Here is a 144,179-nt window from a genome sequence, read left to right as displayed (position 1 = left end):
CCCTGATAGTAAATATAATTATTAAACTTAGAGGTTATTTAAACATGATAAATTATTGATAAAGCTAATTATCACCAATGAATTACGTGTAAACATTGTTATTTTATTCAATAGATTTTTGTGGGTATAGTTGAGATCCAAAAAACTAGTCACATTATTTGTTTTGTCCATAACAGCAAGGATGCGATATATAAATAACTTTGACCATTTCAATGATCTTGAAGTTAATAAAGCATACTATATTAAGAATAAGGGAATAATAATTTTAATTTATAAAACAAATATATTATATGCATTGTATTATTTGTTTTGGAAACAATAAAAAAGTAAGATTTTTAATTTGTGCCACAAATTTTGTTAATAAGTAAACAAGTAATTTAGAGGAATAAATTTAAACAATATATTAATATATTTGTACCAAAATATGTAGATTGGTGAATATTCATGACATTTGGTACAAGAATGGACTTTATTTTTTTCATAGTGGTATTGTTTATGTGTTATAAACTTTAGTTGACAATGATGATACCTTTATTTTTTATTGAGAACAATGGAGGTACTTGATTATCACATTAAATTAGTAAATTAGAATTAATAAATACAAATAATTCATAATTTTAATTACTATATAATTAAATTATATTAGCTTATTTTCCAAGTTTTAAAATTATATTACACTTCACATTTGTTAGTTCCATAAATATTGCATCACGTTGAATTATACACTTAGCAAAAGGACTTAAAATTAATGGATTTTTCAGCAAATATCCTTGAGTATATAATTCGCTTATTCACAATATACCCATGAAACGTTCCAAATACACAATATACCCCGAAGTTTGACAAAAATACCCCAAATACTCAAATAACTAACAAGCGTAAACTCTGTGAGTCATTAAGCTAAGGTTAATTGTGTCACGTGGCATTTGCTGATTGGTTGCTTTTAAAGCTATATAATTCATTTTTTAAAAATTGAAAAATCAATAATTAAAAAAAAAAATCAGCCCACAAACCCTAGCCACTACCACCGCTGCCTCCCTTGAACTCCACATTAACGCTGACGCAAATTCCCCTTATACCCCTACGCCGGCGCTAGACCTGGAAAACTTGACCCAGACCCGATGACCCGACCCGAATGACCCGACCCCTGACCCGAAATCAACCTGAAACCAGTGACCCGAAATTGATCCAAAACTCGAATGAACCAGACCCAACCCATACCCGACCCGAAGTGGAACTGGCCGGACCTTGACCCGAAACCCGAAATGACCCAACCCGAAACGACCCAACCCAAGATGACCCGACCTGAAGTTGACCAGAGACCCAAAGTTGACCCGACCTTTAACTTGAATGAATTGACCCAAATAGATTCGAAACCCAAAGTGATCTTAATCAAAATTATCTTATACCTGAAATGACCATAATTTATTTAAGCTAAAGACTTGACCTTAGCTAACCGAAATAGAAACAAGCCGCAATCAAATTGACTTAAATAAATATAGTGAGTTTTTCGTCAAAAAATAAATAAATATATATACAGAGTTGAATTTAACCCAATGTATCACCCGAATATGACCCGACTCGAAGTTGACCCGACCCGAAGTTGACCTGAAAATTGGAACCAAAAATTGACCCGACCCAAACTGACCCGACCCAAACTTGACCCGACCCGAACTCGACCCAAAGTGTTGACCCGATACCCGACCTGATTATTAGTCGACCCGAAATCAACCCGAAACCCGAAATGACCCGACCCGACCCGAACTTACCCCGATAACCTTTTGACCCGAATTTGACCCGACCTGAAATGACCTGACCCATACCCGACTCGAATGACCCATTTTCCAGGTCTAGCCGGCGCTAGTGCGACCTTGACCCCCTGATATCGCCCTTCCTTTTCCCCTAAACTGCCATCATCACAACCTAAAACCCGTCCCTCTCTAGAAACAACCTCCCTCCCCACCTTCTAATGCTCTAAAACCCCCCTTCCCCGTACTGGAGAACCCAATTTGACTCCCCTCCTAGCATCTCTGCCCTCCCCCCCTGACCTTTTTAGGAATTCAATTTTTCGGGTTAGTGAGACTGTGGGGCAATTGCTGGCGTGGGGGAGACTTTGCACTGCCGGGAGGGAATGTGTTCGACACTAGAGTAAGGGATTGAGTCTGGTGGGGCTAGTGTTGGTGACAAAGGGTAGCCATTTGACAAAGGTTTTAGTAGGGTTGTTAGACTAGCTTACCTATGTCGACAAAATTTATAAACCAAACCTTCACCTAGTCCAGGGAAAGTCCAAGTCGATCCACGGAGAATGGGTAGAAAATCACTATAGTTTCGCATTAAGCTACTTCGAAGCAATGGTATGAATATAGTATGAGCTAAACTAAACAAATCAAGTAATGAAGTGATGAGTGACATTTATGGCACTCATTTGATCTCTTTTTGGATGAATTTCATTTCATTTTATAACTCTTTTCTTTAGTTTTCCTTAGTTTTATTCTTAATTTCTTCATTTTATGCTTTTCATAGTTAGTTTCTCTATTTTGTGCATTTTCTAGTTTATTTGTTTTTTTTCCCTTTTATTTGCTTTTTCTCTTTTATTTGTAGGTTATGATTGATTGTCCGAGGATTCCCGAGCTTCCTTTCCATGGTTTTTATCGCTTTTGATGCCTTAAGCTAGTGCAAAGAGCTCCAAGTCAAGAGGGACCCGAAGAGCAAGCTTCAAGACCTTGGTTGGGCACTTTTCATGCCTTGTGCTTATCTAAAATTCCAACAAAAGTTGCTGCCCACTTTGTTCCCCATCACCATCATCAAGGGTGTGTGCACCAGATGAGCTAGGACGAAGAAGAGAGGAAGCTTACCCAGGCAGGTGCGGGCGCACACGGGGGGTGTGCGGCCGCACAGGTGTCGAGTGCGGCCGCACATCAGGCGCGTGCGGGCGCACCTGTGTGGGTGTTTTCCGTGCGCGCCTTTCTCTCTCCTACGAGTGGCCGCACCGGCGTGGGTCTATTTTTGGACGTCAAATCTAACTTCCCCTTTGTATATATAGTTATTTCCTTCTATTTTTAGGGGAAGGATTAGATCTTCATTAGTTAGAATTAGATTAGATTAGATCTTAGAGAGAGAAAAACACTTGTTCTTAGCTTTTTAGAGAGAGAAAATGTGGGTTTGATGATTGATGATTGAAGATTGCTACATTTGATTGATTTCTATCAAGTTTGTAAGGATTCTTTACTCTTTAATGCAATTTCATATTTGATTTCATTAGCATTGTTGTTTGATTTGGTTGATTAATAGTTTGATTGATTTGGTTTGAATTTGTTGATTTCAATTGATGAATTTGGGTATGATGATTAGTTTAGCTTTGATCTTGATGTTTTTCATAGATAGTGAGTAGTTTGATTGCTAGGGTAGTGGTGAAGCATGTATTAATGATGAATTGAGATTAATTTGGGGAAATTGATTGAGTTGATAATGTGATTAAATTGGTTGATTGATTTTGTGCATGTGTGTGCTTGATTAGGCTTGATCACTCTTGTTATTCACACTAGATTGCATTGTGAGTTCATATTGATACGGACCATTGATTTGTGGCTTACATTTACTCGATTGAGATATCTTGTGATGTTTCCTAGTTAGTGTTTGATGTAGTTGGCGCTAATTAGACCTCTAGGAGAATAGCATGATGTGCTCTTTTGGTTGCAATTTCGTTTTCCCTCACATTGCTTGACTTGATTGATTGACCTCCCAAGTTGATTGATTTTCATTATTGATGCATGTGATTTCCATTCCCCTAGTATCTTTACATTTGATTTAGTACAAGTTCATTGCATTGATTAGCTTAGTCTTAGTTCTTACCATAAACCCCGCACTTGACTTCGGAGTAGCTTAACGTTAGACAATAGGCATTCAATTTCCATTCCCTTGGGTTCGACCTCGACTTACTACTATACTCTTATAGGGGTTTGTTGAGTTATAAATATTGTTTGATTGGGTGGGGAGGTAGCCCAACGACCTACCGTTTCCGCGCCCATCATGAAATCGAGATAAAATCAAATACTCTGTGACGTTACGGATTAGGTTCCACATATAATCATGGTAGAATTGCCAAATTGGGGGTAATCGGAAGCAATTGAGCGTAGCAAAGACTAATGACAATTGCAATCAAAGAGTTCAAAAGACTATCATCTACTTGTAAAACTAGGGCTGCACTATGAATGACAAACTAGTAGAATCAAAATTCTAACCAATTGATAAATTAAACATGTAGTTTAATTAAACATGCATTCTAACATGCCATAAATAAAAGTGTATTCCATAAAATCATGCCAAAATATAATTTTCCAATCCATAATCCTTCACATTTAAATCATGCTTTGTAATTCAATCACCAATATCAAAAATCCACAATTTCAAACATAAACCTTAGCATGATACTTGTAAATAATTTAAGTCAAGTCTAGCATGATACTACATCACTAAAATATGATAAGTGCACGAACGTACCTTTAATACGATCTTAAAATCGCCAAGACTAATAAAAATTGCTCACTTCAAAGTCTCCTCCAATTTAAAATAATAGAAGAGTATTAAAATCCACTTTACACAAATTTCCAGCAATATATACTATTATAAAACCCTTCATAATTAATTAAAATAAGCTGAAATTATATTTAAAACATCATACTTTAGTCCCAGTTAATGGGTAAGAAATTTCTTAAAGAAACTTAATTTTAAATACTCTACTAAAAATTCCAGCACTTTACTTTAATTAAGACTTGCTGTAATTAAGCCTTAAAACACTTTAATCAAAGATCTAACTCATTATACATCATAATCTTTCAATAATTCATAAATCAAGAATCTAGGGTTTTAAAAATTGGGGCTTTTTTTTAAATTAAAAACATAATCTGAAAATTAGTCAACATAAACTTATAATCAAACATTAAAATCAAAACCCAAAACTCATAATTAACAATTAGATTTAAGCATAGATTAGTTTTTAACAATAAAGATTAAGTTTTTTTTTTTTAATCAAAAAGGGGAGAAGGAGGCAGGCAACGACGTCCACTTGTTGCCGGCGGTTGACGCTGCTAGCAGCGGCGACCACCTGCTGTCGGTGGTCGGCAGTGGTGGGGAAAGAGCAGCCGAAAAAAAAGAAAGGGGAAGGGGAAAAAGAAAAAGAAAAGAAAGAAAAATAAGGAGAAGAGAGAGAGAAGTTTACCTTGGGTTTTCTCCACTCTGAGCAAAGTTGATTTGCCTCATAAGTGGGATATTTATACTCCTTCTCTACCAACCTTTTTTCCTAAACTTTTCTCTTTTAATTTTCTTAATCCCTTCCTTAATAAATTTATTAAAATCATACTTTCCTAAAATAAACTCCAACTCTTATAAAATAATTAATTAAATAAACTTTCCTTTTATAAAAATAATTCCAAACTTACACAAAATAAATAATTAAAATACCATGATTAAAACATTAAAAATATTTAAATACTTTTACAAAATACATATTTTAAAAAAGTACGTATAAAAATATGGGGTATTACATTTTGGGTAAAACTCCAAGGAAGATCTTTTTTATAAACTACGAATGTCAAAATAATTTTTATGGTGCTGGAAGTGCGTGTGGTGGGTGTGGCTGGTAGGTGGGGGAAAGGGAGTAGGTGTGGTCGTCGTTGCCGCAGAAGTAGGGGGAGGGTGGCTGGGCTTTTTTAAGGGTGGCTGGTTTTTTATTTTTAATTTTTAAACACATAATTAAAAGATCCATTTTTTAATAAATTTTCAAGAAAAAAAAAGAATAATTAAAAAAATGAGTCACGGTTCCTCAACTTTTGCTGACTAGGCTAGGTCCTCAACTTTTGGCTAACAAACATCAAAGAAGGTGGTTGAGGGACTAAAATGACACAAAATAGTTTAGATGGACTAAAACGACACAAATACGACAGTTTAGGGACCGTATTTAGTCTTTACTCCTAAGATGTTCACTTTTTACTGTTTAATGGGCCCATTCAGTTTTTCTTTTCCCGCCTAACTGAACCCGTTATCTTGTTATGCATTTGTTCGTGCATAACGAAACTTCATTAATACTTCCTCAGCTCCTATGCATCATTATTACATGACAAATTTTGCCACGTGGCTTTAAACCATTTGCTCTCAAACTTCAATGGGCACCTCTATACCAATCAAAATATTCCAAGTGGCATAGTAAAAGTCTACTATGTTTCTCATCATATAAAGCAACCAACATGCAAGACAATTTGAAATACAAAATAAGAATGATGCGATTTTAGTCCCAATCATGTAGTAGTAGATCTAACCCTCAAACGTGCAATTATACTGCACAACTCTCCAACACGTTCTTCTGCACCATTTTACATATAAAAGATTTTTTTGTCAACACTTATTCTTCCTAGCAACCAAAAATGGCAACTCTCAAAACACTGCTATTGGTACTTCTCCCCCTCGTATTCCTCATCGCTACCCTCACTACCTCCGCCGATGAAACAGCAAAACGCATCGCGGAGGACGACGAGGATGAGGACTTGAGTTTCCTAGAAGTCCCTAAGGCGCCTAGAAACCACCCTTACTATGCTGACCCAAAGTATAAGCCCCAAGGGGATGATGAAATTGACCTTGACGACTTTCAAGCACCTTCTCCACCTGTTTTCGACGAAAAAGACGTGGTCGTCCTAAACAAGACCAACTTTGATGAGTTCATCAGCAAGACCAAGTACGTTATGGTTGAGTTTTATGCACCGTGGTGTGGGTACTGTAAGCAGCTTGTGCCGGAATATGCAGCGGCCGCTACCGAGCTGAAGAAGGGAGGTTCGGATGTCGTGCTTGCTAAGGTTGATGCTATTGAAGAGACTGAGTTGGCTGATAAGTATAATGTTGATGGATTTCCAGCTCTTTATTTCTTTGTTGATGGTGTATATAAGTCTTACGAGGGTGAAAGGACCAAGTGAGTTTCTTTTATTGTTTTTCGTCTTTTTTTTTTTTTTTTTTTTTTAATTATGGTTGATTGATTGGAAACTTAGGCCCTATTGAATTTACTTTATTTTTGCCGAACTATAACTATTATTTGCATTTATTTGGTGTCCATATTTTGATATGAAAAAATGAACTGATTATATTGTTTTATCATTCAAATACTTTTGGGGTTTTGTTAGATTACTTTTGGATATGAGGAATAAAAATTCCCTCTAACTGAAATTACTATAAAAAAATATTTGTTGGATTACAAATATTTAGCTATACACATTTTAAAAAGTACGACATAACTATGTTAGAACCCGTGCGATGTACGGTTTATATAAAATCTATTTTAATTTTAATTTGTACATTTTAAAAATAAATCACTATTATACATGAATATAAATAAGAATTACGTACCTTTTGCAATTTTAAAATTTTTTATTTTTATCAAAATTATGATATATAGATCGACGTTGTCTAATTCATAGTTCAATGTAGGATAAACTGATAGGTTTTAGTTGTAATGTAGAAGCTTTTAATATTTAAATTTCAAAAATGTAAAATATGATAACAAAAAAAAAAAAAAATTGACATCATCATTGCATTTAGGTGGGAAAATTTTTACTGAGAGAGCGACACGTGTGTAATGATGACGTCGTCAACTTCTGTTTTTAGTAATAGTTAATAGAGATTAACTAATTAATTAAGAAAGGAAATCATTTTTCATGTACTTGACAGGGAGGGCATAGTTTCCTGGCTAAAGAAGAAGACAGGCTATGCAGTAAACAACGTGATAACAGTTGAGGAAGCAGAGGATATCTTGCTTGCTGAATCTAAGCTCGTCGTTGCGTATGTTGATAGTCTAACAGTACGTTATATTTGTACTCCGTATTTCTGAAATCTTACACTCTTTGTTTTAGAGAAAAAGTCTGATATGTTTCGTACCAATTATTGGCAGGGCCTGGACAGCGAGGTTCTTAATGCTGCAGCCGAAGAAGAAGATGGTGTCAACTTCTACCAGACATCCAGTCCTGATGTAGCTCAAGTATTTCAAATTGACTCTAAGGCGAAACGCCCGGCCTTGGTTTTGTTGAAGAAGGAGGTTGAGAAGTTATCTCATTTTGGTATGTTTTATCATGTCACACTGATAGAGTATAAAACATATTCTTAGGCTTCAACCATAAACTTAAAGCTTTCGGTTGAGTTGGTCCTTTAACATGATATCAAAGCCAATGAACACTAAAAATGAATAATGAAAATGATCGAATTTACAATACATCATATATCAATGTAATCCGAATGTATAAAATTCCACCCTTTACATCATATATCAATATCTATTAATATTGCAGTGAATTTGAGTTCAATTTTTTAATTTAGTGTCTAAATGAGTTTGCATTGATGTTCACAGATGGTGCTTTCGCAAAATCAGCTATTCTAGACTTTGTGTCCAAAAGTAAACAGCCTCTGATAATCAATTTCAACATGGAAAGTGCTTCATACGTTTTTGAAAGCCCAATCCAGAAGCAGGTGCTATATATATAATTTCTCGTGAACATGTTCATACATTGTCTTTCTCTATACTCCACTCCGAATTTTAGGATACTGAGACCATATTGGTTGTTCTTGTCTAGTTGTTCCTTTTCGCTCCTGCCCAACATTTAGAGAATCTCACCCCTGCACTCGAGGAAGCAGCTAAAGCATTCAAGGGAAAGGTATGGATCGGATAATCTAATGAAGTCTTCAGCTTGGTAGTGTTGCAATGATCACCTCTCAAGTATTTGTATGCTAATTAAATTAAACGCAGTTATTTTGAATATTTAACAACTGATACTTTATCAACGCAAATAAAGAGTTAGTTTATCAAGTCATTTTCTACAAGTAATTCTCCTATAAAATCTGTTTTTTTTTTTTCTGCATTGCCTGTTTTTCAGATCATTTTCTCGTATGTGCAAATGGACAATAAAGAATACGGACAGGCAATGATGGATTTCTTTGGGGTCGAAGGAGATGCTCCAAGAGTAAGTCCCATCCTACACTACTTTTCTTCATTTCTGTCCTCGAGTTTTACCTGAATAATGCAACAATGTGCCTAATTTTGCAAAGTTTAGGTTCTTGCATACACTGGAAATGATGATCGTAGGAAGTTTTTCCTGGATGGGGATATTACATCTGACAGCGTTAAGGTAATAAGTTTACTGATCTCGAAAACTCGATCACTTATTTATCATCCAGTATTTGTTGGCGTAACAAATTTATGTCTTGTGCAGTTGTTTTCTGAGAACTTTTTGGCAGACAAGCTCGAGCCATTCTACAAATCCGATCCTATTCCAGAGAACGTGAGTGGCAGATCTTATTCTTCAGTGTCTTTCTGCTAAATGACATTGATTAAGTCTTTGAATTTTTGAAATTCTTATCGTGTTTTTATTTTTTTTGGCTTCAGAATGATGGTGATGTGAAAATTGTTGTGGGCAAAAACTTCGATGAGATTGTTATGGATGAATCAAAGGATGTACTTCTTGAGGTGATAAAATATTTATAAGTTGAAATCCAGTTACTAATAACGAACAACTATAACTAAATGTACTGATGCTCGCTCCATTGTCTACAATATTATTAGATATATGCTCCTTGGTGCTCTCATTGCAAAGCACTCGAGCCAACCTATACTAATCTTGCGGGACATTTGAAAGGAATTGAGTCTTTGGTTGTAGCAAAGATGGACGGCACTAAAAATGAGCATCCAAAAGCTAAGGTAAGTTTTGTTTAGTTGTAGGCGAAACTGTTCCATGTATCTTTGGTCTCGTTTAGATTGTTTTTCCTATGAGACTTATGGCTATTGAAAGAGGCAGTTGGAGTCTTAAGTATATCATATTCTTGTATATCTTCAGGCGCGGGGATTTCCCACCATTCTTTTATACCCTGCTGGAAAGAAGAGCTTTGATCCGGTCAGTAACCTTTGTTTAATTGACTTTTCTATTTCATATGATGACAGCAAATCTATCTCAATGCTGTTAGAATGTCTAAGGTAATGGTTATGGCTATTTGCAGATCATTTTTGACTCGAACCCAACTGGTGCGGAACTCTACAAGTTTATGAGAAAGCATGCTACAACTCCTTTCAAGATTCAAAAACCAATCTCTGCATCATCTGAAGGTTCTGAGCCGAACATTGTTGAGACATTCCCCACTACAGATGCCGCTGTCGGTAACCAAGATGCAAAGGATGAACTATAAACATACTAGTTAACATAATCTACAATGTATTAGGATCATATACCCTAAGTTCCAATTGATTATTTGGTCCACTTTATCTGGTTATCTTATTTATAGTTGAAAATTTTTGTTGGGAAAGAATGATTAACCTAGCTACTTGAATGAGTAATGGTTAAATTTTTGCACCAGTAGTCCAATTACTAGAAAATTGAAAAGTATAAACAAATTCACTTTCAAGTTGAATGGATAAAACTTAGTGACAAAAAGATAATTAATCTAGGTTAAAAGATCATGTTTCAATCAACCTGATTAGTAGCAAATAAGATCCAAGTTTGTGTTTTCAACTTGATAAATAGATTAAGGTACTACAAGTCTATAACCAACCGAACACAAAGCTTAATCCAGACAATCAAAGGTTAACAATGAAGTTAAGTATCATAAAATATACATTGCTTGACATTTCCTTTAGACAAAGTAGAGGTTCCAAGAAAGATTAACAAGTTTATCCAAAAGTTTCAAAAATAATAGTTAATGTTAATATTACCTCCGGTCCAAACTACTTGCAACTATTTCCTTTTTGGGCCGGTCCACATTACTCGCAACTTTCCCATTTCTTTCCTTTTATAGTAAATATTTGGGTGGCAATTGACCAATGTACCCTTACTTTTTTTTAAAAAAAACAACCTTATTAAATTACAAATATAATTTCATTATATTAAACCCCAAGCTTAATTAATAAAACCCTCATCCCCTTTAATTTTCTCTCTCCTCCAACCCCATTTTCATGTTGGCTTTGTGGTGTTAATAGCGATGGGGTTCGTCGGTAATAGTGAAGAGAATGAGGTTTCTCTCTACTCTCCTTCCTCCTGGGTTTCAAATCGGTGGGTTGGGGTTGGTGGTTTTCAAATGGTGGGTTGGGGTTTCAAATCGATGGGGTTGGGGTTGGTGGGTTTCAAATCGGTGGGTTGGGGTTCAAATCGATGGGTTTCGGGGTTGGTGGTTTCAATGTTGGTTGTTTCGGTGTGCTGGGTTGGTGGTTTGGTGGTCATGGCTGATGGGTTTATGGGGGTCGGTGGTTTGGTGGTCGTGGCTGATGGGTTTTTGGGGGTCAGTGGTTTGGTGGTCGTGGCTGGTGAAATCGAGGGTTTTCTGGGGTCGGTGGTTTGCTGGGTTTTGGGGGGTCGGTGATTTTCTGGTCGCACCGATTTCTGGGAGTCGGTGGTTTGGCAGGTTTCTGGGAATCGGTGGTTTTCTGGTTGTGGCGGGTGAAATCGGTGGTTTTCTGGGGGTCGGTGGTTTGTTAGGTTTTGAGGGCCTGTGGTTTGGTGGTCGTGGCTGGTGAAATCGGTGGGTTGGGGGTCGTTGTGTTTCTAGGGTCGGTGGTTTGGTGGTCGTGGCTGGATGGTCGTGGTGGGTTTCTTTTATAAAATTGGGTTGAATCTGTTTTTTTTTTTTTTTAATTACTTGATTAATATTTAAGTGTATACCCTTATCTTTCAATAAACATGCTTAGGAAATTTTACCTCGGCCTCCACAAACCCCCCAAAGTTGCAACTAAATTGGACCGGAGGTAGTACAAGGAATGCAATATAAAGACCAAAAACCAGAAGCTATACTAATGCTTACATAGTAGTGTAATCAATTGCAGAGCTTTTTTGACAATTCAATTGTTCCCTTGCGGAACAGAACTAATTTCGTAGCATGTCTAAACAATAAACAGTAGGGACAAACAAAATTTTACAAGAATTGCATGAGAAGGGGTTCTCTATAAGTTGAAATAATTATGTCAAAAAAAGGAAAAATGTAGAAAAGGGGAAAAAAAAAATGAAATAAGATACACATAGCATAAACCCAAGGTTCCTAATTTGCAGGCTTGCAAAACTCACAACCGCGAAACTTAAACGCTAGCCTCATCTAGCCTTGGTAACTCCATGGGTTCCTGCAGGGCAGAATTGATAGGGAATAGCTCACACTGCGCATATTGTGCCATCAACTGATCAACAAGCACTAGTGCCACCATTGCTTCCACCATTGGTACAGCTGGAACACATTTTTCAGAAAATTATGGAAGGATTAAAAAAAAAAAAATCTACTAACTTCAATTTTTTATTTATTTTTTTTTTAACAATTTTAAAAAAAATTAAATATTTGATTTTCATTCAATTAGTTTTGTTTGTAGAATTGCATTTCAAGGCGTTGCTTTGAAACCCATCATATGCAGGCGATAAGCATACTAGATTTGTGAAGCAAATAGTTAAAAATGGAAGCATACCTCGTGGGACAACACAAGGGTCATGTCGCCCTCGAGCGATAAGTTCTGTATCCTCTTTATTTCTTGTAACAGTATGTTGTTTCTTCTGCAAGACCATAAACCACCAAATTTACTTACATTCTTTTATACGCATTAGGTAAATTTAATACCTCAATAACTAGGGAAAACAATCAGTTTAAATTCAAAAACCGAGCAAAGAACATGAAAGGGAACTCACTGTAATTGTAGAGGTCGGCTTGAAACCTATTCTCATATAAATAGTTTCACCATTGGATATTCCACCCTGCTCATGGAGAAAATACAGCTCAACAATCCCAGGCAATATATGGAGTATCAATACACAGATGAAACAACGATCACATAAAACTAGTAAATGGTTTAACCTGGATACCACCAGAACGATTTGTTTTTGTCCTAATCTTCCCCTGTTCATTCATGTAAAACTCATCATTATGTTCACTCCCAGTCATAAAGGTACCTGCATAAAAACAATTCAAACTCTAATCAAAGAGTTGTAACAGAAAAAGTCAACTTCTCGGTAGGAAATTTTTACATCATCTACCTGCAAAACCACTGCCAAACTCAAAACCCTTTGTTGCAGGCAATGACAGAGCAGCTTTAGCTAGCTCAGCTTCAAGTTTGTCAAAAACTGGTGAGCCAAGTCCCTGGTAGTATATTATTTATTACCAAATTTAAAGAGACATTTAGTCAGTACTAAAATGGGCAAAGCCTTGGAATTTTATAAAAGCTTCTATGAGGATAACAATGGCTCATGGAACTAGTATCACAGGTAGAGCAAAGAGATCTTACACGTGGAGGATTTCTAACTATACAAGTGACAGCACCACCAACGGAATCTCCTTTTACTCGAACTGCATCTATAGCTGCAATCATTTTTTCTGCATATTCTGGATTAGGGCATCTGACAATATTACTTTCTATCTGAAAAGAATTGAGACAAAGAGAAACCTTGTCATGAATAATAGAAATTGACTTCATATCTAATTCCGGAAATTTAACTAACACATAATCATACTTTCTGCAAGGAAAATAAGAAACATAGAGATTGTATATTTCAAGAGTAACAGAATACACCTAAGAAATACACAAATAAAATAATTGTAGTAAATTGATGCAGCAGCTTCCAGTCACCAAACTTCAACTGTATAAAATAAAAGACCCTACATTTACACCCTTAAGCTAGAAGAAATATATAAACTCATCAGCCACTTCCATATGAAATAGCATTGATTGGTTCAAGAAGAAGATATAAGAAAGTGCAATCAGAATTACAGAAGCTTGGTGTTCATATACTTCTTTATGGTGTTTAAGTAACTTCCTGTAAACTAAATCCCCATGGGATAGGCATCAGTAGATATGGCCTTTAGAGGACTAGTGAGATCCACTGGCTGATTAAAGATGGATTCTTTCACTTGTTTCTCAAGCATACCTTCCTCTAGTAGTAACTGCATAAACCAAATATTTGAAACAATTGATTCAGTCTAGAGACCAAAAGTACCAAGATTTCGGCATTCCTCTTGCTTAATCTCTTAATTGGCCAACAGCTCAATTTACATAGAACTGAAGTATCAACTGACTTCTTACAAAGTGTTGCTTGTTTATTTGTTGCAAACGCCCAGTAATTTGGTCAAACTTCACCTATATTATCTCCAATCTGCTACATATTGGCTTATTCACTAGATCACCCAGATTTGGAAAACTGGGAATTGAAACTCAGTAATATACTAATATCAGTCAAATTTCCTCTTTGCTTGTTCCTTTAGTCTGATAAAATTGGAATATTTAAAAATAATAATTCCTGAAAAGAATATAAGAACAGAATCAGTTTTTGCCCATTCTCTATCCTGTCACTCATAAAACCTTGGAGGTTCTACATCTTTGGTCATGGAAGTCAGTAATTTGTGGAAATTACACTTAAGTCAAATATCTGCCACGTCAATAAATCCTTGTGAATGCCCATCCTTAAAATCTTTAACAGAAGTCCTTCAGCAAGAGAAACGGCCAAAAATCTCAAATTGGCTCAATACTACAATTCTAGTCCCAAAGCTAATACCCATTTCTTGCCATTTGTTGCCCAGGTTCAGGTGTATAGATTAACTTGGATTATTGGGGTTTTTGACCTTTTATAATTAAAACAATCACAGAGTTTATGAATCATAATCTCAGACTTATAAGCTAGCAGGGATTAGTCATTGCAAGCTGGCCTTTTTTTTAATTGATCGATTCAAAACAAAGTACTTTGCGACGGATTATCAAAGTGATTACTCACTTGGAGGGAATGTAGGAGCTTGAATTACAATGAGTTAGAAAATACCTATCATGCACGTAATGGTGGAAGAAAATTAAAGTTCTTTCTCTACCAACTAAAATCAATTGCTCTTGATTCTTAAACAGCAAAATGCTGAAATAAGCTTGAAGATGGGAATCCAGAAAAGAATCTAGTAGAGAAAGAGAAATCTCAAGAATTCAGTGTTACAGATTTCTTATATTATATGAAAATCCGTGAAATAATTCAAATTCATATTGAAGCAAGCAGTTTCAAAGTCTAAGCCTGTTACACAGCAGTTTTCAGAATTTCCTGTTTTTTTGCCTGGTCCACCATACATATTTATTCTACAGAATACAGAGTATGAAAAAGGACTATCCCTTGCTTTGAAAACTACACCTTAACCATAGAAAATGTCTTAAGTTTGATGAAGAAACTGAGACAGAATTATATAATGCAGGAAGGATTAATGAATTAATTTCTTTTTTCATCATATATTACCTAAGCTAGAGGAAGATGGTAGTGGATTCATATCCAACAAATAAGATATTTTCAGATTTAAATTCTTTACAACTATGTTCATGTCCTTACTACTACTTAAACAAAATAGGACTTGAGCTTTGATACTACTCAAAACCCATTCCCTCAACTCTATTTCTGAAACATGCAATACTTAACCCAACCCAGCATTTTTCAACCCCGTCTATCCAATTTAAACTAACCTTTCAATTTCCCCAACCCATGACCTTACAATTCCAAAAAAAACTCCACCAACCCCACCCAAACCATAGCTTTATCCAATAACAAGTCCTGGGATTACATTGCGATAGACTCATAACCAAGCCATTGGTGAATTTTAAATCTAAGCTGTAAAAGCTGCGATGCTAGATGAATCAGGGTCTTATTTCGAGTGCGATGAAAAGTGGGACAATGACCGTCTTTATAATCATGCTAAGTACTAGGCCTAAGTGAAATAAGAATTATGGTTTTGAAGATTTTGTTTGGACTAGTGAATGCCTTGAGGAAGAGAATTAGTTAGAAGATAGTAAATGGACCTAAATTTTTATAAATAGTTGGTAAATAGGAAGGAAAAACAGTATCTAAGGAGTTGAAATGCTGAATTAATGTGCTTGAATTTATTTGGGAAAGCTGAGCATCTCAGAAGCATGCATTCATTTAGTTTTTTTGGCATCCTCATTTATTACGTTTGAATGATTTTGAATATCAAAGACTGAGATATAATTTTCTTCTTTACTTTCCTGATTTCAGGTCATGATCCTATCCCATCTCTACTAAAGAGGCGAAGGTGTTATGCCTTGCACAAATCAAACACGATAGGGATTATGCCTTTTCGAACCTCAATGGCGCACTTATAAACCCAAAACATTATGCCTCTATGATAGTTAGACTACTATAATGGCAGAGGCCATAAATAACACAAGCTTTCAGGTAAAACTGGGGTAGATTTAACTTTTAAGATGCAGAGTGAAATCAGTAAATTTTAATATTTGCAGGGTCGAGTGACTTTCAATAGAAAATCAGGTGAAATCTGCACTGCCGTATACACCCAATAACCTATCCTTCGTAAAATTTCCACTGTTGAATTACCAAATTTTATTGAATCTATGTTATTCTAACTCTTCATTTGTATTATGCTCGTTATAAGTATCCAACAAGGATACATAAAGTTTTTCGATGTTTTCCACAACTACACACGAGGCTCCATATCAATAAAGGAGTTTTGCAAAATTACAAAGGTGAATTGGAGTCGTTAAGTAACAATTTTTTATTAAGCAAACAGGCAAACAATTTGATTTTAATGAAATTTATCCTCAACCTGAACCAATACAGATAGTATATAATTTATATTAAACACAATTTCATCAAGGTCAAGTTCTCCATTGAAAATTGGACTCGGGACAGCTGTGTTAGGTGTGTCCATCTTAGCATGCCTTATAAAAAGGTTAACCTGTGAGATTGAATGTCCTAACCATACCTGTTCAAGAGTCAATGTATCATTATCGATAATTCCCTCTGGCAGAACCACCTTGTGCACTTGGGATACGTAAGCAAGAACCTGTAAAGTATCATGTGTCAACAATTAAAGTCGTAAAATAAAGTGAAATATTTAAAACCCATAGGAAAAGAATGAGATAATAATTAATGGTGGAAGTACCAAAAAATGGTCATCTTTATTCTTGCACGTACTACATCAGACAAAAGTCATTTGTATTGACAAATTGGCAATTGTTACATAAATCTAATGCCAACTTGGCTTTTCAAATTTTGAAAGTGACTCAAAAATGTGGCAGGAAACAAGCAAATTATTTGAACAGAATAAAGCTACTTAAAGTCGCATGCCTAATGGGATGCAATAAAGTCACAACAATCCACACGAACCAATTAGATGCAAATGAAAGATTTACCTCAGTTCCAGCGAACTTCTTAAGTATCTTCTTAGCTATGGCTCCAGCTGCAACTCTTCCTATAGTTTCTCTGGCAGAAGACCTTCCACCACCCTGCAATTCCAGTGACAACAATTCAATATTTCACTATATGCAATTTTTCTGAAAAAATAAGATCAAATCAAATCAATTGGAGATTACCTGTACGGATCTAACACCATACTTGAAATCATAAGTTGCATCAGCATGAGATGGCCTATAAGCTTTTGACATTTCGCTATAGTCCTGTTAAGAGAGCAATGCCATAAGTCTTCGTAATTCAATCAAATAAAAAATAAATAAATAAATAAATAAAGAGCTTTGTCACTATAATAAAATTCTTATTATATTATTTTAATGTTTTATACACACTTCTTTTTATTTTCATATGAAACACCTGATTTTTAACTTGGTGACAGTCTGACACACTCTACTGTGATTTATACTCCTAGAAAAAACATATTCATACAGGATCTTGTTACCTAAATCTCAATGACTTTTAATGTACCAATGTTTATTACTTATCGATAATTTAACGTACCAATGGTTCAAGTTATGCACCAACAATTGTGAAAATGAAAGTATTTTGTTTAAAAAACAGAGAGAAAGTGCAATGAAAGGGGAGAATTAAAACTTTAAAAGGCACCCATCCGAACTAAAAAAAAAAAAATCTTAGACACAAATTTGTTTCCACTTAAAATCATTAACGGCCCCAACGTAAATCAAAGACCAAACAAAATATATCAATCAAATGCTATTATGATATTGATATACACATGTAGCATAAGCATATGATCATAATAGTAACAACTTTAAGCCAGTTCTTCTATCAATGTAATAATTATATCATTGTGTATAAGGAAAAGTTAACAACTTACTTTATTTTTTTTAAATGTCATCTTCAAATACTTAAGCAACTAATTCAGTGGCAGGACAATAACCAATAGTATTGCATGTCACGATGGACAATGTGTAATACAATAAAAATTCATTTTACATGTAGCCAGAAATACTTACACCCCCTCTTTGGTCAGTATTAGGTACATTTACTGCAATTGGTGATCCAGTAGTCATTCCTACAAGTTAAAATATCAACATTAAGGTGACAAGTGATAAGAACTAAAATTGCTAAATATTAAAAATCTACATAATTAATTTACCTTCAGCAACTCCAGAAATAATTTTGCAAGTATCTGTCTCTTTCCTTGGGGTAGTAATCCGGCTTTGGCCAGGCCTCCTAAATCACAAAATAAGGGGGAAAAAAAATCAAAAAGTTCCTTGAAATTAACAACCAAAATATATAACAAACAGCACAATAAGAATAATCCACAACACCAACAAAAACAAGGTGAAGCTCAGCAAGAATCCATTAATTTATACCAAAATCAAAAAATAGATACACTTCAATACCACTGAAAGTGTTTCATGAGTGTCTATTGGATGATTCAATAATGACCATTATAATGTAAAATCATACAGTTTTCTTCATTCCAATTCTCGCTTACACATTCAGTCATCCACTATTACGTAAGTATTGAGTCAAGGAAACGGTGCAGTTTAACCTCAATGTCAATTACCTTCTATCAAGATCTTCTTGTAAATCTTCCTCAGATAAGGGAAGTCGAGGTGGGACGCCATCAACCACACAACCAACGCCGCCACCATGTGATTCACCATATGTTGTAACACGGAAATAATTTCCATATGTACTTCCAGCAGCTTGAACTTCTGTGATGAACAAAGCAGAATGATAATTTCTACTAAGTTACTGCTTGTTTCTAATACACAAAAAGATATAGCTAAAATTTACAAAGTATTTACTAGGAATAGTTGATGTGTTCAGCTCAACAAAAATTTTAAAAATAAAAATATAAACAATATCATTGCCTTTACTTCAACTTCTATCATCTAGTGTTAACATTCACATGCCACAAGATGAAGTTCAATCCATCCATGAAGTTTTCATAAGGGTCTTCTCTATCCCTTCTTCTACTTTACAATTGATTCCCCTTGGAATTGTCAAGATCAAACACATGAAAGTTACATAAGTATATCCTTTTACTTCCAACTAGTTTCTTACTCATTTTTTTATTTTTTTTTCTTCCTAAACAAGCTGCAATAGAGCATCCCATATTCCGTAAGGCCGTAAATTGTTGGCTATCGTCATAAACATCACCTTGTACCTCTCAATAAAAAAAATGTCAAAGAACCCATGTTTTAATCCCGAGGAAGAATCAAATCTTCAGAGTTCTTCATTAACACTCCTACCATTAGCTATAGATTTCCTAAATTCTAGTTTTTGCAAATTTTCTTTCTAAAATAAACCTTGCCAATATTTATTCAACCGTGTACTAAAAAATATAATCACGTGATCTTGTTAGACTCATTTCAATAATGCCTTCACTAAACTTCAACTCCGTATACCATTCACATGCCACAAGACTCGTGGGGACTTCTTTCTATGTCGCACTTTCAAAAAGTTAAATGTAAATCCTGAGCAAGACGAGGCCACGGTTACCACCTTTGTTTCATTACACAACAAACTCGTACAAATCAAGGTCAAATTCTGGCCCCTATTTTTTTACAAAACATTATATATAATATCAATAAACACAACAAACAATCAGTCATAAACAAAATCAGCCATATAGATTGATATATCTATTTTCTGTGCTGTTTCAAACACTATCCTTAGAATTATCAAAAATCAAAGTTAATACCTGCCAAAACACTTTCATACATATCATCATTTATCTTGCTCAAAAGTCAAAACTATATCAAAAAGTCAAATGACTGCGCTTCTCTCCTACTCTTAACTTAATCAAACATATTGCATCAAAATTGTAATCAATGCATATTAAATTTCAATATTACTACAAATTGTGATTCTAGCAGCAAAAATTAATCAGTCAATCAGATATAAGCAATTAAAATACTGAAAAACAGCAAAATGATCCAAAAAATTACCAAATTTCCCAGATTTTCGGCGGAAAGAGATTTGAGCAGGAGGAGACGATAATTTGCGAAAGCCAGAATTAGCAGATCCGAGCGCATTCGAAGTTGCAGAACCCAAGAATTGTTTGGAAGAGAGAGAAGACGCCATTGAAGGTCGAAGCTTAGAGAAAAATAATTGAATTGTGGGTTGGAGTAGTAGAAAAGAAGAGATGTATTTGGAAATGAAAGAGGATGAATAAATTATGAAGTTAGGCTAATTTATTTAGTTGGAATTTATTTGGTTGGATTTATTTAAGTTTGTGAATGGAGGGGGTTGGTGAACATGAGAGGGTAGGTAAGTGGGTAGTTACAGGTTTGCCGTCGTGCCTTGTTCTCGTTCATTTTCTGCCACAATTTCGACCTTTTCAACTTGAGCCTAATCGACTACAATATCCAAAATTCTATGACCATGTTTGGTAACAGCTTATTGGGGGAAAATTGCCCAACTTTAGCTGATTGACTAGTCAAATAAGTTAATACTAGTGTTTGGTAGCAATTAGCATTTAGCAAGCTTATTTATCTCAATAAGTTAATAGCTTATTGGTGGCTTGTTTTATCTCAAAGGGCTGCCACGACAGTTGGCCTTCTGGCTTTGTACAAGGGTTGATGTGAGTAGAAAATGCATGTTGACTGTTGATGGACAAGTGTTACCATTGGACCCAATTCAAGTCCATTGGGTGTTGGGCCTTCCATATGGTCCTAAAGTAGTACCGAAGAAGGTGGTGAACTAGGAGTTGGAGGATAGACTCTGGAACACATATAGCACAAAAACAACACGCGGGACTAGAGGCATAACTAGGAAGACACTTGTGCAATATGTGGAGGGAAATTTTGCGAACAACTACCATTTAAATGACCACTTTTGAGAACAACTACCATTTAAAATTTTCTTTTAAAAAAACTACCACAAAAACACAAAAAGTTTGAGTAGCACTACCACATTTATTGTTTCCGACAAGCATCTCCGTTTTTGGGGCATATTTTATAAAATTTCCCTCAAAAAACCCAAATTAAATGATAATATTGCACTACATTGACCCTTAATTAGATTATACACTTCAATTGCCCCAAATCCCCCAATTTCATAAAGCCCTTAATTTAATTGTTTGACCATAAACCCTAATTTTAAGATTTAATTGAGAAATTAAATAAACTATAATGCAAAATTAAAGATAATTGATCTATAATTGTGTTTAACTATCGAAATCTCTTGTTTTCTATAACACAATTGATTGAAATTTTATAAACTAGGCTTTCTCAACCGAAAATTCTTCCCGAAAAATTAAACATGGTAGTGCTACTCAAAGTTTTTGTGACTTTGTGGTAGTTTTTTTAAAAGAAAATTTTAAATAATGGTAGTTGTTCTCAAAAGTGGTCATTTAAATGGTAGTTGTTGGCAAAATTTCCTATCTGGAGGGTCCTTGTGTGGATGAAGATGAGTTCAAGAAGGTGTTTCTAATGTATGTTTTGAGTGTACTCTGTTCATCGACATGCCATCGTATGAAGAAGCAATTTCTTCAGGGTGTATCAGTGGCAGACAATGCTCCTCTGTATAATTGGTGTGAGTTTGTGCTTGATGAGCTAATGAAAGCTCTAGGGCAGTTTAGCAAAAGGTTTTATGGTGATAATCTTAATTTTAATGCAAGTAGTGGTGGATTTACCTTGCTCTTGGCGGTAAGTTTAATTCAAATTGCAATGATAGATATGATGCTGATATCAATGAGTGTTTAATAACAGGCTATGTAAATTTGTAGGTGTTTTATTTGGACCGGCTTAATTGCTCACCCCTTAAATGGGGTGAGTTTCCTAGGATCAAAGTGTGGTCGAGGTAGGAGATGAACAAGGCTTCATCTGCTGATCAGTTTGATAGTGGTGATTATGGAGCCCTTGGTGTGAGTGTTTACAAACTTTATACATACACATATGTTGTAGTTACAAATGTGTTTGACTAACCATTTGTGTTAATTTTTTGCTAGTGTGTTAATGTGAATTATGGGCGGGATCACCCCTTAAAGGCAGGAGACATCTTACCTTGTAGGAGTAATCTTACCTTGTAGGAGTAAAAGATCAAAAGATTGTGTTGAGGTTTGTCTTTCTTCATAACTGTTTAGTGTTTGTGATTGAGGGTTGTGTGTTGATGATAGTCTGATTTTGTGATTTATTAATCTGTTTACTTAGGTTCTAAATGCTTTGAAGAGTGTGTTGAATGTTGAAGTGGATGTTGAACCGGATGAAGAGGAAGTAGATAGTAATCCCAAATCTATGAAGAGGAGAAGAATGGCAACCACCGATCAGCCGTTTGGTCGTGCTCCAAATTTAGGAGAAGGTTATTACATCTTCTCCTAAATCTATGTAGTAGTTAGATGTTTTAAAAAAGTATAAATTTTACAACTTGCAATCTGATTTTGTGATCATTTTGATCATATACGCAGCCAATCCAAAAGTTATGGATAATTTGGCTCAGGTGAAGAATGTGCAAATTATTGATGCAGACCCGGCGGGTGATTTGTAGAAGTCGACTAATGAGGTGGGGAATGTTGTGAAGGAGTTCAATTCTAACTCACTTGATAAAGATTTTTATCAAGTACAGAGTGAAGAGATTTTGTCAAACTCAAACGTAGATGTTGGACCGTTAGTGTGGACTATTACGCAATCTAGTCCATTTAATGGTGATGCATCTGCTCCTAATCATCAGTACATATTGATTGAGAATCCAATTAACCAGTACAGGGGACCTAAGTATACTTTGAGTAATGACTGCTTAAATTCTTCTGAAACCAATGTGTTTGATGGTATGTTCTCAAACATTAGGTTGGATAGCCCCCCAATTTGTGGTCAGGAGCAGGGAGTGGGTCAGCTCAAGGGAGTGGATAAGGAACAGGGAGAGGATAAGGAGAAGAAGGAAGATAGTTTATCTAAGGACAAAGGAGAGCAGAAGGAGATTTGGCAGCAGACATTGGAGAAGGATAAAAACTACACTAGAGAGGTATTGGATAAGGAGAAGGAGAGAGAGACTAAGAATGAGATAGATAATGAGATAGATAAAGAGAAGGAGAATGAGAAGGAGAAAAATGAGGAGAAGGAGAATGAGAAGGGGAATGAGAAGGAGAAGGAGAATGATAATATGAATGAGAAGGTGATTGAGAAGGAGAATGAGTATGTGAATGAGGTGAATGAGAACGAGAAAGAGAGTGAGAAAGTGAATGAGAATGTGGAGGAGAAAGAGAATGAGAAGGAGAAAGAGAATGAGGAAGAGAATGATAAGGTGGATGACAAGAAGACTGATAAGGTGAATGACAAAGAGACTGATAAGATGAATGACATGAAGAATGATAAGGTGAAGGGTCGGGAAGGACAGGAGAAGTGATTGGAGAATGGGAATGGTCCTGAATTATCTGATGATGGGGGGTTGCAGGAGATTACATTTGAATCTGAAGATAAACCGGTAACCCCATTAAAGCTCCAAACCGCTACATAAAAGGAGATGTTGAGGAGGAAAACTGAGTGTTGTAGGAGCCAAAGGAAGATGGTTGGGGTTCAAACACTGCTAATTGACTATGTTACACACTGGAGGCCAAAATATATTCGTAGGTTCTAGGAACCATTACTCCAGTATGTCATGGATAATTCATCCGGACGGCTACGGAGCCTGGAGTGAGTCCCTAGTTAACCAATTACTATCTTAGCCTCTTTCATGTCACCAATTTGATTTTATGCTAATGTACTACTTTTTAGCCAACTATGCTAAGCATTGATGGGCATATGGTGAAGTTGAATTTATGTGGAATGCTTGCTAGCTGTGTGGGAGCGGTTTGCGATCAGGTGACTATTTTAATTCTTACTTTAGAGCTCTAAACTTACTAATGTTTGTCTCATTTTGACATTTGCTATGGTTTTATGTAATCTAGTATGTTAGGGTTCCCAGCAAAATTTATGAAAAGGTCTGGGATAAGCAATTTGCTGGTAAAGTAGGCGTTTCATGCTAGATCCATCATTTAAAGTAAGTTGCATACCCAACTTCATATTTTCCTATAAGTTGGAATGTGGCTTATGTAATTTTGATTTTGTTGTATTGTCCTGCAGACTATGGTACTAAACACTAAAGGAGTGACTCAGAAAATTCAAAGGACTATCAAGGCTTATTGCAAACATATGATGGAAACCCCCACTAACAGAGTCAATGCGGTAAAATGCTTTAGATAATAAGTATGCTTTAGAAGTTATCTTTGAGCTGTGTGTTTGTAAGGTTTGGATAGATATTGAACTGCATCTCTTGGTATATAATCACCAGGTTTTTGTTCCTATATGTCGAGATGGTCATTGGTGGTGTGTTGCATTTTCGATGAACAGGGAAGAGGTTATTGTAATCGACTCCTTAGAGACAAAAAATGCATGTGACACTAGGAGTCTGGAGGTTCATCAACTGGTGAAGCATTTGAACTCTCATGGTCATTTGTTATGTAGATAAATTGCAATGTAATTACATGAAATACATCCAACTATCATAATTTTTGCAAGCTGTTGCAATGGATCTATTATTTCAGAGCATGGACCCTTGGCAAACTGGAACCGCTACAGATTGGCGAAGGTCATCTTTAGAAATGGAGCAACAAGGAGATATGTATGCTGTTGATATTACCCTCTCAAATTTATACAATGATCGATATCTATTTTGCTAATTGTTCATAGCTTGACATAATTTACTTGTCAAACAGACATAGCTGCGAGTGCACATGATAATAGCGGTCAAACGTAATGCTCACAAATTCCTTATAATTATGCCTCACGTAAGTTTTTTTAATCTAATTTTTTTTAATTTTACTAATTTTACACTCAGTACACTCTTTACTGTTGTGTGTTCACTTTTAAATTGATTGCACTATGGTTTGAAGGTTGAAGACATGTTGTTGGAGAGGTCTTGGATCCTTTGTGAAGATCTGCTATCGAAATTCAATGAATCGCGCAATGATGTCTTCGACATTATCAAGCCCCTGGTTTTGTAAAGCTCATTCCCTCATTTTTTGATGTCAATATTTTGCATCCCTGTTTATAATCACGGTTGGAAATTATATTTTTTTTGGTACAAGTTTGTGGGTTTTTTTTATGTTTTAATCAGTGTCCTATATATGCTGGAAATCAGTGTCCTTTTTTTTGGTGGAAACTGATTTTTTGAATAGTGTTTAGGGATCACAATTTTTGCTCCATTTTTAGACAGTGTTTAGGGCTCACAATTTATGCTCCTTGTTGTGGTAGTATAATAATTGTTGTTCATGTTATGTTGGTGCTTACTACTTGGACAGTTGATTTGTTGGGAAATATTCAACTATCAATACTATATTACTTGTTGATTTGATATGGTGTTCAATGTTACTTCTTGGTAGCAAGACTATATTGATATTGCTCTTTACATGTGTTTATAGTGTTTTGGGTTGTCTAAACCATGGGAGAGTCATCTTGGCTTGGTTTATTTGCTAAGGTTTCTGACTTTTAAGGAATTTTGGCCCTTTTTGTGGTATATTTATGTACACTTTGTTTAATTTTGTCAAATTTATTGAAGTCAAAGTTTTAAGTATTTGTTAGGTATTTAGGCTTAGTGTTCAATTTGGACTACGTGATCCATTTAGGTACTTGATAGGTATTTGGGCTTAGTGTTCTATTTGTGCTTATTGTTCAAATTAGGTATTTCTTAAGTATTTGGGCATAGTGTTCATTCGGCCCAATCTTAGTTTAATATTAGTGGTCCAAAATTCCCCTTAATGTGTGATTTTATCTTACCTCAAATCAGACTGATATATTTACGTACATTGCATCAATTTTATTTTCTTCAATTTTTTTTTAAAATCATTTGAAAAATTTATACATTTATATCATTTTATACTTTATCAAGATTTAATGATGTGACTTGTTTTTTATTTTAAGTCATATCATCCACTTGTGTGTATCTATTTTACTATTGGAATCATCATCTATTTTCTATCTTAATCATCTGCAATATCAAGATCCTATGTCCAATACATACTATTCAAAATTTCACCTATTTTTGTCTTAATTTATTTCTTGTATTTTTTTTTTTGTGATCAACTTTAATGACTTGAACTGTTTGCATAGGTATTAGTGGACCATTTTATGCCTAATAAATGACAAATTCATATCATCTTTTAATATTAGCATCATTATTTACAATTTTATATCATCATCTTTTTTTATTTTTTTTAAACATGTTCTTATCAAATTTGATGAACTGAACTGTTAGCATATTGTTATGACTGGGCCATTTTTGACTCATACCTTATTCTGATCAAATTTAATGAATTAAAATTATATATTTTTAATGAAATAATGAATTAATTTTGATCATCAATTTGATGAATTCTGATCAAATTTTTTACTCTAGTTTCAGCTAAGTAATGAATATCTGATCTAATTTTATGTTCTTTTCATCTTTTTAATTTCATTATCATCTATTATATCATCTTCAGATAATATCATCATCTTAATCTACCTTTTTACTAAATTACTAGTAAAATTCTTTACATTAATAAGTTCATAGACCTTCAACATAATTACATCATCCTTCATTGTAGAATAACTACTAACAATACTAACATTATAAGAACTACTTAGGTACATAATTTTAGAACTAAAATAGAACTTAGAAATTAGAAATAACATCACTTGGTTAGGACTACTATATTTTCATAGCTACACTAACTTAAGAACTTGAACACCATCACCTCCTTGAACACCATCTTGAACACCATCACCTTGAACTTCATCACCTGTAGTACTCTAGGTTAAATGCTATGTTGTCTCCTCTTTTTAATCTTTGTTGTTCAATGTGAGCCCACACCACTGCACCATCTATGAGTCCCTCTTCTGTAGTAGTTTTCTGGTCGTTTAAGTCTTCTCCATTGTACCAAAGTCGTACCCGCTGCTCACCGACATTGTGCTTGATCCCCCATTTGACGTAAATGTCTTTGATTTTTGTTTCATTTCTCATCACAAACTGATTGGATTCACGACCTCCGAAAGAAACAGTACAAATGGTGATATGCTTCTGATTGTGGGTTGGAACGTTGTTGGGGGTTCGACCGCTAGTGGATTCCCGTGCTGTACATGTCCAAGGAAAAATTAGAATATAGTTGATTTAAAGTTTAATGGTTAGACATGCAATACAAACGCTAGCACCGATTACCTTATCATATGCTAGCACAGTTTCACGCCGATACATCCCTACTTGGAACAGAGTTTCATCAGGTGAGAGCAGACGTTCCCTCCAGTACAAACGCAAGTCCTTAGGCCTTACACCAACTTGTTTCGCGTACTCGTAGTAGATGCTATGGAACGGTTGTCCACACTCATCACCATTGGTTGCCCACCATCATCGACATCACCTCCCTTGATTAACAGATCACACTTCTAAGTTGGTGACTGATCTTATATCACAACATCATCATCTTGTTCGTCTGTTAAGTCTAGTGACTCATCAAAATCACTATCCCAATCTGCTATGGAAACTTATTTGTGGAGATGAAAAGGAAGTGAAGAGAAAATGAAAAAAGGAAATGATAAGGAAATGACTTTTAAAGAACTTCACCTTTATTTATACTATTGGAGAGGAAGAGTGTCAATTTTTTTTTTTACGGTAGGGATTAGAGTTTTTTAGGGGTTGGTGGGAGGGTAATTAATTGCTACTACACATTTATTAATTGCTTTTATGAGTGTTCTAGCATAGTTAAATCCTCTTGTTATATAAGTGTCTACTCAGAATTAACGTGTGACATAACATTTAAATGCATACTACGATAATTTGAAGTCGCATATTAGGCAATTTTAAGTTGTAAAATTACCCGGTATTATGCCAATATTAATAACATCACTTCAAGGGTTACATATTCCATATTAAAGACTATTATTAAACATTGATTTCATTACATTACAGTTAAGCCATACTACTCAAATATTACAATTTTAGTTTTTACTCCGTATTACTATTTTATGAAGATTTTTAAAGACTATTATTAAACATTGGTTTCATTACAATAGTAGCCAAACTCTAATATTGTTAATTTAATACTACGATAATTTAACATTACCATAATTATAAACATCGATACCACTACAACAACTTAATTTTCATTATAACACTACATTAATCCAAGCTACCACTCATCTCCACTATCTGAGCTCTTGTACTCGTCAGATTCACGTCCGGAATCCGAGCTACCCCATTCACGCTCTAATAACTTCTTCCCCAAATTTTCAAAAGCATCCTGAATATTCTCAACATAACCTTGGGGGAAATATGTGGTCTTTATAGGTAAATTATTTACAATTCCATTTGCGATTGTAGGGTCTATATCATTCAAATTGCACATGTAGAGTATAAATTCCTTATACTCCCCCTCATTTTCGTTGAATAGCTTACAAAAGTCTTCATCCCCAAAACGAACCCAATTCACAATTCCCTTAGGTTTTTTTTCTCTTCTTCTCCATGATCAGCCTGCTCCTGTTTTCCGACACCTTGTTCATCTCCTTCCGCTTTCTCTTTTACAGCATCCAAGTGCAATGTTGAGAATTCCCTCCTAAAAGTCACTAAAGCCCATGCTCAACCACCATATCTTCTGTAACACCCCAATAATTCTCCCTTTTCCAAACCACTTACTTTATATAAAATAGGGGAGAACCATTGACATGTTACCGCCACGTGTTAAAACGTTAAGGCTTTATCAAAGTATCGCAGCGGAAAATCAAACTTAAGTCTTTAAAATAACATAGTTTAGAAAATCAATAAGTCAAAGCTTACAAATTGGAACCATATAAGACCCTTATTTAAAACCAAACTAATATTCAAAATCCCAAAACATTATTAAAATAGTAAAACATAAATAAATTAAACACAAAGAACGAATACTCTCAATCACACCAATCCCTTGACAATGCGTATGTCAAATCCCCGAACTTCACATCATCAAGCTAACCTGTGCAATACTGCTCCTCAATAATACAAGTGCAATAATTGGATCATCACAGGGTCATTGAAAGGCGAAGGCCATGACCAAAAGAAAACACACACAAAAGCACGCAATTAGCAAAGATGAGTACATACAAGCTACAACGTACAAAACCTAGCATGCTTAATTAATTATAATAAATAAACATACAACACGAATTCATTAATCAAGACTCCACACTTAGACAATTCAATTGACTCAACATACTTACTAATTAATTCCAAACACTTGACTCTATATTTAATTAGATTAATTTAGTTTGGAGTAAGCAATAGACTAGGTTGTCCAATCCACCAAATCATTTTGGTCCCAAATGACCATTTGAAATAAAAATTTAGGGCGATGCAAGAATGGGCGCGACTCCATTCTCACAAAGTTAGTCTAGGATCCCATCTAACTTTCATTATAAAATAAAATTTAAATACCAAAAGAGAAGAGGACATTTTGATCAAACAAGCCTCGAAAAGCCACGGGCTACCACCGTGTACCCCAACCCATAATTGTCATTACTCTAGAAGTGCACGCTTTCCAGAGTTTTATCGTTCATCCATGTTTCACTTTACGTGACTACAATTTTAATTAATATCCGACTCATTCAAGTAGACCATACATAACAATCATACATCAATTCACTTTTGATCTTATTTAGGACAATGGTGATCACATCACAAATTGACCTTTAATTCCATTAAACTTTCAAATTATCCAAAATTGTTGAACATAGTCAACTCACCTAGCCATTTCGGCTTAATCCACCTTTACTCAACATGCTAACAAGTTATGATTGAGTAATAAATAAATAATACTAACCTTGTGGAATAATTAATAAATTCATTCCACTTAAACCATTCAATTCCAATCCTTTAATAATCTAAATGTGGTTAGCAAACCAATCCAATAAAATATGTTTGTATCAACATTCAATACAAACAATTAATCTAATATAATTCCACATACTTGTATCCATAATTCCATACAAGCATAATTAATTCACCAAAACATGCCTCATACTTGTTGATGTGTTCATTTTATATATATATTTATCCCCGTCCCTTGGTCGTAATTAGTAGTGTTTTTGGCTCTTCCGAGCCACTTTTGTTACTAATTTGTGTTTTCCAGTGCTTTGGTAGTTTTGCTTGAGTTTTGTAGGAATTTGCGTACTTGGAGCATTTTCCCGGGCTTTTAGAGGAGCATCTACAAGTATTGGAAGACCGCGACCGCGTTCGATAGCCCAAGGCCGATTGGAGGGATCAAATCGGTGATTAAGGGCTCGGTTATGAAGATTTGAGGACTTGGGCCAAGTTCGGAGGCCCAAGAGTTGGAGATTTCGAAGCCCAAGAGCATCGCCCAAGTCCACTCTCTCCGCCCGGAGGCGCGCCCGGCCGGGCGGGCCAAATCAGTACGCGCCCGGTGCACGCGCCCGGCCGGGCGCGAGAAGCTACTTGAAGAGACAAAAGGCGGGCCCGGTCGGGCGAGCCCTTGCCCGACCGGGCGCGTGTTGTTCCTCAGCGACGATTAGCTTTCCGTTTTGTTTTGTTTTAGCGTTAACTCTTGCTTAGTATTAATGTAATTCTATTAGGCAAGATTGATCTATCTCTCTTCATTATTATTATTACTCTAGTTTTAGTTTTTCTCTTCCTTCTCTCTACTTAACTTTCTCTCTCTAGATTTTACTTTCCTTCTTGTTCCTCAACACTTTTGTAATTCCGCCGTCTTGGTACGATTTCTTCCTTAATTAATCTCAGTATTTTATTCTTTCCAATTTCCTTCATGTCTTGTTTTATTATTATGTTTTGTTTAGTTTTGATTATGTCCGAGTAGTTTAATTCTAGGGTTTATGGGGATCCATAATTAATATGAAGGGGTAATTTATTATTATTGATTATTGACTTTGCATGATAATTTCTTATTGAATTGTTTTAATTCTTTGCAATTAGATTATGAATCGAGCAGATGTAATTTGATTGTGAATGTTTAGCAATATTGAATTGATGAATCGAGCAGATGTTAATTTAATATTAAAGGCTATTTTCAATAGGAACTTAGATCTAGTAAATTGCGAGAGCCTGTTAGATCTATGTTGGTTAGTAAATTGCGAGAGCCTGTTAATCATGTTATTTGTGCAATGTTGATTGATTGATTGTTATGTTTTATCCCGGAATATTAATTATTGGTGAACCTGTGACCCTAGGCCTTCTTATATTTGATTTTCTCCCTAAACTTAATCTCCATAGGATAGTTTCACATTAAATACAACAAATTGGTTACCTTGATAATTTAGACTATATTAATTATTTAGGAGTAGAAAGACCAGTTTCCCTGTGGATTCGACCCTACTTCCCTATCTACTTTAGTTAGAGGATTTAGGTAATTCTTTTGATTAGGTGATACGACTTTAGCCTGTCAAAATTTGGCGCCGTTGCCGGGGAACGAACCCGGGTCACCCGCGTGACAGGCGGGAATACTTACCACTATACCAAAATTTGGCGCCGTTGCCGGGGAAACGGTTTTATTTTTATTTCTATTTGTTTTTATAGTTTAGATTATTTTTCTCTTTTGCCTCAAGGGACATTAGTTCTTTGAGGTAGTACTAATATCTGTTTTTTTTTAGTTCTTTGTTTATGCCCAGGTGTTCCAGATCAGGTTACATTCCGTTCGATCCTGAGATCGAACGCTCGTTTCATAGACAAAAGAATCTTTACAGGCAGATCTTAGCAGGTTCCGGGAGTAGTAATATTCCTGGAAATCCATTACCTACCTCTAGTGATTCGGAGCATTCTTCTGATTCAGAACTAGAGATGGGTACACCACCTCCACCTTGTAAGCTTAGCGATTATTCGCAACCATCGCTGACAGATTTTCCGCATCTTTCTCCTACGCCCGATCTCGAGGGAGTCCAGTTCGAGATCAAGCCCCAGTTCATAACGATGATAGAAAGAAAGCAATTCAGTGGAGCGAAGGGTGAAGATCCTAATCTTCACATTGCAGATTTCTGTCAATACTGCAATACTATTAGGCAGAATGGGGTAACGCAGGATCAAATCAGGGAGATTCTTTTTCCCTTTTCTTTATGTGGAAAAGCTAAATTATGGTTTAATGGTTTGAATAGAGCTGCACTTGGTATTACTAACTGGGAAACTCTTGCGTTGAATTTTTATAACAATAACCCTGCAGAGAAAACAGCTTTATTAAGAAGTGCCATCCAGAACTTTGCCCAGGAGACAGATGAAGCATTATATGAAGCTTGGGAAAGATTCAAAGATCTGCAGAGGGAGTGTCCCCACCACAATTTGGCGAAGTGGCAACTGATTCAAGCTTTTTACAATGGATTAGGAAATGCATCTAGGACAATTTTAGACTCCGCAGCTAGCGGTAGATTTATGAATTTAAATGTTGATGATGCAGGTCAGGTTATTGAAGATATGGCAATCCATAATTCCCAATATGGGAATGCTAGAGGTTTTGCTAACAAGGGCAAGCATCATGTTGATTCAGTCACTCTATTGCAAGCCCAGCTTACTTCTATTTGTCGGAAATTAGATAATCTTACCACTAACAATTCTAATTCTGTTGCTAATGTTTCTGCTGTTGCTAATAATGCTAATGATGCTTTTTGTGAAAATTGTGGAAGTGTAGGTCATTATGAACAAGATTGCAGGAGTTCAATGGAGCAAGTTAATGCTTTCCAAACTTACAAGCAAAATAACCCATACTCCAATTCCTACAATCCTGGCTACCGGAACCATCCCTACCTATCTTACCGTAGCACTAATGTTCAAAATCCGCCACCTCCACAACAACCACAACAAGCACCCCCTCCACAGCAGAAATATTACCATCCTCATGCCAATCAGAAACCCCCATCACAACCCCCTACTACATCTTCTGACCCTGCTTTATCAGAAATTAGGGCAATGCTGACTAATATGCAAAAACATATGGAGAGTAGAGACCAACAGATTGACTCTATTATAGCCCATAATAAAGTCATGGACACCTAAATTGCCCAATTGACCTCTACCCTTCAATCTCGTCAGCAGGGAGCTTTACCAGCGCAGGGAATGCAACCAACGGATCATGCAAATGCAATCACCCTAAGGAGTGGTTCACACTACGATGGGCCCCAAATGCCCAAAGAGGATGAACCTGAATTATCTGACATTGCTAATCCTGATTCCTTTGTACCAATTTCCCCTGCAGGGCTGCAGGGTAAAATTCCTGATGCTAATATTTTTGATGATTCATTGCAGGGTACAACCCCAGGGAAGGATGCACCCCAGGAGAAGAGTAGGGAAGCACCACCAGTTATCAAGCTACCTTTTCCCAACCGTCACTTGAAGACTAAGTTGGATAAACAGTTTTGTAAGTTTTTGGAGGTTGTTAAAAATTTGCAGGTAACAGTTCCTTTCACAGAACTTATTACTTAGGTTCCTGCATATGCTAAATTTATGAAAGACATTCGGACTAGGAAAAGGGCCTTTAATGAGGTAGAAACCGTAGCATTCACTGAGGAATGTAGTGCACTTTTACAGAATAAATCCCCTCCTAAATTAAAGGATCCCGGTAGTTTTTCTATCCCCTGTCATATTGGTAATGTCTTCATTGATAAAGCATTATGTGATCTAGGTGCTTCTGTTAGTGTAATGCCATCGTCTGTTTGTGCTAAATTAAATATGGGAGATTTAAAAGTTACTAATATAACATTGCAAATGGCAGACCGTTCTGTTAAATACCCCTTAGGTATTTTAGAGGATGTACCTGTTAGAGTCGGTAAATTTTTTATCCCCGTTGATTTTGTTGTTCTAGACATGGCTGAGGACACACAAATTCCCATTATATTAGGTAGACCTTTTCTCCATACTGCAGGAGCCATTATTGATGTCAAAAATGGTAAACTAACCCTTTCTGTAGGCGACGATAATATCACGTTTAATTTAGGGAAAGTTTTAAAAGGTCCAATGCTTGAAGAAAATTGTTATTTGATTGATGTGCTTGATATAATGGATGATATTTGTGAGGAAAGCTTACCACAGGTTCTTGCAAGGGACCCCTTGGAGGAAATTCTTTGTGGAAATTTGTCTGCAGGTGACATGAGCGTATGGAGCAAGGAGGTGGATGATATAGAAAGAGCTCTTGCCACCGAGGAATTTGATCTTAATGATTGTGTGAAGGTAGTAAATTTGGTTCAGGAATCAAAACCTGCAGAGGTGAAGAAACCTGAACTAAAACCTCTCCCTTCCCATTTAAAATATGTTTTCCTTGATGAGCAGGAATTGCACCCTGTGATCATTAGTACTGCACTGGATGACCCACAAATTTCTCAACTTCTAGAGGTTCTCCGAACCCACAAAAGGGCAATAGGGTACAGTATTGATGATCTCAAGGGTATAAGCCCCGATTTTTGTATGCACAGGATACACTTAGAGGACAATTACAAGCCCTGCGTTCAACCCCAGAGGAGGTTGAATCCTAATATGCAAGAGGTAGTCAAGAAGGAGGTTATGAAGTTACTTGATGCAGGTATCATCTATCCTATTTCTGACTCTAAATGGGTAAGTCCTGTACAGGTGGTTCCTAAGAAGGGTGGGATGACTGTCGTTAAAAATGATAAAAATGAATTAATTCCCACTAGAACTGTTACAGGGTGGCGTATGTGCATTGACTATCGTAGATTAAATATCGCCACTAAAAAGGACCACTTCCCTCTTCCCTTTATTGATCAAATGCTTGAGAGGTTAGCAAATCATAAGTTCTTTTGCTATTTGGATGGGTATTCGGGATTTTTCCAAATCCTGATCCACCCTGACGACCAGGAAAAGACTACATTTACATGCCCTTATGGCACTTTTGCATATCGTAGAATGCCCTTTGGTTTATGTAATGCACCTGCTACATTTCAACGTTGCATGATGAGTATCTTTTCTGAGTTCATAGAGTCTATCATGGAAGTTTTTATGGATGATTTTAGTGTTTATGGTTCCTCATTTGATGCATGTCTAATTAACCTAGCTAAAATCCTGAAAAGATGTGAAGAATGCAATTTGGTCTTAAATTGGGAGAAATGTCACTTTATGGTGACGGAGGGAGTAGTCTTGGGTCATATTGTATCTGATAAGGGCATACAGGTGGACAAAGCTAAGATTTCAGTGATTGAGCAATTACCTCCCCCAGTTAATGTTAAGGGAGTTAGGAGTTTCTTGGGTCATGCGGGGTTTTATCGCCGTTTTATCAAAGATTTTTCAAAAATTGCTAAACCACTAACTCAGCTTTTGCTTAAGGATGCCCCTTTTGTTTTTACTGACGAGTGTCTTGAGGCTTTTGACAGGATTAAGCAGGCTTTGATATCGGCACCCATCATATGTGCTCCCGATTGGAACCTTCCATTCGAGATTATGTGTGATGCAAGGGACTATGCTCTAGGAGCCGTGCTTGGACAAAGGAAGGATAAAGTTTTGCACGCTATTTATTATGCAAGCAAAACTTTAGATGAAGCCCAAGTCAACTATGCCACCACGGAAAAGGAGTTTCTTGCTGTTATATATGCTTTAGAAAAATTTAGATCATATCTTGTTGGTTCTAAAGTCATTGTTTTTACTGACCATGCAGCGTTGAAATATCTAATAGCTAAGGCGGAATCCAAGCCAAGGCTACTCCGGTGGGTTCTTTTGCTCCAAGATTTCAATATAGAAATAAGAGATAAAAAGGGAGCAGAGAACGTAGTGGCAGATCACTTGTCACGTATCAGGTATGATGAGGGTAAGGATTTTCTTCCTATAGATGATTCGTTCCCCGATGACAACCTGTATGCAGTAGTAGAGAATCACCCTTGGTATGCAGATTTTGCTAATTATTTGATGGGTGGTACTCTACCTCCTGACTTGTCCTACCAACAGAAAAAGAAATTCCTTTCTGATGTTAAACATTATTTTTGGGATGATCCTTTTTTGTTTCGTGAGTGTGCAGATGGATTATTTCGCAGGTGTGTTCCCGAATGGGAAGTTCACAGCGTCCTTACTAGTTGCCACACTTCACCCTATGGTGGACATCACGGCCCCTCTAGAACGGTGGCCAAGATTAACGAGTCAGGCTTCTTTTGGCCTACCATGTTTAAAGACGCTAACACTTTTGTGCAGGCTTGTGACTCTTGCCAGAGGACTGGCAACATTTCGCAGAGGCATGAGATGCCCCAAACTGGGATACTTGAAGTTGAAATATTTGACGTTTGGGGTATCGATTATATGGGACCGTTCCCATCTTCCAATGGGAATTGTTACATACTTGTAGCCGTAGATTATGTGTCCAAATGGGTCGAAGCCATAGCATCACCAACAAATGACTCCAAGGTAGTCATCAAGCTATTCAAGAAAATCATATTTCCCAGGTTTGGTGTCCCACGAGCTATTATTAGTGATGGGGGTTCCCACTTCCACGAGAGACAGTTGGACAACTTACTTAAGAAGTATGGTGTGTATCATAGAACCGGGCTTAGTTACCATCCCCAAACTAGCGGTCAAGATGAGGTCTCTAATAGAGAAATCAAGGCGATTTTAGAGAAGGTAGTAGCCAAGTCTAGGAAGGATTGGAGTATGAAGTTAGATGACACACTATGGGCATACCGAACGGCATTCAAGACACCGATTGGTACTTCACCTTATAGGCTACACTACTACAAAAAGCGTGCTTTTTAGACGCTTTTTAGCCTTTTTTTCGACACATAAAAGCGTCGCAAAAATCTTACTCGACGCTTCTTAAAAGCGTCGAAAAAACGTGAGTCGAAAATTTTGCTAGACACCAAAAAGCGTCGCAAATTTTGACGCTTTATTGTGTCTAAATTTTTATACGAAGCGTCGCAATTTGCCACGATTGGCGCACTTTCTTAACTTTGGCGACGCTTTTTCACGTCAAGAATTTTAAAATTGGTGACGCTTTTCTATGTCCAAATTTTCATACATTTGCTATTTAACATTTTGGCAACGTGTAATCCTGTCCATATTTTCAAATTTGGGGACGCTTTTTCTTGTCCATTTTTTTTTTTTTAAATGTCTAGAATACCAAAACAATTTTATTCACTAATAATTATTTCTATTATGCTAACATTACCAAAATAAATACATGTACAACAAATTTATGCCAACTTTTTTTTATTACATATAAATATATTATACCATATGTACAATATCTCATAGTAATGGGTTTTCTATTACAACAAGTACAATTCCAACTCCCCTAAAAAAAAAAGAAAAAGAGGTACAATTCCAACTTTAAATAGCTTAAATATATCTTTCTTTCATCCTTGAAGTATTGCAACATTAGTTGTCAGCCCTTTTTGCCGTTTCTTAGTACTCATGCATTTATGTCTACATAATCTTTTGACCCTGCAACACATTTCAGCATAAAGTATCAATCAATACATCAACAAGATACTAGGGAGCCATATGCCAAAAAAATAAAGAGAATACAATCTCTAAAAAAAATTTCCACCTAAAAATTTAAGCAAACCAAAATCACAACCAACTTTCATAACAAATTATGGAGTAAAAAACTTTCAAAAAGTAAGGGTTTTCCATACACTCAAAAGACAAGACATTCATTTGGATGTGTGACTGCACATAGTAGTGGACCTATTGAAAGAAATGTGATGCAAATAATAAATAATTATAGTATTATATACAAGAGTAATAAACTATAGAAGTTAAAAGCAGAGAGATCCTTTTAAGCCAAGCAATATATTTTGAACAATCACAGCATTACACCTTTTTTGGCCAAACAGACAAGATTTTTCCCTACCATTCCAAGCAGCATGCCATGGCAAGAAACAGAGAACCTACCAGGAATACCTAATCTTACAATCAATCATCAGTAATTTAGAACAGTTTAGTGAAGCTGCAATCAAGAAAACTGTCGGACTGCCCGTAAAACATCTTGTGTTTCTGATCTCATTGACTAATAAGTGACTTATAACTCAGTTCAACTATATCAATGACTCTACCCAGGCAAACAGAGTTTATCCAGAACATTAAAATAGCCAAAGTCTCAAACCATGAAGCATTAATCATCCACGAAATTAAATCAGTCTAATGAAGCTGCACAAAAGACAATAGCCCATGGGACATCTTGATCACAGTTCTATTATTTAATTAAGTGTCGAAATTCGATTCTTTTTTTAATTTTTTTTCTTTGCAATTATCCTGATGCAATAGCTGATACTGGAAGAAAAAAGATACATATAGAGCAACTCAATCCCCTAATTATCATTCAACACACTTTCTAAATGGTAAAAAGGGCCAAAAAGTGATTAACTTACGGATGCTTTGTCATATGTACTATGCCCCACACCGACAGCAATAACAGGCACACCCTGATAAACATCAAAACCACCTTTAGTTGAAATAATACAATTGCAATTCTGTATTGAGCAGTACTAAATGCACCCAGAGGATATAGATGAAGGTAGTTTACCTCTTTTGAGTAGCTTGAAAGTCATACTGTCTACCTTACCAAGATCAGCCTACAATCAGACTCAAGAATGAGCTTGTTAAAGCCCGAGTCAATAGCAATAACCAGCAAGTGTCTAGCAGCCATGGCTTCAGCAACATCAACCCGCATCTCGCCTTGGATCTTCAAGCAAGTAGCAGCAAGCACGTTGCCATTACAGTCACGCACAACTTCTCCAAGCCCTGTAATCACCACAGCAGGAGGCGTTAGAATTTAGCTTGAAAAGACCCATAGAAGGAGCAGCCCACTTGTGACGAGTAGTCAACCTATCCAAAGTCTAAGAGGGAAGCTAAGCGTTTGCTTTCTCAAACTCCCCAACACAGGAGACAGCCTTCTGAATCACAACTTCAATGGCACTAAAACCAACATTCTACCTTTGCTTTAGAGAGTGTTCGAAATCCATGGGTGCAAGAATGAGTGCAAGTATTATAATTATAAAATGCAGAAAGAATTATGCAGTATAGATCAAATAATTAAAATGCAAATGCATTCAGCCACGAAATTCAACAAAAATAAGCAGAACAGAATCAAAATTGGCAGAATAACCATATAATAATGAGAAATTGACAAAACCCAAAACATTCGTTAAATTGGTTGCCTGGGTTATAGCGAAGCATATGAAGATTAGGCAAAATTAAAAGGGGAAATTAAGCTAAACTGAACAATTAATGAAAAAACCTTTACCTTACGCTGAGAAAATTTAGAAAATCCAAACAAACAAGCCATATAAATCGCCATAAAACAAACAAACATATATGAAATAGAATGAAGATGGACCAAGCTACTTATGAATGTAACCATAATTAACATCACTATACGGTCGGGACAACATGGAGTCAGAAGTGAATATGAAATAGAATCAAGTTTTCCCCTTGCAAAGTATAGTATAGTAAAAAAAAAAAAAAAAAAGAAAAAAAAAGAAAAAAAGAAAAAAGAAAAAAAAAAGTGAACATACTATTAATTTTGAGGCTTTAGGTCGTTTACTTCATGTACCAGAAGTCAAGAACTCATATACATGGTTCTAAAGTACTTATATATAGTTTTTTAGCCACTTATATCCATTGTACTAGCCTAGAAACCTCAATTTTTATAACAGATGTGTTATGCTCATTTTATCTATAACCTCACTAACTCTAATTGTATTCTATCTTTAGATAAATAGTTCTCTAAAATTCATAAGGACAAGCCTACTTTGTGATTCACAAAGGAAATCCCTACAGCACTACGAAACAGGTGTAATTTATCACATTATGCAAATAAAGCAAATAGTTTAAAAAAGCAAAAAATGCAATCCCTTCAACACTATCCTCTACGCATGCAGCAGCAGTAGCAAACAATAGCAGCAGCAACATTAAACAAGAACAGAAACAGAACAATTAATAACAAAAGCAACAACACATACGTACCTGTAACACCCAACCTATTGCCATGAGGCTGCCATGTCACCAAGACAAAAGCAGCAGGGAGATCATCAAGTAGGCACCAAATTAGCAGAAAAGCAGCAAGTGGAGAAAAAACTTCTTCATACCCTCTTAATCACAGTCCCCAATACACCCTGAAAAAAGGAATTAGTTTGCAAAATTAATACCTTGATTAAGTCCCAATTGAGAATTCTGTTGAAATCAAATTACTAAAATAAATAAAAATTAAGCCACTAAATTACTGATTTAGCATGGAGTAATTCTCTCATTATCTCAAAGTTGATAAAATGTGGTCTTCAACTGAGTTCTTAGCTAAATAAAAAGAGTAGGCAAAGAGATGTACCCGTTGTCCAAGCAAATGGGATAACAACTTAAACATTACACCAACAACATCAAATCTTGGCTTCACCTTTTCAGAAATCCAATGCAAACTCCCAGAGCCATGTACAGATCACATGACAAGGGAAAACCAAAATTCAAAATGCCAAAAAAAGAAAAAAAAAACGACTACCTAATAGATATAGGAGATAAAATGTCAGTAGGAAGATAAACTAAATATGAAAATGTATGTAGTAGTAAATTGCTATGTAATCAGAAGTATAATTCATTATTGCACCCCATTGAAACATCATACACTAAGATGGGTGTTTAGCACTTAGAATTTCTAACTACAAGTTGATCTGTTTTTAAAATTTATAGAGGGATAAATCTAATTTCTCATTCAGTTTTTAGCTTTCAGGCATTATCATAAACTTGTAAACTCAAGCACCTAACATTCTCTAATTTCCATCACGAAATCAACTTCTGATTATATAATTTATTACTTGTAATTTCATTTTGAGTCAAAATTCTACAAAAATGTCAAGGAAAATAAACCCCTCAATTATGTGAAGAACAAAAAATAAAAATTGAGGGGAAAAAAAGAATGAAGAAAGCAAACCAAAATAATTTTAACATGTTATTTGATGCATAGATCTAAAGGAGCAATCAATTATATAAAAAAAATCATATCGTAACTAACAAAATTACAATTGATGAATTGAATTTGATTAAAACTAAGTAAAAATAACCAAATATCAATCAAACAACCAATTAAATACATATAGTCAAAAGGAACAAGAAGCTGCAAATTCCGGTTTGGTTCTATTTCAATTTCTTACTCCTCCTCAAAATCTCAACTTCTCTTTACAAATTTACTTCTAAATTTTTTATTTAATCAATAGAATATACACATTTCTTATAACCGAATACTTACCCAGATTCAAAAGTAAATTGCCGAATGAAGCATAACAATATATATAACTATAATTAAACCCTGTAATCTCTATTATTCATTAATCAAACAATATCAAATCATAATTTAGTGAAAAAAAAATTTGCTAAAAACTATTAAATAGACTTGAAATTCGAATTCTAAAACGAAATGTTTACCTTAAAATTAACGGCGGCATAGAGAGTGGCATAACTGATTGCAGTTTAAAGTGAGTAAAGAAATTTCACCAAGCATAATAAGGGGAGTTGCAGGGAGAGTTGAAATTAAGATCAGGATTTTAATCCATGAATTTAACGAAGAAGGAAGGTATAGTTAGGGTTGAGAACCGAGTAGGCTTTTTTTTTTGGGGGGGGGGGGTGATTGAAACGTGGGCTGAGTTGCGATTTGCGAGGTACTAAGTATTCACGTGCGTGACATGTGATTGTCCTCGACGCTTTATATCGACGAAAATCATCTTTCGTCACCTAAAAGCGTCGAAAAAACGCGGAGTCTAAATTTACCTGCAGACGCCCCTCACCTAGCGTCGAGGCATAAGCGTCGAAAAAACACTCGTTTTGTAGTAGTGCTAGTTTATGGTAAGGCATGTCATCTTCCCGTAGAATTGGAGTATAAAGCTTTTTGGGCAATCAAGGAGCTTAACATGGATTCTAAGGCCGCGGGCAAGAAGAGACTTCTCCAACTCAATGAGTTGGATGAGTTTAGATTGTCGGCATATGACAATGCACGCATCTACAAGGAGAAGACCAAGAAGTGGCATGACAAGAGGATCCTACCAAAAGAGTTTACACCGGGTGATAAGGTTCTTCTCTTTAACTCTAGATTGAAAATTTTTCCAGGAAAGTTGAAATCTAGGTGGTCCGGTCCCTTCACTGTCACAAAGGTGAACAAATTTGGTTCGGTCGAGTTGATGAATAACAAAGGTGAAGAGTTCAAGGTCAATGGCCAAAGATTAAAAGTGTATCATGATGGTGCTACTATTAGGGATGTGGAGGAGACTCTCCTAACTCCACTTCCTAAATGAGCTCAAAGGAGGTAAGAAGGTCGTGCGGGACCTAGATAAACCAGCGCTTTGCGGGAGGCAACCCGTATTTTACTTGCTTTTATTTTTGTTTTTCTTTTTTTTTTTCTTATGAGAGGAGAGAGGAGGGAATTTAATGAGTTTTATGAGCTTTTGGTACAGTTTACAGGAAAAGAGTTAGTCAAATTTTGAGGAAGAAAAATTTCGTCAAAACTTGCTGTCGGGCCCGACCGGGCGCGAGAGTTGACGTATACGGACTAAAAATTGGCCCGACCGGGCGCGAGAAGAAGTACGAAAATTTGAAGAAATTGGCCCGACCGGGCAGGGAGACGCCCGGCCGGGCGCGAGACAAAGGAAACTTTGGTGCGAAAGATCGCCCGATCGGGCGAAATGGCGCCCGACCGGGCGCGAGAGAGGGAGCAAATTGATGAATGCGATCGCCCGACCGGGCGAAACGGCGCCCGACCGGGCGCGAGAACCAAATGGCACATTTAACAAGATCGCCCGGCCGGGCGCACCTACATTCCCTCTCCCCCGTCCCCTTTTTCTTTCTCCTTCTTCTTTCTTTCTTCTCCCGTCTTTCATTTTTCTTGAACTTTATCTCTCTAAAAACTCTTATTTCCTCTGACTTCTCTCTAAGATTTCTTCTTATTCTCTTACCCAAATCCAAAACAAAATACATATTATTACTCCTCTCTTCATCCTCTACATTCTTACTTCAAAAATTTTCAAATTCCAAGAATATAAATTTTGACCACTTATAATGGCGGCTAAAAGAGCAAGAAGCTTACTCGGAGGCAGCTCCAGCTCCCAACAGTACGACCCGGCGCTCCAACTCCCTCAGTGGCCGACGATCAAAATCGCGACGGCGGAGCAACGGGAAAAACTAGAGGTGCTCTACGGACGCGAGGTAATCCCTTCACGGTGGTTACACCGCCCTACTTTAGAAGCTTTAGGAATTTTTGGTTTTGTTAGGAGATTTATGAATGATATTGGTATGAGAAAATTTGTAGATATGCATTATTCAACATACCGTGAATTGACTTGTGAATTCTTATCTTCTCTTGTTATTCAAAACCATAAAAGTGGTCCAAAATTAATATTAAGGCTTAATAATAAAAACATCACTCTTTCTTTTGCGGAATTTTGTAAATTGTTTGAACTGGAACCGGAATTAAACCGCCAATGGAATGCTGAATTTAAAATGGAGGATGTTTATTTAGCTTTAACTGGTATTCCACATGTGAACGCTCAACATGCTAGTGCTAGGCCTATTCATCACCCCATCCCCAAATTATGGCAAAGATTTGCCGGTGTATGTTTCCTAGGTAGAAATGAACCCCATAATTGTCAGACCAATGAACGAGCTGTAATTGGCCATTACATGTTTGGGTATGAAAAACTGAACATCGCCCGGTACATCATTCACCACCTAGGTAGGCACGCTACGGCCAGCAACCACCACACTACCCCTATCCGTCTTGGTGGCCTTATCACTAGGATAGCCATCAAGAAGGCCGGTTTTGTAGAGAGTGGACCTCACAGGATGACTAACATGGGGCCGGACACCTACATGACCTCTAGGTACCTTGAGGAGCTGGGGTGGTTGAGGGTAGACGAGAACCAGGTCACTCATTGGTGCATTAGGACAGGGACTGAACAACCCTTGCCTATTTTTGCTTTGCCCAACCCTGACCTGACCGCCTTTCCCCCAGGGCAAGAGTCTTATACTTATGCCCTGTTAGTTGCCCATGCTAGGGGTGAGGATCCACAGCAGGCCCAGCCACCTCCTGTATAGCCCATTCCACAGCCACCATCACCACCCCGACAGTCCTATTCCGTCCCTCACGGTGACTCTGACCCAGTTTGGGATTTACAGAGTATTGGCCAGGCCATAGGTCGCATAGAGCAGACCCAGACCGAGTTCAGACAGATGATTGGCTCTGTCGACCATAGGTTAGGCTACCTCGAGAGGAACCAGGGTAGGGGGCTCTACCCTATTTATGATGATTACGCTCGTCGGGGCAACATTCCCGACGATGCGGTTTACCCAGACTGGTTTCAGCCCCCACCCCAGGGATACGATAGGGATCCCACTGCCCATGGCATTTACACAGACTATTCCTCGTTCCATGGGTACGGACAGGACATTCCTTTTGGGGGACCGCCGGGGGGGACTTTTCACGCTAACTATTTTGGTAGTGGCTCTTTCGGTGCAGATGGTGCCGGTTCCAGTGGTGGAGCAGGTGGGTCCTCTCATATGGACCAGGATGAGGATGAGTAGCCAGCTGGGCTACTTTCGAGCCAATGAGGACATTGTCCGATCTTGGCTTGGGGGAGGATTTTTGGATTTGGTATATACTTTTCTCTTTCCTTTTCTTTATTTTTGTTTTTTTTTGGTGTGTTTTGTTAGTTTAGATTTATTGCTTTTTAGATTAGTTCATTGCTTTCCTTATATGAAAAATACAAAAAAAATTGAAAAATCAAAAAAATAAAAAATACGAACCAATGAACTGTAAATCATGCTTCCCTGTGCCCCATACTTGAGAAAAATTGTTTTGATTCTTGGTATTTGATTGTGAGCATTGTGGATTTGTTGATCATGATTTGAAGTTTAATTATTTGGATTCCTAAACATGCGTCAATTTTGTCCAACTACTTGTGAATATAGTGCTTGACTAGTTGATTTGGTTAGGAATGTGTGATTAGTTCCTGTATGTCAATGAATTTGAGTATTGGTTTGCAACTATGAGTAGTGTTTCATAACTCAATATTATGCACATGTGGAGGACAAAGGCATTTGTTCTTTTAGGTGGCCTTCAGATTTATTTAGATACATTTGTTCCCTTCTTGCTACCCATGTTGTTGCCTTGACTTTTTGTTGTTTATTAGCCACATTACAAGCCTATTTTGCCCCATTGGTTACTAGTCCCAAGCTTGGCTTGGGGGAGCTATTAGTGAGTGAGGTGAGGGAGTTTGTAGTGTGCACATTATTTGCACAATTTGGGTGGGTTTGAGAAGTTATTTGTTCTTGATCATATTTTTGTTAATATGAGTTTTATTGTGTATATATTTGAAAAATAAAAGTGTGATGGAAAAAGAAAAAAAAAAGAGAAGTTCAAAAAAAAGTGAGAAAATAAAAAAAAAAAAAGAAAGTGAACTTCTAGGAAAAAAAAGAAAAAAAAAAGAGCAAAAAGAAAAAAATAAGTTTGATGTTCAAATTGTCTAAGTGAAGGTTTATCGAAAAGAAAGAAAAACTTCTGAGTTTTATTGTAAATATTTGAGTTGAGTTCAAAGTTTGTTTATTCACTCTTGTTCCTTATTATTATATTTTTATGAGTGAAATTGTAAGTTTTGGGATTGATTTTTATGATTGGAGTATATTTGGTGATTTATGTTGGAGTTAGTTTTGTTGGAGATGATTATGACCATTATTTTTGGTCACGGGTTTATTAGGATATGGCTCCCTTTATGCATAGCTTTTCTCTCACATATTCCCAAATTTGTCCTACCCTTTTCCCTAGCCTTACATTACAAGCTTTAAAAGACCTTTTGACCTTGTGCATAGAGTTGTGTAAATATGAAAGTGTTGTTTATCAATGCAAGTTATGATTTGACATATTTCGAGTCGACTATTAGGTTGAGTGTATGTCTTTTTAAACACACGAGTGTTGTGAGCTTGGGAGGGCATTGTTCACATAAAGGGGTTGGATGGAGAGCGATCGAGTACATCTTTTACTCGCCACATAAATGAGAGTTGAGTGTGTGAGCACTAGTCTTGAATTCTATATGCTCTTGTGGTTTGCTCTACTTGACAATTGTTGGGGATGAAGGGTGATTAGATGGATAGGATTGGTTGATTTTGAAGCATGTTCACTTGATTTGCCTTGAATCGTTTGTGCTTGATTTTTATATTGGGGTGAGGCATGTTTTATTTGTTCATTGAGGAGCTCTTTGCTTAGGGACAAGCAAAGGTTTGGCTTGGGGGAGTTTGATGTGTTCATTTTATATATATATTTATCCCCGTCCCTTGGTCGTAATTAGTAGTGTTTTTGGCTCTTCCGAGCCACTTTTGTTACTAATTTGTGTTTTCCAGTGCTTTGGTAGTTTTGCTTCAGTTTTGTAGGAATTTGCGTACTTGGAGCATTTTCCCGGGCTTTTAGAGGAGCATCTACAAGTATTGGAAGACCGCGACCGCGTTCGATAGCCCAAGGCCGATTGGAGGGATCAAATCGGTGATTAAAGGCTCGGTTATGAAGATTTGAGGACTTGGACCAAGTTCGGAGGCCCAAGAGTTGGAGATTTCGAAGCCCAAGAGCATCGCCCAAGTCCACTCTCTCCGCCCGGAGGCGCGCCCGGCCGGGCGGGCCAAATCAATACGCGCCCGGTGCACGCGCCCGGCCGGGCGCGAGAAGCTACTTGAAGAGACAAAAGGCGGGCCCGGTCGAGCGAGCCCTTGCCCGACCGGGCGCGTGTCGTTCCTCAGCGACGATTAGCTTTCCGTTTTGTTTTGTTTTAGCGTTAACTCTTGCTTAGTATTAATGTAATTCTATTAGGCAAGATTGATCTATCTCTCTTCATTATTATTATTACCCTAGTTTTAGTTTTTCTCTTCCTTCTCTCTACTTAACTTTCTCTCTCTAGATTTTACTTTCCTTCTTGTTCCTCAACACTTTTGTAATTCCGCCGTCTTGGTACGATTTCTTCCTTAATTAATCTCAGTATTTTATTCTTTCCAATTTCCTTCATGTCTTGTTTTATTATTATGTTTTGTTTAGTTTTGATTATGTCCGAGTAGTTTAATTCTAGGGTTTATGGGGATCCATAATTAATATGAAGGGGTAATTTATTATTATTGATTATTGACTTTGCATGATAATTTCTTATTGAATTGTTTTAATTCTTTGCAATTAGATTATGAATCAAGCAGATGTAATTTGATTGTGAATGTTTAGCAATATTGAATTGATGAATCGAGCAGATGTTAATTTAATATTAAAGGCTATTTTCAATAGGAACTTAGATCTAGTAAATTGCGAGAGCCTGTTAGATCTATGTTGGTTAGTAAATTGCGAGAGCCTGTTAATCATGTTATTTGTGCAATGTTGATTGATTGATTGTTATGTTTTATCCCGGAATATTAATTATTGGTGAACCTGTGACCCTAGGCCTTCTTATATTTGATTTTCTCCCTAAACTTAATCTCCATAGCATAGTTTCACATTAAATACAACAAATTGGTTACCTTGATAATTTAGACTATATTAATTATTTAGGAGTAGAAAGACCAGTTTCCCTGTGGATTCGACCCTACTTCCCTATCTACTTTAGTTAGAGGATTTAGGTAATTCTTTTGATTAGGTGATACGACTTTAGCCTGTCACTTGTATCCATAATCTCAAGTGTATGTTTGTGACCCTTCAATCTACGAGTATATAGACTCTTTTGAGGTAATGTCCCACATATTTTTCGAGAGTCATATGAGGACTTATAGATTATTTGATGATTTCATCGAGAACGCTTCTTGGGACTTAGATGAGTTTGAGATGAATCTACCTCCATTCATGCATGATTTTGGGACCTTGGGTTTTGAGATAGTTGAAGGAAAAGTTGTCTATTGTGGTGAAAAGGAGGATAAGGTTGATTCCCTTGGAGTTTTTGAGCTTGAGGGAGGTGTAGATCGTGAGTGCCCTTTGTTTGAGGACTCTATGATTGATTTTCATGCCCTCATTGGCGATGTGAGGCCTTGTGGTGAGGGAGTAGCTACCCCTTTTCCCGTTTCTCATACCCCTTTTTCTCTAAGGTTTGACCACATCCTTCCTTACCCTTTTTCTCTCCCTTCCTATCTCAAAGAGCCTATTGGGGAGCCGCCCTCTATCGATGATTTTCATGCCCCTCCTTCCATCATTGTTGAGGATAAGAGGAATTTTGCCAACAAAAAATTTGTGATGAGGATTTGCCTTTTTCCTTTTCTTTCCATTCTTCTTTTCCTTCTTCTACTTCTTACTTTCTTGAGTTTCCTTTCGATCCTTCTTCTTCTTTCTTTTGGCATATCCCTCTTCACTTACGTGCAATGATTTTATTGCACATTCTTATTCCGTCATTTGCCTATCTACACCCCCATGAAATGTGTAGTAGTGCATTTGACAAGCTCTTGCGTGCGTTGAATTATTATTTCCTAGAGCGGTCTTGCTTGGACGTTAAGCAAGCCTTTGCGGGAAGTAACCCGTGTTTTATTGCTTTCATTTTCTTTTATTTTTAGATTAGATTTTCTCTCATGGACGTGTTTGTGTTCCTTGCTAGGTACACAACTTGATATACTCTTGTGCATTGGTGATGATCAAGAATCAAGGGAATGTGCCTCAACTTACCTATCATGTGGAATTCAAGCCTTATTTGTAGAGAGTGTGGCTCATATAAGGTTATTTCGGTTTTTTTGTGTGATTTTGCATTTATCCCATATCCGGTAATATCCTTCTTTTCCCTCTCTCTCTTACTTATTGTGACTTGAAGATCATGTGTTGGTAATGTTGGATTAATTTGTCCTTGTTTTCCCCTCCTTGGTTTCATTGTTTATGATTTGAGAGCTTGGTTTCATTCAAGCTTGGGGGAGGGTATTCTATCATGTTTGGTGGGATGTTGATTCATATATGCCATGCACGTGAGTATATGCATTTCCATGTTTTTCATGCTTTTGGAAAATCCAAAAAGATTTTTGTTTACTTCAAGGCAAGTTTAGCAAAAATGTGTTTTGTTTGTTCTTATTTTGGACATTATATCTTTTGGATTTGTTTACTCTTGAATGCCTTTCTTCCTAAGTGGTTAATGTGTGCACGGTTTGAGAGTGTCATTGGTTGACTCTAGGATATTACATGCTAAGGTAGCTGGGTTAAGAACTTTTAGGGCACCATGAAGCCTTAGTTCACGGGTATGTGGTAAGATGGTGTTGCTCTCTATAGTGGATTCGGCACCCTTAGTTGGTATTTGCTTAGTTATAATCCCGTGTGAGGTAACATTGTTCTAGCCTTCATCACTTTGTTGTGTGGCATATTTGGATCCTTAGCTATGCATGTCTTGATCCTTGTTTTGACTTATAACTCCCAAGATCGTGACCGAAGCACTCTAGGGGAGGAAAAGGGCACTTCTTTCTCATTTTTCTTTATCTTCTTTTATTTTGTTACAAATTTGATTTTCTATTTTGCATAAACCTACTTGCTAACCAATTTGAGCCTTATGTTTCCCGCTCTTGTTTAAACCACATTACAAACCTAATGGCCTATGTTTACCAACCTTTTAGTTAGTGAAGCATTGCATGTGAGGTTTGAAGTTTTGAGTTGTTGATCATAAACAAGAAGCACTTTGAGATTTGGTTAGAGTTGAGCTTGTAAAGAAATATGCAAATTTATGAAAATCAAGTGAAGTTTCAAGAAAAAGCCGTCCAAAATTAAAAAAGGCAAGGACAATGAATAAAGTTAAAAAAAAAAGAAAAAAAATTGAAAAAAAAAAAACAAAAACAACAAAAATATTTTAGTTGGTTTCATTTTCTTCCTTAGTTTAAGCATTGAGGACAATGCTTTGTTCAAGCTTGGGGGAATTTGAATATTGTGTGTTTGTGTTGAATAAGCTTGGGGGAATGGCAATAGTGGTGTTTTTGCTTGATATTTAGTGAATTCTTGAGTTATTTTTGAGTGTCGGCCGCACTTTTTGCTTCACTTAGGAATTTTCACCAAATTTTAAATTTTTACCCCGCCTTAACCCTTAGCCTTACGTTATAACCAATAAAAAGACCCTTAGACTCTAGTGGGTTAGGTCAAAAGAACGGTGGAGAGAGATAGACTTCAAACCTATGGAAAGAGTATGCATAGTTGAGACGTCGGGATTACCTTCTCAAAGTTTTTCATTTATTTATCTTTTTCCGGTTCCTTCGCGGAATCTTGAGAAGCTAGCTTAAGGGTTGATTTGAAGCTAGTGGAGAGAACGTGGCCCGATTGGTTGGGGCTAGGGTGGATTGAGTCCTAAGTAGTTCTCTATGCTTAGCATGTGTTATGTTTCAATCAACCATTGACATCTTGGAACGTGCATACATTTGTCCATTTAGTTTGGTTTGCATTCATTAGTACTTGTCCTTATCTCTTGTCCATATATGAGCTTGTGTTTGCTTTTTCTCTTCGTGTTTCTTTTCTTTCCTTTTGTTGCCTTGCCTTGGTTTTTCTCAAGAGTTGTGGGGTAAGCTCTTAGGAAACCCTCACGAGACCTCACTCGTCCTCATAGGCGACTTTGGGGTTTTAAGGGCTTGTTGTAGCTAAAAACAACCGTGATTCCTACGACAGTGAGTTAGTGTACATTCTTCTCTTTGTTTCTATTTTTGTTTCTTTTGGTTTCAATAATTCCATCTTGTTCTCTTTTGCCTTAGCTTTGCTCGAGGACGAGCAAAGGTTTAGCTTGGGGGAATTTGATAAGTGATATTTATGTCACTCCTAGGGGTAGTGTTTAGGTTATTTTCGTGTTTATTTTCCCTTATTTTACCTTTTATTCTCTTGTTTTCTCTTTAATAAAGCTTCTAGTTATTTTGGTAATTTTGGAGTGTTTTAGTTTTATTTTCTTTATTTAATTAGTTTTAGTCTATTTTCGTTTTTTTATTTTATTTTATTTGCTTGCGTAGTTTTAATTATTTTTAGTTTAGTTTTATGTCTCTTATTTTCTATTTTATTTTATTTTATTTATTTTATTTTATTTGTCTTGATTTTATTTTATTTCGTCCTTTATTTATTTTCATTTTATTTATTTCTATTTTATTTATTTTATTTTATTCTTTGTCCCGATTCTCCCTTATGTTTATTTGGTTGTGTAGGATCGTGCTCGGAGGTCGGAGGTTCGGGTTCAAGGTCCGAGTCCAAGGTTCGAGGCACAAGCTCACAAGCAAGCAGCTGCCCCTAACCAATACCCCTGCTGCCCCTTATCCATCACCACACCCTACCTTATCCTCCACCACAAGCCACACACACACACACCATTCACTGTCCCCTGCTTCTCCCCTACTCCTCAAACCACCACACAAAACAGCAGCCCACTCACTCACCTGCACAGCCACCTCGCAACAACCACACACACTCACAGCAACTGCAACAACAACACCAACAGCAGCCCTCACTCACTCAACAATAGCAACTGCAACAACGACAACCAACAGCACCAATTAAACCACCAATCAAACCTCCAGCCAGCCACCGCATCTCCAAACACACACCAGCAACCCCAATTACAGCAACCTTCCCCTGCTTCTCCACCGCAACCAAATCCCACAACGCCCAGCACCACCACCGCAATCACCCCATACAGCCATCACACCACCTCTGCACGCAGCAGCCGCAAATCAGCAGCACCAACCACCGCGTCCTCACAGCACATCATTCACCACCAATCGCAGCCCCAAATTTCCCCAAATCAGCCTAATTTAGCCCCAATTCTATTGGAACTACTCGCGGCCGCGCAGCCCTGTCAGAAGGCGCGCACATCGGAGTCCAAAACTAGAGTCGAGGCAGAAGGTTTGCGCGACTTCTGTGCGATGTCTGTGCGGGCGCGCAATTGTGGGTCAATCACGAGCTTTTCACGTGATTTTTATGAGGATTGGACAGCCACGATTGATGCTTGATTGATGACGATGAAGTATGAACGGTGATGATGGTTTCTTGCGTGGTGTTGGATGGAGGAGCAGCCAAGGAATTCGAAGTGAAGAAAGAGTTTGGAGGGGTCTGATGCTCTGATTTGTTTCGTGGGTTGGAATTGGGGATGTTTTTGTGGGTTTATTTTTCTTTTTCTTTTATTTTTATTTTTATTTGTTTTCCTTTTCCTTTTCTGATTTTCTTTTCTATTTTATTTCTTTTCTCTTTTATTCTCTTTTTATTTCCTTTTCTTTCTTTATTTATTTTCTTTATTTATTTTTCTATTTTTCCTAGTTTTATGAAGTTAGTATAAATACCCATTTTTGGGGTAATTAGAAGGAGAACATTTTTAGCTAAGATTATTCAACTCTCTAATTAGTTTTAGGAGAGTTTCTCTCTCTAGATTTAGCTTAGGATTAGAGTAATTTAGAGAGAGAAAGTGAGGGTTTCACCATTGTTGAGCTTGGATTTTGAAGAAGAAGATTGATCATCATGTTTGTAGACTTTCATCTTCAATCAATGAAAATCTCTAACTCTCTCTCCTCTATTTTTATTGTTTTATTTTGATTATTATTTTTGTTGTTGGTATTGCTTGTTGATCATGTTGATTCTTGATTATTTGTTGATTAATCTTGTTATTATCATGATTAGTGAGTAATTTCCCCATTGAGGGGATGGTTGTGTTGTAGTTGGATCTTGAGCATGTTCTAGGTTTATAGTTGATTTATTTGTGATTAAAGTCTTTATATGCTTGATATTCTTTAATCCTCTTGCAAGTGCACATTGTTGGTTGATTAAAGGTGAATCTTTGCTAACAAGGAACGGAAGTTGACTTAGTTAAGGTTCATTAGTATCGATTGTTATTTAATAGTACCTCCTAGTATATGGTTCTAATGTGGAAACATAGAGGCTATGTTAGGAGAAGCCAATTGACCCCGGAAGGCAGCTAGATTGGACTCTTTATTTCGATATTTGAGCATGTTTAGTTCATAATTAATTCAACTTCTATGCTTTTGTTTGTGTTCAAGTGAATGCTATACCTAAACCATTTCCCTTAATGTTTTATTTCTTGTTTTAGCATTTTTAGACTTTAGTTTATTTATCTCCTATTCCGAACTAGCTTAATTGTCGATAACATTTGGTGGTGTTTAACCGTTCTCTGTGGTTCGACCCCTATGCTTGCCTTATACTCGTATTAGGTTTGTTTAGGTTGTATAAATTGTATTTGATCTAGGTGTAGTCGTTTGACGACGCGATTATTCCCTTGTCAAATTCCTTCGTTGATGATGAGGTTATTCATGAGGGTAAAATATTCAAATCATTATAAGATGATAAAGACAATGACTACCTCCATGTTCGTTCTGTTAATTCTAAATTTTTAATAGAGGAAGTAAAAGGTTGTGGTGTATTTTCATCTCTTTCTTTTGATTTTTCTTTCTACCTTGAGTTCTCTTTATGTGCTCCTAACGTTTTCTTAGAAGGGATTAATGTGCTTGCAATTAAGCCCTATATAGTGCTAATGAAATGTTTGCAGGAGCGTTTGATAGGTTACTCAAGGCATTGAATTCTTCCGATTGAGAGGAGGAGTATGGTCGAGCAGGACCTTGATAAACTAGCGCTTTGCGGGAGGCATCCCGTATTTTGTTGCTTTTTTATTTTTATTTTTTTTTATTTATTTTTGTGTGTTTTCTTTTTGTTTTGTTTTAGAGAGGTAGAGGAGAGTATATCTTATATTTGTGGGAGTGTGATTTTGTGCAGAGATAACTAGAAAAGTTGAGAAAAGATCGAAGGGCTAAAGAAATCTCAGGGCAATTAGCAGCAACAAGCTGCCCCGTCAAATCAGTAGCACGGGCCCGATCGGGCAGAGCTCGCCCGATCGGGCGCTCGTACGCGTCAGCAAACTTCGTCAACTTCGATAGGCCATAACTTTTGCGTTTCTTATCCGATTTCGGTGTGTAACCTGTTGGAAAGCTCTTCAAGTCTACTTTCCAATGTAATTAGAATCACTGCATTATGATTTATAGATCAAAAGTTATGATCAGAATAGTGATTCTAACTCAAATTTAGACTTTTTGACTAACACTTTGTTTCATTCTTGCCAAATTTGTTCCAAAGAGATGCATTGCAATCCTCGAGGCTTTGGTGACATTGATGTGGTGATGATGATGAGTAGTCACCTTGACTACTAGCTTCCCTTTAATACAATGAGGACATAGTCCAATTTAGCTTGGGGGGAGGTTCTCGTGTTCACACACTGTAAGGGAATTATTTTCATTTTTTTTTGCTCCACTCATGTCAATTCAGTATAAAGTTCAAGTAATATATAGATTATATGCTAATTTGATAATTTGTTCTCTTAATGCAAGGATATGGCTAACAAAAATATGGACCTTACAACCATAATCTCAATCAATGATATTAGAAGTTACATAATAAATCAAACTTGAGGTAAACTCATCCGCTCTGTACAATACTGCAATATATGCTATGGGATTTTTTATGTTAATCAAAATATTATTGTGTTAAAAAATTCTCATTACTAACCCACTTATTATTATCATTTATTTATTTATTTATTATTTTTATTTATTTATTTATTTATTTTTTTTTGCAGAAAATTTAACATTTTGGGTCATCCGGTTACAATTTTTAACACTTTGGACTCTACAAGGGTTTTCTACCAATGTATTTTTTTTTTGAGTCAAGGACTATTGATTAATTTTATATTAAGAATTTTATCTCTTTGACAGTTGTAATCAACAAATTTAGGGAGATTTTTTATTTTTTTTATTTTTTTTATTTTTTTTATCAAGTGACCGGAATTTTGAATTCCAGTGATCGGTAATCCCCAAACTATGAAAAGTGAAAGGTGAGTCCTCAAACGAAGAAAAGTACAAAAGGTGAATCCCAAAAATGCATTTTACTCCTAAAATTTGCCCATAAGAGATTATCAAAAGGAGACGGAGGGAGTACTCATTACTACTTTCTCTCTCATCTCTATTCTACTTTTGCCTACTTTTTTTACTCCATAAGTACAATATTCCTTTTTTAACTACAATTGTACCTCTAGTGATTGAATTAAGACAAACTTTTAAATAGATCGGATGTACAATAATTATTGAACATCCGTTATAAAGTTACCCCTAAAATGAACAAAAGTTACCCTAATATGAATAAAAGTTACCCTGACATAAATAAAAGTTATGAAGTATTTATGCTTTGCTGATAAAAGTTACCCAAAAAATTGTAAAAATGACCCTAAACTTAATAAGAAGTGACCCCGATGTACAGTAAATTACTGTACACCGGATGTATACAAAAATTATTCTTGAATTTATGACAAACTTTACCTCAAATTTACAACGTAAAAAAAAATAAGGGAACGGAGGGAGTACGTCACTATTCCGTACATAGTAAAATCAACAGGGGAGTATTACTAGTATAAAAAAAAACGTTGCACCTCATCCACCACTCATTGCCACTTCCACTTCCCTTCAAAAAAAAAAAAAACACTGGCTTTAAATGGCGATGTAAAGACTATTTCACAGATCGACCCTGTTAAACAACAATGGCGGTGCTCGGATTTGCAGCACCAACATCAACAGCAACGATGTATACGAAGCCAAATTCAGCAGTAAAATGCAACACAACAACATGTCGGAGCAAATTCGTCATTTCTAAAGTCGGAAACCACAAGAAAAACCGAATTATGGGAAATTTCGATCAATTGTTTACAGTTGTAAAAAAGGATTGGGAATTCTTGAAGAATGGTGTTGATAAAAGTGTTAAATGGGCAAATGAGCATTTACATGTTCCCAAAATTGCTAAGAAAGTTGATGATGTTATTTGGCTTCGTAATTTGGAAAACCCTAACTCTCCTCCATTTCAGCCTCCTTCTTGGCCTCAACCTTGTTATCCAGGTTTGTCTATGTTTTTCTTCAATTGCTTTACAAATTTATTGCTATTATGATTTTTTTATTGGATGAATTGAAATCAAATGTCAAGTAAATTGTGCTACCTCCTTTAATTTTAAATTTAAATGTTAAAGAAATTATGTCTTGTGATGCTCTTTATGACGAACTTTTTATAGAGAAATTTTGGTTCGAGCAAGAGAGCGTGTTAAAGCGGGCTGGTCTAAGAAAAATAGACTGTTAGAGATATGGGATATCGGAAAATATACGTGTGATATAAATTCCGTAAATATCATTTTATGATTAGGGGAAAGAACATTGATTTTCTTTCCAAATTACATACGAATATGTTCCGTTTACCATTGTTTATGACCGGCTACCAAATGGGCCGTTAATGAAGAAATTTTGGGGAGTGAAAAAGTAGGGGTGTGAGAAAAAGGTAGATAAAGTAGGAGAAGATGAGGAGAGGTGTGTATAATTTATGGGGATAAGAGAGATACTGCAGTAAAGGAACTTTTACGAACAGTGTAAAAGGGAAGTGTTCAGATTATTTAAGAATGAAGGTGATCTTTATGCTTCACAGCATAATAATTTATATCGCTTCATTGCAGTTTTTTTTTTTTTTTTTTTTTTTTTTTTTAAATATATGTAATGAAGTAATTTTTGTCATGTAATTATGGATGGCTGTGCTACCTTAATTGCTTAAAGGATTTCCAATTTGGTTGGCTCATTATTTTATATAAGAAGTAGTATCATATAACTGCAAATTTTACTAATCATTTGTGATGTATAAACTACAAGTTGAAAATTATATAACATGCTAATTAGTCGAATTTGTGATTGCTTGAATAAGAGTAAACAATGAGTTTGGCAATGTATGAGATGTTAATCCGTAATCAAGTAGTAGGCAAGTAAAGGAGAGAATGGTATTATTGGTGGAGAACTAGGGTGGGAGTGTGGTCAGTTATTCCCAATTTATGGTTGTACTTGTTGCTTTGATGAGGTGGTCCAGCTGAGTTGATAATTCTTGCAATGCGCCACTGCAATATTAATTACGATTTTACGAGTCTATATGCTTAGCTTTGATTTAAGCTATGTTTATTGTTGAAGCCCATTTGTAATGTGAAGTAGTTGTGTCTTGTGGGCGGGTATGTGTATCAAAAGTCCCTTTTGCCCTATCCTCCTGCCTTGTATGAAAATAATTTTGTGTAGCTTGTAATTTTTTGATTGGAGAAGTTTAGCCAGTTTTAATTGCCATCCCCTCATCTGGGAACTTCTCATCGTTCATTATTGTGTCTTTGCCCCTCTAAGTTCAAAGTTTGATTCTTTAAAATCAATTCCTCCAACAAGGACGGTAAGTCACGTGTCAAGGAGAGTATGAAATCTTTTCTTGGTCAGCAGAGTTGCTGTCTCAAGGGCTAGAAAGGAAGAGAGGGTAAGTCACTTGTCAAGGAGAGTTGCTGTCTCGAGGACAAGGATAGTGAGCTCTTAATTGATTCACTAAAGGCTTAACCATCGTGAAACAATTAAGAGAAGCGAGCAGACTGCATTTTTTTAAAGGTGACACCATTCACAAATTAATCCACTCAATGCAAGCTTAAAGGTAATAACCACCAACTTTTACACAATTGATTGTCTTAAGAAAATATTTATAACCTTGAATAAAACTCTCAATGAACTCTGATTACAAGCGGCAGCCCCTATCGGGGCGTTTGGCAAGTGGGAATGGGAATTTGAGGATTACAGGGTTGGGAATGGGATTGGGATTTATAGTTGGGAATTCAATAAAATATTGACAATCCCTTGTTTGGGGTGTGAAGGGAATTGATTGGGAATAAGTAGCAAATTTACAATAACACCCTTACTAATATTATATCCTTATGCTTTCATTAATGGCAAAATGGTCTTTTTCTATATATTCCCAATCCCTATCTCTATTACTTGCCCACCCACCCCCCCCCCCCCCCCAAGTAATAAAATCATGGGGATACACCAATTTTATTCCCATTCCCAATCCCACCTACAATTCCCCTTCCCACAAAACAAACAAAGCAATACATACTCCCACCTCCTCAATTCCCATTCCCAAGCCCCAAACACCCCCATAGTGATATTATAGATGTCTAACAGTCTCTTAATAAGGTAAGGATAAGTCCTGAACTCTTACAAATTATGAAATCAAATAAATAACTTAGACTAGAACTAGATTTAGACTAAGTCAACATACTTATTTCACACACTTTAGGACCCTAGCTAAGAGAGGAACTCAACAGCAACCTAACTATTTTTATTACTGCTAGACTGACTAGATTAACAAGCCCAATTAAAATGGGTTATCGGTTCTCATTATAGGCTATGGTATTTTACTGCATCCTTTACTGAGTAAATCTAGGACTATGTGAGACAGAAATTTTACTGCATTCTTTACTGATTGCTACCATTTTATAAGAGACAGAAACTTAATGTGCAAAAATGCAGTTGATTTAATGTTTAATATGCTATTCTCTGTTTTCTGTCTTCCCTTATTTCTATTCAGTTTTCAGATCTAGTGGGTGGTTTACTTATTTTTAGACCATTTGGTGGATTCTATACATAACTTCAAAATGCATTTTCATCTGGCAGCACTCTCAGGGATGGATTTGTTGATGGCTGATATCGAAGCTTTGGCAGCATATGGTAGTTACTTTTACTGTATGTCAAAGGTTTGGCAAAGCCCACTGCCTGAGGTCTATGATGCTGAAGTCGTTTCTGACTATTTTAATTGTAGGCCTCATGTTGTTGCCCTTAGACTTATAGAGGTATTGATGTAATTTATTCATGCAGATGATCTTGATGGCATATTTGGATCCTGTCTGAGTAAAATATTGTTTTTCTTAAAATATTGCATAAGTTGTAGGCCTAAATCTGATTTGTGCGTTTGGGGGTGGGGGTGTGTGCTTGTGTGTGTGGCATTTTCTTTTATAGTTCTATCTGGAGTTTTGCACATCTTTGGATGTTTGTGGGTCATCATTTGTATCTTTTTTATTAATGACATATTTCTAAGGCAGAATAATATGTTGTAATAATAAAATTGACAATGCTATTTAATTTAGTTCTTTGTTAAATAATAAGTATTGGCTGTTAATTTTCATGCTTTTGAAGGTTTTTGCTGCATTCTCTTCTGCTGTAATTAAAATTCGTGCTTCAAGGATCAGAAGGCATGTCTTGAGGACTGATGATGATAGAATCAACAACTTGTCACAATATGATTTTGGAAAGGTTCTTAAAGAAACAATGCTTAGTTTGGGTCCCACGTTTATCAAAGGTTAGCAGTAGCTGAGAAACATTTTTTTTTCTTTGCCTTACTTGCTGTTACATGGCTTTTTGGAAAGAACATATGGACTACTTTAACTGAACTTGATAGGAGGTTCTGTTTTAATATTATCCTTTTGCTGGATTACACTGATGCAGTAGGACAGTCACTCTCAACAAGGCCAGATATTATTGGTTCTGATATCTCCAAGGTGAGATGCAGGGGTTTTCTCTCTCTCTCTCTCTCTCTCTCTCTCTCTCTCTCCTTTTCAAAGCTTTATTCTATTTTATGGCAACAAAATCCTTTTTCAATAAGGATTTAAAAACAGCTATCACTTACATACTGCATATATATATATTCACTATCGTACATTATTGCTCATTTTTACTTTTACATTACTGTTTCATTTTAACATTCTGAACAATGTATTCACCTAAGTGATGCTAGATAAATGTCATATGCTGGCTGACTGAAACACATTGTACCTTTTCTATATTGTGGCAAATATCATGGTCCAATGTGAAATTGATCCTGAGTGTAAAACATTTAGGTGGCGTTCTCTTCAACTAAATTTCACTTATTTAATACTGTTCAGTTCTTTATTAGTTGACACTCTTTTTATTTTTGACACACTAATTAAGGAGAAGTGGGAAAGAAAGGATGAAGACAACAATACCATTACTCATCCCTACTCACCCGCCCTTCTTCATATTCTTGTTGACCTGTTGAATTAACACCCAGCCACCTCCAAGATGCACCACCACCCCACCTTCATCTACTCAACCAGCATCACTCCTTTTACTTCACCTCAGACCTTATCTTGTCTCCCCATAAACTCCCAAAAAAATTTCATTCTCCTAATCAACTTGTACTATTGACCCATCCTAATAATTTTGTTAAAAACATAAATATTAATAAAAAAAAATCCTATGTCTACAATTTGTTGGTGCCGAAGACAAATTTACTAGTCTTTAAACAAAATCAAAAGAGGAGTAACAAACTTTTGTTGATGGTGAGAGATGATAAATTCCTGTGGATATCATTTTGGACATCAATTATCTTCGTCCAAAACCCTACGTTTTCGTTGAACTGAGATCCATTGATCCTCCACTAGAATGACGAAATTGAGTGTGATGGGTGTGCAATGTGAGCCTCTAGTAGATCAACAAAATCAAGATCTTAATAGTTAAGGGTTTTTATACATGGAGGAGAAAGAGGAGCAATAGTTAGCGGTAATATAGTGGAGTGGTGCGGTGTAGTGGAGTTAGGAGAGATAAGGAGGTAACGAGTGCCTGAGTGGAGGGAAGGAGAGATAAAATAGGGTTATTTTAGTTTTTATTGATTGGGTTGAGAGGAGAGAGAGATTGGGTTTGATATGGGGAGGACGGAGGAATGAGAATAAGAGGGAAATAAGAGTGAGTAAAATTAACCAACTATTTATTATAAAAATTTGCCTAAAATAAAAACGTGTAAAACAAAAGGAAACTTCCCAAAATGGAATACATGTCAATTAAAAAAGAATGGAAGAATTAGTATCTTAAGTCATTTGTATTATCTTATTTTACCTTATTTGAATTTATCTACCTTTGTCTTATAAAATTTTCCTTCATATTTATTTGTTGGACATATGGCCACTTGACACGTAGTTTAAGGAAGAGATTAGTGTACTCTAAATAAAAATAACTAGTACCACAACTATTTACTACAAAAAATATGCTTAAAATAGAAACGTGTTAAACAAAAAGTAACCTCTTAAAAATAATACTTGTCAACTAAAAAATGCTATTATCTTTTATTATTATTATTTTTTTAAAAATTATTTTTTTAAAAAATTTTATCCACCTCTATCTTATATAATATTTCCTTCACTTTTATTTACTTGATATTTAGCCCCTTGGCATATAATTTAAGGAAAAGATTGAAGAAGATATATATACACACTGAATAAGTACTTCCTCCGTTTATTTACTTGCAACACACTGCTTTGACAATCATTTAAATGAAGATATTAAGTTAGGTAAACATGTAAATTATTGACAACATTTTACCACTGATAAAAGAAAGGCAATTTTGCATTAAACCACCTTTTATAACCTTTTTTTTTTTTTTTTCTTTTTGCAGGGAACAACGCACCTTATAATTTTTTTTTTTTTTTTTTTTTTTTTTTTTTTGCAAAAACACACCTTAATCTAAATTTTTTTTGCAAGGCAACACCTTTGGCCGAAAAATAGACTTTGACCTTGTATTTTGGGGGTTGACCCGACCATGTGGCTCGCACGTGACGTCCTAAAACCGCTAACCCTCCCCTTTCCCCAACCACCCACTTCATGTCGCCGGCGATCGCATCCCCTCCCTTTCCCCATTCCCGTCCTTAACTCAACCCTCAAGCCCTAAACCCAATTCCCAAGCCCAATCCCGAACCTTCATGAAGTGCAACATCCATTGTGGTTGACGAACGACGGAGTTTGGGTCCGGGTCAATAAATCGAACGGTGGTGCTTTAGGTGGAAGAAGAGGAGAGAGAATTCGTGGGCGGCGCTTTAGGAAAGTGGGTGGTGGTGGATCTTGGGGTTCTAGTGGTGAGAGTGAAGGAAGTTTTGGTGGTTAGGTGGAAGAGGAGGAGAGAGAATTCGTGGTTTGGGGGAAAGGAGCAAGATCATCGGCGCTAGGGTATGGAGGTGGTCGCCGTGGGTGGGGAAATTGGTTGGTCGCCTGAAAAGGGACGGTTAGTGGTTTTAGGGTGTCACGTGCGAGGCACGTGGTCGAGTCAAATACAAGGTCAAAGTCTATTTTCCGGCAAAAGGTGTGTCCTTGCAAAAAAAATTCAAATTAAGGTGTGTTTTTGCGAAATTTTTTTTATAAACTGGTTTCTTGCAAACACATGGTTATAAAAGATGGTTTAATGCAAAATTTCCTAGTCTAATTATTTCCGGCAAAGGTGATATGTTGCTACTGTTTAATTATTATAGCTTAATTTGTTTGTTTACCTAGTCTAATCACTTCCTCAAATAACGTGCTACGAAGGTGTGTTGTAGGTATAAAAAAATGGTGGAAGTATAAGTTAATACCATAAAGCCTTAATTCAACCCTTTTATTGGCCATCATTTTTTTTGTTCTTAAAATTTTTTGTATATCTAATCTAATATGTTCCTCAAAATGTGTGTCATAAGAGTATGGGACTATAAATCAAGTATTAAAGAATAGGCGAAGTATAATATCAATAATCCCAATTTTAACCGATTTTCAGTAAATAATCTCAACTTTTGATTATAATTCTTTAATAATCCCAACTTATATAGGTATCTTCCTAAAATAATCCAAAGTGTTATTTTTGTTGCTTTTGCTGATCTCTTTTGGGACTAATATGTTTAACGAAATTAAAAGTTCGGATTACTATAAGGAGATACCTATATAAGTTGGATTATTTCAAGATAATCAAAAGTTAGGATTATTTAAAGAAAATCGGTCAAAAGTTGGAATTATTAAAATTAATTTTTCCTTTTTGATTGCAATGTTTGGGTATTCACTCCTGTCGATGCACATTTTATGCTATTTATATCTATGATTATACTTGACTGTAAATTATAGAAAGTTAATGTTTTAAAAGCATACACCGAGACAAATCTAATAGGACCCCATATGACTTTGTTTTTCTTCACGTATAAATCACTGAAGACTGTCTGATGATGAGTGTGAATAATGTAGAGTTTCTTATGTTGCGACTATAAAAGAAAGGAGGAAGTATTATATTTTCTAATTGGACTTTAATCTACCTTATTAGGCCTTATATAAGGTGTTATTAGGCCTTTATAGAATTTCTTAACCCGTATATTGTCTTACATGAACTTATCAATTCTTATCTTATTTTATTTGAACTTTTTAACCATTATATAATTTTATCTTAACTTATCTAAGTTTATTAACCCTTATCTTTTCTGAATTTCTTAGACTTGTAATAAGTGAAAATGGATTGAGGAGAACAAAACCTTAATAAAGTTTACCAAGGTAAAGGGATTTCACAAGTCCAAATGTCACAATACTCATGTTAGCTTCTTTTATAAGATATTAATGGGGTTATGCAGAGGACCCAAATTGGAATCTTTTTAGTGAGCACCAATGTGGAATACCCAATCTATATGAATCCAACAGTAAATTCATTGATTTTGGTTTATGCATATGGGAATTAACCTGATTTTTCCTTTTCAAATTGTTTTCGTTTTTGTTGTACTTCTCTTCCCAATTTTTTGTTTTGTATAAACTGTCAATGCAGGCGCTATCTGAGCTTCATGATCAAATCCCTCCTTTCCCTAGAGCTATTGCAATGAAAATTGTCGAGGATGAATTAGGAGCTCCCGTGGAAAGATTTTTTAGTCATATATCTGATGAACCTGTTGGTGCAGCTTCTTTTGGTCAGGTACATTTCCAGTTTTCAGTAGGCAAGCCTATTTTAAAAGTAAAAATCTCATTTGGAGGAGTTAAGTACTAAAATTATTCAGAAGATCACAAGTTGATGTTATACTCTAATAATTTTGGTCTTTTATCCTCAAAATTGATGCATTGGTTAGTTATATTCATACCAGTTTGATCAAGGTGATGGTTTTAATAGGATTTGTCTTTGCATAGTCTTTGAATGTTTTAAACATGGGTATAAGGATCATAATCCTCTCTGAATACACGTTTAATTGCTGAGAAAATTTACCAGAACAATGCATGGTTTCTGCTCTTTTGTGAGACTGCTTTGTGGGATTGACAATTTCTGCGTTGCTGTTATTTTATGTTGATTGAGTCTTTGTTCACATGCTTTTTGGTGCAACAGGTCTACAAAGGAACAACATATGAAGGCTATGCTGTGGCTATCAAAATTCAGCGACCAAATTTACATCATGTAGTTGCCCGAGATATATACATCCTTCGTCTTGGGGTTCGTGCTGACCTTTTTTTCTAATATGTTTGACTGATTTCTCTAAAGGAGTCTAAATTTCGATATTTTAGGTTATTTCAGCTTGGTCTTTTAAAAAAGATTGCCAAAAGGAAAAATGATATTCGCTTGTATGCTGATGAGCTTGGAAAAGGCTTAATGGGAGAGTTGGACTATAGATTGGAAGCTGCAAATGCATCCCGATTCTTGGTATTCTTCTATTCCTATTTTTTTTTTTTTTTTTTTTTATGTTTTCTACTCCCCTTGCAGTGTATTTAGATGTTAGCCATATGTTTGTCTTTTGTTCTCCATTTTTTTGCGACCTCGGTAGAAAGATAAAAAGACACCAAATCCTTCGATTTGGGATCTGATTATTAGACTCATAATGATATAGATTTTGGTAGAATTTGTATTTTTCTTGATTTAAGCTATAGAAACCTCCATACATCTGGATGGAAGCTGAAGTTTCCATCCAAGATAGGTTATTTTATTTGGTATTGAATTTAGTGATTGGTTAGTTAAAAGGAAGATAAATCCACGAGAAGATTAGCAAAATGTTATGAGTGGGGGAGGGGAGGTTATTTTAGATTATTATACTTCCATTACAAAGAATTCAAATTGTAATAGGTTTTTTTTTTTTTTTTTTTTTTTTTTTTTTTTTTTTTTTGTTTGTTTTATTTTATTTTTCCGCATCATAGAGTGATCATAACCCTAAGAGTGAGGGTTTTGGACAAGGATTCTTTCAATTCTTAGGTGAGACTTGTGTGACAAAAACTGGTTTTCCAAAGTAAGTGTTTGCTGTCTCATTAGCCTTTTTACTAGTGCCTACAAGATTGTGACAAAGGTGCTCCATTGTTTGGGATGGTTGTTATCTTTTATCTTACAGTATTTTATAGATATAATGTGAGGCAATAGCATTGGTGGTTCTTTTGAACTTATTGTAATTTTGGTCTGGATTCGGACATACATGTGTTTACCATTAAATTGGGGTTTTTTTTTTTTTTTTTCATGTTTCAACTTTCAAGCATATTAGGATTTTATAATCTTTAGATTTGTTTTTAGGATACAGTTTTACTTAATCTAGGACACTTAAGCATGTAAATCATATCATGTTCTACTAGGTATCTTAATTTCTAGGGTTGTAGTGCCTAGTGGCCACATATATATGTATTATTAATAAAATCAGATTTTGGAGTTTATGAAATTGATGAGTGTTAGCTATCGAGGTTTAACATACATACAACTGAAACTATTCTATCGTTTAATTTTTTGTTTTACTACTATAATTTTGTATCTTATAAGCGCCTATTGCTTAGACTTGGATTTGGATTTGGTGTCGTGCCTTGACATTGCGTTGGATCCTATGACACTCTAAAATATATAAAATTCTACATAAGGCCACTATATATTGTTAGGATTTGCTAGTATGTTTTAAACTCAAGTTAAACTCTAAGTTGCAAATTGGCTAGAATTTGTTATATTGTGTGGGAAAGAAGTAGAACAACAACAAAGGTTTTAACTTGGTACACTAACCACCAAGATTAATAAATCAAGGGTATTAATCTTGTCTTCACACAAAGTTTTGACTAGATAAAAAATAAATCACAAAAATTTATGATAGTCACTGAGATTATGGTCTTATTTGGCAAAACTAGCAGTAATGGGTAGCATTTAGTTGTTGAGTAATGGGTAGTAGCTGTTTGAGTAGCATGCAATTGTCAATTAGTAGTGATTACTAGTGGATAGAGGTTAGCTACCAAAGTAATGGTTGATATTATGAGTGTTTGATAAATTTAGCAGTTGAAATATTAATGTACAATAAAATTCATACATATAGTTTAAAGTAATCAAAGTTTGATAAGTGCTACTTGCTACATTTGAATCGCTAATATATTCAACGTTTGAGAAACAATACTCTTACCTCTACCACTAACTGCTACCTTGCCAACACTTTTATTTTGTCCAACCGCTAACTAGTGCCACATCTGTAATCGCTGAACGGGCCTATAGAGGAGAGCCAAAAATCTTATTCAAAGTTCCAAGTAGGCTAAAGTTTCATTTCAAGTGTTACTCTGCTCGTTATATATGGAAACAATAAGACCTACTAGGTTAAGCTTAAAATAATATAAAAATTGTCTGTAAAGTACAAAATTCAAAGGCTAATAATTAACTTTGACCACCTAAATGTTTGGGGTGAATCATGGGTAGTTGAGGGAACCTTCACGAGACTTAATTTTTGATTTTCTTTTGGTAAAAAGTTCGAGCAAACTCCAAAGTAGTTCTGGCTTAGCCTGGACAAATTAACTTCTAATGCTCAATTTCTCGCTCAAATTGGGTTTAGGTCTTATTGACGGAAAGCTCTTGGACTCTACTTTCATCTCTTAAGTTTTGGTACTAAGAAGATACAACTAAGTAATCCATTTTCGACCAAGTATTAGCCTTTCTTTTTTCACTATTGCTTCCATTATTCCGTGTTTTCAACAATGATCACTTGATCCTTAGGATTGTTAAACTCGATTATTATCGATTTAACCTCGTCTTAAAGGATCTATAATGTAATTATTATTGATTTAACATAATATGTGTGGTGAATCTTAACTCTATCATTGTATAATCAACCAGGAGGCTCATTCATCCTTCCCATTCATTCGCGTGCCTAAAGTTTATCCTCAATTCACAAGAAAAAAAGTGCTGACTATGGAATGGGTGGCTGGTGACAATCCAAATGATTTACTCTTAGCTTGTACAAGAGCTAAAGATAATAGTTCTGCATCATCAGAGAGACAGGCGGTTGAAGCGAAGCAACATCTTCTTGATTTGGTAAGATTTACTTGATTTCTAAGACTGTTAACGGGATCTATTCTTTTTGAGTGTGCTTTTCTGCATAATTATGTTTTACATCATACAGCTACATACATTATGAACTCTATGAATCCATTCATCTAAGGGTTTGGAGCTGGTGCTGTATGTTTTCTGGAGATATGCTTTACTTTAGAAGCTTTTTAGAATGGTAGTTGCTTTAACATGGAGGGTTAAAATCAATTTGCAGGACTAGGGGGAGGTTTTGTGGTTTTCAAGTTAAAATTTCAGTTATTGACTTATTGTATCGAAGATATTTAACTTTATATTTTGCTAATTTGCTGGATTTGTTGGGTTTACATTGAGGGGAAAATAAATTGGTGTCTATCTATTGGTAACTTGTAAGAAGGATATGTTTGGAAAATCATGTATGAGATGCTAGCTTGTAAATTCCCATGAAATATGTTTGTGGTTTAATAGTAATTTCTAGTGTAACAAATGTAGTTATAAGGGTGTTGAGAGGTTTATTTATTTATTTATTTATTTATATTTGGGAAATAGTACATGGTGGCCTTAAGGAAACAAGAATTCTATTTTTTTTTTTTTTTTTTTTTTTTTTTTTTTTTTTTTTGGCAAATGATATCTAGTGACCCTCTGTGTTTGCATTTATCATCAAAGTGCCCTTATTGATGTTTTATGGTCAACTTATGTTGTTTTATGGTTAATCTTTGATTAAATTTCATAACTTTACCAACTTACCCTACTAGTTAAACTGTCTCCTTCTCTCTTTAACCCAACAACAAACACCATCCATCCACCCCTTTTTGTCCGCCGACCCAACATACACATAGCAGCCACCGAAAACCACCATGCTGCCTTCTTAAACCCATACCTAGCAGCCACCTAAACCCACCATCAATTACCGCACTAGCTAGGACCCGCAACCCCTTCCCCCTCATCTGCTTTCCCTCTTGCCTTCCTCTCTCTCCTCCTACACCAGCCTTCTCAAGTGGGTTTGGTAGTTTTAGGTGTTAAGGGTTTGGTTCTGAGTGGGGTTGGGATTGGGGAGGGGTGGGGTGGGGTGGTTTGATTTCGGGTGGCCAGGTGGGGTGGTTTCGAGTGGGGGTTTGAGGTTTGGCTAGGTTGGGGTAGGTGGTAGTGGGTCTGTGCCGGTGGAGATTGTTTGGGAGGGAATAATTAATAGGGGTTAGGTCAGTCTTTTTATTAGATTCGTTTAGGTTTTAGCTCATTAAAGCTTAGGTAAGTCGGTTAATGAAATCAGAACACTCTAATGAATTTTTCCATTCTATAACGATTTTTAGTTTCCTGAAGGCTAGCAGGTAGAATTTCCCTTTATATATCATCTGATTAGATAACGTTGATGCACATCACATGGTTATTTTTCTTTTTCTGTTTGTATCATAGTCTTCTCTTGTGCACCCAGAGAAAACAATGTCCCTCGTGCTTCCAAGCAAGGAATCAGTATTAGGGGAAGGGTATGTTAGTCATAGCCTATTAGAGCAACTCCAATGGTTGCTTTTAGGGACTAGCTTGCAATTTTAATTATTTTCAAGCTAATAGCCAAACCATTGGAGGATAGTTTAACTATTAGCTTGGCCAAGCTAATGCCAAGCAAATTAGCTTAGTTAAGCTAATTAGCTTAGAAATTAATTGTCTCTAATAAAATATTAATTATTTAAAAAATAAAGCTGAAAAATCTAAATGCTAATTAGCTTAACCATTGTGGTATAAATTAGCTAGAAGGAAGAATAGCTTTGCAATACTAGGTGGCATGGCAATTAGCTTGCTTTTGGAGTTGCTCTTAGTAGTAGTTTGGGGAATAAGCTAGAGATTTGTTAAGAGGGAATTTCTATAAATAGGCCACATTAGGAGGGTAGAGGATCAGGTTGAACATTGTGTGGTTTTGTATTGGGAGACAGTGAGCCTCTCGAAAGTGGAATTATCATCCAATTTAGTGTAATTCTCATCTAATGAATATAATCAGCCTATTTCTTCTGTTTTTCTGCCATTTATACTGCTGGAAACCATGCTAATGCCTAGCATTCCACTTCTTAAATATTTGGTAAGTCTTGAAGGAGGTCACAGTCTTTCTGTACACTGGTCTGAGTTTGCAGCTTTGGGACCTAATTTTAAGTATTTTTCCCCTCATTTGGAATATGTCTTCCAAGTTATCTATATTTGAAGTAACGATCTAATTCTTGCTTTGGTGGATAATCTGTTTGTCTCTTTTCGTGTTTAGTTTAGGTGGCAGATTATTTTACCCATGCTAAGTTTCTAAAATAATCACTTTATTGGAAACTTTAAACCTTCAAGCCCTGATTATGTGTACTGTATTTGCAAGTCTAATGCCTCATATACTAAATGTCGACGGTACCAAAAATGTTTTCCCATCCCCAGGTGAAACAAGATTTAAAATGTATGGATGAGCCGATGAGTATGTCTTCAGCAGAAGACTTTTAATTAGTTAAAGGCACCTTGTTAGATGTACTTTTCTGTGTGCATTGCATATGCTAGAATGTATTGCATACCCTGTTACACTGGTTTATGGAGCTGCTTTGAATCATCTGCACAACTAAACTACTTGTGCATACCGCTGCTGTGTATAAATTCTGATGAGTTTTGACAGTGTCAATTTTGTGGTTTTAGGTTTGTTGGGATGGAGTGGGTTTGTCATACTACTCTTATGGACACCTTCAAGATTCTTATGTTAAGTTTGCTGCACATATAGGGACAAAACCTATTCGATGATAGCTTGTGAATCCTATGATTTCAGAGGAGTGATTGTAATTTCTAACATCAGTTTTCTTGCTGAGCTTTTTATAGACTATAAATATAGAATTCTTTTGATTAGCTTTTATTTTACTAACTTTTGGCGTTTTCTTGGAATGTTTGGGTTCTGTTAGTTTTTGGATCTTTTGTTGTGTATGTTAGAAAGTGCTTGTGATAATTGATACTCCAATCTGGTTTTGACTTTTGATTAAGAGTAAAATATTCTTTACCTTAAAACATGAAACATTGTGAATCAATGTGGTCACAAATGCTATAGTTACAGATTCTGGATTTGCTGGAGATTGCCACAGGAGCAATCACAGTATGATCCCATCATCTCGTGTGTGGGATACGGGATGCCAATTTGTATGCCAAATTTGCTGGAGATTGCCACAGGAGCAATCACAGAAGACCTTTCTCGTGCGTGGGATACGGGATGCCAGATATAAGCAGACATACCTGTTAAATAGCAAAGCAACTGATTCCCCTAATATTCTAAACTCAAAGTCTGTATGCCAATTCGTTATGTTTAAATATTACTGTTAGACTTTTATTCAAGTCCATCTAATCCAAATTTTATGAGTAACCTTTGGAATTAAACATCTTTGAAAGTTGTCTATGTCCGTATTGTTGTATTAAAAAGATCTATTATCAATTCATCCAGGTGAACAAAGGTGTAGAAGCATCACTTGTTCAACTTCTTGAGACAGGATTTATGCATGCTGATCCACATCCTGGGAATTTGCGTTACATAAGTACTGGGCAGATAGGGTACTCTTGTATATTCCAAGGCAAGAAATGAACTTTATGTTTTTTTACATCAATAGTAAGATATATATTTTTGCTGTCTCATTGTCAGGTTTCTTGATTTTGGACTCATGTGTCAAATGGAACGGAAACATCAGCTGGCAATGCTTGGTTCCATAATTCATATTGTGAATGGGGACTGGGCCGCTCTTGTTCAGGCTCTATCTGAAATGGATGTCATCGTCCCTGGCACCAATACTCGTCTTGTGACAATGGTATTTCAGTTGTACCTATCCCTCCATCATTTTAGCCTAACCCCCTCCCTAAAGAAAAAGGGTACACAGACATGCATTGTTATAATTCACTCTTTTTTATTTATTTACTAGGTTAGATTCCGTGCCATGCACGGTGATCTATAGTTATAGATTGTTGATTGAAATTAATATAATTATAAATGAATCGTCGAGGGATAATAAAAGTATGTGATAGGTTAATTTTTATATTTGTATTTTTTAGTTGTCGCTTACAATACACAAATAAATAAAAGTAGACAAAAAAAATCGATCAATCTTTTTTCTTGTTGCAATTTAAAGTATATAATTTTTGGTTTATAGCTGACTAACCTTTTTTTAGAAAGATTTGTGAAATATTTTTATTTTAATATACTAATAATTACCACATTAATATGGAATATGTATAAAAAAAATATATATTTTGAATGATTTGCTTACTTAATTAATAGGAAAATTTGTCAGAAACAACCTTTTAAAGTGTCTACTTTATTTAAAACAACCTTTTAAATTTTTTTTTGCAATTTCAGACCACATTATAAATTTTTTTTATCAAAGACAACCAAATGTTACTTTCCGGTTTCGACTCTATTTTTCCTTACATTGACCACGAGTGTGCGAGTCACGTGACCTCCTATATTGCTTAATACACCCCTTTTCCCTCCAATTAACTCCTATCAAAACCCCTGCTTCTCTTTCATCCCTCTTTTAGTACGAGTGAATTGGAGGGAAAATTGGTGTATTAAGCAATACATGAGGTCATGTGCGTTGCACACTAGTGGTCAACATCGGGGAAAATAGAATCAAGGCCGGAAAGTAGCACTTGGTTGTCTTTGATAAAAAATTTTTATAATGTGGTCTGAAGTTGCAAAAAAAAATTTAAAAGGTTGTTTTAAGTAAAGTGGGCACTTTAAAAGGTTGTTTATGACAAATTTTCCTAATTAATAAGTAGATTTTTTTATTAAAAAAAAGAAAAATAACTAAGGACACACCAGCAGATGACACGTGTCATTGTTGGTGTGTCATTTAGTATATAGTATTGATTTTTTTTTTTAATTATTATTATTATTATTTTTTATGAATATGATGCCTTCTTGTAGGGTATTGATGAATTATTCAATTTAAGAAATACACCAGTTGCTTTTTCTTTAGCACATGAGTTGATATTGGCCCCTTCTGTGCCCACTAACCTTCACATCAGTTCTAATATGTCTAAATTCACAGGTGGGTATTAAATTTTTTTTATTTGGGGGGGGGGGGGGGGGGGGGGATGGATTTTGGAGAAAACAAGGCTTTTTTCTTAAATTAATATATTTTTTTTTGATAACTTAATGGGTTCTTTGAACTGCATTTCAATGTTTAATAAAAGGGTTTTTTTTTTTTTTTTTTTTTTTTTTTTTTTTTTTTTTTGTGGGTTTAGGTGAAACTCATTATTTCGTATTCTTCCAAATAGGATATACAAAACCGCCCGGTCATCATGTATGATCCCAAAGAAATAGAAAAGAAACTTTGAAAAACCAGGTCAAGAAAAATTAAGATAGAAGAGAAATTCAGTGAAGCTAGGTGTTCTCCATGAGCATGAGGCGAGAGAGAGTCTAAATTCTCTCTGACACTTAACTAGACACCCATTTACAGAGTACCTATTATTTTTCTGCTGTCAAATTACCCATAAAATTGCTGAATATCTGACTGCCACAAAATTTAGGTTCTTTTTGGCTCCAAAAGCTTGTTTAATGACTTGAAATGTTCCAAAACATTTACTGGATTGGTCATTCTAATCCAAACAACACGCCTGTTGTCGTATGTGTTTAATTTTATATTGCAAGAATAGGTGATAGCTTTAAAATATTACCATGTTTCAATTTACTAACTTTGTATTTCCTCCATTTCTCATTACATGCATCATTTTGAAAGTTTTAACTTTTACCACATTTTATTACTATATGTGATACTAAATGTCATTATTTTAATTTGTAAACTAGTATGTATCCCGGGCGATGCCTTGGGTTGCTAATTAGTGCACTTCTTGCTTTAATTCAACAATTATGTTGGACTATTTGTGTTGTTAGTGTTTGTAGTGGTTCGGGCATTGCCTTGGATGTCACTTTTTTTTTTTCTTACATCATATGCATTTATATTTTAATCTTGTGAAAAATAAATGAATTATATTACCTCTAATTTACTTAATAAATGAAAGAAATATTATAATATTATGTGAAACTTGAAACATTAATAATAGTTGGTTGAGATGGTAAAAGTATTACCAATATATATTGGAGGTTATGGGTTCGAATCTTGTTGAAAGCATATTTTATTTTGTTAAATGAAGTGGCTAACTTACATTGTGCATATACGTTGGTTGATGACGTGGCATTGTGACATAGGCACACATACTTTGAAGTGTGCCACGTGGCACCGTTCCTTTAAAAGGAACGCCTTTTAATATATAGTATAGATTACTTTAAATAAATGTATAATTCCAAAATATCAACTTTAAATATCTTTGCAAATATATAATAAAAATAATGGTGTGCGATGCCAATCTTGAAATATAAAATGATGCATGCATTGAGAAGTAAAGTTGGTATAAGATATCGGAAACTAATATTTGATCAAAGAAAAAGCTACCTTAACCAAATTGGTTAAAGTTGGTGAACAGTTCTTAACATGTTAGCAGAAAAACCCGTTATTGCCCTTGAGTTGGTGAGGACCAGTGGAGCACTTAAGCTGTTGTTTCTTACATACTTTCATCAGATTATGTTTGAGGTTGTAAACTTGTAATATAATGATCTTTAGGTGCATAGGAATCAGGAAATCACTTCATACTTTAGATGATTAGGTCATTACCTTGGAGAATATATTCTAATGGCTAGAAATTAGGATATTTGTTCACTCAATGAAAGACTGAAAAACTCATTGGCTTTCATCTAATACTGTAAATGAAGAATAATTTGCTTATTTTGTTTTAAACATAACTTTATTTTGAATGTGCAGGAACTGGAAAATACTCTAGGAGAGGTAGAATTCATTGATGGTATACCTGATGTCAAGTTTAGTAAGGTAAGGTATTTTGATATAAATATATAATGTGTTATGCACTATTACTCTTTAGATTAATTAAGCTTTTGTTGTTCTTGAGTATGTTTCTATCTGTAGTCAATTTTATCAAAGACAATATTGAATGGCTTTTCGCACCATTCTTTGAATTATCTTTTTTTGTTGTGCAAATGCTACTTCTGGGCTTCAGGAAGAATGTGAACATGAAGGTGAAAATAATAAGCTGCATAAACCCACTGTTAAGGGTGGAATTGTGGTGTAAACAAGAAATGCATAACATTTTTCTTTTTCTTTTTTTTGTGAAACAGTTTCAAGGGCTTAGTTTTAAGTTATTAGTGTTTCCTGTAGGAAATCCATGTGAGTTACATATCCAAATGTATCCCAAGAATTTTTGACCCCCAAAGAAAATTAAATTCAGTTTGATCTATTTTGGCCTAAAATATTAATTACATTTTTATCCCATAATTTTTCATTCATATTTTGTTCTGCTTTTTTTTGTAAAGGTCCTTGGAAATATTTGGTCTGTGGCCTTCAAGTACAACTTTCGAATGCCAACATACTATACACTTTTGCTTCGCTCTCTGGCTTCACTGGAAGGTAATACTGTCATCATATCATTTTCACATTACTTGGTGTTTCAATCAATCAATCAATCAATCAAAGCCTTAATCTCGCAAGTGGGGTCGGCTAATATGAACCAAATTTGATTATTCCGTGTAGTCATCAACATAAATCTTTCTCCTCCATCCCTTACGATCCAAAGATTCATCCTCATGTAAATCCATGCACTTCATATCCTTACTAACTCCTTCCAACCAAGTCATTTTTGGTCTCCCTCTCCCTCATTTAATCCCTCCATGGTCCCACTCTTCCACTATTCGCACTTGTGTACCCTCGAGTCTCCGTCTCTTACATGTCCAAACTGGCGTAGGCAATTTTCCCTTAGTTTATCTGCAATGCCTGTCACACCTACTTTCTTGCGAATAACCTCATTTCTGATTCTGTCTCTTAAAATATATCCACACATCCACCTCAACATGCGCATTTTCGTAACCTCCATATTTTTAATATGTTCTTTCTTTAGAAGCTCAACATTTTGTACCATAGAGCAACACTGGTCTTATGGCGGTCCCGTAAAATTTTCCCTTCGACTGTAAGGGAATGCTTTGGTCGCATAACACTACCGTGGCCGTGGCCGTGGCTGTGGCCACGTCTTGATCAATGTCACCATTCTTCTGGATGATCGACCCAAGATACTTAAAACATTCACTCATGGTCAAATCCTTTCCATCCAAACTCATTACTTCGTTACTTGTCCCCCTCTATGTGCCAAAACGACATACCAAATATTCAGTCTTACTCCGTCTTAACTTAAACCTTCTAGATTCCAGCCTTTACCTCCATTGCTCCAACTTGGCATTAACCCCATCTTTAGAATCATCCACCAAAACAATATCATCGGCGAACAACATATACCATGGAACACCAGCCTTTGCCTCCATTGCTCCAACTTGGCATTAACCCTACCCTTGGAATCATCCACCAAAACAATATCATCCGCGAACAACATATACCATGGAACCTCATCTTGAATTGTTCTAGTTACTTCATCTAGAACCGTTGCAAAAAGAAAAGGGCTTAATGCAGATCCTTGATGCAATCTGATTGTAATAGGAAAATCTTTTGTTAACCCACCACATGTCCTCACATTTGTTGACACATCCCGATACATATCCTTAACTAGGTCCACGTACCTTCGTGGGATACCTTTCTTCAACATTGCCCACCAAAGTACCTCTCTTGGCACCTTGTCATATTTATATATAAATATTAGCTACGTTATATCACCATCATATCATGGTTATTCCTTTTACAGACACTATTGGTATTAATATTACAAATATTCTTGAAAGCAGCCATGACATACGTTAAGCTTATTTCTAAAGCTGAGTTTTTTTGTGTTTGTGTGTGTGTGTGTGTGTGTGTGTGTGTGAAATAGAGAGTTAAAAATTACTATTATCAAATAATAAATACATTAACTATAATGAAAGTATGTTATAGGAAAAATTTATTAAGGGCTTGGGTGTGGTAATTCAAAATCCTTTACAAATGTATTGTCGTGTATTTACACCTTTGGTTTGGGTGGTAGATCTGGTAGTTTTAATACATACTATTTGGTTTATGTGACTATTTGGTGACATTTTAGATAACAATTATTTTTTAAATGTATGCTCGACTTCGTCTGCTGTAAGGTAAGAGCTGTCGGTACTTCCTAGTCGAGAGTCGGTCCCATAGTTGGCTGATCATCGGTCCTCTCCTAGGAGGGGTTTCCAAGCTACCGACGAAAGTCGGGTGAAGAAGTGGCTACATATTGATTACAAAACTACCTTTATAGAATCCTCTAAAGTTTGATAGTGTTATTTCAAAATTATTATTAAATAATATATATTTGATTTGCCTCATTTCATATCTTAAGTGACGACTGTTAATTTAGAACTCTTAATTGATTTGCATGTTTTAATAATATTTAGTATAATATATCTAGCATATTTTTCTTCAAATGAATTTTTTGCTCGTGAGCTTTGGTTACACGTAGTATTAATATGTGAAATGTTTAATGTAAGTTCTTTAATGTTCTATGTGACTACGACTATTAAATATTTATATCTAAAACTAAAGTAACAACCACTTAGTTGAATAATTCCTATTAAATTCTCTCCATAATTAATACCGCTTTTTTCCTCCTTTTATTGATTTCTCTTAATTTTAAGATTTTTAAGTTCTTTTATACCTCTTGATAACATTTGCTCAAATATAACTATTTAATATGAATCCCATTCAAATTCCATAACACGTTGTATGTTTATGTGCCATCAAACTTCAAAAGCTAATAAATTTTAACAATAGTTGCAATTAAAGAACGACAATCAGATTTTAAACAAGAAGAGCAACCGCGAAGGAGTAAAAATAAACAGTCTCTTCGTACATACATTTTTTTTTTTTTTTTCTTTTTAGATAATAATACTAAAATATGAAGTACAAAGCTTTAGAATTTTAATATTAAAAAAAAAAAAATTGAATTAATTGATGATATATGTTTAATGAGAAAAAAACATTAAATATATTAATGATAGTGAACATATTAATGAGGGTAAAAAAGTAAATATACATTTTTATACATATTTTTAAACATATTTTTAAGGGTATAGTTGGTAGCACACTATTCCTAAGAGTTATTTTCTACTTTATATAAGGTAGGGATAGGGGTCCCATTGCATTCTTGCTTTCCATAAGCACAAAACTTGTAAAAAAAATTGTCAAAATAATACAACCTTTTGGCCATCTGTAAAAAATTAGTCAATTGTTGAATTATCTTAGAATAATGTAACATTTAGGGGGCATTCGTCAAAATGAAACATTACTGGTTTGTAACTTATTTAATAAATAGGTTACGTGTGACACATGTCACTAATTTACAGGTCTCAATATTTTGACCATTTTTTGGGTACTATTTAACTCTGAAAACATTGATTCATTATTCTTAAAATTTTTAAAATCTCTATTTCTCTTCTCCATCTCCCTTTGCTCTCTCCTCCCTCCAATGCCATAGCTTGCAGCCAACTAGCTACCCCTCCTCTAAACATCATCCCCAACTCTTTATCCCTTTGTTTCTCCTACTTGCGAATCCACTTTGGCATTACCCAGAATAACGTCCCAGCTATCTTTCCCGTCAAACTGACTATCCTCTTTAGTTCAAGCTTATAGTTAAGCCTCAATGCCATATATGGCGAAGAGCACTAGTTGTTTATTTATTTATATAATTTTATTATGCAAACCACAAAATCAAAACAGAATAACTACTTATGGACATAATTGCAAGAGGGTTATTGTTTAACAATCATTAATTTCTTTATTAGAAATTAAATAATCAATTCAGTAATAACAGTAGAACATGAAAAGCTGGTGAACCAGCTTAGAAAAGGAAGGAGCTTTTCAAGAGACGAGAGAGAAGATAGAAGTTGGTGAACCAGCTTGTTTACTGGTTGTGGTGGCAGAGTGAGGGTGTGCAAAGAAAGTGAGGCGGCTTGGTGGTTAAGGTGTTGGACTTGAGATCTTGATGGAGTTGTGGTGCTAGGGTCTATTTCCCAAGGTGGGAGGGTTTCCATTTCAGGATTAGAGGGTGGTTTTTTTGGTTTGTTATGGTTGTTTAGAATGACTATGTTTTAATTTAAGGTTAGTGGGGCAGTTATATGGGCAATCTTGGTGGTTGGGAGGTGGGGCTTGGTGGTGGTAAGTGGGAATGGGGTGGAGGTTTGTTTTTAAAAGAAAATTATTTATTTTACCCAATTACTTTTCATCCTGCTACAAACAGATAAGCCATTAAGATTGTATTATTATGATATGAAACAAAGCTTGACTTGTTTTCAGTGGACAGCCAAAAGATTGTATTAAATTTGATAGATTTTACAATTTGTTTTACTTTGTTTATCTTTGCCACCCGTTAGAAAACGAGTGGTGTATTAAACACACAACATATGGAATGGTGAGTTGAGCCAATCATAATGTGTGGTCCTTTTGGTTTATTTATTTATTTACATTATACCCTGATTTTGATTATTTCGAATGGAGTGTCATGGGGTCCTGTTAAATTCTTCTGGATACATTGTGATTTTTTTGTAAACGTTGTGGTAAATGGTTAGTTTTGAAAACTTTAGGGGTACATTATGAAAAAAACTTCTGGGGATGTTGTGAAATGCATTAGAAACTTTGCTATGAATCCGAAAGAATGCCTTTTGTGTCTAATATGAAATTACTGCCAAATATTGATAACTTCTGGGGACGTGATTTTTGTAAATAGAAACTTTGCTATGAATTCTAAAGATACAATAGTGCATGCAGAAATCATTTTCATATACATGCCTTTTGTATCTAATATAAAATAATGACTGCAAATTGGATCAGTCTTTCCAGTCGTAGCATAAGCAATCTGATGATTTTAACAAGATGAAATTCAGGGGATGGTACAAAAATAAAGGTAGTAAATGTATTGGGTGTTAGTTTTAGTCTTACATGCTGTTAACTGTAGTATACCTTATTTAATTTCAATATTAAGATCGTATATGTTGTATCTTAGGTTTAGCTATTGCTGCAAATGATAAATTCAAGACTTTTGAAGCAGCTTACCCGTATGTTGTACGCAAATTGCTAACTGATAATTCTGAGGCTTCGAGGAGAATTCTGCATTCAGTAAGTGTATATTTATCTAAAATGCTATTGATTGGATTCATACTACAGTAACTACATCTTGAACTTTCACTTTACGAGGTGATAGTGGAACTTTGATAAGACATATCTTATCTGGATTTAGCTTGAATATAATCTTTATCACAAACACTCCCTTAATTCATACTTACATAGTAGCTAGCTTAGTTTGCATTTAAAGTTTGATGAAAACTGAGAACTTGTTACTTGAAACTTGTGTGCTTTTACACCTAATTTGGGGTTTGTTTTCCTTGGAAACTTTTGTCCTTCCTCAGTCAAAAATTTGGTTTTATTTTGTTTGTTTTCTGGAATGAAAGGGCTTTGTGATCAATATGCCCTACTTATGTCAAAGTGTACTTTCCAACTGCGCCTTATCTTGAATCACATTATAGACTTTAGAGCCTAATCTTGATCAAATAATCTTCTGTATACCATCGCTACAAAGCCAGTGAGGGAGAGACAATGTGACTGAATCAGTTTTCAGGTAGTAAATGGGTATCCATGAGATGTTGACCCTTTAAGTACATGTTACAAGTGACTTTGAATTTAGGATTGCTGCATAGTGTAATTATACGGTTAAAGCCAAATGTGCAAAAGGAATCAGTAAGAGAAAAACTTAAATTGGTCTTGGCATAGGTCATTTTCTTTTGGCAAAAGCTATAAATAGAGCTGTACAATGTATAAATGTCCATATTATAATTAATGCATGTCGTTTACATGTTTGTTCCCCATCCATTTTGCAATATGAACCATCTGATCATGTCATTAATATGACATATGCAGCTTCAAAAGTTGACCTATGAGTTACCATGATTAGCTTATATGTACTGCTTCACTACGGCATATCGCCCCCATCTAGTTTATAGCCCTCGTCTAGCTTATGTTTTCAGATAAAATATAAGTTTCTTAATATTAACCTTGTGCTGGCCTACTCTTGCATTAAGTTGATGCAATAATTTCCAATGTATTCATTTTCTGCAGGTAATCTTAAATAAAAGGCGTGAATTCCAATGGAAGAGACTTGTTCTTTTCTTGAGAGTAGGTGCAACCAGGTACAACATTTTGCCTTACAAGTTACAATGACATTAACTTTCTGTGTTTTTTATGTTTGCGATGATGAGATGAAAGTAATGCAAATTATTATTTGTAACCTCAAATGTTATCAGTATTAGAAAAAGGATACTTGAAAATTCAAGATTTTGATTAGTGAAGTTATTTATAACTGCGATATGCTAAATATCTACACATCAACATCTCCTTTGGAAGTGTTATTCAATCTTGTGGTTTCTTAAGTTAGTTAAAAGCATTGCTTAAATTCAGTGGACACTTTCATATGATATTAACATACCTAGTAACTTCTTACACGTTTTCTATAAGGAATCATGCATCTACTTCAGCTTTGAAATATGAATTACCAGAAAACTTTTTATCAAGGTTTCTGCGTTTTGTATTGTGTGAAAGCACTTTCTGGTGTGGCCATATTGTATATGAATATTATTAAGCAATCTAGGGTTTGCCTATCAGTTGATCATTTAGCATGCAACAAGTTAAATTAGTGCAAACAAACCACTGTAAGAGGTATTCTTTTACGAAAGAAAAAGGATCATCTCTTTTGATTTCCCAATTAAAGGCAACAATACTTGAGTGAATATTCTCTCAAGTTACTTCTCCTTTTTATATACTTTTTGTCTCAAGTTGCTTCTCATGTTTATGCACTTGATAAATTTACTTTATCATTTGTTTGGTGCACATGTTCTTGTTTTATTTCAGTTGATGTTGCTCATTTCCTCATATCCATGTTTTAAGTTTAGGCATCTGGCTCACACTTCCAAAGTAAAATTATTACATAACATATTGTTACTTGTATATTATTTCATTTTTTTTTTATTACTATTGATATTTTTCTACTTTAATAATTGGGGTCTCTTTAATTACTGATAACTCTTGTGGAATTCATTTAAAATTTCTGAGATATACATGTGGCCTTGTTGGAGGTACTTAATGTTCTGTGGGGGCATCAACTGTGGCAGGAAACTCTTGCCCGTTTTGGAGTCTGCTAATGATGGCTTATCAGGATCCTCATGTAGCAATGATAATATCTTTAACGTTGCAACTTTTGTCTTAAAGCTACTACCGTCAAAAGAGGGTACTGTGCTTAGAAGGCTGTTGATGACTGCAGTAAGTTACCCCAAGCTTGATTGCATACAATTACTTTTATAGGTTTACATTTTTACTTTCATTTTAATGCACAATTGCATATAATTACTTTTATAGGTTTACTTTTTACTTTCATTTTAATGCAAGTAAGAAAAGTTAACCGTCAATATAAGCTATGATTGAGTAGTGTAAGTTTTTTTTTTTTTTTTTTTTTTTTTTTTTTTTTTTTTTTTTTGGAAAGGAAAAACAGCTTTAAAATAACCTTTTAATTGGTTATATCGAATTATACACAGGCGATACTTTATGCATTTTGAAAAATGATAAGTTACCCCCACACCCCACCCCCACCCCCCCACAAAAAAAAAAAAAAAAAAAAAAAAAAAAAAAAAAAAAAAAGATGGGGCAGGAATATATAACCTGGAAGAACAGTTTATACCAGAGTCGTCATCTAGGTCCAATTTTGGGGTGCCATAGTGGAAATTTGTTGAGGAATAATCCTTTGCAGGTCATCTGACTGCAATATTGTCATTCAAGGAGTATATTCGAAAAAGCGGGTGGTTTATCAATAGCAATGAAAAGCTATGTGAGTTGTGCGATTGATTTGGTATAGTTTAAAATAGATGAGGAAGGCCCATTTTCAGGCTTTGAAGTTGCCTTCTCACAAAAAGTTTGTGGAAAATTTGTCAAAACCAACTTTTTGTTGTTGTTGTTGTTGTTGTTGTTGTTGTTGTTGTTGTTGCTGTTGTTGTTGTTGTTGTTGTTGTTGTTGTTGTAAATAAGCCATCTTAATCATAATTTTTTTTTGTTTTTGTCAAAGACCACCTTTAGCTGGATTTCCACCTTTGACTCACTTTTTTCGACATTAACTCCCATTGAAATTTTCATTTTTTTTTTTTTTTTAATCCTTGGCTGTACCACCACCTCCTTTTCCCTCTTCACCACCACTTTTAACCTTTCCCCCACCAACATAGCAACCTTCCTTCTCCCCACCCCCTTCTCTTGCTTTCTTTTATTGTTTATCTCTCTCTTAATTATAGTTTGGTGGGTTTTGAGGTTTATTTAAGAGGAAGTCTATTTCAAAGTAAATAAGGTGGTTTTTATGAAGGTTAGGTTAAATTTTTTTATTGGGGTTGAATCGGTTGATTGTTGGGGGTAGATGGTTATGAAGGTAGTTAGTGGTTTAAAGGGTTTAAGGGTGGATTTTCGGTGGTGGGTGATTGGTTTCGGAGGTCTTTGGTTGGATTTAGGAGAGTTTGATGGGCGGCTTTGGTGGGTCGATTGGTGGTCTAGTGGAAATGGGTGTTCTTAGTGGTCACGTTACTCACGTGCATATCATGTGGGTGGTCAACACTGGAAAAAGAAATTCAACACCCTGGCATTAGGTGCTACTTCAAGATGTATGACCATTTCTTGAAATGTAATAATCTTGCCTCCTCTTCCACTTGCTTTCTCCCCCCCTCCCCCCCACTTGTTTAATACGTAGTATATACGGAGTATGTATAGTAGAGTAGAATATACATATACGGCGTGATTTTGTTTTAATTCATTTTCTGTTTATATATTCTTCTAAACAGGACGGTACATCATTGCTTAAGGCATTTCTTTCACCAGAAGCTGCTGCTGTCCGTCAACAATTCTGTAGGGCAATTGCAGATGTGCTGTACCAGTGGATGGCGGGAAATATTGTAAAGGATCCTTGTCTAACCACATCTTCTAACTCATTTTCAGCCAACTGCAAGTTACTCATAGCAGACCGTCGTCTCAAAGTGGTGTTTAACAAAGTACTTAATGATGCAAAGCGAGATTGGTTGTTGATGCTTCGCTTTTATGGGACATCCTTCGTCATATTTGTTATTGCTTCAGCTATGGCTTGCCATCGGTTACTAATTTCTCTCTCAAAAAGCAACGCAAGTCGATTATCATTTTCTCCCATCCAAGCCGTTGTCGCCACTTAAAAACATTTGCATATTGTGAGAACTATCGACTGTTACGAACTGGTTATTGAGGCCAAGATGAATGTGTCAATGAAGTCGACAAGTTTGGCCTTCCAAAAAAGGGACTGTAGTGATTAATTTTACCTTAAGATCTTAGAATACTGTAATCAAAGCCAGTTTACAAGCATGCAGCTATCGAGCTTCATTTCATGTACTCCGTACTAATTTACCTTTCATTGATGAATGCTCTAGGGACTTGCATAACACCTCATTAGCAAGAAAGATATAAATCTGTATCTCTATAAGGCTATTTGATTAAAATTTCTTACTTTCTAGTTTGGGAAATCAAAATTTTTATAAATATATAATATAACTGTTTTTTCTAGGTATCTGAATTTCGGTGATCTGATTGATCTTACTTCCTTTCGGACTGATCTGGATATTGACCCTATCAAAACTTTCAATTTGTGTGACGCTATGTTTGGATAGAGGGAAATGGAGGAAAAGGAAGAGAAGAGAAATGGAGGGATGCATCCTCCCTTGTTTGGATATCTAATACAGGGAGGGAATTGGAAGGATCCATTTTCCTTCCACTTTTAATGAATCAAACCGGCATTGTTGGAGAGATTTGGAAGGAAAATGGAAGGTCTCCTTCTCCCTCCCCTCACCTAGTCACCTCCCTTTACCTTCCCTCTTTTTCCTTCCCCTTCCTTTCCCTTCACTGTTGTTATCCAAACATAGTACGAGTCATGTTAGTCTTTAACTAGTGCATTGAGTAAATTAGCTTAGTGGAGCTACACTCACAATCCGTGGTCTCGACTCGGATCGAGCAGATCCCCTAGTACTCCCACCCACAGTTTCCTTCTGTGATAGGATAGGCTGTGTGGGACCCGCATACCTCTTCAAAAAATGTTAGTCTTAAACTACAGAAATTTAACTTAATACATTAGTGCACTTTAATTATCTAAGGCTTCTATTTAAAGAGTTTTGAAAAATAGCAGCTTTAAGAGTCCTAATAATATTCAACTAATGTAACAAGATAACATACCTTGGAGGCTTGGATAACTGGTGCAATTTCCTCATAGAACTTCAATTTCATGTATATACACAAAACTCTAAGGAAACAAGAACCACAGAACATGAATAATCTGTAAAACAATTATTTATAATCAAGGACCACTTTGATCCTCACTCTTTGAAGAAAGAGTGGATGTGATTAGGTAAGGTTGTTATGATATCATAGGTATTTGTCCAAGTTCATAACTCGACTACTTTATAAAAATTTCCAAACTTTGTTTGAGCCTAACAAAGTTGAATTCCTATGTGACTCCACTTATGTCAGAGTGTCAAAGATCCAACATCAATACTTGAGGTGACATGAATGTCTAGTAACACAAGGTCAAACCCAATGTACCTTATTTTCATGCCAACTACCATAGTAAGCTGGCCAAATTAGTGTCATATACTTCTGTTCTTGCTTTCTTCAATTCAAATCAACATGCCAACTAATTGGATCATAATTTCCCAAGCCATTTCTGCAAGTGCGATTTAAGTGTGGCTTAAACAGATATCTATGGGTTGCTTGAGGATTTTCGCCTTTTCTCACCGGCTTATTTGAATAAGTTTCTGTAAAAATAAGTTCAGTTCTGTATCAATAAGTTCAGTTCTGTAAAAATAAGGCTAGTTCATTAGTAATAAGTTTTGTTTAGTAGAAGTAAGTTCAATTCAATAAAAGTAAGTTTAGTTCATTAAAATTCAATTGACGTGAACATGGCGTTTGTATAAGATCATGCAACCTTTCTAACCATAAACCTTGATCAGGATATGTGAAGAGCTATGTTATGTATAGATGAGTCGGTCTGGGCGCATAGCAGCTATGGGTGAAGGAAGCATATAGGAGGGCAAAAGAGGAATGAACTCATGTTTGGTGGAATAAAAGATCACATGCCTTGCACGTGCCTCCGTTATATTTTGAATTGTAACGGGGCCTCGTTTTTGGCAATCGTACAAAGCAAGTCACATTTAATTTTCTCAGTTTTCAACTCATCGTGTTCCCTCTCTCTCTTCTCTCTCCTCTCTCTGTATCTCTTCATTTCATCTTCACTCCTCTCTGTGTCTTCTCATCTTCTCCAGTCCGACGAAGGGCGATCGCAGGGTTTTGGTGCTCAATTTACCGGCGCAGCGAAGGGTGGTTGTTTCCGGACAAAGAAGTTCCCAATTCAGAAGTAAATTGTGTTGCTTGTAAAAGGTATGACAAAAATCTCTCTACTCGAATGACGAAGGGTTATATGTGTTTGTAGATGTATTTTGAGTGGGTAATTAGTTAGAATTTCAATCAAATTGCGAATTTTTACTTAAATTAGGGTTAAGGTGAAGTATAACTTAGGGTTTATGTTAAAATAATTGAAAAATCGTTTTATTGCGGTGTGTTAATGTTGAAATTTTGGTTATGTATTGAAAGTAGAGTAAGGAATTATGCGAGTTCGATTAAGTGAACTATATTAGTAGGGTTTTTTGCGAGTTTAATGTACTGAGTTCATGCAACTGTGGGCTGTTTGATTTAGCTTTGTTTGGGGTGGGTTGATGTAGGTTAATATAGCAAATTCTTTGTTTGATTCTCAATTATTTGGAGGCGGCATGTTGAACATACGGATCTTTGGTTAGTCTCGACTCTCGAGGATTTGATATTGTGTAATTATATGGATGGTCCCTGTAATTGTAACAATTTTATTGTGTGCTTGCATGATTTAATTAATAATTGAAAAGGAATGATTGAAGTAAGTAAATTAATTTGTATATTTTTACATGTAATCAGAGTTAAATGTGTTATTGTTTAGGTTGTTTGATTTTGGTATGTCATTATTGGTGGTTATGTGTTTGGGTGTTTGAATGTAGTGGTTGATTATGATATAATGAAGTTTGACAAAACAAGTATGAGAGTTTGATAAAAATATCTTTAAGAGTTTGTCAAGTAGATGTGTTTGAAAAGTTTGATTGATAATGGGTGAATGCAAAGTTCCTTTGTGTTGATTAGGCCATTCAGTGATGGATTTTACAAGGCTTGCTGTTTATTTTAGTTGATTGCGGTTCCAATTGGTCGCCTTATGTGTTACAATAGAGATTGCTAACAAATAATTTAAGTTGACTTATGTGTTTTTTTATTACTTTGTTTGATACAATCATCCGTGTTTAAATTTAAAGTGATGTTAGTAATTTGGTTGAAGTGATGTGATTCAATTTATTTGTTTGATATGGAATCTGAATTTAGTTGTTTGTTTTAAGGGCAGTGTTAAATGGCGAAAAAGAGGAAGCATGTAGGTGGTGAAGGATCTGCAGGTGGTATTGTGAGGAAGAATATGGTGAGTTTTGTGTGAGAAATGCAATTGGTACATGTATTTATTTGTGGTTGTGCAACACTAAGTATCTGAAAACCTTGATGTAGGTTTCATCGAAAGGATCATCGAGTCGAGTAGATGAACAATGAACTAAAAGTAAAGCTGCTATTAAAGGGAAGAAAAAAAATCAGGAACCTGTGTTTGAAGTGGAGGAGTTGGAGGATACAACCTCAAATGAGGATGAAGCTGAGGAAGTCTCTGTTGATGATGATGGGGACGATGACTTTGATGGAGAGGAAGAAGAAGGTGGTTCCAGTGATGGTGAGGAAGATGAAACTAGGGAATCTGATAGTGAGGAAGAACCACCAGTTTCTCAGAAACCTTCATTGGAGGAGGTTTGCTTGATGTTGTTGCAAGACCGTGTGAAGAATGGAAAGCGAAAGCGGGGAGGAGATGGAAAAAAGAAAGGGAAGATGGCAAAGGTAAATGTAAGTTATGTTGTAAAAATTGTGCATGTATGGTATTTGAAGTGAAATTGTTTATAAGTTGGTAGAAATTGTCTCAGGTTCCTGTCCGGAGGAAGACGTTGGGTGAAAGGGTGAAAGAGGAAGGTGTTGTGGTAAAAACCCAGTCAAGAACTACACAAAAGGTATGGAGCTTTTATTTTTGATGCTAATTTTTTTTTAAAATGTTGGTGGTTTGCATTTGTGGTTGGTGAATTGGATGGTTACAATGATTTGTGAATTTGAGGTATTGCATTCAATGTGTGTATATATATAGCTCAATACTAAGGTTTTGTGATCATTTGGAAATTAGCACCATTTGTGGTGCAGTAGTACATTTCTTTGCATGTTCATGTAACACTGTTGGAAAAGCAATTGTTAATGATGTGTTTTTGATACTCCTTTTCTGAACTAAACATATGTTGTATATCAGTTTTCGAGTAAGCAGTTAGTATTTGAATTTTTCAGCAGCTGTACAGGAGTAGTACATTTGTCTACAAGTTGTTGTACTTATGTTCTAAAATAGCACTTTTCATCATTTCCCTGCAGCAGCATTTCCCTCATTAGTACATTCCCTGAATTTTGATTTACCATTGATCATGTATAATGAGATTATGAATCAGGTCACTATACTTTATTCAGTGTTTTAACTAAACTTTATTAGCAATGAGATAGTTGATGACATGGTTTTAGGGGATATGCTGTTTAAGAATTTGCTATATGTATTTTTAGTGGTCTTGAATTGCAGTTTGTATTTGTTGTTTGTTTTTATTTATTATATGGTACTTAATTATTTGTTGTTTTTATTTATTTGTTGTTTTTATTTATTATATGGTACTTGGTGAATGTAGGCACCAAATTTGAATGGTGTGAAGGCTTTTGGAAGTATTATTCAGAGGTTTGATGAGTCTAGGCAGAAGGTGGTAAAAGAAATGGGGTTTGGCGGGCTGTTAAGTATACCTGTCAGTTACTTACCCCGCAAATTTTCATATTGGCTGTTGTCAAGGGTGGAAGGAGATGGTTCTATTCAATTTGGAGATGGATATGTGTTTCCGCTTGGCCCCGTGCAGTTTGAATGTGTACTAGGAATCCCAAAGGGTAAGAATCCAGTACCGTCCTCGATTACGGAGGGCAATCAGGAATATGAAGCGTTGTTGCAGCGGGTTATTGCGCTGTATGGTAAGAATGGTGGTAACATATCCTTGGCTCGTGCTGCCGCTTCATTGGTTAAAACTGACAGTGAAGACAAAGTGTTGCCTTTGGCTGAAGAGGAGATAAGTGAGTTTAAGTTAGGTTTTTTGATTGTTGCTTTGGGGTACATATTGTGTGCCACGACGAATTCAAGTTTTCTGGCTGTGGCCCTGAGACCTGCACTGATGGTGTATGACGACACAGCAAGCTATGATTGGTGTAGTTGGACGTTTAGATGGATGTGCGATGCTGTGAGGAAGTTTCAGAAAAAATTCAAAGAAAGGGGTTATGTTGCAGGTTGCGGGGGATGTATATTGTTTGTGCTGGTAATGAATTGTTGACATATATATTATAAGGTACTTGTTTTTTTGAATAGGCAAACTGAGTGTATTTGTTTGGTTTGGGTGTAGATTTTCTACCTTGATCATTTGGCTCGCATTCCAAGGGCCTGGGGTATGATGCCGAGGTTGAGGGCTTGGACGCAGGAAGAGATAAATAGGGCGGCTGCTGATGACAAGTTTCCCAATGGGGACTATGGTAAGATGAAGGTGAGTTTTTGATCCGGAAGTCGATAAATTCTATCTCAGTCAATTCTTTTAACATGTATTTATTTTGTATATTTTTTTTTGTTTTGTTTTTTTGTTTTTGATGTTGTGAAGTCATTGAATATTGCTTATGGCGAGGAGCATCCTTTGGTGCTTCGAGATTTTTCACAAGGGGAGGGGTCAAAATCTAGGGCTAGTGCTCCAACAGCTGAAGCTCCCAAAGCTAAAGTATCTGAAGCTCCTGCAGTTGTGCAGCAGGTGGGAGCTGGTCCTGCAGCTGTGCAGCAGGTGGGAGCTAGTCCTGCAGGTGTGCATGAGGTGGGAGCAGGTCCTGCAGCTGTGCAGCAGGTGGGAGCTGGTGTTGGTGTGCAGCAGGTGGGAGCTGGTGTTGATGTGCATCAGATTACAGTTGAGGTATGGACCTTCCTTATTTTGTATTATTGATTTAATGGAGTATGTGTTGGATTTTGAATGAGTATAGAGTATAATTAAATACATGGTTGGCTTGGTTGTTGTAGGTGGCTAATAGGCTGGGTCCACAGTTGATGGCAGTTATAGATACCAAAGTTCAACATGTGTTTGATCGTATGTATGACCTAGTTGCACAGGCTGTTAGTGCTGCAAATGCTGCTGGCGTTTATAGGCAGGGTGGTTCCACATCACACCAAGTAGTTGCAGGTGTAAGTATTGGTAACCATCAGGGGAAGGGGGTAGGTGATTGTTTAGAAGAGAAGACGGAGGGGACTAGAAGTGAGGCTGTTTCAGTTACGGAGCAGGGGACTAGAACTGAGGGTGTTTCAGTTACGGAGCAGCAAGGGACTACAACTGAGAGTGGTTTAGAGAAGGAGATGGGTACTAGAATTCAGGGTCTGACAGAGGTCGTGAATATTGGAGATAAGGGTATTTCTGATAAGGTGGATACTAACAATCAGGTTGTTTCAGAAAGAGAACTTGATGTGGAGTTAGATTATGTAGTTTGCAAGATATCTGAGGATGTGTTTGTGGATGTAGGATCTGAGTTTTTGGTGGGGGATAACGAGGGCAACAATTTGCGGGAAGGGGGGGAGCGTAGTGGTGGTTCTGATTTGAAGGAAGACGATGACCAAATTGTGGCTGGACCAAAGGTGGTTATGGCTTCACTTGGTACAAGGGGGACTACTGCGTATGTTGCAAGTGGGAGTTGTGAGACTGCGGGTGATTCCTCTGAGGGAGAAGGGGATTCAAAGGGGGTGGCTGATGGAACGGCAGATAAGCGGGTAATGAAACCCACTGAAGCTGGTCTATCTGGGTTGTATAACAAGGGGGCAACCAGGAAGCATACAACCATTGAAACTCGTGCACTGCAGTATGTTCGGCGTTGGAAGGAGATGAACGACGAGCTTTGGTAAAATCCTTATTAGTTTTACATATTAGTTTGTGTACATGTATGCATATTTTGCAGAGGTACAGGCTCCCAGTTACACACATTTAGTTTTTTTATTTATTTATTATGCTTTTGCAGGTCTGGTGATGTGTTAATAAGGTGTGATAAGGTGGAGGCCAACCAGAAGGACTGCTTTGGTGTAGTTCACCCAAGAGCAAGAGTTGGGGATGGGTATGTGAGAATGGCAAGTGCTCTTTACAGCAGGCTTTGGTTAAACACTGAATTTGTGAATAGGAGCAAGCGTGTGTTGCTTGATCCCACATTCTCTGTAAGCAAGTCATCTGTATAGTAATATTTTTTTTGAGTGAAGTATGTTTAGAGGATATGAATGTGGAAATTGACATCTCGTTTTGTTTGCGGAATCGGGTGTTGTTGAATGAGGGGAAGGAAGCGTATGCGGCTAGTAAGTACTGCAAACTTTGTCTGAGCTATCCTCTCAATCAGATTAAAACGGTTAGTAGATTCTTTTAGTGGTTGTGTTTTCCCTGTTTGATAATTTAGTTGTGATTTATATCAAGTAATTTAGTGTGTTGAACTGTTTTTGATCTCTGCAGGTTTTTATTCCGGTGTTAGAAGTACCGAAGGACAATCCAGAAGCTGCACATTGGTGGTGCTTTGCTCTGGAGGTGAAGGCGAAAAAGACGTGGGTTATTGACTCAGTGTACAAGGATCCTTTCACCGAACATGCTGATAAGATTAAACTTCTGGTTTGTGGCAAGAAGATTGACTCAGTGTACAAGGATCCTTTCACCTTGTTTGGCTTGTTACAGCTTATGTTTTTGCATGCAGATTGGAGGGGCTGATGCTCTCTTCCAGCTAATGGATCCAAAGTGGAAGACTGGTCAGATTGATGATTGGAGCAAAAACATTGTTCAGATCATGGAACCTTCTGATGCGTGAGTATCTACAGATTATTAGATTAATTTTGATTAAAGTGCTGAGAGAGTGCAGGCAGTTGATGTATTGAATTTCCTTTTGATTCGTGCAGGGCGTATTGTGGTGTATTGATGCTTGGTTGCATCAAGTTTTGTGCAAGCAGGTTCACCACAAAGTTTGGGTTGGTAAGTACCTTAATTTTTTTCGAACTTACTCATAGCTATTTGTGGTTGTTTTTTTTTCCTAAGTGGTCCTATTTTGTAGGGCAAGATAAATGCTGCAAGAGCGAACCTTTTTCTGGATGATCTGCAATGTGATGCTAATGAGCTGAAGGACAAAATTGAAGAAATAGTCCCCACGTTGCGGAAGACAGAGAGAAAGCATTAAGTTTTTTTCTTTTTCTTTTTTGGTTTATGAAATGAACTGAGTTGTCTGTGGAGACTGCGGTTTTTGGTTACAAATCAGTCTGGAAGTGTTGGGGAACTTGGATGGTAATTTGGTTTAGTCTGTGTTTTTGGGACTTGTTTTGGTTGTAATGTACAAGCAATTATGTTAGTTAGGTACATTTCAGACACCACATTTTGAACCATTTGTGGTGCAGCAGTGCATATCTTTGCATGCAGCAGTACATAAAAATCCATGTTCATCATGTGACTTGTTCATATTAGATCCCCGTAGTAGTACATATCTTAGCATTATAGATGTACAACTGAACATTATTCCTCCTAGTAGTACATTTCTTAGCACTATAGATGTACAACTGAACATTATTCCTCCTAGTCGTACATTTCTTAGCACTATAGATGTACAACTGAACATTATTCCTCCTAGTAGTACATTTCTTAGTATTATAGATGTACCACTGAACATTATTACCCCTAGTAGTACTTTGTTATGCATTTTGATGTACCACTGAACATTATTCCCCCCTAGTAGTACTTTGTTATGCATTTTGATGCCCTCATTGGTACATTTTTATGCTTTTTTAATGTACCACTCATGAATAATTCTGTGGTACTTAGAAATTTTAAGTGAATAATTGAAGTGAACCTTGACACAATAGCATTGCAATGCAGTAAACACTAGCATCATTAAAATCCATATTGAACTGGAAATTAAGTGTACAACCATTCAACTACAACTGAAAATAAGTTTAACATCCATCCTGCACACCATCATTAACATCAAAGATCCTTCCCGAAGCCAATGTGGTGGACTGATCCATCGAATCCCAATCCCGCGTTGAAGTAGAAGGTGCCTGCCTCGTCTGAGCTGTCTGGATCATTGTTCAACTGGGGCTGATAGGGGATGTAGTTTGCATTGAAATTTGGAGGGACCCTTGCCTTCAATTGGAAATACAAAAACGGACTATTAACAACAACATAGCAAATGTGATTGAAAAAATAAGATTGTTTTTTACCATGTTGTTACCTGGAAAACGGCATCCAAGATCATTCCATTGGGGCTGTTTGACTTGTACGAGAAATTGCCAAAAATATCATTTGGCTTCCAAAACAACAACACCCCTCCTGGGTTTCCGTCTGGACCAGACGTCTCGATTTCATATTCACTTGACAGATCTCGGAGAAGCCAATTCTTTGCAAAGTGGCTTCCTACACGGGCTTCCAAAACGATTATAATGATGGGCGTAAAAATGTGATGCAGAGCAGTGAAATTACCAACAAACGATCGCCTTGTGCAACCTCTGGCATTCCAACAAATAACCATCGACCCTCATTGGACAACACCATGGGCAAGTGTTGTTACCAAATAATCTCCTCTATAGCTGACACGGTGGTAGCGTTTACGTATAGGAAGAATCTGGTGAACTTTCGGTGTTATTGTGCATCCAGCCACTTGCAGCCTGATGTGGGTATTGGCATTTTCAATCCTCATTAGGTGGAGCGTATCTGTGTACGACCCAACGAAGATATGGCGCCAATTCAAAGGGAAGGCATAGATTGGGGCCAAGTCGAAGTTCAGAATGGGCTGCAAGTCAATTGCTTGAGCCAGTTTGGTTGGGATCGTTTCCGCAGAAGGAGATGTATAGAAAGCTTGTATCATCCAGAAAATCACCACAACAGCCCCCTCATTGTAACATCCAACCAAATCCTCTAGGAGAGGAAGATGATCAAGTACAGTGCCCCCACCTTCGGTTACCATGAAATCAGTTGGGGAGCACATTGATTGAAGCAGTAGGGCTCTCAAGTTCCTGGCAGGGTGGTTCGTTTCGGAGTTATTGACGTAGTTTACTAAATTAATGTTAATTTCATTGGTTTTCCTTTGTAGTTTTTGAAAGTACATGATCGGTTGATCCGGGTGGGGTACGATCTGATGGTTGGTCACTCTGGCCATTGTAGTAATCAGACTCATTTGGAGGAGAGTTTGGGAGGGAAGGGGTCTACAAATGAGGGTTTGAAGTTTCAAATGAGGGAGGGAGTATTGGAGGGAGTTTTTTACTTTTTACCGTGCAGGCTACAGCGTATGAGCGCAGACATGTCTTGTCAAAACAAACACACTTTTATACCAATGGCACAATATATGTACCACCTGTAATTTTGAATAATGGTAAGGTCTGATGGCAATGAATGGTTTAATGATACGTGTAATGGTACTCAATATTTGTACACTTTTGTACAATGATACAAATATTACATTAAAAGGTACCACTACGGCACTCTTCCTCTAATTGTGATTAGGTTCATTAGGTTAGTGTGAAGAACAAGTAGTCGTGGAAGTTCCAATTTCATAAGGTGTTCAAAACATAAAAATATGAACCAACCAACCAACCAACCAATAACTAATTGTCTCAAACACCGACAACAGATAGACATATTTCTTATGTTACAAGTAAAATGGATGGGGAGGACACATATCACTTATGCATATTGTACTCAAACCACCTAACTCAAAACAATAACCTATATACATAAGATATAATGTTGCATACCGTGACCCCATTACTAATTGCTAAGGTATAAATGTTGAGAATGGAGGTGAGGTGATACAACATGTCATTGATACATACATGTAGTTCACATTAACTAAATGTATCTAATATCAAAAGTTGTCATTAATTGTTGTGCTTTGTTGAAGGTTTCTCAATGACATATTAGGCAAGGTAATATGTACCACTTAATGCAAGATCATGCCGCTGTACTGTCAACTACACAGTTAATAAGGAAAATGTGTACCACTTTGACGTTAATGGTACCCTAATAGTGTTAGTGGTACCCTCGACATCATCACAACCTTTACTTTTAACTTTGGAATCTTAGACAATATGAAATTGTACCAATTGGTACAATATGAACAAATAGGTTGGTTCTAAATGTACCAATAGATTGGGGAAACACATAACGAATACTAAATGGAGGTTAATTAATTGTGTGTTTGCATTAATTACGTATCTACATGCAATATCGAAGACACATAGCACGTAGCATGAATGATTAGTAGGTGTACTTGACTTCACGAATATAACGCGCACACTTGGCCGCAAGAACTGTTATAAATGTTGCCTACACATACTTATGCATATTGTACTGAAATTACCTAACTCAAAACAATAACCTATATACATAAGATATAATGTTGCATACCGTGACCCCATTACTAATTGCTAAGGTATAAATGTTGAGAATGGAGGTGAGGTGATACACCATGTCATTGATACATACATGTAGTTCACATTAACTAAATGTATCTAATATTAAAAGTTGTCATTAATTGTTGTGCTTTGTTGAAGGTTGGTTTCTCAATGACATATTAGGCAAGGTAATATGTACCACTTAATGCAAGATCATGCCGCTGTACTGTCAGCTACACAGTTAATAAGGAAAATTTGTACCACTTTGCCGTTAATGGTACCCTAATAGTGTTAGTGGTACCCTCGACATCATTACAACCTTTACTCTTAACTTTGGAATCCTAGACAAGATGAAATTGTACCAATTGGTACAATATGAACAAATAGGTTGGTTCTAAATGTACTATTACAGTTTTAATATACAGTTTTAATATGTATCATATCAGAGTTGATATCATATCAAATAACTAAAAGGGGCAGTTACTCGTTCAAGGGTCGTGTATGATCTCATGCAATGGTCAAATAACTTCCTCCTCCCACTATATTTATTTGTCTTCCATTACCAAATCGTTGTCCAAGTACTTTCTCTGTCTTCTTATTCTCCCTTTTCATAAGTTTTCCTTTCTTTAATTCCAAAAAATGGTGAAAGAAAACAAGGGAAAACAGCCAATGCTACAGTCAGACTCAGACACACCGAAATACTCAGAGTTAGAATTCCTTCAGTTGAAGGAGAAGTTGTTCACAGAGCAGTTAAACGACTATAAGGTGATATGCAATAGCCTGCAGGTTCAGTTGAATGATGTTTATATGGCCATTGACAACATTCAGAAACAAAAGGAAGAGAGCAACAAGAGCAACATCGCTCAAAGGGAAACCGTGAACAAAACTCCTCTGAGGAGGTCGGGGGCTAGGAAGAGAGTCACCAAGGTGGCAAATTCTGAGAGGGGTGCAGAATTTGGTGATGCTTCTGAACAAGGGCCAACAGTTGCTGTACAGGGACACACACATGCTGGTATTGTTAAATAATCTAAGACAACTAGATCTTATTTTATGTTTAACTATGGCATTGTTGGTGTTGAAGTTCATGTGTTTCTGTTTATGTTTTGCTTTTGTCTAAACATTGTTGTGTTTAATCATATTACTCAACTCATTCATATTATCTTTCTTAGTGGTTTTTTGTATAAATTGCTACCATTCATATAGAATAGTAGTGAAAAGTGTACCGCTGTGCTCAAGTACACTGGATGAAATTGTACCACTGTCACAGAAAACCGCAAAGAATAGATTAATTTAATACACCTTATAAATAATTTGAAAAGAATAGATTAATTGTGATACGATCCAGAAGTACCAGGAGTGAGACCAAGGAGAGAAGCAAAAACTCCACCAGAGTGTCCTCCCCTAACCGTAGTAAAGTATCCTAACGAACCATCCAAATCCCTCATTTGTATTCCTCCAACGGATCGAATATACTCACTTGTTCCTAATGATATGCTAGTTGGGGTCTGAGCAGCTTGCTTCCTGGCATCATTTTTCGCCTTATTAGCAGCCCTTTCTTTTCCTTTCTTCTCAGTGCACGATGGATATCTAACATTCGTAGTACGATGTGCCTTCTTCTTAGGCAAGGGTGGATCCTTAATCCTCCCTGCGCAGATACTTCGTAGCTTCCTTGGAATCCACTAACTGGAGTGGTGTTGTTACGTATTCCCGATGCCACTTTGAATGGTGTGTCTGTCCCATCAACCACTTTTTTCTGTGCCACAGAAGAAGGCGTGTGGACAACTCCATGTACACGTTCATCCTCACCAGGACCATTCTCATTCCCTGGTGTAACCTCCCTTTTTGCAACCATTGCTAGAACTTCCTCCACTCTGAGATCCATGAGCTGCAACATCTCTGTCACAGCCTGCATTGCCTCCTTACAAGTGGAAGCCTTAGAGCAAATCGGTTCATACATCCCCATAAGATTGTGATAAATTCTAACTTCATCAGTTTTCAATGGATCATGGTAAGCAACTTTCACTCGCGTGTGTTTCCGTTGTACATCCTTCCTCCAACGACGAAGTATATACCTCTCAGGAAAAACACTTACTCCACTAAGGTCATACACAAGAATCATATGTCGACAAATGATTCCGTGACACTCAAAGTGTTTACAGTCACATGCAACTTCATACGTACTACTATTATAAACAACACGGTAGCATCTACGAATCTTTGTCACGGACTCCTTTGCATTTTTAGGCTTGATCCAAACACGGTCTTCAATAACAAACTCAATTTCATTAGAACCAATTTCAAATTGATCTAGGCAACGAACATACAACATCTTCTTACACTGTCCCTGAACTTCTTTGAATTTTGCATCCGTGTAGCACTTTTGAAACAACACCTCGGCTGGGAAATCAGTCACTAAACGCCTGACATACCGCTGTGTGTTCGAGTCTGCCATTCTTTCGGCCTCGGCCCTTACTTGCATAGCATCGCAGTACCGAATCACAAACTCAGACAACGTTGTATTACTGTCAACATACCCTTTGAAGAAATGATTGAAACTCTCAGAACGTTGTGTCGTTTTCATCCCGGCCCAAAATAAGTGTTTCAAATACGCAAGAATCCACATAACTCTTTCCTCATAAAGCCCTATTCAAAATAACAACAACTATTAGTTATTTCCACCATAAACAACTTCAAGACAAACACCTTAGTACCTTACACACATACAGACACTGCCACTAATTACAGTGCTACACAAATTTTAACAGTGGTACAAATAAAATACCATTGGAACAACTACCTGCAACAAATACCCAGTGGTACATACATTTACAACAACCTGCAAAATGCTTATATTACAACTGCTCATACATTTACAACATCCAAACCATAAATCACAGTACCACAACAACAAAAACAGGCACCTATGACTAAAATAACCAGATCATCAAATACAAACACCCCACAATTTCATATAAAAATAAAAACTTCACTCAAAAAAATAAATTATAAACCATCAAGTGGAATAAACTAACCCTCTAGCCAAGTGTTGTCCTGTAGTTCGTAATGCTCAATTGCATCACACCATTGAGCTTCAAATTCTTCAGCATCTAAACTACCGTATATGAGGCTATCAAAGTCATCCGTTACAACTTCATAATCATCATGCTTCACATACTTGCCAAATTTCTGAAGGATGTGCCATATGCACCACCTATGGCACGTTTCAGTCATAGTACAATGCACAGCTTTCCTAATTGCCGGATCTTGATCCGTTAGAATCGATGAAGGGGCTTTACCACCCATACAATGCAGCCATGTCCTCATCACCCACTCATACGTTTCCGCAGTCTCTCGAGAGATCAATGCACATCCAAACAATATACTCTGTCTGTGGTGGTTCACACCAAGAAATACAGCAAAGGGCAAATGGAATTTGTTAGTCAAGTACGTACTATCAAAACAAACAACATCGCCAAACTCCTCATACGCAGCTCTACTCCTCGCATCAACCCATACTACATCTTGTAACGAACCATCCTTCCCAAACCTACAAAGATGGAAAAAATTTTGATTATCTGCACTCATTTTGTTGAAGTACTCAATCATCCCATTTGCATCACCCTCAGTAAGGTCAAGCCTCTTCTTCTGCTCCTCAGCCACCGCATTCGTCAAGCCTTTTTGAGTAAATGTCATCTCATCCACCCCATTCAGCTCCCTAGCAAAACAACCGTACATCTGGGAAACCTTCACCCTCGACTGCTTCGCCGAAACCACCTGTCTCACCAAGTGATTATGTTTGGTAACCAAATCGTGCTTCGGATACATAGAAACATCCTTGGACTTTCCCGATGTAACTATGTGGCCAGTGTGCTCCAAGTTTAGCCTACGAACAACCCAATTCCCTTCTGCATTAACACTAGCATACAACTCCACAGGACACCCACACTTTTTGGTTTTCCTATGTGTAACTGTCTCCTCATCTTGAATCAAGCCTTCTTTTAGTGGATCAACTTTACGCTTCCTAGAAGGTCTTCCATAGCAATCACAGGTCCACTTAGCATTCCTCCGCTCCTTACAACACTTTCCACTACCCAATTCCTTCTTCACCTTCACCCATCCAGAAGCAGCCCTAACTATGCCAAACCCCTTTTGCCTACCATAGCTCCAGAGACAAGTATCTAACTCATCCCAACTACCAACTACCATGCCCAAAGTTGGGGGTGGTATTTCCTCTTCCACACCAAACACAGTTTGCACCATTTCCCTGCCCTTCTTTGGTGTTATGAATGAAGAACCTCCTGCCTCTGCCCCTTCACCATCAACATCGTTTTCACCTTGTACTTCCTCATAATCTGACCCCTTATTTTCTCCATCATCTCCTTCTCCCATTTCATCCTCCTCCTCATCTCCTTCTGTAAATCCATCCCCACTCTCAACCCCCTCATCATAAACATATACATCATCCTCATCCTCACTATCTTCTCCAAATGGACCAACCTACAACACATATCACCAAAACAACACAATATAACCTACATCCACATCTCATTCAAGTGAACCATACATCAAAATAACAACACAATATAACCAAAACTTATCACACAGCCCATAAAGCCATCAATACTTACATAAAAAATAACCCAACATTATCATATCAACTTAACAACATGTTCTATTCCATCAATTCAACTACATTACCCTACCATCAATTATAAACAACAAATCTACAACTACAACAACGATAAAAATAGACTTCGCCAGTTACCCGAACTCCAAATTTAGTACCCACTCAACAATCATAATTTGGACAATAATTACAATTATTTACCCACCCCTAACAATTTGCCCAACATAATTACTCAATTACACACCCCTACCAATTTACCCAACATAATTACTCAATTACAAATACTCAACATAAACCCTAACCTCCTCTTACAGTCTTACCCAACCTTTAATTTTTACACTTCACAATTGCTTTATTTCATTCCCCCATTACCGCAAAGAAACAAACCACAAGCCAATAAAATACATTACTTACCATCTCAGAGTCGAATCTGAGCTCCCTTGCGCAACCATGTCCTTCTTCTCCATCTTCCCGAATTGCTTCCGCCAGATCGATACCCAACATATCTACTAGCCGATTACTCATTATGCTAATCCCCTGCTGCACTTCCGAGTTTACAACAATTCACACACGAATTTGATTTTCTCACCTACAGCTACAGTATGTCTCGCCATTGAAGAAAGAACTCTTCCATTTCTTTTTTTTTTTTACTGACGACATGCAAAGTGGGGACTTTACTTTTGACTTAGAATTACTTTTCCCGCTTCTATTTTCACTTCCCGTTTCACTTCAATGACCCCGTTATACAAATGGCCCACTTGCATGTTACAAACTTCCAACTAATTGCAAAAGTGCCATCCTATATGCCTCATAAATCCATAGTTGCTATGCGCCTATACTTAACCTGTATAGATCATGAGAAACCATCACTGCTTTAACACTAGCATATGCCCTTTATTTTAGAGCACCCATTGATCATGCGGTGGAAAAGGATGGTGAATTAAAAATGTTTTTGCTTGATTATGATGAGTGGCACAAAGTGAAAGTGATTAATGACTTCTTGAAGGTGTTTTATACTGTCATAACTGAATTCTCCTCTTCCTTAACTCCAACTTCAAATGTGTATTTCAAGGGGCATTGGGATATTCAATGCTTGTTACTTGAAACTATAAGTGGTCCACACTCATTCTTAGTTGACATATACAAAGAAATGAAAAAGAATGACAAGTATTAGTTAGATTATAATATATTGTTGTCTTGGGTTTAATTTGTGTTTTGGATCCTTGGTTTAAACTTGGATTGGTTAAGTATAGTATTGTTACACTATTCTTTAAGGAGATACACATGCTAAAGAGAAAGTGTCACAGATAAAATTTATTTTGTGCGATTTGCTTAAGGATTATAGAGATATTGATAAAATCAATTTTTATTTTTTTTTTCTCAAAATTCTCCTAATTTTCAACTTCCCTTCATATGATAATTTAATTGTCTGTCTTTTCAATCACTTACGTATAGGTATTTGTTTATTTATTTATTTATTATTTATTTTTTTTCCCAATTTTAGATTGATCATAGCAATGGATATGAACAATCAAACTTTGATTCTTCAAAATTAAATGTTATGTTAACAATTCAAATTTCACCTATATTATCCCAGCTCTAATTTCTGTTTGTGAAAAAAAAAAAATCAAATTACATTAATTGGGATAAACTACAATATTATCTAAATTTCAAGTTTTACTATTCATGATGTTTGGGTCCAATTTACTCCAATTGGGCCGATACACAAATGATTCAATTACAAAGCCCAAGGTCAAAGGTTCAACTCTCTCAAGCCATGCCATAATTGTATACTCCTAGACTCTAGTGTAGCTATTAGGGGTGAACATGGTCTGGTTTGGTGCGGTTTGCGTCTAAACCAAACCAAACCGCAAAATACGGTTTGGTCAATTTTCCAAACCAAACCAAACCATATTAGTATTGAAACCAAACCAAACCAAACCATAATAATGCGGTTTGGTGCGGTTTGGTTTGCGGTTTATGATGAGACGACATTTTTTCCTACAAAATTGTCAAATATTAATAAATTTATAATAAAGTTTAAATAATTAGCCAAAAGGGATTAAATTTTACTACAAAGTTTTAATAAAAATAACAACCAACTAATCAAGTGCTAAGTGCTAGCACAATAAGAGCAATATAAGTTCTATGACCTATTGAATTAAGTATTGATATTTGAGAATGAGTATAGAGTATAGTAGTATACTGACTATATAGTCTTCTAATGATTTTATTTATTTATTTTTTATAATATATAATAACCATTTTCATTTAATTAAAAATTATATAATTATTAAAATGCGGTTTTACTAGTTTACGGTTTGGTTTGGTTTATAATTTCGAAAAACCAAACCAAACCGCAAACCATATTTCCCCAAAAATCGAAACCAAACCATATTTTTCCAAACCGTAAACCAAACTGCTAGAATGCGGTTTGGTTCGGTTTGGTTACGGTCCAGACCAAACAGTGTACAGCCCTAGCAGTTATCTATCCCTACACCCTCACCCCTAAACAATGCATAAACAAACCCAACAAACCCATTTTCTGTAATTGTGTAGTAACCACACTTTTTACCCACCTATAGATAATAATAATAAAAAATTTCAAATCATCATTTCATTTCATTTCATTTTCTCTCTCCTTACCCATTTTCTCTCTCCACACCCATTTTCTCTCTCTAAACCCATTAATCTACTTTTTCAAACCCAAAATTTCTACGAATTTGAGACAAATTATCAATAAAAATTGTTCAATCACTACATAATTCAACAAAACAAGATTGAAATTCGAAAGAATAAGTGGTTTTGTTCATATTTGGTTCAAAAAAGAGTATGAAACCTAGGTTTTACTAGATTTTATTTGTTGTGATTGTATTTGAAGACAATTATTGAAACATCAACTGCGGAAAATGCATCATGTAAGTATTTACTATAGTGTTAGTAATTTTTGTTCAAAAACTAGTAAATCAAATCATTACATTCTTCATTTTTTTTTGGTACAATGAAGAAAACAGTTCCAGAGAAGGAAAACAATGATTCTGGAAAAATATAAGTATTAATAAATTAATTCGTAGTGAAAATTTTCTTTTGATAAATGTTCATTTCTATTTTGACAAATGCTCATTTATACATTAGTATACTACCATTCACATGTTTTTTTTTCTTCGAAAAAACTCTCATAGTGTCATTTATTTAATACTACCTCCGTTTTTTATTATGTGCAACTTTTACTATTTTTGTCTGTTTGCTATTATGTGCAACTTTCTATTTTATTTCTATTTTAAGTACTTAAAAAGCAATGATTTTACGATTTTAACCTTACTTATGAAATCTTAATTTTTTAAATTTTGCCCTTATTAACATAACATCTAAAATTAACCTAAACTAAACTAATTATACTAACCTAATTACTCCCTCCATTTATTATCCCATTTCCCCCCAATTAAATCCCCTTACCTAAAAACCCAACCACCCAACATTAATTGAGATGGCTGGGCTTCTGTATTTCTTCTGGAGAATTCTCCAGAAGAACCCTAGTTCTTCGTGTTTTTCATTCTCTCTCCTCTTCAAACCCAGATTTCTTCATCTTCTCTCTCCGCACTTCTTCATCTTCTCTCTTCCCTTCTCAGATCTAGTCCCTAATGTTCGATATGGTTTGCTTAAAACCTCTTGAAGATGCTTTTATGTTGGCTGAGGAAGCTGGAGAGCAGAACTTGATCCTCTCTCTCATTCAATCAATTGAGACGAAGTCCCCTTTTGCGCGTGATTTTCATGCTTCTGATGAGACCACTAACTACTGCACCTCCACCACCAAAAAGGCGTTGGCACTTGTGCTTGATAATCTGGATGAGGAGGAGAGATCTGCGAAGGGTGAGGGGTTTGGGGAGTCAGGGACTAAAAAAACCCTTGATTTTCATGATTTGACTGTTGAAGGAGTCCCTTCTGCTGGTGAGGGAAGCTCTGTGCAACCTAAGCAGCCCAGATCTAAGAGGGAGAGACCTCCAGTGAAGATCCGTGCCACGAGGAAGGCTGCTAGGGTCGCGCTGCGACGAATTAGGGGTCTGCCTGACCACGAAGTCATTGTTCTGTCCTCCGACGACGAGGTTGAGAGGGGGGTTTCACCACCTCCTCCTCCTGCTGCGGTGGCTCCATCCTCTCCTGTGACTCACTACGTGAGGCGGAGGAACCCTGGAGTTCCACCCTCTGAGTGACTGCTTGCGTAACGCTTTCTAACCCTAATCTTTTTGATCTTGTTAATAGTCCCTTGATTTTTGTTGCTGTTAGGATAATTGATGATTTTGGTACAATTTATGGTGGTTATGTTGTTACTGTTGCCTTTGATGCTGGATTTGTTGTTTATGTTGTTGAATTTGGCTATGATGTTGGTTGATTTGTTGTTTAATCTGTTGTTGTTGGTTATGTTGTTGGATATTGTTGATGGAATGTTGCTGTGTTGTTGGTTATGTTGTTGGATTTTGTTGCTGGGATGTTGCTGTGTTGTTGGTTATGTTGTTGTTGGGTTGTTGGTTATGTTGTTGATTGTAGTTGCTGGGATGTTGGTTGTTGTTGTTGATTAATGATGTTGGTTAGTGTTGTTGGTTATTCTTGATGAATAATGTTGCTGGGTTGTTGATCATTGATGTTGGTTATTGTTGCTGGGTTATTGTTGATGAGTAATGTTGCCTTCTGTTGAGTTGGTTGTTGATATTGCCTTCTGTTGAGTCCCCCATTGTTGATGGCTGTACCTAGGGATTTGATTGATGAATGATGAGACCTAGGCTATGATTTCCATATACCACATTATTTGTTGTTCTTAATGATCAATTAAGTAGAGAACATTGTCATTTCCTACACATCTAAGTTAATGAGTCCCCTGGATGATTGCCTGTTTTCATACCTGTAAATGAGTCCCCCAACATGATTTTTTTTAGCCAATCCATATGATGAAGGGACTCCTTTGAATTACACTACACACTTGAGTTTTGCTCCAACTAATCCTACATAGAAGTAGTTGTTGAGGTAACCTAGTGTTGAGGTGTTGTATTCAACACACTTGTTCTGTTCTGATGGATTTACATAGCATATTAGTCATTAACTTTGTTTTCAATTCATTCCAAAAGTTTCAAAATGAACAACAAGTGTCCCAAAATACATTTGACTGCCATAATTGCTAGACCTTTGACATTAATCAAAATACACCTAACCAAAATCAACTTACACAAAATGACAAACTGGTTATGTGTGGCAGTCAATGTTGTTGTTCATTTGACCCATGCTTCTCTTCTAGTCTGCATCTACTTCCATGGCTTCCTCTGCTGCTTCTTGATACCCCTGAGTTGCTGGCCTGAACATACTGTCCAGGTAGTCCACAGCCCCAAAAACAACTCCTCTGTGCACCTTCACTTGGTCTGGCAGAATGCCTAAGTTTTCCAACTTTTTCTTGTTCATATGTGGTATTTTGTACTTATTCCCTCCCTGATCCCTCAAAATCTTAATCATACATCTTTGCAAAGTAACCCAAATGTACTTGTTGACCTCTGGTTTGAATGTGTCATATGACTCAATGACTTTTGCAACTAGCTCATCTAAATTTTTTGGAAATGACTGGTATTGTAATGATTGAATTGATCTAAACAACCCTAAATCCAAAACATTGAGATCTGGTGATTGTGGTGGTTGGAATACAAATTGTATGTTGAACCCATTACCTGTTGTAGCAGCTATAAACTCAGGATCTGTAGGAATTTGATGAGGCCTTGCATTGTCCCACTGAATTGTCACACTCTTTGGCAGACTTTCTGGCCATTTTGCTATGATTGCTGGTATGACCTTGTGAATGAGCATGTCCCTGATCACTTCTCTGTTCACATTCTGATGTGCTTTTGTTTCCCATGTCCCTGCTGCTCTGTTCTTGCTGCTCTTCTTAGCTCTTTCCTTGTATGTGAAAGGAAAAGCCCCATACTTTCCATCATGTATGAGTCCCCCATTGCTGTCATACAATGGCTTCCCAATTACTGCCATGAACATAGCTTTTAGCTTGAACCTCCTAGATTGCTGGGCCATGTATGGGTCTTCTTCACTAGGAAGGAGGTAAAACCTTCTCTTATCAGGGTTCAAATAGAACCACTTCTCATCTATGTGTATGTGTTGGTGCATGTCAGTAAAAGTGGGGTCTTCATTTCCTGCTACTGGGTTGATATAGGATAAAACCCATTTCATCCTTGCCACTTTGTGTTCTGAGCTGAGTGCTGGCTTGTTGCTTGCTGTATGTGTCCTTAGTCTGCCCTTTTTCTTTAAATTATGCAGTGCAGCATGTGATATGTTTAGAGCAGCAGCATAGCTTCTCTCTGTTTGCCTTAGATGTAAGGGGATTGACCGTAGGAATTTATCTGTGAATACCCTTGGCTTTAGACCAACTCTGCCAATCTTCTTGGTCCTGACATCAATCAAATGGCCAGTTGCCATCTGTTTTTTAATGTCATTAAACACTCTTGTAATTGTAGACTTGTGCACATGAAACTGTTGTGATAATTGGATTCTAAAACCCTTTGGTAAATTACCATTTTGCATTTTTAGGAGCATAGCATCAACAATTTCCCTTTTTGTTGAAGTGAGAGTTGTTTTCTGTTGATGATTGCATTGCCTTGATGTGGAATGTGTTGCTCTTCATTTTCTGCTTGTGTGTATGTCTCTTCTTCATCCACTTCTTGCCTGTTTTCATTTTCTGATTCATACTCCTCTTCATCTTCATCTTGCCTTGCTTCTTCCTCTTCATAATAAATTTCAGCTAATTCTTCTTTTGTCAGCAATGCCTCTATTCCATAAAACTGATGTGGATCAAATTCTGCCATGGTTTGGGTGTTTTTTTTTTTTTTTTTTTTTTTTTTTTTTTTTCCAGATTGGTGTTGGCAGATTATAGGGTAGGCTGATGACGGTTTTTGAGAAGATGAAGCTGCCCTATGCTGTTTTTTTGTAAATAAAAGCCAAGCAAACAAGAAGAACGATGATGAAGATGGTAGATAATTAGCACTAACTTTAGTTAGGGGTATTTTTTTGGACAAATTGTACTTAGTGCTAACTTTTGGGATTAACAAAAACAATTGTTAAGTGTTTAAGGTTTCATGTTTAAGTTGTAAACTTTTGAAAACTTTTGGAACATTGATTGTAAGGGAGTAAATGAGGGCTGGTATTTATAGCCCTCATAAATGATGAATGTAGGAAGTAAATGCTTGGATTTGAAAGCTTTTGTGTGTTTTTAAAAAATTTCAATTGGAGGGAAATTCAAAATCCCCCAAAATTTTCATTCAAAAATTTTGGGATGAAAAAGTAGGAGGGAAAACAAATTCCCTCTTACTTTTTCTGATTTCCCACCCAAAATGCAAGTGGGGGGGACCTACTTTCTCTCTCCTCCCACTTTAATTACTCACCAACTTACCCACTTAATCTTTACCCTTTAAATTTTACATAGGTTTCCGTTATGTGCATGAAAGTTGCACTTAATAAAAAACGGAGGTAGTACAAATATTCATTCAATTCATATGTATTTAATAATTTATAGTCATTCGTGTAATAATGTTCAATTTTCATAGTTTGAAGTGGAGAATTATTTTGATGAATGTTGGTTTTTATTTTGGTAAATGTTCAATTACATAATAATACATGGTCATTCACAATTTCACATATTAATATACGATTATTAGAACATCAAAGGTGTTTGATGAATGTTCATTTTTATTGCAGTACGAAGGAAATAGTTTTAGAGAAGAACATAAAAAATCCAGAGAAAAGTAAGCATTAATTAAACTAGTTCGTAGTATGTTTTTTATTTAATAAATGTTCTTTTCCATTTTGATAGATGTTCATTTGTATGTTAGTATACAATCATTCAAATGTTAATAGATGATTAATAAAAATGTTTATATATATATATATATATATATATATATATATATATATATATATATATATATATATATATATATATTACTACATAGTCATTGTAATAATGTTCATTCAAATTATTCTGATGAATGTTCATTTGTATTTCATGTTCATTGATTGATATCTTTCATTGGCATTTTTAATCTAATGCATCTTCATTTATATATTAATAGATGGTCATTTTAATATTCAATTATCCAATTATGTTCATTTATGTATTAAGAGTTGTTCATTTCCATATATATCTATCATTTCAATTGTTCTACTATTCATATGAATATGAATATTGGTTCATTTCAACACTTATTCTTGCTCAAATCTAACTAAAAATTCATTTGTTTTTGCCTATTAGTTAAACAAATAGTCGTGGATATAGTGAGTTAATTACTGACCGGCTAAAGTCGTATCACCTAATCAAAAATAATTACCTAAGTCCACTAGCTTATGCAGATAGGGAAGTAGGGTCGAATCCACATGGAAACAAATCATTCTACTCCTAATTAATTAATATAGTCTAAATTATTAGAGTAACCAATATTTGTTGTGATTATAAACTATACTACGAAGATTATGAGCAAAGAGAATGATTAAGGAAGAAATAAAGCCTAGGGCATAGGTTCACTAATAAATAATATTCCAGGGCAAACACAATAATCAATCATCAATGCATTAATTAATCAGATCATAAAGGGCTTTCTCTACGTATTACAATCACAGAATTAATTTACCGGTATTAAATCTCATCTCTCGAATCTCGACCTAACCATTTATAAATTAATATGCCTATTGAAACTAAGCCTAAACATCAATTCTCAACTCTCGAATCTCAAATCAATATTGCTAAACTCATAAAATTAAATCTGGCCAAATCTAATTGCATAGCATTCAAACAATCAATAGGAAATCAATTAAGCATTAATGATCAACAATCATAAAATTACCCCTTCATATTATTTATTAGATCCCCATAAACCCTAGAAAAAAAACTACTCAGACATAATTAAAACTAAACAAAACATAATAATTAAACAAGGCATGAAGAAATTGAATGAATAGAAAACTGAGATTAATTAAGAGAGAAATCGTACCAAGACGGGGGAATTACAATTGAGTTAAGGAACAAGAGAGAATAAAAGTCTAGAGAGAGAAAGTCTAAGTAGAGAGAAGGAGAATAAAAACTAGAGTAAAAGAGTAATGAAGAGATGTCTAAACTTGCATAATAATAACATATTAATACTAAGCAAGTTTTGTTCGCTAAACAAAACTGAACGGAAATCACTAAACCCCTAAAAGCTACACGCACCCTGTCGGGCAAGGGGCCGCCCGACCGAGCCCGCCTTTGTTGTTATCTGATGGCTTCTCGCGCCCGTCCGGGCGCGTCTCCAGGTGGAGCTCTGTTGTTTCGCCCCGCCCGGCCGGGCGCGCCTTCGGGCGGAGCTCTTGGTCCGGGCAGGTTCTCTTGGGCCACCAAACGAACCTCGATTGGGCCTCTTATCCTTGGCCCTATCCGAGTTCCCTCCTTGTATCTTCATAACCGAGCCCTTAATCACCGATTTGATACCTCCAATCGGCCTTGGGCTATCGAACTGGTTCGCGGTCTTCCAACACTTGTAGATGCTCCTCGAAAAACCCGGGAAAATGCTCCAAGTACGCAAATTCCTACAAAACTCAAGCAAAACTACCAAAGCACTGGAAAACACAAATTAGTAATAAAAGTGGCTCGTAGGAGCCAAAAACACTACTAATTACGACCAAGGGACGGGGATAAATATATATATAAAATGAAAACATCAAACTCCCCCAAGCCAAACCTTTGCTTTTCCCTAAGCAAAGAGCTCCTCAATGAACAATAAAACATGCCTCACCCCAATATAAAAATCAATCACAAACGATTCAAGGCAAATCAAGTGAACATGCTTCAAAATCAACCAATCCTATCCATCTAATCACCCTTCCTCCCCAACAATTGTCAAGTAGAGCGAACCACAAGAGAATATAGAATTCAAGACTAGTGCTCACACACTCAACTCTCATTTATGTGGCGAGTAAAAGATGTACTCGATCGCTCTCCATCCCAACCCCTTTAATGTGAACAATGCCCTCCCAAACTCACAACACTCGTGTGTTTAAAAAGACATACACTCAAGATAATAGTCGACTCGGAATATGTCAAGTCATAACTTGCATTGATAAGCAACATTTTCACATCTACACAACTCTAATGCACAAGGTCGGAAGGTCTTTAAAGCTTGTAATGTAAGGCTAGGGTAAAGGGTAGGATAAATTTGGGAATATGTGAGAGGAAAGCCTTGCTAAAAGGGAGCCATATCCTAATAAACCTATGACCTAATATAATGATCATACACATCTCCAACAAAACTAACTCCAACACAAATCCACCGAATATACTCCAATCATAAAAACCAACCCAATACTTACAAAATTTCACTCATAAAAAATATAATAATATAAACTAGAGTGAATAAACAAACTCTAAACTCAAGCTCAATTATTTACAATGAAACTCAATTTTTTTCTTTCTTTTCTTTTGATAAACCTTCACTTAGATAATTTGAACATGAAACACTTTTCTTCTCTTTTTTTTTTTTTTCATTTTTTTCATTTTTTTCTTTTCTAGAAGTTCACTTTCTTTTTTTTCACTTTTTTTTTCTTGAACTTCTCTTTTTTTCATCACACTTTTATTTTTCAAATATATACACAATAAAACTCATCAAAACAAAAATATGATCAAGAACAAATAACTTCTCAAACCCACCCAAATTGTGCAAATAATGTGCACACTACAAACTCCCTCACCTCACTCACTAATAGCTCCCCCAAGCCAAGCTTGGGACTAGTAACCAATGGGGCAAACATGGCTTGTAATGTGGCTAATAAACAACAAAAAGTCAAGGCAACAACATGGGTAGCAAGAAGGGAACAAATGTATCTAAAATTATCTGAAGGCTACCTAAAGAACAAATGCCTTCGTCCTCCACATGTGCATAATAATGAGCCATGAAACATTACTCATAGTTGCAAACCAATACTCAAATTCATTGACATACTAGGAACTAACACACATTCCTAACCAAATCAACTAGTCAGGCACTATATTCACATGTAGTTGGGCAAAATTGACGCATGTTTAGGAATCCAAGTAACTAAACTTCAAATCATGATCAACAAATCCACAATGCTCAAAATCAAATACCAAGAATCAAAACAATTTTCTCAAGTATGGGGCACAGGGAAGCATGATTTACAGTTCATTGGTTCGTATTTTTTTTATTTTTTGAATTTTCAATTTTTTTGTATTTTTCATATAAGGAAAGCAATAAACTAATCTAAAAAGCAATAAATCTAAACTAACAAAACACACCAAAAAAAAAACAAAAATAAAGAAAAAGGAAGAAGAAAATATATACCAAATCCAAAAATCTCCCCCAAGCCAAGATCAGACAATGTCCTCATTGGCTCGAATGTAGCCCAGCTGGCTACTCATCCTCATCCTGATCCATCCGTGAGGACCCACCTGCTCCACCACTGGAACCTGCACCATCTGCACCAAAGGAGCTACCACCAAAATAGTTAGCATGAAAAGTCCCCCCCGGCGGTCCCCCAAAAGGAATGTCCTGGCGGTACCCATGGAACGAAGAGTAGTCTGTGTAAATACCATGGGCAGTGGGATCCCTATCGTATCCCTGAGGTGGGGGCTGGAACCAGTCTGGGTAAACAGCATCGTCGCGAATGTTGCCCCAACGAGCGTAATCATCATAAATGGGGTAGAGTCCCCTACCCTTGTTCCTCTCTAGGTAGCCTAGCCTATGGTCGACGGAACCAATCATCTGTCTAAACTCGGTCTGGGTCTGCTCTATGCGACCTATGGCCTGGCCAATACTCTGCAAATCCCAAACTAGGTCAGAGTCACCATGGGGGACGGAATAGGACTGTCGGGGTGGTGATGGTGGCTGTGGAATGGGCTGAACTACAGGCTGTGGCTGGGCCTGGGCCTGCTGTGGATCCTCGCCCCTAGCATGGGCAACTAACAGGGCATAAGTGTAGGACTCTTGCCCTGGGGGAAAGGCGGTCAGGTTGGGGTTGGACAAAGCAAAAATGGGTAAGGGTTGTTCAGTCCCTGTCCTAATGCACCAATGGGTGACCTGGCTCCCATCTACCCGCAACCACCCAAGCTCCTCAAGGTACCTAGAGGTTATGTAGGTGTCGGGTCCCATGTTAGTCATGCGGTGGGGTCCACTTCTACAAAACCGGCCTTCTTGATGGCTATCCTAGTGATAATGCCACCAAGACGGATGGGGGTAGTGGCCTGGTTGCTGGCCGTAGCGTGCCTACCTAGGTGGTGGATGATATACCGGGCTATGTTCAATTTCCCGTACCCAAACATATAGTGGTCAATCATACCTAATTCATTGGTTTGACAGTTGTGGGGTTCATTCCTACCTAGGAAACAGACACCGGCAAATCTTTGCCACATTTTAGGGACGGGGTGGTGAATAGGCCTAGCACTAGCATGTTGTGCAGAAACATGAGGAATACCAGTCAAAGCAAAATAAACATCCTCCATTTTAAACTCAGCATTCCATTGCCTATCTAATTCAGGTTCCAGTTCAAATAATTTACAAAATTCCACAAAAGAAAGAGTGATATTTCTATTATTAAGCCTAAAAATTAATTTTGGACCACTTTTATGATTTTGAATAACAAGAGAAGACAGAAATTCACAGGTTAATTCACGGTATGTCGAATAATGCATATCTACAAATTTACGCATACCAATATCATTCAAAAATCTCCTAACAAAACCATAAATACCTAAAGCTTCTAAAGTGGGACGGTGTAACCACCGTGAGGGAATTACCTCTCGTCCGCAGAGCACCTCCAACTTTTCCCTTTGTTCCGCCGTCGCGATCTTGATCATCGGCCATTGAGGGAGTTGCAAAGCTGGGTTGTATTGCTGAGAAGAGCCGCTCGAGCTTCCTCCTAGTAGGCTTCTTGCTCTTTTAGCTGCCATTTGTGTGGTGGTCAAAAATTAATTTTGTGGAAAATGGAAATTTTTGATATAGGAATGTAGAGGATGAAGAGAGGAGTATGAATATGTGAAAAGTTTTGGATTTGGATGAGAAATGGAGGAGAAATCTTAGAGAGAAGTTAGAGAATTTAAGTTTTTAGAGAGATAAAATGGAGGAAAGTGAGAAGAGAATGAAGAAAGAAAGGAGAAAGAGGAAAGAAAAGAGGAAAGAAAAGTGACGGACGAGCCGCGCCCGGTCGGGCAGTGGCGCGCCCGATCGGGCGATCTTTCGTCCTCTTAGTCTCTCGCTCTCGCGCCCGATCGGGCGGTGGCTCGCCCGATTGGGCGATCTTTCGTCCTCTTGCTAGCCCTTTCGTGCGCCCGGTCGGGCGCCTCACCGCCCAGTCGGGCCATTTTGTTCAAATTTTTGGATCTTCTTCTCGCGCCCGATCGGGCGTCATCCCGCCCGGTCGGGCCAATTTAAAGTCCGTATACGTCTACTCTCGCGCCCGGTCGGGCGTGGATCCGCCCGGCCGGGCCGGAGAACAAGTTGGGACGTTATATTTTCTTCTAATTTTAGCTAACTCTTTTCCTCAAATCTATACCAAAAACTCATTAAATTCCCTCCTCTCTCCTCTCATAAGAAAAAGAAGAAAAAAAAAATAATAGCAAGTAAAATACGGGTTGCCTCCCGCAAAGCGCTGGTTTATCTAGGTCTCGCACGACCTTCTTACCATATTGTTCTCAAGGTGAACTGGAACTAGTCAGGTGTAGTAATTCAACTGCACCAATTGTAGCCCCATCATGATATATCTTAAGCCGCTGACCATTTACCTTGAACTCATTACCAAGCTCATCAAATAACTCTACAGAACCGAACTTGTTGGCCCTTTTTACCGTGAAAGGACCCGACCACCTTGACTTCAACTTTCCTGGGAACAGTTTAAGCCTAGAGTTGAACAACAACACCTTATCACCCTCTTTGAATTCTCTCGGAAGGATCATCTTGTCGTGCCATCTCTTAGTCTTCTCCTTGTAGACTCGCACACTATCATAGGCCATCAACCTAAACTCATCAAGTTGGTTAAGTTGAAGAAGCATCTTTTCTCCCGCTAGCTTAGCGTCCAAATTGAGCTCCTTAATAGCCCAATATGCCTTGTACTCTAACTCTACCGGAAGATGACATGCTTTACCATACACAAGTCTATAGGGAGTGGTACCTATAGGGGTCTTAAATGCGGTTCTATATGCCCAAAGGGTGTCATCCAACTTATCGCTCCAATCTTTCCTAGATTTTGCTACCACCTTCCCTAAGATGACCTTAATCTCACGATTAGACACTTCAACTTGGCCACTAGTTTGGGGATGGTAGGCTAACCCTGTCCTATGGTAAACACCATACTTCTTTAGGAGGGTATCTAACTTCTGCTCATGAAAGTGGGATCCTCCGTCACTGATTATGGCTCTAGGCACTCCAAATCTAAGAAAAATAGTCTTCTTGAAAAGCCTATGGACCACCTTGGCATCATTGGTAGGAGTGGCAATGGCTTCTACCCACTTGGATACATAATCTACGGCGACTAGTATATAACGGTTCCCTCTAGAAGAAGGGAACGGTCCCATGTAATAAACACCCCAAACATCAAAAATTTCAACTTCTAAAATCCCAGTTTGAGGTATCTCATGCCGCCGCGAGATGTTGCCAGTCCTCTGGCAAGAGTCACAAGCCTGCACAAAAATGTTAGCATCCTTGAACATGGTGGGCCAATAAAATCCTGACTCATTTGTCTTGACCACTGTTTTAGAGGGACCATGATGTCCTCCATAAGGTGAAGTGTGGCAGCTAGTGAGAATACCATGTACCTCCCATTCGGGGACACACCTGCGAAATAATCCATCTGCACACTCACGAAACAAAAAAGGATCATCCCAAAAGTAATGTTTAACATCATAAAGGAATTTCTTTCTTTGTTGGTAGGACAAGTCAAGAGGTAGAGTACCACCCACTAAATAATTTGCAAAATCGACGTACCAGGGGTGTTGCTCTACAACTGCATACAGGTTGTCATCAGGGAATGAACAATCTATAGGAAGAAAATCCTTACCCTCATCATACCTGATTCGTGACAAGTGATCTGCCACTACGTTCTCTGCACCCTTTTTGTCCCTTATTTCAATGTTGAAATCCTGGAGCAAGAGAACCCACCGGAGTAGCCTAGGCTTTGATTCAGCTTTGGCTATCAAGTACTTTAGAGCTGCATGGTCAGTAAAAACAATAACTTTAGAACCAACTAGATATGATCTAAAAATAAGATCATAGGAAATCAATTAAGCATTAATGATCAACAATCATAAAATTACCCCTTCATATTATTTATTAGATCCCCATAAACCCTAGAAGAAAAACTAATCAGACATAATTAAAACTAAACAAAACATAATAATTAAACAAGGCATGAAGAAATTGAACGAATAAAAAACTGAGATTAATTAAGAGAGAAATCGTACCAAGACGGGGGAATTAAAATTGACTTAAGGAACAAGAGAGAATAAAAGTCTAGAGAGAGAAAGTCTAAGTAGAGAGAAGGAGAATAAAAACTAGAGTAAAAGAGTAATGAAGAGATGTCTAAACTTGCCTAATAATAACATATTAATACTAAGCAAGTATTGTTCGCTAAACAAAACTGAACGGAAATCACTAAACCCCTAAAAGCTACACGCGCCCGGTCGGGCAAGGGGCCGCCCGACCAGGCCCGCCTTTTTTGTTCTCTGATGGCTTCTCGCGCCCGTCCGGGCGCGTCTCCGGGCGGAGCTCTGTTGTTTCGCCTCGCCCGGCCGGGCGCGCCTTCGGGCGGAGCTCTTGGTCCGGGCAGGTTCTCTTGGGCCACCAAACGAACCTCGATTGGGCCTCTTATCCTTGGCCTAGTCCGAGTTCCCTCCTTGGATCTTCATAACCGAGCCCTTAATCACCGATTTGATACCTCCAATCGGCCTTGGGCTATCGAACTGGGTCGCGGTCTTCCAACACTTGTAGATGCTCCTCGAAAAACCCGGGATAATGCTCCAAGTACGCAAATTCCTAAAAAACTCAAGCAAACTACCAAAGCACTGGAAAACACAAATTAGTAATAAAATTGGCTCGTAGGAGCCAAACACTACTAATTACGACCAAGGGACGGGGATAAATATATATATAAAATGAACACATCAATTACACCACATAATAACAAGGAGAAAAAAGAAGACGACAAAAATAAGGAAATAATAAAAAAAGACATGGAGTTGCGCAACATGAACCAATAATACAAGCTTATATTTTTCAATTTTGGATTGAGAATTCAGTATGTATAATAACATGTGTGGAATTGTGTTGTATATTTTAATATCCAATATTTTAATTTTGGTGATATAAAATTTCTATTTGATTTTAATAAGAAGGAAATAAACTTTTTTTTCCCCAAAGTATTATTACAATTCACATCCTTCAAAAGCAAACATTTAAAAGGAAATAAACTTTTTCTCCCAAAGTATATATAATATTCATATTTTTTGATGACTTATATAATGTTCATGTTAGGAAAAAAATGTTAGGAAACATGTTCATAAACAAAAAACTAAATATTCATAACAACTTGAATTTGTAGTTGAGCATTTACAATTGTGGACTATGAACCATTATTCACTAACTATATGTATTAGATTATTTGACAGTATTAATAGAAAACAGTACAAAAGCTAAACATTCAGTTCTTGTATCAAGTTTCTCATAGGACATAATATTTCTACAATTATCATCTTTCTAACAATCATCATTAGAACAAAATATATTTTAATAGAAAATGAGTCATCCTTTTTTTTTTTTTTTTTTTTTTTGGGAAAGAAAATGAGTCATCTCTTTGCCTCTTACTACTCCCAACTCTGATTCCAAAACCTTTCATATAAGCATACTCATTATACATTCCATATGCATCATCTTCATAAGGAAATTGTTTTCCCCAAAAATTAAACTGACTTGATTTTTCAAAAATAACAGCATTCTCTTTAACCCACTGTGTAATTAAACATGTAACAAATGAACACATACAATAGCAATAATGGTCAGTCACAATAATGCATTTGATCAATTACAGTTAAATTACCAGATGTAAAAATATATCTGATCACCTATAGTTACATAACCGAACATTATTTATGAAACTACAAAACATTGATAATCGTTAAAAGTCACATGTACAACTTATAATCCCATAAACACAAATAAATATATAAATGGACATTTATAATTGCATAATTGAACATTATTACAAATACACAAAATAACAACTTTTAAAATATGTTCACTAGTTAAAATATATATGAGCATCTTTAAAAGTATAAAAATCATTGAAATTCACGCGTATAACTTTTATATTCAAATACAACTACAATAAACATATTGTTTACTACAGAAAACATACATTAAACATAAATTAACATTGGATGATGGAAATGTTCACTTTTGTGTTTATGAAAAAATTACATGTAATAGTATAGCTGTATGGAAATTGATGTGGCTAGGAATGGTAGGTCGTTGGGCTACCACCTTGCCCTATCAAACAATATTTATATGCTTAACCAACCCCTAATAGTCTAGCGGCAAGTCAAGGTTGAATCCCAAGGGAATGATGTTAAGTGCACGAAGTCTAGATTAAGCTATTTCGGAAACAAAAGGGGTTTGAAGTAGGACTAGGTCTAAACTAGGTATGCAAACTTGTATTTAATCGATCTAAAACACTAGGGCAATGGATCCACATACATTCACAATGGAATTGGTAATTTGGGAGGTCAAACCGACTAAGTCAATCGATATGAGGGAAAACTATCATGTATCCAAAAGAGCATGCTAAGGTGGTTCACCTAGAGGTCTAACTAGCGTCAACTATGCTAAACACTAACTAGGGAACTTAACAAAGCACCTCAATCGTGAAATTGCAAGTCTACTAATCAATTGTCCGTGTCATAGCATACTTACAATGCAATCTAGTGTATTAATCAAAGATGGCCAAACCTCAATTAATCACACACATGCACATGAAAAATCAACCAATTTAATCATATCATCAACTCCATCAATTATCCCCAAATTACACTATTCCATCATTCATGCATGCTTCACCATCTCCCTAGCTAGAGAACTACTCACTAGCCATAGAAATGGAGATCAAAACTACAACATTCATCAAATTAATCATCAACATGCTTGAATTCAAAGATTAAACTAACAATCAATCAAAATCAATCAAAATTCAATCAATAACCAAATCAATCATCAACAATATGAAAAACTAATGAAATCAACTAAAATCAAACTTGAATTGAGATTAAGAAGAAGATCCTTACAAAACTTTGATCAAAAGATCAAATACAATGATGAATTCTTGAACAAACACCAAAGATCATGAGTTTCTCTCTCTAGTTCTTGAGTTTCTCTCTCTAAAAGTTCTCCAAAAACTAACTATCTAATTCAATCTCAAAAACTTCCTTTTTCTAAAAATAGGTAGAAATAACTATATATACAAGGAGGAGGTCGGTAAAGACGCCCAAAAATAGACCCTCGTAAGTGCGGGCGCTCGGAGGAGGGAGAAAGGCACGCACGGGACACACCCAGGCATGTGCGCCCGCACGTGCCTGCTGTGCGGCCGCACACGACCACTGTGCGGCCGCACACTCCCTGTGTGCGCCCGCACGTTCCTGGGTTTCCTCCCCTTCTTCTCTTCGTCCTAGCTCAAGTGATGCACGCACCTATGATGATGATGATGGAGGACAAGGTGGGCAGAAACTTTCTTGAACTTCTTGAAGAATGAAAGCCATGAATAAGGCACAAACAAAGCCTTGAAGCTTGCCCCTTGGATCCACCTTTGACTTGAAACTTCTTGCACCTTCTCTAGGCATAAAAACAATGAAAAATAGTAGAGAGGAGGCTCGGGAATTCTTGGACAATCGATTACCACCTACAAGCAAAAGATAAAAAACAAGTAAAAGAGAAAAATAACAAATAAACTAGAAAAAGACATGAAAAAGAGAAATAAACTACAAAAAGCATAAAATGAGGAAAACAAGAATAAAACCAAGGAAAACTAAAGAAAAGAGAGATAAATGAAATAAAAATCATCCAAAAAGAAACCAAATGAGTGCCAAAAATGTCACTCATCAGAAATGCATTATTATTGTAATTAAATTGAATTTATTTTAGGATTTTTGGACTTTTACCACCAAAAAAATCAAAAAAATGTTTTTTACCACCAAAACTTCTAAAACTTTTATTTTACCACCAAATAAAAAATTAAAAGTTGTTTTTTACCACCTGTCGTAAAAAACTAACAGAATTTTTTAAATTGTTCGATTTTCGTGTTAAACACATTCTCTTTAGGGGTTTTGGGGGGCACTTTGCCCCTTTGGACTCAATTTGAGGTCAGAATTGACAAAAAATGATCGGAAATTCCTCATTTTGCGTGTTTAAAAAACCTTGATTTGCGTGAACACGCAAAACGAGGCAATTCCGATCATTTTTTGTCAATTTTGACCTCAAATTGAACCTATTGGTCCAAAGTGCCCCCCTAAACCTATGAAAAACATATTTTGCGCACGAAATTCGAAGGAAATTTTTTTAAGCCGTTAGATTTAACGGTTTTCTTGACGTTTGGTGGTAAAAAACAATTTTTAGAAATTTTTTTGGTGGTAAAATAAAAGTCTTAGAAGTTTTGGTGGTAAAAAACAATTTTTTGATTTTTTTTTGGTGGTAAAAGTCAAAATTTCCTTTAATTTATATCGGAAATTATTTTTAACAACTCTTTATTTATATAAATACAATTCTAAGACATATGTATTTGCATACATCTTACTATAAAACTTACACGCTCTTGAAATGAACATTTAATGATACAAAAATGAACATATGTTGAAACACGAATAAACAAAAATGTACATTGGATGATGCAATATTTCTAATAATAAAAATGATTTGAACGCAGCAATCCATATAAATAAATTTGTTCTCATTTTATTTGATAAAAAAAATTCTTAAAATGCAATTCATAAAATATATTAATTTGAACAAAAACTTCTTATTATAAAAATGAACATTTACCAATACAGAAATGAACATATTATAAAAAGTTTACAGAAAATTCATAATTGAAAAGGGGCGGGGGCGGGGCATGCGCGGAGGGGGGTGCAGGCAGTGTTCCCTGCCGTAGAGTGTAGGTAAAAATTTGTAGCCATGCCAAGTCAGTCGAAGGTCCAGTCAACATGGCAAACCCATTTGACTCAAGACCCATTTCTCCCATTATGCAAAGGTGTAAAAGCCATTAATCTTCTCACTCAACATTCATTCATATTAAGCCTCAAGCAATTAATATTCTTGCATAGGTTTCTCACTTTAAACAATGTACTAACTTCGGCATCGGAGGGGCCTTGCTCGGCACAACCCCCGAGGACAGTTTACGTGTGTTTTCTATGTAGGAAATTCTCGACCCAGTTATCATTTTGACTGAGACCAGTCTTCAGCCCACTAGAAAAGGACCTGTCTGAAGGTCCCATTGTTTTCAACCGAATCAATTTAGCGCCGTTTGTGGGGAAAACTTTCAAAAACAAGCCAAAAATTAGCCGATCTTAGCGTCCTTAACAACATGGGTAGAAATCGCAAGAATGGTAAAAACGCTAAATACAGCGGCCCTTGCCCTTCCTCCTCGAGGAAGAGTCCATGATTTCAGAGATAGACCCCCTCTCTTCACCGTTTAGGACCCCCTCTCCGTCCAATGATTCTCGGCAGCCGACCAATTCATATCGGCCGAGCCGGTCTAATTACAAGAGTCCGCCTCGAAGCATCCGCTCACGTTCTCACCCGAGGACGACACCTCAATCGAGGCCCTGTACGGAGGAGGTAGGTGGCAAGAGCCGTGGGGATCTTCATGGACCTCATGAAGTCCCATGCAGGCCACTTTCCACCACCCCGCGACCGTTCACCTCTTTTGCCGAGATAGCTGAGGAGGAGGATCGGGTAAGAGGAAGAAAGAAGACCTTCATCTTTAAAAGCTCAGGGACAAATGGGAAGAGGACACTTGGAGGACTGAACGGGAAAGAAAAAAGAATCCGCAGTTCTTAGGGGAGTCCAAACACCCAAGCTCCCGCAATTACAAAAGTAGCACCACCACCTCTACGCGGCAAGACCCTACTCGCCGAAGTGTCCATGAGTGTCTCGGCTCCAAGTAATTGAGCGTGCATAGTCGCCTCTCTTACCTAGAGGGCACTGAGCCTTACCCCGAATCGTCCTATCCGAGGAGAAAAACCACATCTACTCCTCTGAGATGGCGGAGCGAGGACTCGACGGCTAGGAACAAAGGGAAAGTCGTAATGCTTTCCATCAGTTTTCCAAGTGGATCCTGGAAAAGCACGTGCCGACGGTGAAAATTCCTTCGCACATTACTTATGATGGTACTTTGGATCCTTAGGACCACATTGTCTCTTACGAAGGGCACATGCATGCATCTGAAGCCCAGGTCCGAAGAGACCTGGTGCATATACTTCCCAACCACTCTTAAAGGTGTTGCATAAGCGTGGATCACCAAGGGGGTGAAGGAGGGCTCGATCACCGTTTGGGACGATCTCTCCAACAAATTTAAAAGCAAGTTTTCTGCAGCAAACCCTTGAGAAAAGACAATTGCAAAACTCATGGGCATGCAGCAACGGGAGGAAGAGAGCCTCCGAGACTATCTGACTCGCTTCAACAACGAGTCGTCCAAAATCACAATTATAGACCAAGGGTTCGTTAGTCGTTTTTTCTTTACAAAATGGGCTACAAGCTGGAAGCAAGTTCCTTGACTTCATGGTCATGCATCCCCCGCGAACTTTGGAGGAAGCTTTGGATGCCTCGGATAAATATATCCAAGCCGAAGAATTGAACAAAACCAAATGCCACTCCCAATTTGGGGCTGGGAAGACAAATCAACAACATTTCGAAGGCTAGAGCTAGAAGAAAGGGAAGGCGAAAGCCTCAGAACCGTCCTCGGCAACTGAGCCGAAAAACGAAAAATCTACCCCGTACGTGGGTAGATACAAATCATATACTCCTGTCACCCTTCCACGTGCTAAAATTTATAGCATAACGAAGGATGAGCAAAAGTACAAAAAGCCGAGGCCTCTACCATTGTGGAATAGTGATGGTGTGAGTTCCACGAATCATCGAGACACCACACCGGAGACACTATCCAACTGAGAGATCTAATCGAGGATATGGTCCGAAAAGGTTACTTAAAAAATACCAAGCGAAGCACCGCGAAGAGAAAAACAAACTGAGAAAGATCCTCGACAAGAACTGGACTTCCTCCGGAAGAAAAACAAGACTCAGGAGAAAGAAAATCCCAACATCTTTTTCATTTCAGGAGGAATAAACTCTCGAAGAACGCAAAAAAGCCAAGTGAGGGCCTTGACCCATCAAGTAGATCATGCTAACATCTGAGAACCTCAGTCTTTGGTCCGAACATTACGTTCACAGTCGAAGACTGCCTGGGGGTAACATTCCCCTATGAGGATCCACTGGTTACCATCACAATGGTAGCTAGCCACAACATTTGGCAAACCCTCGTCAATGGTGGTAGTGGTGCGAACATTCTATTTTTCAAAGCCTATAACCAGCTGAAGTTGAAGACCAAACACTTAACTATGGTACCCTACCCGGTATTAGGATTCAACGGGTCTACAACATATCCCAAAGGGAAAATTAGTCTTCTCGTGACCATCAGCCGTGATGCAGCAGCCAGGAACATTACGACTGAATTCTTGGTCATGGATATTCCATCTGTGTATAACGTGATCATGGGGAGACCCATGATTCACGACATTCAAGAAGTAGTCTCTGTTTAGGGTAAAAATAACCTAGACACTTGGACCAATGAGAGAGCTCCACGTGTCAAGGGCTGGAAGGTCATCAAAGAACACTCACCAGCTGACACATGGATATCTCAGATACTTACTAGAATTGCGGCCTTCAAGGGCCCAATTCCCAAGAATCCGCACTTTGCAGCGCAGCCCATTAGACCTAGGTTAGAGTGACCTAGGGAGGGACACATTTCCCAACGACCCTATAAATAAGGAGATATTCTCCCATTTTGGAGACATCTACAATAATTTATTACACCCACTTTCTCTCACATCAGAGAACTCCTGATCTCGAAATCCGAGAAGATACCCACCTAAATTTCCGCACTTTTTTATTCTATTTCAAATTACTAACTTGATCGTCAGAGGCGTAGCTCCAACAACCGGAGTCTTCATTTTTTTGCAGGTGCAACTCGAGCCTGACCAGTCTTTGTGACGTAACTCTCCTGAGGGACAAAAACACCTAAAATATTTGACGCCGTTTGTGGGGAGATTACCTCAAAGATGGTTCAAGAGTCTGTACCACTTCCTGATCCCAACAATCTACAACCGGTTATTCAATCGAGTAATCCATACAACCCTCAACCGGTTCACCAACCGAGTAACTCAAGCGTTTCTCAACCGGTACATCAGCTGGAGGTCTTTACTAACCAAGAAGATGATGATGATGATGATGATGTGGAGACATATGTGGCCAAGGATGGCTCATTCATTTCCATGTACACCCGTTTCAAAGATCAATTGGAACATCACACTAGCCAGGAGGGGCCAATTAGGCCCTCTAGGAGGCCAAAAGGGGAAACCCAAATGGCCAGAGGATCAGCCCCAGTCACCCGGGACAAACTCATGAAATTCTTGACTAGTTTCAAGGGTGAAATCAAGGATCTGATAAACCAAAACAAGGCTGGCTTTAGCAAGAGTCAGCTGGCTAAAAAGACTCCTCTAGTTGAGAGGAAGAAGGCAGTTAAGGGCAGGCGACCAACTCCACATCCCAAGGAGAAGGCAGCCGCAAAACTTGACTGGACAAAGATCCTTCTACCAAGGGTCCACAGAGAAACATCCGGCAAGATCAGCCTGGTAGGAGTAGGAAATCAGCCTCTGATGCTCTGCATATCATTGAGCGAAAGAGAAACCAGCAGCTGGCTGAGTCAGCCTCCACCTCAAGCTTTCCAGACAGGTTCAAAGAAACTTCTATAAGGAACTCACTGTCCTTACATGAGATTAGGACAGGCGGCAAGTCCGTCCATACCGATCCTCAGATGATGATTGGGTTCGTGTGATTTTCCATTCTTATAGCCGCCTCCCTTCGGAGGTCAGGCGAAACATAACAGCGTCCAGCCTTTGGACTGGCTGCTTCGTCTGCTCAAACTTGGTGAACAACCCTTTGGGTTCACTAAGAATATAACCGAGGCAGCACAACCGATAGAGGTTAAGAATGTGTTGGTGGTTACTTATGATGTTACCTCCAACCCAGAAGACCACCTTATGGCATACACCAACCTCATGTGTCTACAAGGGTGGGACGATGCCACTTGGTGTCGATGTTTCCTAGCTACGTTGAAGGGCATTGCCCAATAATGGTTTGGCAACTTGCCAGCCGGTTCTATTGATTGCTTCAAGAAGCTAGCCTTCTTGTTTGCCACCAACTTCTTAATGAACATCCTTGCTAAGAAAACAAGTCTTGACTTGAGCACCGTTAAGCAGGGAGAGAGAGTAGGGCTACGCTATTATGTCAACGGTTCAACCTAATAAGAATCCAGATCCACGGACTGTCTGACGAGGTAGCATTCACAGACTTCTTTAAGGGTCTGAGAGATAAGTCGACCTTTAAGCTCGACCTCGTCAAAAAAGGGGCATTCACACTGCAGGCGGCCTTAAGGGAGGCGGAAAGCTATATCTAAGCAACCGACCTTTGCACGCCTGGCAGCCAGTCAAACTCCAAGAAGTCTGACAAACAAAAAGAAAGCCGGTCTGCTCAGGCGGCAAAGAAGAAAGAAGAGAGCAAGAAGAGAAAAGAAGTCTGGGCGGTTAGTGACTCTAACCAGCCGTCCCAGAAGAAAAAGAAAGAATTTAAACCGTACGTTCCCCAAGAACGAGTTTAACAAGGACTGCAACTCCATCCTCATGGAGATAAAGGACCGGTTGTCTCTTGAAAAGCCGAATCCAATGAAGAGTTCCGTCCAGTCTCAGAACAAGAACAAATACTGCCAGTACCATGAGAAAGTTGGCCATGACACCAACGACTACTTCAGCCTTTAACGGGCGTTGGACCGTCTAGCTGACAAAGGGATGCTGAAGTCCTACATTATCAAGTCCGAAGGGACTAAGAGGAAGAACAAAGGGCAGTTGTCTAAGACTACCCAGCATACTAGTAGCTCGGACACTGACAAGAAGCTGGTCTACACTATAGCAGGCGGGTTCTCATTTGGTGGCCCTACAATCCGGGGCACCAAAAGCTATCTTCGAAAGATGGACAAGGATGATGATGAGCATGCGTCTGCCAGTTCCACCTTTACAAACGTCCTGATCATTAAGAAGGACAAGGGCAGCGTCCGCCGTCCACATGACAATCCGGTCGTCATTGAATGTAAGGTCGCCAATCAGCTGGTTGAGCGGATCCTTATAGACACCGGCAGCTCGTCGGACATCATCTGCTTTTAGTGCTTGCAAAAGATGAAATACAAGCCCAGCAGCATGCATCTGGTGACCCACCCCCTGGTTGGCTTTGGCAGGGGGATGGTTTACCCAGTCGATAGGATTGATTTACCCATCCGGCTAGGAGAAAAAGGAGGAGGACGACACCTGGTCGTCAAATTCTTAGTAGTTGAGGAACTGACTGCCTATAATATCATCTTAGGTCGTCCCACCCTCAACTCAACTAAGGCGGTAATCATCCCTTCTCTCATGCTAATGAAGTATGAGAGGGATGATGGTTCTGTTGGTTCCCTGAATGGGGATCATAAAACGGCCCGGGAATGCTACCTCACAGCCGTCAAGCGCACTGTGGCCTCAGACGGCCAAGGGCAGGAACCAATAGATCTTGATGATGTCAAGGATGCCAACCCAGCCCCACCAGCAGCCGGAAAGAAAAGAAAAGCTACTCAGTTGGTAAAGGTGAAGAAAGAGAAAAAAATAGCAATCACTAACCGGAGAGCGGTCAGATGAGCTCCGCCCCAACCGGCTGGTGAAAACATTGATCTCGCTCTGGATGACAGCTGTCTAGAGCTTATTGTAAAGGTTGGGACGGTTTCTTACGCTACATTAGGTGCAGACTTGCACCTTATGCTGAAGGAATTCAAAGACATTTTCGCCTTTGAAGTGGAAGAGATGCCAGGCGTTAGCCCGGATCTCGTTGTCCACAAAATCGCCGTGGATGCAAAAAAGAAGCCCATCCGGCAAAACAAAAGAAATCACGGGGAGGAAAGAAGTCAGGCGGCAGCTGCCGAAGTTAAAAAGCTGTTAGATGCTGGGTATATTTGACCATGTAATTTCCCCGACTGGGTGGAGAATGTTGTGCTTGTAAAGAAGCCGAATGGAACCTGGCGTATGTGTGTTGATTACACAGACCTCAACAAGGCATGTCCAAAGGATAGTTTCCCGCTTCCAAAGATCGACAGTCTTGTCGACTCTACAGCTGATCATGCCCTGATGAGTTTTATGGATGCCTACTCCAGCTTCCACCAGATACCCCTGCGGAAAATAGATTCAAAGAAGACGGCATTCGTCACTGATCAGGGGTTATTCTGCTATAATATGATGCTGTTTGGCTTGAAAAATGTGCCTGCTACTTTCCAACGGATGATAAATACAGTCTTCATAAATCAAATTGGGAGGAACGTAGAGGCGTACATTGATGACATGATAGTCAAATCCAAGCTACAGACAGATCATCTTGCTGACCTCTGAGAAACCTTCACCACCCTCAGGTGGCATAAGGTCATGTTGAATCCTAAGAAATGTGTCTTTGGTGTTGAGTTGGGAAGTTTCTCGGATTCTTGATTGATCAAAGGGGGATAGAGGCTAACCTTGAGAAGATACTGGCGGTAATTGACATAAAGTCACCCCGTACTGCCAAGGAAGTTCAGAGATTAACCGGTTGCCTGGCGGCATTAGGAAGATTCCTCAGCCGGTCAGGTGACAAATGCCTTTACTTTTTCCAAGCAATCAGGAAGAAGACTAGATTTGAATGGGGGGACGATGCTGAGGCGGCCTTCCAAAAACTGAAAGAACACTTGTTAGCCCTATACCCAAGGAGACGTTGTACATGTACCTAGCCGTCTCAAATCATGCCCTCAGTGCCGTTCTCCTTGCCAAGAGAGACAGTATTTAGCTCTCGTTTTATTTCATTAGCCATGTACTCAAAAATGCTGAACTCCGGTACCCTATGGTTGAAAAATTTAGTCTTGCTCTTTATATGGATTTCAAGAAGTTGAAGCCTTATTTATTGGCACATCCGGTTGTAATTTACACCGATCAGCCCCTCAAGCGGCCAATGTCCACCTTGGAGTCATCCGGCAGAATGTTGAAATGGGCTATTGAAATGTAAAGTCTTGAAATCTCCTACAAACCAAGAAAGGTACTGAAAGGTCAGGCGTTTGTCGACTTCATTGTTGAAATAACTCGTCTGGTTTCTCCAGATAATCTTGATCAGGTTTGGAAGTTGTATGTAGACAAGAGCTCTACGAAGAATGGCTGTGGTGTAGGCATTATCTACGAGTCCCCGAAGGGGAAAAATTTGAGTATGCACTACGGTTCAAGTTCCAGGCCTCAAACAATGAGGCAGAGTATGAAGCCCTACTAGCCGGAATCCGCATGTGTAAGGTGAAGGAGTTATTGATGAGCGTTGAAACGGTAGGTCGTTGGGCTACCTTCCCCACCCAATCAAACAATATTTATAAACTCAACTAACCCCTATACGAGTATAGTAGCAGGTCAAGGTCGAACCCAAGGGAATGGTAATTGAAAGTCTGTTGCCTAACGCTAAGCTATTCCGAAGTCAAGAGCGGGGTTAAAGCTAGAACTAGAGCTAATAATGCAAATGAACTTGTATGAATTAAAAGGTAATAGACACTAGGGCTAGGATCCACATGTATTTGTAATAGAGAAGGATAATTGGGGATGTCAAATCAACTAAGTCAATCGATTTGAGGGAAGATCAAACATGCATCCAAAAGAGCATATCAAGCTATTCTCCTAAAGGTCTAACTAGCGTCAACTACGATAAACTCTAACTAGGAAACATCACCATGGCACAAATGCAAGTCACAAATCAATGGTCCGTATCAATGTGAGCTTACAATGCAATCTAGTGCAACAATCAAAGGTGGCCAAACTTCAATCAATCACACACATGCACATGAATCATCAACCAAGTTTAATCACATCATCAACTCCATTACTTATCCCGAATTACTCTAATCCATTACTCATACATGCTTCACCATTACCCTAGCAAGTAAACTACTCACTAGCCATAGAAATTAAGATCAAAACAACACTAATCAATAATTTCATCATCAACATATTAGAAATCTAAAGATCAATACAAAAATTAATGGAACTGCAATCAAACATAAAACAATCAACAATCATATGAAAAGAAAATGAAATCAACTAAAATCAAACTTACATTGAAATCAAAGATGAGTAATCCTTACAAAAATTGATCAAAAATCAATTGCAATGAAGAAATCTTGAATCATCAACAATACACCATGAATCTCTCTCTCTTTAATCTTAAGTTTCTCTCTCTAAAAGTCTAATCAAAAACTAAGCAAATGAAATCAAATGTAAAAACTTATCCAAAAATAGAAGGAAATAACTATATATACAAGGGAGAAGTCGGTTATCACGTCCAAAAATAGACCCACGCCGGTGCAGTCGCACGTATGAGAGAGAAGGGGCGCACGGGCACAATACCCTTATGGGTGCGCCCGCACACGCCAGATGTGCGGCCGCACGTCCCACTTGTGCGGCCGCACATCACCCCTGTGCGCCCGCACCTGTATGGGTATAATTCCCCCTTCTTCATCTTTGCTCATCCGGTGCACACGACCTTTGGTGATGGTGATTAACAACGAAGTAGGCAGCAAGTTTATGGCCATTTTGGTGGGCACAAGGCATAGATGGTGTCCACACCGCTTGTGTGCACTGGTCTTGAAACTTGCTCTTCAAGTTCCTCTTGACTTAAAGCTCAATACACTAGCACAAGGCATCAAAAGCAATGATAATCGTTGAAGGGAAACTCGGGAATCTTTGGATAATCAATCATAACCTACAATCAAAAGAAAAGAAACAAATAATAGAGAAAAACAACAAATAAACGAGAAAATGCACAAAGTAAAGAAACTAACTACAAAAACCACAAAATATAGAAATAAAGAGCAAAACTAAGGAAAACTAAAGAAAAGAGCTATAAAATGAAATAAAATTTATCTAAAAAGAGATCAAATGAGTGCCACAAATGTCACTCATCAGTTATATCTTTGTCGTGTGCAATTATTAGATATATAATTGGATCAAATTATGGAGATAATTAAGTCCGGACATTTGGGTCGTCGTTTTGCCATAGCTAGAGGTACATACGATCTTTAGGCTAGTACAATAGTCCAAAGCCCAATTGGACAGATCCTATAAGGTCACACAAAGGGGCTATATCGATCATTAGAGGACGAGGCCCATCATGGGCCTCATTACTCTAGGTGGCCGGCCATGTAAGGGAATTGAGAGGGTTTTTGGGCTTCGTTCCCTAGTATAATTATAATGAGATTGTAAATAGACTAGGTGCCTAGGTTTGCAACTAAGAAGTTGATTGATCATTTGATCAAACCCTAATAAGCAAACATCAAACCCAACCCCTTTCATACTCCACTCTCACATGGCTCTCTCCTCCTCCTCGGCGCACGATGGTGTCTCGCGGCGGTGGTGGTTCGTGCAGTGGTCGGTTGTCCGAAAAGGTGTGATCGCGGTTTTCCTCAATCACTCGACCAATCTAGTATTGGTGGATGGCTCGTTCGAATCTCGTGGACTAAGTAGACGAGCAACACTTGGGGCTCTATTCTCACCCTGATTTGCCTGTCGAATAGCTACGTGGAATTCACGCTTCAAAGGTATGATTATGTGTCTTGTGTGTTATGCATGTGTAGACACCTAAATATGTCTCCCCAAAACCAAACCCAATGATGAACAACCTTTTATCGCCATTATTGTTCGGGTTGAGAATTTAATCTTTGGAGTGCTTAAGTCCATGTTCCATTCAATACATTTAATTAACCAACCTAATTCCTAGCCCATTTTCCCAAACCATAACTTATTTTCCTGTTTTCGTGCTTTAAACTCAAAATAATTCATTTCGTGTCCATTAAAATCATTCATTTCGTGTCGTTTTTATAAAACGTTTAACCAGCTTATTTTGGTCCATAATTTGGGTCCAATTATTGAATATTTTTATGGTGCTTGAAAAGAACTTTCCAACAATATATTATAAGCCCAAATCCGAGTTATAACGAATAAGTTATGGCCAAAATACTAAACTGAATCCAAACCGAACCTAAGCCGATCCAATGATCATGTACAGGGTCCAATTGATTTAATCCCATTCCTAAACCAATTAAGATTAATTGGAAGCTTCTATAAGCTTCTGAAAAATCTTAATTATCCTTTTTGAAAAGATAGATAAAAGAGTTTAAAATGGAATAAAACTCCTCTTTTTGAAAGTCCTATTTCTATTCTAATTGAAAGACGTTCAAAGATAGTCAGATATTATTTTGTTCTTCATAGTTTTTATCTGAATCTTATATTATTGGATAGACCTTGAAATTATCTTTCCAATGATATATTATAATATTAATTCCGAGCTAGAACAAAAAAGATATGAGCGTAATACGAAACTCTATCCAAAACTGACACCAACTCACTATTTTGGTCATATCTTTTATTCTACAAAATATTTTAATATGATTATAATTGGGTTAGAAAGTATACTTCAAGAGCTTTCCAACAATATATTATTTATTTTATTCAAATTTTTAGATCAAAAGACATGATAAAAACAAAAACCGTAAAAACTGCTGTCTATCGCAAGAGTTTTATTCCAATTCGAACTCGATCTTTTCTTGACTCTTTGACCTTATTTTTTCCCTATAAATAGAGGTCATATCACCCCTTTTTCAATCATCAACAAGCTTGATCACAAAATAATTCTCTCTTCCTCTCTTTTACACCAAAGATCACTCACTCTCTCTCTCTCTCTCTCCTTAAACCTATATTCTTAAACAGTATTGTTCCCTTAAACACTCCAAGGAGTTCATACTTAACTCGAGGTTCCGTGCTTAAACCAAGGCGTGAAGGGTACAAATAAATGAGGGTTTGGACCAAATCAACTCTACTTTTATTTAATTTAATTTCCATTTGATTTATTATTTATTGAAGTTACTAAGATGTAGCAATTAAAGGGAACGTGCGGAATGTGAGTAATTAATTTACTTAATTACTCTTATTATTTTATTATATTTCTAGTATCATGAGTAGGGTTATTATTTGATTTGACTAACGATTTATTGTTAAATTGTTTCCAATATTAATGTGTATTCTATTATTATTTATTGATCACGATGTTGCATGTTTAAAAGGAATATGTAATTGATTATAACGACTAATAAGATAATTTGGACAACCAGTTTAGGTTCCTTTAATCTTGTTATTTATTCAAGTGATCACTAATAATTAGAATTATTTGTTGTATTAATATTCATCCAATTTAGCATAATAATAGTTTGGAGCAAATTGAATATTTTTTTTTTGCATGCCTTTGAGATTACATGAATACTTTTCACTATAAGAATCGAGTAGAGGCCAATACGGGCGAATGCGACTCCATGACTCACTTCGTACCACCATCCCCGATTCTCCTTTCATAAACCGAATCATATGGAGTTAGAAATCTCATGGATTATGAATGGGGTGTAACCTTCATGGGTCAATCATTGTTGTCTTTCGTTGTCCCTTATTCGTGGTTGCCTTTTATGATCCGTGAACGGTTTACAAGTTCCTTACTTGTTGGCGGCTCCCTACTTTCCTTGTCCCTAATTGTTGTCCCTAATCGTATATGTCAATTCCCACTTCCTATGAGTGCCAAGCATATTCACAACATGCTTTAACGTAGACGCACTTCAAATGACGCCTAGAGCATGCGATTCTTGGGATTAGGTGCTTAATTGAATATGATTCATACTATTTCCGCTGCGTAGTACCTATAAACTCCTACAGTGGTATCTGTTAGCCTCTTGCATGAACGTGCTTGATCATAATAATACGATTATTTGATGTCCAGGTTAATTTTATAATAAATTAAGAGGGAGAAGTTAATTTAATTATGGTTCAATTGTTACATTTTATGTGATTAAACTTTTGGAATAGATTAAATGCGATTTATTTATGCTCAAAAGCCATGAAGAGGACCGAATTAAGCCCTAAAGTGTTCGAAATTTTCGAACGCCCTAACCCTAATTTTCGAAATTTTCGAAAATACTAGCCCTAAAATATGATTTTTGTGCTTGTTTATGATTTAATTCGATTTGTTGTACGTTTCATAATTTTGATTGGATTAATTTATGCATAAAAATATTTTGTGTATAATCAACGATTTAATTTTAAGAGTTAGAATTAAATTGGGGTTAAATTTATGATAAACCCTAATTTTAATATTGAATGATGATTTAAATTTCATGGACTGATTTAATTCAATTTTGATAAAATTTATTTTAATTAAATTAAAAACACAAAAAAAAAATATTTATGGCCGGCAACCGCGGCTGGGTGGCGCAGCCACGGTGGCTGCCGACCAGGTGGTCAGTCCAGAGGGAGGGGAAGGGGAAGGCGGACGTCCAGTGGCCGTGGACAGTAGTGTGCAAGTGTTGCACAACTGCTGCTGCTGCCTTGCGCGTAAGTGGCTGCTGCAAAGCAGCCAGCCACCATGGCTAGCCAATGCTAGCCAACCACGGTGGCCTGCAGCCCAGCAGAAGCTGCTGCCACAGTCCTGGCCTTGCGGCAGTGGCTGTTGTTGGCAGCCAGCCACCGTGGCTAGCTTCGGCTGGCCAACCACGGTGGCCAGTGTGTGGCTCGTTTTTCCAAAAAAAATCTATTTTTTGAAAAATATTTCAAGATAATTACAAATTATTTTGGGATAAAATCATTTTATTTTGGATAAAAATCGTTTATTTTGGGATAAAATCAAATATTTAAAAGTTGTTATATTTGATATTATCCATATTTAAAGTTGTTAAATTGGTAATTATCTTAATTAAAGTGGTTAATTTTGGATAAGATTGATTAGGATATTCTGAGCATATTCCAAAATTAAAGGATAATAATTGATTTAAATAATGTGATTATCCCATAATTAGAATAGGATATAATTGATTTTAAAATTATTTGATTGGCTAGTAATTAGGATAGAATCTCCTAAATTAGTAAGGATAATCATGGAAGATTAAATATGATTTATCTTTCTAGATTAAAATATGATTTGTAACTATCTCATGACTAAATTAAATATATGATATTTTATAAACCGTCATGAATAATATATGATATTATCTAATCATGATTAAAATATAAGATATTTTAGGAAATGCGTTAACTTTATTATGAACATTCGATGTTGTAGTTTAGACAAGCATGTTGAGTGATTTATTACATGGCACTTTTATAATATATGATATTATGTTGCTATATATAGACTAGTATGGCCCATAGATTCTAAAATACGATCTGCGCATCGTGATGTATTTTTGTAATCTAAATACGATCTGCGAACCGTTCAGTATTTTTGTAACTTTTATTTAAAGTAAGTAGTATAGTTATTCAAATAGTGTTGGTTCAAAGAAGCCCATGAAGTGAAGGCCCAAAGGAGCAAGATGGATGGAGATCCTTGATGATTCAAGTGGGATGGTTAATTATTCCACCAAGAATTACAAGAATTACAAGAATTGGAATCAATTATGAGATCAATGACAAGCGCGATGTGCCAAAGGAGGGTCGTGCATGTGATGTTGTCCTCTATTCCAGAGGATTGGGCTAGAAGATTCATGGACTATGAACCTTATCTCTTATTCAAGTGCTTACATGATGTTTGCTATGGAATTCTGAATTCCCATGTTGATGGAGAAATGGATGGAAACGTCATGGAAATCATTAATATGGTTCCCAAGAATGACGACTCCTGGACAGGAAGTATTAGGTTTGAAATCTACAGGCTCAATGGCGAGATAATTTCAAGAAAACTGTTGCCAGGCCAGTCAGTGCAAATTCATGTGGATACGATGGTTGATCTATTTGACCGCATGAGTATGTTAGGGAGACCATATGAAGATCATCAGGTTCAAAATATAATTATCATTCTCTACATGATGGTTTTGACCTCGATAAACTTTGTCAAGATAATCAAGATTCTGCAGTCATACTAGTTGATTTACTCAAGAACCATGCAGAGGATTACCTGAAAAAAGAATAAGCCAGTGCTTGAACAAGGATGTCCCCACTACGATAATTAATGAGGTAAGAGTTACCTAATGCTATAAACATTTTAGCTTTTACTTAAGTGTGTGATACCAAGTTCTAGTGCTTAACATTGTGATGTTGCGCAGGAACTGCAAACAAGTGAATCTAGCAAGGAAGTGGAGCTTGAAGGTGCACTAGAAGTTTTGAGTGGCCAGAGATAGCTTCATAGATTTATTTTCTGATTAGTTTATAATGACATTTAGAACAATTTTCTGTTCTTGATGAGATAATATTTCGGTTTTCTTGTTTTGAATACTGATTGTTTTACTTGGCTTGGACAAGTGTTGATTCATGACCAAGGAAATAATTTGTTTTCATTTTTGCTAGATATGAGTTAATTTTTTTTTTATAACATTGATATAAGTAGATCACAAAAGTAAAATTAGATGATTCAAAGTAAACTTACTTATAACTAAGTAAGGTTAAGTCACTTAAATCATTTGCACATCCAAAGTTATGGATGTACTTATATTCTTATATGATTATGAATCACTTAAGAATTAGAAGTCATGCTTAATAAGGTAAAATGACCAAGTTACTTTTAGTTGAAAGGGTAAAAGAGTTAAAATGACCTTTTGGAACACAAACATATGATGTGTGTGTACCATAAATTAAAGATTTAGCAAGAGATTTAACTAAATCATTGCTCTAATTAACGATTTAAGTTAATATGTTGATAATTACTTAATGAAATAAAAAGCTGGAATCATTGAAATGTTCAAAATTCCAAAAATGAAATGTAAAATCATTTTGAGATAAATAATTTAACACCACAATATGATTGTTGTGATAAATATTTAACTCAAAACAAATGATCATATAAAGGAATTGTTGAATTAGTTCACAATCCAGAAACATTACAATTAAATTGTAGTTTAAAGCAGGAATCAAACTTTGCATGCCATGGTTCGATCCAAGATTTAATGATTTACAAATATCGCTTTGAGGATATGCATTAGAACAACAACAATTGTGAATATACTAAAGAGAAACTTAACCAAAGCAGTAAAAAAGATGTCTTATGGATTGGAAATGTTCCAAAGTTATCTTTTCTAAACAAGATTGAGGGAGTATGAAATCTATGTAAAATTTTTACAAAGATGACATAATAAACCCTAAAGTTAGAGGTATTATTCCTACAATCGCGTAGAAACAAAATGTTTGTTGCTCGCGATAGTGTCTTTATAGAAAGAAATGTCTTCCTACAAAGCCAAGTGGGAGTAAAGTTAGATCTTGATAAGATTCGAGATGAGAATGGAATCAGCACAAGGTAAGATGGATTTAGGGGAGTAAACCATGATACATCTTATTGTAGAGGTTTGAGCCCCGATCATGTAGCGGCATACAACACAAGGTAAGATGGATTTAGGGGAAGCGGTGGTGGAGTAGCTTGGAGACAACCACCACGCACCCAGATTTACACCTCAACCTCAACAATGGAATCAACAACCTCAACCCTCATACAATTCCAGCCCTCAATACCAAAATCCACCTCCATCTCAACATCAAAATCCAAGAGGAAGCTACCCAAGGAGCAATTAATACAACAACAAAAAACAACCAAAACCAATACAATTATCAAAACCAAGTGCCTCAAAGAAGCCAAGAGCAAGCACCTCAAGCGGAGCCAACACAAACCCAACTCCTTCAAACCATGCATCAACAAATTTTAACTTTCGGGCAATAAATGCAAGAAATAAGAGCTCATAACAAGATGGTTGATTCATAACTAGCTCAATTGGCAGAGATAACCTTTTTTAATTCACCATCTACTCTACCCGGGAAAACACTAACTAACCCTTCTCACAACCAAAAACCCGATTCATGCAAGGCAATCACATTAAGGTCGGGAACTTATTATGATGGTCCGAAAGAGATGGATAGTGAGGAAAAGATGGGAGGAGAAGAGAGTGTGAATGAAGAAAAGGGAGGTGAGAAATAACAAGTTGATGAGAAAGAAGGAAGTTTAGAGAGGAAGAAGCTTGACAATGAGAAGACAACTTCAACTCCTAGTCAGACTAGGAATCTTGATGGGCCGGTTCCATTTCCCGGTCGACTTGCGGAGAGGAAGTGGAATGACAAGTTTGCAAAAATTCCTTAGTGTGATGAAGAATTTGCACATCAATCTCCCTTTCATTGAAGTTGTGACACAAATGTCATCTTACTCCAAGTTCCTCAATGATATTCTCACCAACAAGAGGAAGATCAATGATGAGCTCATCACCCTTCCACATCAAGTGAGTGCTCTTGTCCAACATTAGATCCCTAAGAAGGAAAAAGATCCGGGAAGCTTCACTTTGCCGGTTAAAATTGGGAACATGGAAGTTAGGGGCGCCTTAGCCGATCTTGGAGCAAGTGTTAGTTTAATCCCTCTATACATTGCTAAAAAACTCAACATAGAGATGATCCCTACAAGGAAGTGTAGACACCCATTTGTGTCTCCCCAAAACCAAACCCAGTGATGAATACCTATCACGTCGAACCATAATCGAATGAGGTAAAAGTGGTTGAAAGTCAAGTGTTGCGGTTTAGTTTTATTAAAATTCTCTTCTCTCCATTTTTTGAAAATAACTCTGTTTATTTGAAAATAGCCAAACCAGTTTAGTTTGGTCCATAATTAAGGTCTAATAATAGTGTAGTTGGATGGGGCTTTAAAAGAACTTTCCAACGATATATTATAAGCCCAATTCTGATGAATAATGAGGAAGTTATGGCCAAAATACTAAACTGGGCCCAAACCGGATTTTACCTACGACCTAATGATCATGTGGAGGGTCCAAAGGTTTAATCCTATTCCTAAACTAATTAGGATTGATTAGAATCTTCTATAAGTTTCTAAAATATCTTAATTATCCTTTTTTGAAAAGATAAGATCATGGAATTTGATTTGAATATAAACTTTCCTTTTTTAAAACTTTCCCTAATTCTATTCGGATTTAAAGATGTTCAAAGATAGTCAGATATTATTTTTGTGCCTCATATTTTTTATTCAAATTTTATATGGTTAGATAGATCTTGAAATTATCTTTCCAATTATATATTATAATATTAAATCCGAGCTATAACGAAAAAGATATGAAAGGAATACGAAACTCTATCCAAAACTAACACCCTTTCACTATTTCGGCCATATCGTTTTATCTACAAAATATTTTAATCTGATTCTAATTGAATTAGAAATTAGACTTTAAGAGCTTTCCAACGACATATTATATGACTTATTTGAACTTCTAGATCAAAAGATATCATAAAAACAAAATCCGCAAAAAATGTCTCTGTCGCCAAACAATAGGTTTGTCGCCTGGCGACAAGATAAATTTCTGGCGACAAGGTCGGTTTGTTAGCTACAGAGTGGAGTTTTATTCCTTATCAAATTCTATGATTTTTCGGACTATTTTCCTATAAATAGGGTCCCGAACCTCTGTTTTTATTCATCAACTTTCATCAATTCTAGCTATCAATTCTCCCAATCAATTCTCATCAACTATCAATTTTCATCAACTATCAACTTTCATCAACTCTCATCAAGAATTACTTAATTCTTATTTTTCTCTCTCTTTCTAAACCAACCTTTTTACAAAATACAATTCTGCATTCACAAGACTTAGAGTCTCTTAGCCAAATTCGAAGTTGCCTTCGCCCTAGACGTGCAAGGTTTGATAATTTCTGAGGGTTTGGTCCAAAACTAGTCAAAACTTTATTTAATTTGATTTCTATTTAATTCTTTAATTATTCTTTATTATTTTAATTGAAAGTTTACTAACTTGTGTATTTTGTTATTAGAAAGAGATACGAGGCTTCAAAGTAAGTAGATTATCTTACTCCCTATTTTATTAACAATGTAGATTGCATGCTTATTATTGTTTAATATTCCTAGTGTCATGTTAGGATGCTTTTAATGCTTTCTAGTATCATGTTAGGATGTTATTTTATGCTTTCTAGTATCATTTTAGGATGCCTTTTACTCTTTCTAATATAATGTTAGTACCATGTTAGGTTTAAAGCTTCGATCTTTATTGCTTAGTGACATGCTAGGATTTGTTATTAATCTTGTTAGTATCATGCCTAGGATCTTGCTATTATATTTAAGCTTTATTATTAACATGATGATTATTATTATATTATGATTATCCTTATGTTGCTTGATCTATATTTTATTGTTATTGCTTGATCACACCTTTTATGATTGTTAAAGGGAATTTGTACTTGGAATCACGCTTAATAAGATAATTATTAATTTTGTTTAGGCTAATGTGATCTTAATTCAAGTGATCGCCAATAATAGATTTATTTGTGCATTAATATTCAACCAACATAGATTAAACAGGGTAGGTTCAATATAATGTTTGTATGTTATTCGAAAAGCGCACATGAATACGAGCAGAACAAAGTAGAAGCCTATTTTATAGGGCGGGTCCTTTCTTTTGTAGATTGGATTCGTACCCTCATCCCCGAGCCCTATTTGGTTCAAGACCTTATGGAGTTGATGGTCCTTTTAGATTGTCTTTTGGGTTTACAAGTTCCTAAAACTTGTTGGCAACTCTTTTGCTCTCTTTTCCTTCCCTTTGGAGCGCCACCGTACTTTAGTGTATGATCACAGTGGGGTTCAAGTTTTGGGATCATGATGCTTGAAATATTCCCTACAGGAAGACAATCCAATTGGCCGATCGTTTGGTGAAATTACCTTGTGGAGAGCTTGAGGATGTTCCAATCCAAGTGGGGCACATCTATGTGCCTTGTGACTTCATAGTGATGGATATGGAGGAAGATGTTGACACTCTTTTGATCTTGGGACGTGATGCTATTAAAACTTTGGGGGCGGTCATCAATTGCAAAAACAACACCATCACATGTGAGGTGGCCGATGAGAAGATTGTCTTTGAGTTTTCTAAGTTGCTCAAGACCCCCATGGTTAAAAAATGCTATAGAGTTGATGTTGTGAATGAGGAGTTAGATCGCTTAGGAAGGGTCATGATGAAGCCTCAAGATCCAATGGTAGAAGCTCTTACATGCAAGGAAGAGTTTCATTCTTAAGAGGCAAGAGAACTTGTCATGGCAATGGAAGAGACTTTAAAGGAGGAAGAAGTTCAATAACAAGTAGAGATCGAGCTGGAGCATAAGGAGGAGAAATTGGAGGAGAGTTCTAAGTCTCCTCCCAAGGTAAAACTCAAACTCCTTCCCCCTTCTTTGAAATATGATTATCTTGATAATGAGGGAAAATACCCTATTATTGTCAATGCTACCCTTGATGAACTTGATTTGGAAAACTTGCTTGATATTTTGAGAAAATAGAAGGATGTGATAGGGTATAGAATTGATGATATCAAGGGTATTAGCCTTTCTTTGTGCATGCATCGTATTCATCTTGAAGATGATCATTCCACCTCCATTGAACCCCAAAGGAGGTTAAATCCCAACCCCCAAGAGGTTGTCAAGAAAGAAATTTTGAAACTACGTGAGGCGGGCATCATCTATGCTATCTTCAATAGCAAGTGGGTTAGCCTAGTTCATGTAGTTCCAAAAAAGGGGTGGGATGACCATAATCAAGGGTGAAGGAGGAGAGGAAATCTCTATTCGAACGGTGATCGGGTGGAGAATTTGTATTGACTATAGGAGGTTGAACATAAATACAAAGACCTTTTTCCTCTCCCATTCATGGACCAAATGCTTGAGAGACTCTCTCACCATGCTTTCTTTTGTTTCTTGGATGGGTACTCTGAATTTTTGTAAATCCCTATCCATCCAAGCGATCAAGAGAAAACAACCTTCACATGTCCATAAGGGACATTTTCATACCGAAGAATGCCATTCGGATTATGCAATGCTCCTTCCACCTTTCAAAGATACATGACCTCTATTTTCTTCGAAATGCTTGAAAAGGAAATTGAAGTTTTCATGGACGATTTTAGCGTTGGTGGCTCGTCTATTGACACTTGTCTATTTAATCGTGAAAATTAAAAGTTTTAAAAAGGTGTCAAGAGACGAGTTTGGTTTTGAATTGGAATAAGTTCCACTTTATGGCCGAGGAGGGTATTGTCCTTGGCCATAAAGTTTCAAAGAATTGCATTGAAGTTGATCCGGCCAAATGTCCTAGTGATTGAAAAGTTGCCCCCTCCTGCTTCAATCAATGCACGGGAGTAAAAGCTTTCCTTGGGCATGCCGGTTTCTACCGGAGATTAATCAAAGATTTTTTATCAATCGCCAAACCATTGACTGAATTACTCAAAAAAGATGTTGTTTTTAGATTCAATGAGGCTTGCCTTGAGGCATTTCATAAGCTCATGGAAGCTCTCATTTTCTCTCCCGTTGTGTAAGCTCTGGATTGGAGCTTGCCTTTTGAGCTAATGTGCGGTGCGAATGATTTTGCAGTGTGTGTCGTGGTTGGACAAAAGAAAGAAGGAAAGTCATGTGTCATCTACTATGGAAGTAGAACTCTTGATGAAGCTTAAAGGAACTATACAACAACGAAGACAGAAATGCTAGCGGTTGTGTTTGCCTTTGATAAGTTTAGGTCTTATCTTATTTGATCTAAGGTCATTGTGTACACGGATCATATTGCGGTTAAATATCTCATGACTAAGAAGAAAGCAAAGCCTCGCCTAATCCGTTGGATTCTCTCTCTTCAACATTTTCACATGGAAATGAGGGACAAGAAAGGAGAGGGGAACTATGTTACGGATCATTTGTTTAGGCTACCTTTTGAGAAAAAAGATGATGTACCAATAAATGATGAGATACGATTTAAAACTCTCATGGCTATGGCTTCAACATCTAGCCCTTGGTATACGGATATTGCCAATTATCTTGCGCGTGGAGTCATTCCTTCTGAGTTTTCTTCTCAACAAAAAGAAGAGGTTTTTCAAGGAAGTAAGGAGATACTTTTGGAATGACCCATACTTGTTCAAACAATGTGGAGATGGCCTTTTCCAAAAATGTGTTCCGGATCATGAAATTGAAGGTGTTCTGGAGCATTGCCATTCAGTACCATGTGGAGGACATGGGGGTGTTGATAAGACGGTGGCAAAGATTTCTCAATCTCTATTGTGGTGGCCTACGATGCATAAGGACGCCCACATGTTTGTTTCTCAATGTGATAGGTGTCAAAGAAGTGGCAGCATAACCAAGAGGGATGGAATGCCTCAACAAAATATTTTGGAAGTTGAGCCTTTTGATGTGTGGGGTGTCGACTTTATGGGGCCTTTTGTTTCTTCTTGTGGGAATTTGTACATCTTGGTAGCGGTTGATTATGAGACTAAGTGGATTGAAGCCATATCTTCTCCTACCAATGATCATGAGGTTGTGCTTAAGCTTCTAAAGAAGATCATTTTTCCTCAATTTGGGGTTCCAAGGGTGTTAATTAGTGATGGAGGCTCCCATTTTGCCAAAAAGCAACTTGAAGCTATTTTCAAGAGATATGGAGTTCATCACAAAGTTGGTCTTCCCTACCATCCTCAAACTCAAGGGCAAGTGGAGGTTTCGAATCGTGAAATCAAGAATCTTCTTGAAAGGATGGTGAACAAATCAAGGAAAGATTGGTGGCTCAAGCTCGATGACAAGCTTGGGCTCTTAGGACGACATACAAGACTCCAATTGGCATAACCCCATATAGGTTAGTGTATGGGAAGGCTTGTCACTTGCCGGTCGAATTGGAATACAAGGCTTAGCTTGGTGGGCTATCAAGGAGCTCAATATGGATTTATCCGTGGCCGGTGAGAAGAGATTGTTGAAGCTTAACAAACTCGAAGAGCTTAGAGATGATGCTTATAAGAGCTCAAGGTTGTATAAGGAGAAGACCAAAAAGTGGCATGACCAACATATACGAAACAAGAGCTTTGAGGTTGGAGATAAGGTTTTGCTTTTCAACTAACGGCTTTGTTTGTTTCCGGGAAACTCAATTCCCAGTGGTCGGGGCCTTTTGTGATATTAAAGACTACTCCTCATGGTTCCTTTGAGTTAGATGCGGATTGTAACAAGTTTTTGGTTAATGGCCATCACTTGAATTGAAGCACTAATTTTGCAAGGAAGAATTTGATCTCATTGAATGTCTAAGACTTGATCCTTTGGGTCCTAAGCCTCCCCCTTGATGAATTTTTCTCATGGTCAAGCTAGTGACCTCATAAAGAAGTGCTTCTCAGGAGGCAACCTGAGTTCTTAACTCTTTTCATCTTTACTTTTCTTTTTTTTGATCAGTTATGTTGATTTTTTTTTATCTTATGGATTTTGGTTTTTCTTTGTAGGTACTTGAACCCTTGGTTGCTACACGTATGGTTGGGGATTTGAGGCCGTATGATCGTGATTTGCAAAGCTAAATTTGAATTGAGGGAAGCCGAAAGAAGAGCCGCGCCTAAATGAGCCATCTTCAGTTACCCGCGGGGGCGGCTCAGAAAGGAGAGGGCGCGGCTACAACTTTTTAAGACCTCTCGAATCTTCGGTAGATTCCCAGCCGCGCCCCAGGAGAAGGCGCAGAGACAAAGCCCACGGGAGCGGCCCAGCGAGAGACGGCGCGGAAATCTGGGTTTCATCCCGATTAATTCAGCTACCTATGCTGATTTTACCTTATCCATCTCTCTTATTTCCAATCTCTTCACTCTCTCTCTCTAAAAACCACAATTCCTCAACCCTTACTACCAAAAATCCCTCAAATTCCTACATTCTCATCCCAAATTCCACAAAATCTCTTTATAAAACATCAAATTTATCATCAATTTTCGACCTCTATGACTACCGGGTTTTGGGTGGGAGTGACTATATGGTTGACCCAAACTACCCCTATGTTCACCCCGATCACCCCGCACTTTGTGTGCAACCCGAGCCATATGACCAATTATCCCCTTCCCAACTTGAGCTTTTTAAAGGTCATTATGGGTGGCCCCCCGGTTACACCAGTGGTTGGGACCCCCATGGCCCTCCCTCGGGTTTCTCATAAAATAGTTGGGATGGGGATAATGGTGGTGCCGGCCCTAGTGGCGAATAGTTTCCCCCTTAGTATGCATGTTTTCCCCTCCTCTTTTGGCTCCCTTTTGTTTATATTTGCATGTGAAGCATCGAGGACGATGCTCTTATCTAGTGTGGGGGGTGTTTGAGTCAAAAGGGAGTAGTTTTGAGTAAGTGTGGGGGAAAGCAACAAGTGTTTTGGGTGTTTTTTTCCCTTGGGAGAGTTACAACTCGAAGACTGGTCCTGCTGGCTCTGTACCTACAAAATCAACGGAGACACCGGTTGGGTGGTGCTCCGCCTCCAACGCTCAAGTTAGTAACTTGAAGGAGAGTAAAAAGTGCGGAAATTAAGGTGGGGATCTGCTTGTGTTCCAAGCTCAAGAGTTCTCTGATGTGAGAGAAAGTAGGGTATAATAAATGATTGTGAATTTCTGAATGTCCCCCAATTTGGGGGAATATCTCCCTATTTATAGGGTCGTTGGGAAAAGTGCCCTTTCCTAGGTCATTATGACCTAGGACTGATGGGTTGCGCCGCCAATTAGCGGATTTTGGGGAATTGGGCCCTTGAAGGCCGCAATTCTACGGAAATATCTAGAGAGGCCACGTGTCAGCTGGAGATTGGTCAAAGGTGACTTGCCAGCCTCTAACATGTGGCACCTCCTCATTGGTCCACTTGTCTAGGGTAAAAATACCCTAAACATTTGCCCCTTACAGGTGGCACGTGGCAGGCCACGTGGCGCCTGTGACACGTGTCAGCCCGTGATAGGTGAACAGTAAAAACGACTATTTTTTTACGGAGGTGACGGGGATTTAATTTCCACCGTTTTACCCCCTATAAATAGAGATTTACCCCCCCCCCCCCCCTCTCCTCTTCACTTTTTCACAATTCCTTGACTTTTTAGAGAGAGAAAGAGAGTTTCTTAGAGAGAGGTGCTGTAATCCTGGTTGCGTTTAAGCAAGTTCAAGATTTTCGTGTGCTCTTTCGAAGTCACCCGGTCACCGGTTACTTTGAGTTCTGAAAATCTGAAAACGGCAAAGTAACCTTCTTTAAGTTTTCTTCTTTTCTTTTTCTTTAGCCTGTATACATTCGTTTCTGGCTGTATACATGATTTTCAAAAATAAAATGGACTCTCCATTTGCACACACGGCACTGCCTAGGACGCTCAGCTGATCACCAGGGACGGCTGAGTCTAGAACCGGGGGTGCCTTCTCTGGAGTTTCTGGAGTGCCCTCTCTCTGTCTGTGCAGGACACAATGGCTAGGGTCAAACAGACGGCTATCAAGCCTAGACGGCGGCGCACTAGGGAAGTGCCTGCAGACGAGGTAGTGAGGGAGGAGGGCTATGAGGCGGCTGAGCAAAGTAACTCTGATGAGGATGCTCCCTCTACCTCCAGCAGTAGTGAATCAAGGGGAGACGGTGAGGAAACCGCCTCCTCTCTAGAACAACCAAATAACTCAGCCAACAAGGCTGCTAAAGAATCGGAGGAA

The 144,179-nt window shown here is 37.0% G+C and overlaps 4 protein-coding genes and 3 long non-coding RNA genes across 8 annotated transcripts; 4 read left to right on the top strand and 3 right to left on the bottom strand.

The window, feature by feature from the left end:
- The first annotated feature begins 6,328 nt into the window (after nt 1–6,328).
- Nucleotides 6,329–10,257, top strand: LOC145595144 (protein disulfide isomerase-like 1-3). The gene is made up of 12 exons (XM_081651511.1): nt 6,329–6,958; nt 7,711–7,840; nt 7,931–8,096; nt 8,384–8,502; nt 8,607–8,687; nt 8,907–8,993; nt 9,084–9,158; nt 9,243–9,311; nt 9,416–9,496; nt 9,593–9,727; nt 9,864–9,920; nt 10,024–10,257. Exons 1-12 carry the CDS (start codon nt 6,420–6,422, stop codon nt 10,207–10,209), a joined length of 1,725 nt encoding a protein of 574 aa, XP_081507637.1. The 5' UTR covers nt 6,329–6,419; the 3' UTR covers nt 10,210–10,257.
- A 1,549-nt stretch (nt 10,258–11,806) lies between these two features.
- LOC145593572 (chorismate synthase 1, chloroplastic-like) lies at nt 11,807–20,482 on the bottom strand. The gene is made up of 13 exons (XM_081649841.1): nt 20,159–20,482; nt 18,769–18,919; nt 18,352–18,428; nt 18,209–18,267; nt 17,354–17,437; nt 17,174–17,266; nt 16,744–16,824; nt 13,271–13,402; nt 13,023–13,125; nt 12,844–12,938; nt 12,678–12,743; nt 12,461–12,545; nt 11,807–12,228 (listed from the first exon to the last, which is right to left on the bottom strand). The coding sequence occupies exons 1-13, from the start codon at nt 20,292–20,294 to the stop codon at nt 12,086–12,088; spliced, it is 1,305 nt and encodes a 434-aa protein (XP_081505967.1). The 5' UTR covers nt 20,295–20,482; the 3' UTR covers nt 11,807–12,085.
- A 16,769-nt stretch (nt 20,483–37,251) lies between these two features.
- LOC145595142 (uncharacterized) lies at nt 37,252–41,732 on the bottom strand. Of its 2 annotated transcripts, none has more exons than XR_014102917.1 (5): nt 40,459–41,732; nt 40,101–40,249; nt 38,659–38,876; nt 38,504–38,557; nt 37,252–37,574 (listed from the first exon to the last, which is right to left on the bottom strand). It is a non-coding gene; the product is annotated as an uncharacterized LOC145595142 (long non-coding RNA). The 2 variants fall into 2 exon arrangements; XR_014102918.1 differs by having other exon boundaries at nt 37,253–37,574; nt 41,547–41,732.
- Nucleotides 41,733–51,950: 10,218 nt separating this feature from the next.
- LOC145595141 (uncharacterized) lies at nt 51,951–55,194 on the top strand. Its single transcript, XR_014102916.1, has 4 exons — nt 51,951–54,061; nt 54,184–54,324; nt 54,435–54,516; nt 54,683–55,194. It is a non-coding gene; the product is annotated as an uncharacterized LOC145595141 (long non-coding RNA).
- Nucleotides 55,195–55,531: 337 nt separating this feature from the next.
- On the top strand, nt 55,532–83,613 carry LOC145593571 (uncharacterized). The gene is made up of 16 exons (XM_081649840.1): nt 55,532–55,988; nt 58,602–58,777; nt 59,121–59,283; nt 59,430–59,482; nt 63,541–63,684; nt 64,087–64,191; nt 64,273–64,398; nt 66,811–67,008; nt 70,442–70,548; nt 70,637–70,799; nt 73,809–73,874; nt 74,375–74,468; nt 79,006–79,118; nt 80,115–80,185; nt 81,164–81,311; nt 82,865–83,613. Exons 1-16 carry the CDS (start codon nt 55,637–55,639, stop codon nt 83,243–83,245), a joined length of 2,460 nt encoding a protein of 819 aa, XP_081505966.1. The 5' UTR covers nt 55,532–55,636; the 3' UTR covers nt 83,246–83,613.
- Nucleotides 83,614–91,032: 7,419 nt separating this feature from the next.
- LOC145593588 (uncharacterized) lies at nt 91,033–91,570 on the top strand. Its single transcript, XR_014102775.1, has 3 exons — nt 91,033–91,117; nt 91,210–91,282; nt 91,362–91,570. It is a non-coding gene; the product is annotated as an uncharacterized LOC145593588 (long non-coding RNA).
- Nucleotides 91,571–104,596: 13,026 nt separating this feature from the next.
- LOC145594246 (uncharacterized) lies at nt 104,597–105,883 on the bottom strand. The gene has a single exon (XM_081650580.1). The coding sequence runs from the start codon at nt 105,881–105,883 to the stop codon at nt 104,597–104,599; it is 1,287 nt and encodes a 428-aa protein (XP_081506706.1).
- Nucleotides 105,884–144,179: the final 38,296 nt, after the last annotated feature.

This window comes from Chenopodium album, chromosome 19, assembly GCF_948465745.1.
Source record: "Chenopodium album chromosome 19, dcCheAlbu1.1, whole genome shotgun sequence".
NCBI classification, from domain to species: domain Eukaryota; kingdom Viridiplantae; phylum Streptophyta; class Magnoliopsida; order Caryophyllales; family Amaranthaceae; genus Chenopodium; species Chenopodium album.
This window is presented reverse-complemented; position numbering and strand designations above follow the sequence as displayed.

Coding starts and splice junctions, on each gene's coding strand:
- LOC145593571 (XM_081649840.1), top strand. CDS start 55,637: ATGGCGGTGCTCGGATTTGCAGCACCAACATCAACAGCAACGATGTAT. Junction 55,989..58,601: donor GCCTCAACCTTGTTATCCAG/GTTTGTCTATGT, acceptor TTCATCTGGCAG/CACTCTCAGGGATGGATTTG. Junction 70,549..70,636: donor ATAAGTACTGGGCAGATAGG/GTACTCTTGTAT, acceptor TCTCATTGTCAG/GTTTCTTGATTTTGGACTCA.
- LOC145594246 (XM_081650580.1), bottom strand. CDS start 105,883: ATGCAAAATGGTAATTTACCAAAGGGTTTTAGAATCCAATTATCACAA.
- LOC145595144 (XM_081651511.1), top strand. CDS start 6,420: ATGGCAACTCTCAAAACACTGCTATTGGTACTTCTCCCCCTCGTATTC. Junction 6,959..7,710: donor TACGAGGGTGAAAGGACCAA/GTGAGTTTCTTT, acceptor TGTACTTGACAG/GGAGGGCATAGTTTCCTGGC. Junction 9,728..9,863: donor ATGAGCATCCAAAAGCTAAG/GTAAGTTTTGTT, acceptor GTATATCTTCAG/GCGCGGGGATTTCCCACCAT.
- LOC145593572 (XM_081649841.1), bottom strand. CDS start 20,294: ATGGCGTCTTCTCTCTCTTCCAAACAATTCTTGGGTTCTGCAACTTCG. Junction 18,920..20,158: donor CCGAAAATCTGGGAAATTTG/GTAATTTTTTGG, acceptor TGTTCATCACAG/AAGTTCAAGCTGCTGGAAGT. Junction 13,126..13,270: donor TAGTTAGAAATCCTCCACGT/GTAAGATCTCTT, acceptor ATATACTACCAG/GGACTTGGCTCACCAGTTTT.